We start from the raw sequence: 144,179 nt of genomic DNA on the forward strand, positions 1-144,179 counted from the left end.
GGGGGTTTCCATTTCCCTTCTCCAGGAGACTTCCCAACACAGGGATCGAACCCAGGTCTCCTGCATTTCAGGCAGACGCTTTAACCTCTGAGCCACCAGGGAAGAGAAAGTCAGTTATTTAATGAGTACATATTATTAAATATGTAGTGAATGGCAAGAGAAATCTAAGATAAAATTGAATTTAAGAACTGATATGCATAAATAAATTTTCTTACATCTAAGATTACATTACAAAAATAATAGAAACAATATATATTTTACAATGAAAATATTTTCATAACATAATACATGTGTGAAAATACTAAAAATATAAAGTTTTGTAAAGTAAATTTGCCGACTAAGGTCCATCTAGTCAAGGCTATGGTTTTTCCAGTAGTCATTTATGGATGTGAAAGTTGGACTGTGAAGAAGGCTGAGCGCTGAAGAATTTCAAAAGGCTGAGCGCTTTTGAACTGTGTTGTTGGAGAAGACTCTTGAGAGTCACTTGGATTGCAAGGAGATCCAACCAGTCCATTCTAAAGGAGATCAACCCTGGGATTTCTTTGGAAGGAATGATGCTAAAGCTGAAGCTCCAGTACTTTGGCCACCTCATGGGAAGAGTTGACTCATCGGAAAAGACTCTGATGCTGGGAGGGATTGTGGGCCAGAGGAGAAGGGGATGACAAAGGATGAGATGGCTGGATGGCATCACTGACTCCATGAACGTGAATCTGAGTGACCTCCAGGAGTTGGTGATGGACAGGGAGGCCTCGCGCGCTGCGATTCATGGGGTCGCAAAGAGTCAGACACGACTGAGCAACTAAACTGAACTGAACTGAAAGTAAATTTCTATACAACTTAGTCATAGGAAACTCTGTAAGAACATATGTAAATATTACATATTGTGCATGTATGTATACAATGCATTAAAATATAATAACAGTGTTCATTGGTTAATAGAATAACAATTATCACTTGCTGGTGGAGATATATTAATATATTTTCATCATTATAATGTCTTTTCTACCTTGTTTATATAATAACAGATTAAATTATATTTTTAAGTGAGTTTCTTATTATCCAAGTATGCTGGCTAATCTGCACAACTATTGAAGTAGAGTATCTAAACAGAGTTTTGTGTGACTTGTGAAAAATATCCTCTACAGACAGTTTATAGGACTGCAAGGAGATCCAACCAATCCATTCTAAATGAGATTGGCCCTGGGTGTTCTTTGGAAGGAATGATGCTAAAGCTGAAACTCCAGTACTTCAGCCACCTCATGCGAAGAGTTGACTCATTGGAAAAGACTCTGATGCTGGGAGGGATTGGGGGCAGGAGAAGGGGACAACAGAGGATGAGATGGCTGGATGGCATCGCTGACTCGATGGACATGAGTCTGAGTGAACTCCAGGAGTTGGTGATGGACAGGGAGGCCTAGAGTGCTGCAGTTCATGGGGTCACAAAGATTTGGACACGACTGAGTGACTGAACTGAACTGAACCGACAGTCAAATAGCTCAGAGTTAAATCCACTCAGCTAAGTCTTAGCCCCATGCTCTTTTTATTGCAACATATGAGTATACATATATGTTGCAAGGTCAAGAATGTGGAGTGTTGCCTCAGTAGCGAAGTTGGTAGCTGAGGACTTGTCTGGAGGAGGAAAAATATGTCAAAAAGAGAGGTGAGGTGAAGTCGCTCAGTCGTGTCTGACTCTTTGCGACCCCATGGACTGTAACCTACTAGGCTTCTCCGTCCATGGGATTCTCCAGGCAAGAATACTGGAGTGGATTGCCATTCAGAGAATACTATTAAAAGAAATAATTAAACATTTTTTGAAGACATAGGTGCTAATTTCACAAATGTCCTTCTGATTCACCATGTGCCCCAACTAAAATAATTGTTAATGTGAACTTGCTTGGGTTTCAACTAGTGGAGGTAACCACTGTTGTTATTGATGTGAAGTCAGAAATTTGCATAAACAATACTGTGGGTCCCATTTTTTTGTGCACAGATTATTACTCCTCTAGCTGGAAACTGTGTTAATGAAAAATATATAAAGACGACTTTATAATTTGTCTGCAAATAGTGTTTAATATTAGACTGTGATTATTGAAGCATGGAATTAGGAGAAAAGAATAATGCAAATTTTCTTATTAAAATTAATTTTAGTTATAGAAAAATGTATGTCCAATATAAAAACGTGGGATATCTAACAATATAGGAAGACACTTTTGATTAGAACCCCCATAGGGATATAATGTTTAATATTCCTTTCATTTACATCCAGCTGTCTCCATCTGTCCTTCCAATTTTTCCATCTTCTCTTATTCTTTCTCTTTTTTCATTTTCATTCCCTTTTATGTACCAACCAATATGATATATCTGACTTTCTATCTTTCAGCTTATTTGTAGTTAAGATCAAGTGGCATATGTAGTATTGACTTTTGCTTGCCTGTTTAAAAACCAGTCAATTTATATTAAGATAATTTTTCAACATATTTAATCATTTGTTATAAACACAATCTTAAAAGGTTTTATGATATATCATAGGAAGAAGTGCTTCCTTAAATTATACTATTAACATGGGCCTGAACTTCTTTATAAGCTGCTTCTCATCCTCATTGCTATAGAACAATGTCATAATTTCTATCCTCTAAAAGATTTTTAAATATTGCACATATTCAAAAGAGGGTACTTAGAATTTAGGTTAACTTTCTGAATATACACAGATATATTACTCAACATAATTTAGTGTGTTTAGTTTGCATGTGCATGTGTATTTAGAAAATTCAGATTCTAAAAGAGGCATCTCTTTCATGGAAAGTTCATATTTAGTTGATTATGCATTTGAGAATTCTGAAGATCAATATAATACATACCTAATTTCATTATTTGCAGCTATTTTTCCTAAAGCTCTTACAAACTGACTGTGCCTATCTGACAGACTGTGGTCCACTGGAGAAGGGAATGGCAAACCACTTCAGTATTCTTCCCTTGAGAACCCCATGAACAGTATGAAAAGGCAAAATGATGGGATACTGAACGAGGAACTACCCAGGTCAGTAGATGCCCAATATGCTACTCGAGATCAGAAATAACTGCAGAAAGAATGAAGGGATGGAGCCAAAGTAAAAACAATACCCAGTTGTGGATGTGACTGGTGATAGAAGCAAGGTCCAATGCTGTGAAGTGCAATATTGCATAGGAACCTGGAATGTCAGGTCCATGAATCAAGGCAAATTGGAAGTGTCAAACAAGAGATGGCAAGAGTGAACATCAACATTCTAGGAATCAGTGAACTAAAATGGACTGGTGAATTTAACTCAGATGACCATTATATCTACTACTGTGGGCAGGAATTCCTTAAAGAAACAGAGTGGCCATCACGGTCAACAAAAGAGTCCAAAATGCAGTACTTGGATGCAATCTCAAAAACGTCAGAATGATCTCTGTTCATTTTCAAGGCAAACCATTCAGTATCACAAAATCCAAATCTATGACCGAATCAGTAACACTGAAGAAGCTGAAGTTGAATGATTCTATGAAGACCTACAAGACCTTTTAGAACTAACATCCCCAAAAAATGTCCTTTTCATTATAGGGGACTGGAACACAAAAGTAGGAAGTCAAGAAACACCTGGGTAACAGGCAAATTTGGCCTTGGAAAACGGAACGAAGCAGGACAAAGGCTAATAGAGTTTTGCCAAGAGAACGCACTGGTCATAGCAAACACCCTCTTCCAACAACACAAGAGAAGACTCTACACATGGACATCACCAGATGGTCAACACCAAAATCAGATTGATTTTATTCTTTGCAGCCAAAGATGGAGAAGCTGTATACAGTCAGCAAAAACAAGACCAGGAGCAGACTGTGGCTCAGATCATGAACTCCTTATTGCCAAATTCAGACTTAAATTGAAGAAAGTAGGGAAAACTCCTAGACCATTAAGGTATGACCTAAATCAAATCTCATATGATTATACAATGGAAGTGAGAAATAGATTTAAAGGACTAGATCTGATAGACTGCCTGATGAACTATGGATGGAGGTTCATGATATTGTACAGGAGACAGGGATCAAGACCATTTCCATGGAAAAGAAATGTAAAAAAGGAAAATGGCTGTCTGGGGAGGCCTTACAAATAGCTGTGATAAAAAGAGAAGCAAAAAGCCAAGGAGAAAAGGAAAGATATAAGCATCTGAATGCAGACTTTCAAAGAATAACAAGGAGAGATAAGAAAGCCTTCCTCAGCAATCAATGTAAAGAAATCAAGGAAAACAATAGAATGGGAAAGACTAGAGATCTCTTCAAGAAAATGAGAGATACCAAGGGGACATTTCAGGCAAAAAAGAGATCGATAAAGGACAGAAATGGTATGGACCTAACAGAAGCAGAAGATATGAAGAAGAGGTGGCCAAAATACACAGAAGAACTGTACAAAAAAGATCTTCATGACCTAGATAATCACAATGGTGGGAACATTCACCTAGAGCCAGACAGCCTGGAGTGTGAACTCAAGTGTGCCTTAGAAAGCATCACTATGACCAAAGCTAGTGGAGGTAATAGAATTCCAGTTGAGCTATTTCAAACCCTGAAAGATGATGCTGTGAAAGTGCTACACTCAATATGCCAGCAAATTTGGAAAATTCAGCAGTGGCCACAGGACTGGAAAATGTCAGTTTTCATTCCAATCCCAAAGAAAGACAATGCCAAAGAATGGTCAAACTACTGCACAATTGCATTCATCTCACATGCTAGTAAAGTAATGCTCAAAATTCTCCAAGCCAGGCTTCAGCAATACGTGAACCATGAACTCCCTGATGTTCAGGCTGGTTTTAGAAAAGGCAGAGAAACCAGAGATCAAATTACCAACATCCGTTGGATCATCAAAGAAGTAAGAGAGTTCCAGAAAAACATCTCTTTCTGCTTTATTGACTATGTCAAATCCTTTGACTGTGTGGATCACAATAAACTCCGGAAAATTCTGAAAGTAATGGAAATAGCACACCACCTGACCTGCCTCTTGAGAAATCTATAAGCAGATCAGGAAGCAACAGTTAGAACTGGACATGGAACAACAGACTGGTTCCAAATAGGAAAAGGAGCATGTCAAGGCTGTATATTGTCACCCTGCTTATTTAACTTCTATGTAGAGTACATCATGAGAAACTCTGGGCTGGAAGAAGCACAGCTGGAACAAAGATTGCCGGGAGAAATATCAATAACCTCAGATATGCAGATGACACCACCCTTATGGCAGAAAGTGAAGAGGAACTAAAAAGCCTCTTGATGAAAGTAGAAGACAAGAGTGAAAAAGTTGGCTTAAAGCTCAACATTCAGAAAACAAAGATCATGGCATCCGGTCCCATGACTCCATGGGAAATAGATGGGGAAATAGTGGAAACAGTATCAGACTTTATTTTTTGGGCTCCAAAATCACTGCAGATGGTGACTGCAGCCATGAAATTAAAAGACACTTACTCCTTGAAAGAAAAGTTATGACCAACCTAGATTGTATATTCAAAAGCAGAGACATTACTTTGCCGACTAAGGTCTGTCTAGTCAAGGCTATGGTTTTTCCAGTAGTCATGTATGGATGTGAGAGTTGGACTGTGAAGAAGGCTGAGCACCGAAGAATTGATGCTTTTGAACTGTGGTGTTGGAGAAGACTCTTGAGAGTCCCTTGGACTGCAAGGAGATCCAACCAGTCCATTCTAAAGGAGATCAATCGTGGGATTTCTTTGGAAGGAATGATGCTGAGACTGAAACTCCCTACTTTGGTCACCTCATGCGAAAAGTTGACTCATTGGAAAAGACTCTGATGCTGGGAGGGATTGGGGGCAGGAGGAGAAGGAGACGACCGAGGATGAGATGTTTAGATGGCATCATTGACTCGATAGACGTGAGTCTGAGTGAACTCCGGGAGTTGGTGATGTACAAGGAGGCCTGGCGTGCTGTGATTCATGGGCTCGCAAAGAGTCTGACACAACTGAGCGACTGAATTGAACTGAACTGAGCAACTGAACTGATCTGAACTGATCTGACTTCAGAATTATTAAATAAAATAAACTGAATTATATGGACCCAGTAGAATTATGAAATGAAACAGCTAATAGAAATTACTTTTTTTTTTCAAGTTCTTACTTGCTGAGTAAAAGTTTTTACACTATCAGAAACAAAATCATCTATGGGATATTAGGCAGAAAAATAAATACTATAGCCAATGTTTATTTCTAACTTAATACTAAAATGAAGGTTTTGAGACAGAAAGTTTTTTTTTCCATGTTTACCTATCTGAAAATGAGGGTTGTTGAACCTCCACTCAGAACTATAATCGTCATGTTTGGGGATTCTAGACATTCTGTAGCCATTTCCTGAAGTTCAGAGTAATCAATCCAAGCAATCTTACTTGCTTTGCCTACTGTACAATGGTTGTGCCTTAATTTTTTTCTTTCATTTTTCCGTCTATACTCAAGATTTAAAAGTACCAGCCTGTGAAAGAACATTACAGTGTTACAATTCATATTGCTGTAATTTCTCTTTGCTTTGTGTTGTGAATTCTTTTGGCTTATCTTCTTGCTTTTTCCTCTTTTTTATAAATGAAGTCTAAATCTGTTATTACTGCATAAAGAGTAGGCCTCTGATGTGAACATTGAGAAAACTGTGATTTAGTGAAATAATAATGCATTGAACTTGGATGTCACTTTTCCTTACAATTTTTCTTCAACATTAATCATCTTCACACTTTCCTCATCAGGCAGATCAGTTCTCTCTGTTTCACAGCAGGGAAATTTGACAAAGAGGCAAAATGATATGCCAAGAATTGTCAAACTTATTAAGAACTAAAATGAAAGCAGATCTCAGAGTTTCTCAATAGTAAAATATTGGTAGCTGCCTATATGATTTTTCTAGGTAGACCATCTCAGCTAAGCAGAGAGCTTACTTACTAAAAGATTCATGAAAGGGTAACAGAAAGTCAGAAAAATATATAATACTAGTCCTTGTGTTTTTGACATAAATATCTGTAAAGAGGCACAGTTAATTTTTTCAGAGGTCAATGTTCTCTGAATTAATTCACAATTAAATTTTTTTAATGAAACACAGAGGAGTTGGTGTGTTTAAAAAGAACTTCTTCCCCACCAAAGCAGTATTGACCATGTACTCTGTTTCTATCTGAGAAAATAAATTCTGATGTGATACAACTGAGTTTCAGAGACTCCCTTAGAAAGTGTACTTGGACTTAAAGTAGAACATAAGAAAAATTTAAAATATTTTTAGTATCTTTCTTGTGACTATTTTTGAATGATTCTAAGTTATTTTGTGCTTGTTTTCTCTCTCTCTCTCTCTCTCTCTCTCTCTTTTTTTTTTTTTTCAATGTCCTTTAACCCCAAACCACTAGGAGCACACATGTATTTCAGCAAGTTGCTTATATGTCACCTTTTAGAGAAGGAGAATGCACACCAGAGGAAACTGTAGGAGTTTTACAAAGTGGTTGGTACAAAAGATTTAAGAATGTCTGAGCTTTGTTTAAGTAATTTTGGGAAATAATTCCCCAAAGGAAGGGCATTTTCTGGATACAGTGCTTTCATGAAGTAAGAACAATTCTAGACTGAAACTCTTTAGAAATTTTATCCAGAAGAAAGATAAATGAGAGCAAGCCTAACACTGTGACCATAAAGAAGTACCAGTCACCCGTATTAGCCAAGTTAGGGGAATGTTCAGTCATTTGTCTAAATGTGTTCTTCTCCTTGTTTGTGTTACAATTTGGATAATGTTCATGTTTTTCCTGAATGAACACATGGCTATTAAGTGATCTTGTCTTTGTCTTAATGTATCATAGTCCCAGTGTAGCCTTGTCTCATAGTGGTCTTTTGTGAAATCGCTTATGTCCATCAGAGGAACACCAAGGTGAAGTTGTGAGGGCCAGGCAAACTCACACCAACACTAAGGTCCAGTCCAGCTGATAATATCAAGCCAGATCCTGAATCTCAGGGACCTGTCATTTGCTTTCTCACACAGTTATCACATAATCCCAAGGCCTGAAAAAAGATAAACTATAATGTGAAATGGACACTAGATGAGCAATAAGGGAAGGAAAAATAAAGGAAGTAACTAAAATTGCAGTCTAATATACATTAAATAAGTCATTGGGCCTCACAAATAGCCAGTCATTTTCATAAACATAGGGGACTGTGCATGTGTTTGGAACAAAAGCCAGCTATAGAAATGACCAACATTCATTTGACTTCAAGAAAAATGAAAAGTCACAAAGAAAGAGGAAGAGGGACAGAGAGAGGGAAGTAATTTATCTAGGAATATAGGATTCAAAGAATCTGACTCTGGTCATATAAAGACCAGATTTTTCCACAGAAATTAAGAAGCCTTTTGTAATTTTCACCTATACGTGTAACAAGTAACAAATAACAAAGCAAAACTATGCACATTTTATTATTCAATTTCCACTCAATATTCAGATATAGCACTTTTTGTATATATTTAAACATTTGTATTTGTTATTCCACCAGGCAGTCATAATATTAATTCATTCCACAAAAAGTTTCCAAAGACACATGACATATAACATGGAGTGTATATTGCACGATGCAGTTAAATATGAGTCCTACCCTTCGAGAGTTTGCATTGAATGAGACAGACACATATTTTAAAAGGAATGTGAGAAACCTTAAAGATAAGACTACTTGCTAGAACAGGCTGCTGTTTACTTGCCATATTTCTGTCTTGAAGAAGTCAAAAAATGAGAGAAATGTAGATGGATTTAGGGAAACTCAAACCCCATATTAATAGCAAAAAATCCCTCCTCCCCCCCCCAAAAAAAACTGAGGTTTTCAAAATTCATTCATAACTTGTTGAAAGAGGAAAACTGCAGAGCAGGGAAAGGACAGAATGGCACATTTAAGGAAATGGTTTAGGTATGACTGTATGTTTGCCCGCTTTCCTAGCTTTAAATTCAGTTATTCATCATAATTATTATACTTATTTTTCTACTTAAAAGTGTCTCTTAAAGTTGTATCCAAATTTTAAAATATTTTTATAAAATTTTAAATGTATCTTATTTGTGCTTGGTCCTGTACACTAAACTCTCACAAAACTAAGAAATTACTTCTCAAGGAGAGATCCTGATATGAAATTTATTAACTCTTGGAGAAATTTTGAAGTATATCAAAATAGTTTTGAAAGAAATGTAAAAAAATTTCTACATCATAAATGCATGTTTCTTGAAACACTTAGAGACACTTTCTCTTACTTACAAACCTTGATATAAAAAGAATATCTATGCTATCTAAACCACAAGCTCAATGCCTCATAAGAACTACATATATATGTATTAATTAAATTTGGAAAAAGAAAAAGAGAAGGAGAGAGGAACAGATCCAATTAAAATCCAAAGGCTTTTTTAAGAGCAAATTTGTTAAGTTTTGGCTATTACCATTTTTCAACAATGGAAATCAATATCGGCCAAATGTATATTTAAAATAGGAAGTGTGTCCTTAAAAGTACTTATAATTCTATAAAACATCCAATGAACTGTAGGTATTTGTTCTGTTGTTCAGTTGCTCAGTCATGTCCAGCTTTTTGTGACTCCACGGACTATAGCACACCAAGCCTCCCTGTTCTTCACCATCTCCTGGAGCTTGCTCAAACTCATGTCCATTGAGTTGGTGATGCCAGCCAACCATCTTATTCTCTGCAGTCCCCTTCTCCTCCTGCCTTCAATCTTGCCCAGCATCAGAGTCTTTTCTAATGAAGTACTTGCTTGAATTCTATTGTGTTGCTTTTGACTTGAATATATTTCCATTCAGTTCAGTTCAGTCTCTCTGTGGTGTCTGATTCTTTGTGACCCCATGAATTGCAGCACTCCAGGCCTCCCTGTTCATCACCAACCCCCAGAATTCACTCAAACTCATGACCATCGAGTCGGTGATGCCATCCAGCCATCTCATCCTCGGTCGTCCCCTTCTCCTCCTGCCCCCAATCCCTCCCAGCATCAGAGTCTTTTCCAATGAGTCAACTCTTCGCATGAAGTGGCCAAAGTATTGGAATATCAGCTTTAGTATCATTCCTTTCAAAGAACACCCAGGACCGATCTCATTTAGAACGGACTGGTTGGATCCCCTTGCAGTCCAAGGGACTCTCAAAAGTCCTCCAACACTACAGTTTAAAAGCATCAGTTCTTTAGTGCTCAGCTTTCTTCACAGCCCAACTCTCACATCCATATATGACCACTGGAAAAACTATAGCCTTGACTAGATGGACCTTTGTTGACAAAGTAATGTCTCTGCTTTTTAATATGCTGTCTATGTTAGTCATAACTTTTCTTCCAAGGAGTAAGTGTCTTTTAATTTTATGGGTGCAATCACCATCTGCAGTGATTTTGGAGCCCAAAAATATAAAGTCTGACACTGTTTCCACTATTTCCCCATCTATTTGCCATGAAGTGAAAGGCCCAGATGCCATGATCTTCGTTTTCTGAATGTTGAGCTTTAAGCCAACTTTTTCACTCTCGTCTTCTACTTTCATCAAGAGGCTTTTTAGTTCCTCTTCACTTTCTGCCATAAGGGTGGTGTCATCTGCATATCTGAGGTTATTGATATTTCTCCCGACAATCTTTGTTCCAGCTTGTGCTTCTTCCAGCCCAGCGTTTCTCATGATGTACTCTGCATAGAAGTTAAATAAGCAGGGTGACAATATACAGCCTTGACACTCCTTTTCCTATTTGGAACCAGTCTGTTGTTCCATGTCCAGTTCTAACTGTTGCTTCCTGACCTGCATAAAGATTTCTCAAGAGGCTGGTATTCCCATCTCTTTCACAATTTTCCACAGTTACATAAAAGTCCATAATATCAACCAAGCTCTGTTCAGTACTTTCTAACTTCCCATAATCTTTCTTCATATAGTTATTGCTATCTACAGTCATAGGAGAGAATTCAGGAAATTTTAAAATAGTAACTTGCCATCTATATTGCAAATCAGTCACAATGTTTCACGCAGAATGGAATGTTTCATGCAGAGGTGGCCCAAAGCCAGAAAATAATGACATTTAAAAGGCCTTGACATTATTCATAGATCCGTAGCCAGTTACAAAACAAGCATAGTTCACTCTCACAATAGAGCTAATATGCAGCTGTGTAGCACAGCTCTATTTCAGATTATTTCCTCTTTGACAGAATGACTTGAAAGGTCAAGAGTTTGCCATTAGATTTTCACCCTACACTTTCAAATGGACTCTTTTCAGCCATTTATTATGATTATTCATTAGGAAATTCTCTGTGTTATTGGAACAGTGTGTCCCTTAATTAAAACTAGTTTAAGGTACTGATTATTAAATAATGAGTCTTCTAACAATACCACTTTTAAAATTTATATTTAAAACCTATATATCTGTCTTCATTATATATGGCTTCCATCTTGAATTGGAGTATTAGAAATGTACCTCTATATCTTCTCATCTGGTCATCATTAAATGTATCATTAGAAGAATGACATTTATTTTTTACATATCAGTAGTATTGTATCTGTGTATATTTATATATACCATATGATAAGTTTGCATGGATTCAGCTAATTTATCTAATTAGAACAACTGAACTATGAAAACTGCAAATAAGAGAAATGTTTTTGAAATAGCAAGGACCTAAAGGAAATGCATAATAAGGATATAGAGCTGTCCCAGAGAATCTCAGGGCCAAGAGCCCAGACCTCAGGACTGGAGTAGGCTATAATATCACATGATTATTTCCATGATTTACATTGCAGTTATTAAATACTGAAGTTTAGATTCAATCTCTGTTTTTCTGAATCAGTCTAGGGCTCATTCCAGTGTAAAAGTGAGATTATTCTGAAAACAATCACAAACTTCTTGGGTGTTGTATATAACTGAAATATACATCTCCTGAATAGCACATTTGAAATTTTTTTTCCTCTTGAATTAAGCTCTTACACAAACATATATACACTCTTATCAAGAAACCCACAAGGAAAATGATGGATTTGTCATTAAACACAACTACAATGAACATTTGTAAACTTCTCTTAAATACATTTATGCCTACTGGTACAGGTGCTCTCTAAATAGTAAGGTAGCTATGGCTGTCATAGTTCCTTATGTGAGTACTATGTGAAACAGTAAGTGTGCCTCTAAGAAGAGAAGCATAAATAATCATACAGATACATAGCCACACATTCACAAGGCTCTGCTAGCCTCTGTTTAGGACACTGGCTCAGGAAGAGATAAAATGCTGACTACCCCATGCCGTAGAAGAATGACTGAAGAATCATTTGGTTAGCAGAGTTTCTCAACATTAGATAAGCGAATCTCTTCATAGCTGTATCTAAAAGCATGGTTGTTTTTGAATGCCTAACTAGTTCCTATTCTATGACAACATGTGATGAGTTGGAAGAACTATATAATGAGTATTTTGCAGACATGGTGTTGTTTGAATGAAAACATATCTACTTGAAAAAAAAAATTCCAATAAGTTATAACAAATGAAATTTATGTTTAACATTTCAAATGATATATATGCTTCATCTTTCTCTGATGAATCCTTATTATGGAAGTTTTAATGATGTGCCACTGAAGACAGGGGCAGAAAAGATAGAGGTCCCAAGTCTCAGCAAAACTTTGGAAGATTAGATGCTATTTTCACATATCCCAGCATGTGATAAGAAATTCATAGCAGAAAGAGAAAAACAGGGCAAGGCAGAAAGAGAGAGGGAGAGAGAGAGAGAGAGAAAGAGAAATAACACTTTGTCCTAATTTCACCAGGTAAGAGTAAATACTTGCATCTCTTGTCTATGAGATGTTCTCTATGGCACTTTTTACTTGCTAACTAATGTTTTTATATTTTAAGCTTTAGAACATACTTTAACTTACTTTTTTCCTATCAAACCAAAGTTCTTTGAGGTGAAACAGAATTTTATTTGTAACTGCCATAGTATCTGACTCACTCTGGGTGTTCAGAAAACTGTCATTCGAGATTTCATGGATTACCATGCACAGCCCCCCAAAAATATGCTGTTCCAACAAAGAGGAAAGGGAATTAAAACAGACCATGACAATAAAAAAAAAGGGTACTTCCCTATATGCCTCCCTATATGCAATAAATTATTGGTGGAGCAAAAATTGTTCAGACCTGGAGAGACGAATATGTATGCTTCAGAAATGTTGCTATGCTAGAAACAGAAAATTGTACTTGAAAAATTTTAAAAAAGAAAAGTACAGTGTCTGCTTCTCCCCACCTCTCCTTTTTTGGTTAACATGTGGTGATTAGAAACTTGAAAGTAATAAAATCTCCAGGCGTTCAACAAATATTTTACATGTGATTCTGCAGATGCCTTAACATATGGTTTAAAACAGGCCTGGAAGTCCCTAAGATAAAATTATAAAGAACTGACCATCAGCAGGTTTTGCTTCTATGTGAGAAGATAGGATATTCATGGGGAAGAATAATAAAAGGCAATAGAGACCCAAAATTTCTGAACGGATTTTGAGAAGATATTACATACAGTGTGTTTATATATTTCTTAGAAAATAATACAAATAGTCTAGTTAGCTCAGTCTGGCTGAGTTTACAATATGTCTAATGTGTACTTCCTTTTTTGCCTGGAAAGTCCGTTTTCTCCTCATTTAGAAAGCAGGTTGGCTAAAGGAATGGAGAATTGCACATGCACAGGATGTATTGAAAGTGAGGTTTATTAACTTCACATTTTCCAGTAGAAAGCCTTTCTACTGTCCGTGAAAAGAAAAAATCCAATATATAACTTTGGAAGCATTTTTTTACAAGCTTCTACTATTAGTCCTTCATTTGTCTTGGAGAGAAATTGAGTTTTGTATTGGAAAATGTTACTGGAATGTATTCAGTTTCTACATTTCCTATGCTTTGATCTGGAAATGTAAAATATGTGACGTAATGAAATCTGATAGTAGGTCTTAGATGTATGTTTTAAAATTTGAAGCCATTTTATTTCAAAAATCAGGCTTCCCTTGTGGCTCAGCTGGTCAAGAATCTGCCTGCAATGCGAGAGACCTGGGTTTGATCCCTGGGTTGGGAAGATCCCCTGGAAAAGGGAAAGGCTACACACTCCAGTGCCCTGGCCTTGAGAATTCCATGGAGTGCATAGTCCATGGGGTCGCAGAGTTGGACACGACCAAGTGACTTTCACTTTCGCTATTTCACATATCACATGTATGAGAATCATAGAAATCAACTATGGATAAAGGAAAATACAGAATATGGTTCAACAGAAGGGAAATTCATCTAATTAAAAATAGTTGTAGGGTTTCCCTGGTAGCTCAGATGGTAAAGAATCTGCCTGTAATGCAGGAGACCAGAGTTCAGTTCCTGGCTTGGGAAGATACTGTGAAGAAGGGAATGGCAACCCACTCCAGTATTCTTGCCTAGAGATTGCCATAGACAGAGGAGCGTAAAAGACTACGGTCCATGGGGTCGCAAAGATTCAGACACAACTGAGTAAATAATACTTTCACTTTCAAGCATTCAATAGTGTTTTTATAGTAAATGTATTTATCCATTTATTTCCTATTTCCACTGGTCTTCCTTTCTATAGGCCTAAGCTTCTGAGATTATTGCCTTTCAAAATAAGACATTTCTATTGTATTTTTGCAGTACAATAAATCTTCTTGTTTGTTTCAAATGTATTTATTTTACCTTCAATTTTTAAAGATGCTGGATATAGTACACTAGTTTGATTTGATTTGCTTTCATTTAGCACTATAAAAATGTTACATTGTCTTCTACCTTCACTGTATTTGACATGAAGGACACCTATAATGCCTGTCATTTCTTTTCTTTTTTTTTTTTCTGAATGAATGAATTATGTATATTTTTCCTGACTGCTTTTTTTTTTTTTTTTTCTTAACCTTTGGATTTCAGCAACTTACCTATGTAGCATGTAGTGGTCTCTCTCTGTATTTTTTGGTTTGGAAATCATTAAGTCCTTGGATGAGTCACAATATCTTTCCTCAAATTTGGAAAATATTCTGCCCTTTATTTTCTCTCCTCTTCTTCTGAAATGCCAAGCATATTTAGATATCATAATTTGATGTCTCCCCATAGATCTCAGATAATTTTAAAAATTATTGTTATTATTTTCTATGTTTTATTCTGTACAATTTTGACTAACTTTATTATTTTTCATCCAATGTCTAGTCTTGTATTATTTCTGTCAAAAAATTCTTTATTTTAAATATTTTATCTCATTTATTTTTTATCTTGTACCTTATTTAGAGTTTTATTTTATTTATTTTATTTTCCTTTTATTTTATTTATTTTATTTTCCATCTGTTTTTAAGGGTTCAGAACACTATGCAGTCTGCTCTCTAGTATGTGAAAAGAGTGCCTTCATATGATTTGTCAAAAGTTAGAATTGTTTGGTGCAGGAGGGTAACGCTATTACTGCGCTGTCACGATCAACCCAGAAATTAACATGAATTCATTCTTAGTATGTTATTTAACTTTTAGTTATTCTCTTATAAGCTTCAGAGTTTGCTGTTGTTGTCTTTATTGATTTTATTTCAAATTATCATTTATTATTATGGCTAATGTTTTCATGAATTTCCAGAAATATGATTGTTTACCTTCTGGTTTTTAAGACTCTCTTGGTATCTTTCATTATAGATTATTCTTCTAAACTGTACCACGTTTGGTTTTCTTTTGTTCTGAGTATGATAGGTTTAATTTACTTTATAATCAGCTGTTAAGTTCAATTAAAATTTGAAACATATAGAACATACAGTGATAGCTATATGTTCTATACCTGGATCTGAACAAAAAATAAATTGGAAAAACCAGAACCTGAGAAATACGTAGAACTACAGCAAATGATCTACTGTTCATGTCACTGAAGAACCAAAAGGAGATAAAAAAGAGAATGGGATTGAAAAATTATGCAAAGAAATAATGGTTGAATGTTTCCCAAATTTGACCTTAAAACTCCAAAACAATAAATTCAAAGACTAAGAAATCTAGAAATAGGATAAACTGAATGAAATATACATCAAGACCTATCTTTTCAACACTCTGAAATTTAAACACAAAGAGAAAATTTTGAAAATGACCAGAGAGAAATGTTTTATATAAAGTGAAAAAAAAAAAAAAAGCAATTTGAACAAGAGCTGATATCCAAAGTCATAGAGACCTGAAAGAAATGGCACATTTTTCAAATACTGAAAAATAATAACTCTCAACACATAACTCTATACAGTGAAATTATTCTTAAATTATGAAGGGAAAACTGAGACAGTGTTAAATGAAAGAAAATGAAGGTAAATTATCAAGTCTTTTAAGAAGAAAATAAAAATAAGGGAAGGAATCCTGAATTATCATAAAGGAAGAAAAATGATGTTAAGAGCAAAAATACGGTTCAATATAGTAGATTTCCTTCTATTGAATTTTAAAATATGTTTTGGTGATTGAAATAAAAATCATATCACTGTCTAATGTGATTTGTAACATATGGAAAACACTGAAGAAATCAAAGAATATCTAAATAAATGGAGAGATACATTATGTTTATGAATTGGAGGACCTATTATAGAAAGCATATCAACTTGGTATATAAGATTGACACAGTTCATACGAAAATCCCAGCAACAAGTTTGATATATAAAGACTGAATTATTCTAAAATTCATACAGAGAGTAGATGAACTCTATAATATTAGCTCATAATATAATAACTACATGGCTGCAGTATTGTGCTGCATTGTTGAGGTCATTTAAAGAGAATAAAACACACTGAAATAGACCCATAAAAATCCTGCCAGTTGATTTTTGACAAAGTTGCAAAATAAATTCTATTGAAGAATAGCCTTTCAAATAAATAGTTCTTGAGCAATGAGATATCCATGGAGAGAAGGGAAATGAGCTTGACTTAAATCTCATACATTGTACAAAAATTAACATATGATAGATTGTATATTTAAATATAAAAAGTAATACTCTAAAACTTTTAGAACATAACACAGGACTTTAGAACTTAGGAATCAGTGAAGAGTTCTTAGATATGACACCAAAAATAAGATCCATAAAAGAAAAAATAAATAAATAAATTACAATGCATCAAAATTCACCAGTTTTTCCTTTGTGAAAGACTCTGTTCAGGTGATCAAAAATGCACTGTAGATTGGGAGAAAATACTAGCAAATCAAGTATTTTTGATGCATGAGTCCTTACAAAGGACTTATACTGAGAATATAAAAAGAACTCTCAAATTCAGTAATGAAAAAGGGAAGATATAATTAGAATCTGGAAAAAACACATGAAGAGATATGTAATCAGAGGATATATAGATGGAAAGTATAGAAAAATAAGTCTATTAAGAGATTTTAAAACATCACTAGACATTAGACTGAAAATACAGAGAAGATCACTATAAGTTGTATTATATATCTTTTGTTTCATTTTTTTTAAATTTCACATATAAGTGATATGATATCCATCTTTCCCTGTCTGACTTACTTTACTTAGTATGATAATTTCTGGGTCTATCCATTTTGTTGCGAATGGCATTATTTCATTCTTTTTATGGCTGAGTAATATTCCATTTATATATATATAAACAGTAGAAAAGATCAATGAAATCAAGATCAGTTTTTTTGAAATATAAAATATATAACTCTTTAACCAGGCTCATCAAGAAGAGGGAAAAACTGAATAAGCAAAATAAAAAATGAATGAGGAGGAAACACAACTGATACCACAGAGATACAAAAATCAGAATACTATGAAGAGTTGTATACTGACAAATAGAATAACCTAGAATAAATTGACAAATTCTAGAAACATACAACCTTCCAAGACTATCAGGAAGAAGCAGACAATCTGAAGAAACAAACGAGTAGTAGGGAAGTTTAATTCGTAAAAAAAAAAAAAAAAAACCTCCCAGCAAACTAAAGTCTAGAACTGGAAGGTTTTATGGGAGAATTGAACAAAATATATAAAGAGGAAATATACAAATCTTCAAAATATCCCCAGAATTGAAAGGATGCAACACTCCCAAATTCATTCCACAAGGCCACTAATACCATGTTACCCAAACCAAACAAAGACACTACAAAGAGAAAATTACAGGCCAGTGTATTACAGGCCACAGAAACACACACACACACACACACACACACACACACACACACACACACTATATATATACATATATGTGTATATATATGAGATATATATATATACCATGAAATATTATAGTCATAAAAAGGACTGAAATTCTGCCATTTGCAACATAAGTGGATGGACCTAGAAAATATTGTGCTTGCTGAAAGTCAGACAGAGAAACAAAACACTCTATGTTATTACATATGTGTAGAATCTAATACATAAAACAAGCATATAAAAAAGCAGAAACAGACTCACAGAGAAGAAACTAATGGGTACCAGTGGGGAGATGAAAGGGGGATGGGCAATACTGGGTATGGGATTAAGAGACACAAATTACTATGTATAAAATAAATAAGATATATGAACATAGGTACAATACAGAGAAATATAGCCATTAATTTGTAATAATTTAAAATGGAATGTAATGTATAAAAACATTGAATTATTGTACACCTGAAACTAATGTAAACATAAGGAGAAAGCATGTTAGCTAAGCAAAGATACAGGGAAACTAAATCTTTCATATATTGCAGGTGAGGATGTAAAATGGTATAAATGCAAAATGAGGATGTAAAATGGTATTGAATAATAGCCAGTTTCTTAAAAAAATAATCATACACTTACCATTCAAGCTAAACATTTATCTAAGAGAAGTGAAAAATTGTGTCCACACACAAATCTGTACATGGTCTACATGGAACTTTTATTTATAAAACTGAAAGCAAATAAAATGTGTCCTCAATAGGTGAGTATAATTAATGTTTAAGAAATGTTTAAAGAATGTTAAAACAAATATGAAAATATAATTAGTAAAGTCTTTTCCCATATTTTAACATTTTCACCACTTCTCTCCAAATCAACCCAAATTTTTAAGAAGTTGAGTGATTCTGCTACTAGCCTTATATCAAATTTACAAGTGTTTGTTTTCAGAAATCTTTACATGAAGTTGTTTAAATTCAAACAATATACAAAGTGTGGATGTAAGAGTTTGACTGTGAAGAAGGCTGAGTGCCGAAGAATTGATGCTTTTGAATTGTGGTGTTGGAGAAGACTCTTGAGAGTCCCTTGGACTGCAAGGAGATCCAACCAGTCCATTCTCAAGGAGATCAGCCCTGGGATTTCTTTGGAGGGAATGATGCTGAAGCTGAAACTCCAGTATTTTGGCCACCTCGTGTGAAGAGTTGACTCATTGGAAAAGACTGATGCTGGGAGGGATTGTGGGCAGGAGGAGAAGGGGACGACAGAGCATGAGATGGCTGGATGGCATCACGGACTCGATGGACATGAGTCTGAGTGAACTCCGGGATTTGGTAATGGACAGGGAGGCCTGGCGTGCTGCGATTCATGGGGTCGCAAAGAGTTGGACATGACTGAGTGACTGAACTGAACTGAACTGAATGTTAGTAATAATAGCTACAAAACAAACAACTACTAACAAATTAACCAAAAATCTACAGGAGCTGCTAAAACACACACACACACAAACTAAGCCAAATAATAACTACAACAAGAATAATGGAAACAACTTTTTTCCATGAAAAAAGAGAATGGCTAGATTTTATATCTATGTACAATTGGCAACCTGAAAATCGAGAAAAAGATGAAATACAGACATAGGCATCGATAAGAATGGATCTCAACCACATGATACTAAACAACACAAGTCACATGCAGAACACATGCAATATAAACAAATGAGTACAAGCTTCAGAGAGATGAAAGCAAATTAAAAACTATGTTGTCCAGGAATGCATATATTATACATAGCAAGTAAATCAAGGTAATGATAAACAAAGAATTCAGAATGGTAACTACCTCTTTTTAAGAATAGGAAAATTTAACCTGGGACAAGGAAGTATGTAGGAAGTACAGTAGAAACACATAAAAGCATTGGTAATTTTTAAAAATTTAAGCCATATATAGATGTTAGTTTCCTTATTATTCTTTAAACCAAGTTCTTTTCCACTTGTGCTCAATAACACAATTTTTTAAAGCAACTTTCAGAACAGCTGAAAGAAGCCCAAAGTTTTTAGCCCATTTTAGTTAAGACTGTCTCTTCTCTAAAAGCTTACTGAAGGGTGCAACTCAGAATAAGTTCTCTTGTGTTTTAGATATCACAACCCTTTTTATATAAAGTATTTAAGAAAGTCAACTTTCTAGCATATTCTCAAGTCACTATGATGAAGCCATTACTTACATGTTCAAAGGATACAACTGTTCATTTCACTTTGTATAACATTGACTAGAAACAACATTATGTTGATTATAGCTTTACCCAGGTTTTCCTCCTTAACTAACTGGACTTTGAAACACTTCCTTACGTGTCACATTTTCTTTAAACTAGACTTTTTTTTTTTTTTTTTTTTAATGGGATAAGAGTAAGCTTTTGTATCTCAACTTCCCTGAATTTTTGTTTTCTTTTTTGCTGTTGCAGTTATTTAAAGTCTCTGAGTCACAATTTAATTATTATTAAAATGATGATGACATATATCACAGAGTATTTTTAAATATAAAAAATAATATAAAACTAGCATAAACTTTAGAAACTAAGAGATGTTAAATAGAATTTAGCACTATTTGCTTCCTTTTCTTATTTCAGTTTCAGGTCTACACTTTTGGCTACCCCTAGAAGAATCCTCTGTCTAGTGTCTTTCCTTTTTTCTTTTTTCTTTTCTGTGCACTTCATCTATGGCTCTATCTCTTAGTATTCTGGATCCATGTCTCGACTGTCTAGAATATTTTTTCTTCATTTTGTCTTTATCTATCCATTATTTCCAATGACTTTACAAAATAGAGATTTATTTTTGACTCAAAGCATAACCAACCATAGTTCAGTCTTGTTCACTCGTTCAGTCATGTCTGACTCTGTGACCCTGTGGACTGCAGCACGCCAGGCCTCCCTGTAGTTCACCATCTCTCACAGCTTGCTCAAAATTATGTCCATTAAATTGGTGATGTCATCCAACCATCTCATCCCCTGTTGCCCCTTTCTACTTATGTGTTCAGTCTTTCCCAGCATCAGAGTCTTTTCAAATGAGTCAGCTCTTCATATCAGGTGGCCAAAATATTGGAGATTAAGCATCAGTCTTTCCAATGAATATTCAGGATTGATTTCCTTTAGGATTCCCTAGTTTGATCTCGTTGCAGTCCAAGGACTCTCAAGAGAATTCAACATCACAGTTCAAAAGCATCAATTTTTCATGCTTAGCCTTCTTTATGGTCCAACTGTCACATCCATACATGATTCTTGGAAAAATCATAGCTTTGCCTATACGGACATTTGTTGGCAAAGTAATGTCTCTGCTTTTTAATATGCTGTCTAGGTTTGTCATTGCTTTTTTCCCAAGGACCAAGCATCTTTTAATTGTATGGCTGCAGTCACAATCTGCAGTGATTTGAGAGCCCAGGAAAAGAAAGTCTCTCAGTGTTTCATTGTTTCCCCTGCCATGAAGTGACAGGACTGGATGCCATGATCTTCATTTTTTGAATGTTGAGTTTTAAGCCAGCTTTTTTCACTCTCCTCTTTCACCTTCATTAAGTTAGGTCCTCTTCACTTCCTGCCCTAAGGGTGGTGTCATCTGCACATCTGAGGCCATGGATATTTCTCCCTGCAATCTTGATTTCAGCTTCTTCTTCCAGCCCGGTTTTTACATGATGTACTCTGCATATAAGTTAAATAAGCAGGATGACAATATACAGCCTTGACATACTCCTTTTCCAATTTGGAAGCAGTCTGTTTTTCCATGTCTAGTTCTAACTTTTGTTTCTTGACCTACATAGAGATTTCTCAGGAAGCAGGTAAGGTGGTCTGGAATTCCCATTTCTTTAAGAATTTTCCACAATTTGTTGTGCTCCACACAAAGGCTTTAGTGAGTCAATAAACATAAGTGGTTTTCTTTTGGAATTCTCATGCTTTTTGTATGATCCCACAGATGCTGGCAATTTGTCTTTGGTTTCTCTGCCTTTTCTAAATCCAGCTTGAACATCTGGAAGTTCTCAGTTCACCTACTGTTAAAGCCTCGTTTGGATAATTTAGGGCCTTACTACACTAGTGTGTGAGATAAGTGCAATTGTGCAGTAGTTTGAACATTCTTTGGCATTGTGTTTCTTTGGGATTAGAATGAAAACTGACCTTTTCCAGTCCTGTGGCCACTGCTGAGTTTTCCAACTTTGCTGACATTGAGTGCAACACTTTCACAGCATCATCTGTTAGGGTTTGAAATAGCTCAGCTAAAATTCCATCACTCCCACTAGCTTTGTTCATATGATGCTTCCTAAGGCCGAAATAATTTTGCACTCTAGGATGCCTGGCTTTAGGTGAGTGATTGTGGTTATCTGGGTCATTAAAATATTTTTTGTACAGTTCTTCTGTGTATTGTTGCCACTTCTCCTCAATATCTTCTGCTTCTGTCAGTTCCATACAATTTCTGTCCTTTATTGTGCCCATCTTTGCATGAAATACTCTCTCAGTATATCTAATTTTCTTGACGAGATCTCTAGTCTTTCCCATTCTATTGTGTTCCTCTATTTCTTTGCAGTGATCACTGAGGAAGGCTTTTTATGTTTCTTGCTATTCTTTGGAACTCTGCATTCAGATGGATATATATTCTTTTCTCCTTTGCCTTTTACTTCTCTTCTTTTCTCAGCTATTTGTAAGACCTACTCAGACAACCATTTTGTCTTTTTTCATTTCTTTCTCTCTCTTTTTTTTTTTTTTTTTTTTTTGCTGACAAAGCAAGAGACTTTATTGGGAAAGGGCACCCAGGTGGAGAGCAGTAGGGTAAGAGAACCCAGGAGAACAGCTCTGCCCTGTGGCTCCCAGTCTTGGGTTTTATGGTGATGGGATTAGTTTCCGGGTTGTCTTTACCCAATCATCTGACTCAGAGTCCTTCCTGGTGGTGCACACCTAGTTCAGCCAACATGGATACCAGAGAGAAGGATTCTAGGAGGTGGCCAGACATGTGGTGTCTGCTTTTTTTTTTTTTTAATTAAATTTTTATTTTTACTTTATTTTACTTTACAATACTGTATTGGTTTTGCCATACATTGACATGAATCCACCATGGGTGTACATGCGATCCCAAATATGAACCCCCCTCCCACCTCCCTCCCCACGACATCCCTCTGGGTCATCCCCGTGCACCAGCCCCAAGCATGCTGTATCCTGCATCAGACATAGACTGGTGATTCGATTCTTACATGATAGTATACATGTTTCAATGCCATTCTCCCTTTGATTGTAGCCTCCTGTACAAATCTCCATCCATATTTATTCAGGCAATCTATCAGATGTAATCCCTTAAATCTATTTGTCAGTTCCACTGCATATTCATAAGAGGTTTGATTTAGATCATACCTGAATGGTCTAGTGGTTTTCCCATCTTTCTTCAGCTGAAGTCTGAATTTGGCAGCAAGGAGTTCATGGTTAGAGTCACAGACAACTCCTGGTCTTATGTTTGCTGACTGTGTAGAACTTCTCCATCTTTGGCTGCAAAGAATATAATCGATCTGATTTCAGTATTGACCATCTGGTTATGTCCATGTGTAGAGTTGTCTCTTGTGTTGTTGAAAGAGGGTGTTTCCTATGTCTAGTGTGTTCTCTTGGCAAAACTCTGTTAGCCTTTGCCTTGCTTCATTTTGTACTCCAAGGTCAAATTTGCCTGTTACTCCAGATATCTCTTGACTTCCTACTTTTGCTTTCCACTGTCCTATGATGAGAAAAAAAACCTCTTTTTTGGTGCTAATTCTAGAAGTTCTTGTAGGTCTTCATAGAACCGTTCAGCTTATCCAACATTACTGGTCGGGGCATAAACTTGGATTGCTGTGATAATGAATGGCTTGCCTTGGAAATGAACAGAGACCATGCTGTCATTTTTGAGATTGCATCCAAGTACCTGCACCTTGAGGAACCTATATGCATGTCAGGAAACAACAGTTAGAACTGGACATGGAACAACACACAGGTTCCAAATAGGACTGGTTCCAAACAGGGAAAGGCAGACGTCAAGGCTGTATATTGTCACCCTGCTTATTTAACTTATATGCAGAGTACATCATGAGAAATGCTGGGATGGAAGAAGCACAAGTTGAAATCAAGATTGCTGGGAGAAAAATCAATAACCTCAGATATGCAGATGACACCACCCTTATGGCAGAAAGTGAAGAGGAACTAAAAAGCCTCTTGATGAAAGTGAAAGAGGAGAGTGAAAAAGTTGGCTTAAAGTTCAACATTCAGAAAACGAAGATCATGGCATCTGGTCCCATCACTTCATGGGAAATAGATGGGGAAAAAGTGGAAACAGTGTCAGACTTTATTTTGGGGGGCTCCAAAATCACTGCAGATGGTGATTGCAGCCATGAAATTAAAAGACGCTTACTCCTTGGAAGGAAAGCTATGACCAACCTAGATAGCATATTGAAAAGCAGAGCCATTACTTTGCCAACAAAGGTCCATGTAGGCAAGGCTATGGTTTTTCCAGTAGTAATGTATGGATGCAAGAGTTGGGTTGTGAAGAAAGCTGAGCACCAAAGAATTGATGCTTTTGAACTGTGGTGTTGGAGAAGACTCTTGAGAGTCTTCAACTGCAAGGAGGTCCAACCAGTCCATTCTAAAGGAAATCAGTCCTGAGTGTTCTTTGGAAGGAATGATGCTGAAGCTGAAACTCCAGTACTTTGGCAACCTCATGTGAAGAGCTGACTCATTGGAAAGGCTCTGATGTTGGGAGGGATTGTGGGCAGGAGGAGAAGGGGATGACAGAGGATGAGATGGCTGAATGGCATCACTGACTCGTTGGACATGAGTTTGAGTGAACTCCAGGAGTTGGTGATGGACAGGGAGGCCTGGAGTGCTGCCATTCATGGGGTCGCAAAGCCTTGGACACGACTGAGAGACTGAACTGACTGAACTGAATGCATTTCTGACCCTTTGTTGACTATGAGGCCTCTGTATTTCTTCTAAGGGATTCTTGCCCACAGTAGTAGATATAATGGTCATCTGAGTTAAATTCACCCATTCCAGTCCATTTTAGTTCATTGATTCCTAAAATGTTGAAGTTCACTCTTGCCATCTCCTGTTTGACCACTTCCAATTTGCCTCGACTCAAGGGCCTACTATTCTAGGTTCCTATGCAATATTATTCTTACAGCATCGGGCTTTACTTTCACCATGAGGCATATCCACAACTGGGCATTGTTTTCACTTTGGCTCAACCTCTTCATTCCTTCTGGAACTATTTCTTCACTCTTCTCCAGTTGCATGTTGTGTACCTACCAACCTGGGAAGTTCTTTTGTCAATGTCATATCTTTCTGCGTTTTCATAATGTCCATGGGGTTCTCAAGGCCAGATTGCTGAAGTCCATTTGTCATGCCCTTCTCCAGTGACCACGTTTTCTCAGGACTTTCCACCATGACCCATCTGTCTTGGGTGGCCCTACAGGCATGGCTCATAGTTTCATTGAGTTTAGACAACCCTGTGATCCAAATGATCAGTTTGGTTTGTTTTCTGTGATTGTGGTTTTCATTCTGTCTTCCCTCTGACTGATAAGAAGAGGCTTGTTGAAGCTTCCTAATGGGAGGTACTGGCTGTGGGGAAAGCTGGGTCTTACTCTGATGGGTGGGGTCATACTCAGTAAATCTTTAGTCCACCTTTCTGGTGGGGTTATATTCCCTCCTTGTAGTTTGGCCTAAGGCCAAACTCTGGTATGGGCAATGGCAGTAATTGCGACTTTCTACAAAAGAATTTATGCCAGTGTGCTGTAGCTCCCAGGACTAATGCATTCAGGGCCTCTGACTCTGCAGTAGTCTATCAGCCCACACCTCCACTGGAGACTCCTGAACACTCACAGGCAAGTCTGGCTCAGTCTCTTGTGGGGTCACTGCTCCTTTCTCCTGGATCCTGGTACACACAATACTTTGTTTGTTCCCTCCAAGAGTCTGTTAACCCAGTTATGTGGTAGTTCTGTAATCAAATCCCACTGGCCTGTCAAATAAAATTCCCTGAAGGTTCTCATTCCCTTTGCTGGATCCCAGGTTGGGAAATCTGTTGTGGGCCTTAGAACTTTTGGAACAGTGTGAGAATTTCTTTGGTATTATTGTTCTCCAGTTTGTGGGTTGTCTGCTCGGCAACTCTGTGGTGGGGCTAATGATGACCTCCTAGAGGAATGTGCATATTTTTAAAATACTGATCTTTCTCTCTCTCTCTCTTTTTTTTATTTCCCAAACTTGTTTTATTCTGAACTATCACCTGCTCACTTTGTAAGTTAAATTTTTTGCTTCATGCTGCAGCTATGTTGGGAGGTACTTTTATGAGTAACTTACAAGTTTAAAAAGAGTAAAGAAACCCTCATTTATTCTTTCCCCTAATTATTGCAGTTATTTACCCATGATCATTGTCAGGTTGAACACATAAAAATCCACAATGTAGATACAAAATAACTTTTATATAATTCACTTTTGGGGGAGAGTAAAACTTAAAACTTTATTCATGAAAATTAGTCATAAGAAATTCTAGGATCAGTGTACTGTCTAAACTTAGAAAGCAGAGATCCTATTTCAGTATTACTTATAATTACATCTTAAGACTAAATGGATTATTCCTTCCCCAAAAAAAGCATATTCAAATTACCAAAACAGGTTAATCATTCTGTGAATATAGAAAGACTCAAGATTTTCCTCCATGTTTAAAATTCAGGAGAAACACTTTCTGAGTCTCCCACATAGTTTAATGTTAGCCAGCATTTTTGCATATAGTACTCTCACATAACAGTATTTTAAATACATATATGTTCTGTTGGTGTTTAATTGCTTCTGTTCATAACATATCTCTTATGTCCATTTTGGATAGCTTATATTACTAATGAATCATTATTGTCACACATGCTGAGGCATTTACTTGTGCTTACAGGCTTCTTCTCATTCTGTTGTTTTCCTCTATTCCTTTACATTGATCACTGAGAAAGACTTTCTTATCTCTCTGCTATTCTTTGGAACACAGCATTCAAATGGGTATATCTTCCTTTTCTCCTTTGCTTTTGGCTTTTTCACAGCTATTTGTAAGGCCTCCCCAGACAGCCATTTTCCTTTTTTGCATTTCTTTTCCATGGGGATGGTCTTGATCCCTGTCTCCTGTACAATGTCACAAACCTCCATCCATAGTTCATCAGGCACTCTATCAGATCTAGTCCCTTAAATCTATTTTTCACTTCCACTGTATAATCATAAGTGATTTGATTTAGATCACACCACAATTGCCTAGTGATTCTCCCTACTTTTTTCAATTTAAGTCTGAATTTGGCAATAAGGAGCTCATGATCTGAGCCACAGTCAGCTCCCGGTCTTGTTTTTGCTGACTGAATAAAGCTTCTCCATCTTTGGATGCAAATAATATAATCAGTTTGATTTCAGTGTTGACCATCTGGTGATGTCCATGTGTAGAGTTTTCTCTTGTGCTGTTGGAAGAAGGTGTTTGCTATCACCAGTGCATTCTCTTGGCAAAACTGTATTAGCCTTTGTCCTGCTTCATTCTGTATTCCAAGGCCAAAATTGCCTGTTACTCCAGGTGTTTCTTGACTTCCTACTTTTGCATTCCAGTCCCCTATAATGAAAAGGACATCATTTTTGGGTGTTAGTTGTAAAAGGACTTGTAGGTCTTCATAGAATCATTTAGCTTCTTCAGTGTTACCAGTTGGGGCATAGACTTGGATCAGTGCAAAGAAATAGAGGAAAACAACAGAATGGGAAAGACTAGAGATCTCTTCAAGAAAATTAGAGATACCAAGGGAACATTTCATGCAGAGATGGGCTCGATAAAGGACAGAAATTGTATGGACCTAACAGAAGCAGAAGATATTAAGAGGTGGCAAGAATACACAGAATAACTGTAAAAAAAAAAAATCTTCACAACCAAGATAATCACTATGGTATGATCACTCACCTAGAGCCAGACATCCTGGAATGTGAATTCAAGTGGGCCTTAGAAAGCACCACTATGAACAAAGCTAGTGGAGGTGATGGAATTCCAGTTGAGCTATTTCAAATCCTGAAAGATGATCCTGTGAAAGTACTGCACTCAATATGCTTACAAATTTGGAAAAATCAGCAGTGGCCACAGGACTGGAAAAGGTCAGTTTTCATTCCAATCCCAAAGAAAGGCAATGCCAAAGAATGCTCAAACTACGCACAACTGCACTCATCTCACGATAGTAAAGTAAGGCTCAAAATTCTCCAAGTGAGGCTTCAGCAATACGTGAACCGTGAACTTCCTGATGTTCAAGCTGGTTTTAGAAAAGGCAGAGGAAACAGAGATCATTGCCAACATCCACTGGATCATGGAAAAAGCAAGAGAGTTCCAGAAAACATATCTATTTCTGCTTTATTGTCTATGCCAAAGCTTTTGACTGTGTGGATCACAATAAACTGTGGAAAATTCTGAAAGAGATGGGAATACCAGACCAGCTGACCTGCCTCTTGAGAAATCTGTATGCAGGTTAGGAAGCAACAGTTAGAACTGGACATTGAACAACAGACTGGTTCCAATTAGGAAAAGGAATACGTCAAGGCTGTATATTGTCACCTTGCTTATTTAACTTCTATGCAGTGTACATCGTGAGAACTTCTGGGCTGGAAGAAGCACAGCTGGAATCAAGATTGCCGGGAGAAATCTCAATAACCTCAAATATGTAGATGACACCACCCTTATGGCAGAAAGTGAAGAGAAACTAAAAAGTCTCTTGATGAAAGTGAAAGAGGAGAGTGAAAAATTTGGCTTAAAGCTCAACACTCAGAAAACGAACATCATGACATTTGATCCCATCACTTCATGGGAAATAGATGGGGAAACAGTGTCAGACTTTTTTTGGGGGGGGGGGGGGGCTCCAAAATCACTGCAGATGGTGATTGCAGCCATGAAATGAAAAGACGCTTACTCCTTGGAGTAAGTATAGTATGACCAACTTATAGCATATTCAAAAGCAGAGACGTTACTTTGCCGACTAAGGTCCATCTACTCAAGGCTATGGTTTTTCCTGTGGTCATGTATGGATGTGAAAGTTGGACTGTGAAGAAAGCTGAGCACCGAAGATATGATGCTTTTGAACTGTGGTGTTGGAGAAGACTCTTGAGAGTCCCTTGGACGGCAAGGAGATCCAACCAGTCCATTCTCAAGGGGATCAGCCCTGGGATTTCTTTGGAAGGAATGATGCTAAAGCTGAAACTTTGGCTACCTCATGCGAAGATTTGACTCATTGGAAAAGAGTCTGATGCTGGGAGGGATTGGGGCAGGAGGAGAAGGGGACGACAGAGGATGAGATGGCAGGAGGACATCACCTACTCGATGGACATGTGTTTGAGTGAACTCCGGGAGTTGGTAATGGACAGGGAAACCTGGCGTGCTGCAATTCATGGGGTCGCAAGAGTCGGACACGACTGAATGGTTGAACTAAGCTGAACTGAACAGGCTTCTTAGATTTATTTATACTTAATAAGTAATAAGGGTTCCCTGGGCTCAGAGGTTAAAGCATCTACCTCCAATGTGGGAGACCCAGTTAGATCCCTGGATTGGAAAGATCCCCTGGAGAAAGAAATGGCAATCCACTCCACTATTCTTGCCTCGAGAATCCCATGACAGAGGAGTCTGGTAGGCTACAGTCCACAGAGTCACAGGAGTCGGACATGACTGAGCGACTTCACTCACTCACAATAAGTAATAAATAGCAGAAGAAATTCAGTATTTTTGAAATTCTCAGACATTGAGCATGAAACATACATTTGCTTTTGTCCATAGAGCTCCCAAACATTCTGTTGTATAAGAAGGTAGAACATTACAATAGGAAGAAAGACAAAAAACAACTTAAGCAGTCGTGGTATGACATCCTACCAAACCATTACGATAAGCCTGTACTGTTTACTGTGCAACAAATGAAATAGCATTCTGCTTTGTACAGAAGCAGTTAGGAAGTGGTTCCCTAGGCTACTTTAGTCAACACTATATTGAAAAGGTGAAATCATATTAAGGATCACTTTCATTAAATAACCCCCAAAGCTAATTGGATGTGTTATTAATATTGTATATGTAGGATTTTTACTTGAAAAAAATTGTATTTTATTTTTTACTTTACATGGTCACAAAGGATTATGGCTCAATGGGCAGATACTAAAATGGCCATATAAAAATAAGTGAAATAAAGATATTACACATTTAATTGATATTCATTCTTAGTTTAATTTCAGTTTTATGTATGAATTTCAACCAAGAAGCTTTTTTCAAAATAAAAAATGTGAAAAGCAGTATTGGTATTAGCTTCTCTTATATTATATTAAATTTCTATCATTTTATTCTCTGCTTTTATGCTTTTGTATGTAACAAAAAATACTTATATAAGTGACATTTCAGAGCTTCTTTTCATTGTTCTTTTTTGTTCAGTCATGAAATCCAGTTGTGGGAAAGAGCTAAGCACAGTTTGTGAACACCATATACCTAAGCACAACAAATACACAAAGAGTAACATAATGTGTTTTCTATGCCATGTAGATTCATGTTCCTTTAAGGAAATAAAAGAACAGGAAAGAAAACACAAAACAAAACTGTAGACCTACATATGCAGGATTCAAAACTGATATGCAGAAATCTGTTGTTTTCCTCTACACTAACAACAAACTATCAGAAAGAGAAATTAAGAAGACAATTTCATTTAAAATTGTATAAAAAAGAATAAAATACCTAGGGATAACCTAACCAAAAAAGTTAAAGACTTATATTCAGAAAACTATATGAAACTGATGAAAGAAATTTAAGACTACACAAATAAAAAAGATGTATCATAGTTTAGAAGAATGAATATTGTTAAAAAGACCATATTCCCAAAGACAATCTATGGATCAAATTTAATCCTTATCAAAACATCAATGACATTTTTCATGGGGCCAAAACAGATTTTATGGAAACACAAACACTAAATAGCCAAAATACTATAAAGAGAAAAAAGAAAAAGCTGGAGATATATACTCCTTGATTTTAAACTACTACAAACTATAGTAAACAAAATAATATACTACTGGCACAAAAGCAGATACATAGATTAATGGAACAGAATAGAGAGCCCAGAAATAAGAACCCAAATTATGACATAGACATCAGAAGGGGGTAGAAAGAGTACCCCCTTGCTGGTGTTAGCAATGGAGTTTTATCCGTCATTTCAGTCACTCAGACATGTCCAACATTTTGCGACCCCATGAATTACAGTACACCAGGCCTCCCTGTCCTTCACCAACTCCCAGAGTTCACTCAGACTCATGTCCATCGAGTTGGTGATGCCATCCAGCCATCTCATCCAATGTCATCCCCTTCTCCTCCTGCCCACAATCCCTCCCAGCATCAGTCTTTTCCAATGAGTCAACTCTTCGCACGAGGTGCCTAAGTACTGGAGTTTCAGCTTTAGCATCATTTCTTCCAAAGAAATCCCAGGGTTGATCTCTTTCAGAATGGACTGTTTGGATCTCCTTGCAGTCCAAGGGACTGTCAAGAGTCTTCTCCAACACCACAGTTCAAAAGCATCAATTGTTCGGCTCTCAGCTTTCTTCACAGACCAACTCTCACATACATACATGACTACTGGAAACACCGTAGCTTTGACTAGATGGACATTTGTTGGCAAAGTAATGTCTCTGCTTCTGAATATGTTATCTAGGTTAGTCATAAGTTTCCTTTCAAGAAGTAAGCATTTTTTAATTTCATGGCTGAAATCATCATCTACAGTGATTTTGGAGCCAAAAAAAAAAAATAATAATAATAATGTCTGACACTGTTTCCACTGTTTCCCCATCTATTTCCCATGAAGTGATGGGATCAAATGTCATGATCTTAGTTTTCTGAATGTTGAGCTTTAAGTCAATTTTTTCACTCTCTTCTTTCACTTTCATCAAGAGGCTCTTTAGTTCCTCTTCACTTTCTGCCATAAGGTTGGTGTCATCTGCATATCTGAGGTTATTGATTTTTCTCCAGGCAATCTTGATTCCAGCTTGTGCTTCTTCCAGTCCAGCATTTCTCATGATGTCCTCTGCATAGAAGTTAAATAAGCAGGGTGACAATATATAGCCTTGACGTACTCCTTTTTCTATTTGGAACCAGTCTGTTGTTCCATGTCCAGTTCTAACTGTTGCTTCCTGACCTGCGTATAGGTTTCTCAAGAGGCAGGTCAGGTGGTCTGGTATTCCCATCTTTCAGAATTTTCCACAGTTTATTGTGATCCACATAGTCAAAGGCTTTGGCATAGACAATAAAGCAGAAATAGATGTTTTTCTGGAACTCTCTTGGTTTTCCCATGGTCCAGCGGATGTTGACAATTTGATCTCTGGTTCCTCTGCCTTTTCTAAAACCAACTTTAACATCTGGAATTTCACGGTTCACATTTGCTGAAGCTGGCTTGGAGAATTTTGAGCGTTACTTTACTAGCAGGTGAGATGAATGCAATTGTGTGTAGTTTGAGCATTCTTTGGCATTGCCTTTCTTTGGGATTGGAATGAAAACTGACCTTTTCCAGTCCTGTGGCCACTGCTGATTTTTCCAAGTTTGTAAGCATATTGAGTGCATCACCTTCACAGTATCATCTTTCAGGATTTGAAATAGCTCAACTGGAATTTTGTCACCGCCACTAGCTTTGTTCGTAGTGATGCTTTCTAAGGCCCACTTGACTTTACATTCTAGGGTGTCTGGCTCTAGGTGAGTGATCACACCATCATGATTATCTTGGTTGTGAAGATCTGTTATAAACTCTCCAATTAATCCAAATAATGTCTGGAAGTTGTAATGATCTCACCAAACCTACTCCCATAATTTACATTTTAAGATAACAAGATTAACTAGGTTTAGTCCAGAGACCACCTTCAGGCAGAATACATTATTGTTATATAATCCTTGTAAAAACCAGACCTACTCACCTAAGTTACATTTTAAGATAACATGATTCAGTTCAGTTCAGTTCAGTCACTCAGTCATGTCCGAACTTTTCCGACCCCATAAATCGCAGCATACCAGGCCTCCCTGTCCATCACCAACTCCCGGAGTTCACTCAGACTCATGTCCATCAAGTCAGTGATGCCATCCAGCCATCTTACCCTCTGTCATCCACTTCTTCTCCTGCCCACAATCCCTTCCAACATCAGAGTATTTTCCAATGAGTCAACTCTTCACATGAGGTAGCCAAAGTACTGGAGTTTCAGCTTTAGCATCATTCCTTCCAAAGAAATCCCAGGGCTGATCTTCAGAATGAACTGGTTGGATCTCCTTGCAGTCCAAGGGACTCTCAAGAGTCTTCTCCAACATCACAGTTCAAAAGCATCAATTCTTCAGTGCTCAGCCTTCTTCACAGTCCAACTCTCACATCCATACATGACTACTGGAAAAACTGTAAACTTGACTAGATGGACCTTAGTTGGCAAAGCAATGCCTCTGCTTTTGAATATGCTATCTAGGCTGCTCATAACTTTTCTTCCAAGGAGTAAGCATCTTTTAATTTCATGGTGTTATGCCTGAAGTCCGAGTCCCCAAAACTGAGAGAATAAGACATCCACAGCAATGCAAAGCATAAAGGGGTTCATTGTTAGCTCGAGCTAGGGCTCTAATCTCATCCAGTGCAGTGGAGTTGTGAAGAGAGCTAGCTCAAGCTAGGGCTCCCATCTCATCCAGCACAGTGGAGTCTTGACGAAAGAGCCCTGAGCTCTGACTCACAGCTGCTTTTATACAGGCGGTTCTTAGTACAGCTGGCGGGTAATGATTGGCTGAGCTGTAAGTGCTTGCGATTTCCAAATCCTGCCTCCCTATCTGGATTGGCTCAGGTTTGGCACCACCGGGGACTTTCCCAGGGTGTGGTTCCCCAGAATCATGACTCAGGTTTTAATCCGGTTTGGCACCAGCGGGAGCTCTCCTAGGGTGGGGCTTCCTAGAATTATAACTCATGCTTACAAGAACGTGAGTCTTAGGCCTAGTGTGGCCTGTTGAGCCTGTCATGGCTCAGTTTAGGTACCAACAATGGCTGCAGTCACCATCTGCAGTGATTTTGGAGCCCAAAAAAATAAAGTCTGACACTGTTTCCACTGTTTCCCCATCTATTTCCCATGAAGTGATGGGACCGAATGCCATGATCTTTGTTTTCTGAATGTTGAGCTTTGAGCCAACTTTTTCACTCTCCTCTTTTACTTTTATCAAGATGCTCTTTAGTGCATTTTCAGTTTCTGTCATAAGGGTGGTGTCTTCTGCATATCTGAGGTTACTGATATTTCTCCCAGAAATCTTGATTCCAGCTTGTGTTTCTTCCAGTCCAGCATTTCTCATGATGTACTCTGCATAGACGTTAAAGAAGCAGGGTGACAATATACAGCCTTGACATACTCCTTTTCCTATTTGGAACCAGTCTGTTGTTCCATGTTCTGTTCTAACTGTTGGTTCCTGACCTGCATACAGATTTCTCAAGAGGCAAGTCAGGTGGTCTGGTATTCCCATCTCTCTCAGAATTTTCCACAATTTATTGTGATCCACACAGTCAAAGGCTTTGGCATAGTTAATAAAGCAGAAATAATGTTTTTCTGGAACTCTCTTGCTTTTTCCATGATCCAGTGGATGTTGGCAATTTGATCTCTGGTTCCTCTGCCTTTTCTAAAACCAGCTTGAACATCAGGAAGTTCATGGTTCACGTATTGCTAAAGCCCGGCTTGGAGAATTTTGGGCATTACTTTACCAGCATTTGAAATGAGTGCAATTGTGCAGTAGTTTGAGCATTCTTTGGCATTGCCTTTCTTTGGGATTGAAATGAAAACTGACCTTTTCTAGTCCTATGGTGACTGCTGAGTTTTCCAAATTTGCTGGCATATTTACTGCAGCACTTTCATAGCATCATCTTTCAGGATCTGAAATAGCTCAACTGGAATTTTGTCACCTCCACTAGCTTTGTTCAAAGTGGTGCTTTCCAAGGCCCACTTGACTTCACATTCCAGGATGTCTGTCTCTAGGTGAGTGATCACACCATAGTGATTATCTGGGTCATGAAGATCTTTTTTGTACAGTTCTTCTGTGTATTCTTGCCACCTCTTCTTAATATCTTCTGCTTCTCTTAGGTCCATACCATTTCTGTCCTTTATCGAGCCCATCTTTGCATTAAATGTTCCCTTGGTATCTCTAATTTCCTTGAAGAGATCTCTCATCTTTCCCATTCTGTTCTGTTCCTGTTCTATTTCTTTGCATTGATTGCTGAAGAAGGCTTTCTTATCTCTTCTTGCTATTCTTTGGAACTCTGCATTCAGACGCTTATATCTTTCCTTTTCTCCTTTGCTTTTTGCCTCTCTTCTTTTCATAGCTATTTGTAAGCCCTCCCCAGACAGCCATTTTGCTTTTTTGCATTACTTTTCCATGGGGATGGTCTTGATCCCTGTCTCCTGTACAATGTCACGAACCTCATTCCATAGTTCATCAGGCACTCTATCTATCAGATCTAGGCCCTTAAATCTATTTCTCACTTCCACTGTATAATCATAAGGGATTTGATTTAGGTCATACCTCAATGGCCTAGCGGTTTTCCCTAATTTCTTCAATTTGAGTCTGAATTTGGTAATAAGGAGTTTATGATCTGAGCCACAGTCAGCTCCTGGTCTTGTTTTTGTCGACTGTATAGAGCTTCTCCATCTTTGGCTGCAAAGAATATAATCAATCTGATTTTGGTGTTGACCATCTGGTGATGTCCATGTGTCCAAGATAACATGATTAGCCAGATTTAATCCAGAGACTGTCCTCAGGCAGGATACATAATCCTAAGGAATGTAGAGGGAAAAAAAATGTTTGGCCTTTCTTCCTCCTTGAGAATTCCAGACCCCTCTCTCCTTGGGGACCCCTAGATTTCTTATCAACCTGTCTAGGAAATGACTCTCTGATCCCCCCCTTTTCTTTTAGGAGAATTATGTTGCCAAGGGAAAGGGGCAAGATGGTTATGGTTATGGTTAAGGCAAGAATATACAATATGGAAAAAGCCTCTTCAACAGTGGTTTTGGAAAAACTATACAATACATGCAAAATAATAAAGATGGATGACTTTTTCACAGAATATACAGAAATAAATTGAAATGGATTTTTAAAACTTAAATGCAAGAGCTGAAAACATAAAACAGAAGAAAATACAGACAGGATGTTTTTTGACACTGGAATTAGCAATATATTTCAGGTATGTCTCTTCAGGCCAAGAAAACAAAAGCAAAATTAACAAATGGTGATAAATCAAACAGAAAACCTTTGCATATAAAAGGAAACGACCAGCGATGGGAGATGATATTTGCAAATGATATGTCAAATAAGAGATTAATAGCCAAGATATACAAAGAACTCATACAACTCTGCTTCAAAAACAAACAACTTGATTTGTAAAATGGGCAGAGGACCTGTATAGATACTGTTCCAAAGATATACAGATGGCTGAGACACATGAAAAGACACATCACTAATCATTGGGAGAATGCAAATCAAAACTACAATGTAATAGTCCCTCACTTCTGTCAGAATAACTATCATCAAAATATAACAAATAACAAGTGTTGGTGAGGATGTGAGGAAAAGGGAATCTTCATACACTCTTGGTGAGATTCTAGATTGTTGAAGTTGCAATGGCAAACATTATGAAGGTTCCTCAAAAACTAAAATCAAAGTTTCTATGAATGCATGCTCAGTCACGCAGTCATGTCCATTTCTTTGCAACATTATGGACTTGTAGCCCACCAGGCCCCTCTTTCCATGGGATTCTCCAGACAAGACTACTGGGATGGGTTGCCATTTTCTTCTCCAGGTAATCTTCTCAACCCAGAGATCAAACCCATATCTCCTGCATCTCCTGCAGGTGGATGCTTTACCACTGAGCCACTTGGGAAGCCCTAAAGTTACTATATGAGCCAACATTTTACTTCTGTGTATATATATACAAAGAGAGAAAAACAAAACAAAACACTGATTCAGAAAAGAAAAAAATACAAGCACTTCAAAGTTCATCACAGCATTACTTACAATAGCCAAGACATGGAAGCAACCAAATATCCACTGATAGATGAATGGATAGGTAAAAATGTATCAATATACATAATTACTCAGTTTAAAAAATCTTGAAAAAAATTTTGACATTTGTGATAACATGGATATATCTAGAGGGTATTATTCTAAGTGAAATAAGTCAGAGAAAGACAAATGCCACATGAAATTTCACTTATATATGATATCTGAAAAGTGAAACAAACCAATAAACAAAAGAAAGAAAATAAAGTAAGCAAAAGAAAGACTCATAGATAGAGCAAATGGCAGATGCCAGAAGGAAGAGCTTAGGGAATTGGGTGAAATAGGTATAGCGGATTAAGAGGTGCTAGCTTCCAATTATATCGTAAATAAGTTGGAGATGAATATATAGCATAAGGAATGTGGTCAATAATATCATAATAACTTTGTATGGGGACAGAGAGTTATTAAATTTAACATGGTAATCATTTCATAATGTACACAAATATCAAATTTTATGTAGTACACTTGAAACATATATTACACATAAAATATGTTTAAATTTTAGAAAAAGAACATTTTTAGGTTGAAATGATATAATCAATTGATTAATGATCCGCATGTTACCATGTACTTAATTTAACCACTTTCAACATAATTCACCTAATAACTGTTAAAATAGCATACTTCCTATAGCCATTATAATTATAAATCCACCCTCACGCCACTGAGGTGTTCCCCTCTTGAAAGCAAATGCTTCATAAACTATAAATAACTCTTTTGGTAGTGGTATTGATGTTCTGTAGTATTTTGAATGAAAATTGTTTTCATGGATACTGGACTTTTACTTTGTTCTTTTCTGTCTTCAAATAGAGCCCAAGGACACTTAACTAATTTGAGTATCTCTTTCTCAACCATCTTGAGAATCTCCATTTCATTAACAGATGAGTATTCCAGACCACTAGTCCTCAAAGTCTTTCAGTAACTCTGAAATTCCTATCTGTATAGTCAGTTTTTCTGTTACATTTCTGTGAATAAAAACAAGCTGTTAGAATGAACATTGTCATGTACACTTCACTTCAATCTTTTATGCCTATCCGTTTCATAGGGTCACCTGTGTTTAACTGTGGTTCCTAGTAAACACTTCAATGACAAAAAAAATATGTTTTTAAAATAGGAGTATTCTTTGATTAAGGAAAGGGAACTAAAATTCTAAACATTAGTATCATATTCACATTCTCATGATGAATTGTATTATTCTTTATTTCCTATATAATTACATATTTATGGATGAACATAAGCATTCAAAATTATAAAAATATGTTATTTAGCAGTTACAGGTTGTTGTTTTTTTTGTAAGTAATATAAACTGCATAATTGTTGAACATAGCTTTTAGCATTCAAATTTCTTCTTTTTATTTTCTCACTGCTGTTCTTTGTACTCTGAAAATATTAAATATTTACCAATGAAAAGATTGAAGCTCCTAGACTCCAATTGTCTAAAAAATAAACATTTGACTGAATGTTTCTAAAGAAGTCACAGAATGTATATACCATCTTTTTTCCAATTACAAATGGTCAACAGAATGAACACTAAGAAGGACTTTATATATCCAGTTGAAATGTACATGGAGGCTGATAAGGATTTTATCACTATGAAAGTATTTCTTGCTTTATTTCTGGCTGCACTATGAAATTTTTTCACATCTAGACTGCAGATCATGGAGATTAAGACTATTTTCATAATAAGACTTTGGTGTTGCTTGCTATTTTTACTTCTTTGACACTGCACTAATGGTCCAAAAGCAATAGTGGGTAAAAGTAATTGTACAAATTAGACAGTGGCACTGAATTGTAACAGCAGTCACTTGCAGAGAAAATAAAATGCCAATTTCACCTAAGATAAACTGGTAATAGTTATTCACTTGATTAAGTAACATTAAATATGTCTTTTAAAAAAATGGATTTTTAAGAAAGTATTCCTTGCAAAGAAAATGGGAGGCAAATTGTGGTTATTAAGTCTTCAGCACTTGGTAAACATTTTCTTAAAAATGAGAAAAATGAGCATGTCACTTCAAGAAAAACAAATGACAATATTTCTATTAAATGATAAAATTTAAGGTTTTAAGAGAAAATTAAATAAAATTGTAAAACTTGCACTTATCACCTTGAGGTTGGCTTCCTGATTCTTAAAAACTTTTAATTAAATCAGTAGAGACATCAGCAAAAATATAATTTTATTTTGAAATTTTTAAATGTAGAATGATAACATTTGGAACAGATAATCAGTGAACCACTATTTCGCGAATGATCAGTCCATGATGTTCTGAATTACTTATGGGTAAAATATTCCTTCAAAGTGCAAACTACACAAACAAATTTTAACATAAAAAAGTACTAAAGTTTAATGATAAGATTTAAAAGTCCACATTGCAGTTTACTTTGAAGAAATTACAAGTTGAATTTTATTTAATATCATAAAAGGATATCCACTATTATCTAAAAAGACTATTAAAATATTTTCCATTTTCAAGTACACATTTGTAGCAACCGTACTTTTTTCATATATTTCAATCTAAGGAATAAATTAAAATTGTTTTCTCAGCCAACAGTTAAAGATATATATACATATATGTATATGTATATATATATGTAAATCTGCATTACTTATCTCACTAGCTTTTTATTGTCCTGGAAATGTCATCATTTTTTATTTTTATAAGATATCAATTTTTGTGAAAATATAATGGATTTTCTATTATTATTAACTGAGTTAAGAATTAAATATGTATTTTTTGCTTTCATTATTTCAGTATGAAGAATATTAATAGATATACTTGCATTAAGAAAAAGCTCTTTAAGAATCTCAATAATGTTTAAGAGGAGGCAAATATTTCTTGAGGGGTCAAGTTGTTTTATTTCTTGACCTAAATGCTTGTTACACAGAAGTTCACTTTGAGTTTAAGTAATTAAACTGTACATTTTTTGCTTTGTACTCTTTTGTATACATGCAAGCTATGTTACACAATTTAAAAAGCTTTAATAAGAGAAAACTTGCCAGAGTCTTTTGAGAAAGACTTTCTCATTATCACGAAACTTCCTTTCTTATGGGACATGACCCAAAAAAAAAAAAAAAACCAGGATTGCCAGTGATAGCCACCTTATGACCAGCCTTGGAATAATTCTGAGTCTCCCAAAAGCAAAAACTTATTAATTCTAATAATGTACCAGCATGTTTTTAATTTCAAATACAAAATTTTATGAAATTATGGCTATATTATTTATTCCTTCCTGATACTTATACTTGGTTTACTTAGTATTATTTTATCGAATAGAAAAGCATTGAATAAAAGTGATGAATGGTCATTCTTGCTTTTTTCTAGAGCTCCAAAAGAATAGTTTTAAATTTGCACTCTTAAATATGGTTTTTGCTGAATCCTTTGACTTGTTACATTTAGAAGCCATATTTGTAACTTGATATCTTTTTAAACTGTGAGCAAATGCTGAACTTTATTAAATAGTTTTGTCACATTTATTGAAATGATTGTATGGGTTACATCCTTTATTCTGCCACTGTGTTGGATTGTATGACTGACTACTTTTTAAGTGTTAAACCAGTTTTACTCTCCTGGTTAATTTTGTAACCAGTTTAGTAATAAGATAAAACTATTTTAAATATATGTCTGATTTTACTTTGCTATTTTGTTAAGTATCTTTCAAGTATGTCCATGACCTGTAATTATCCTTTCTTGTAATACCCTCATCTTTGAAGTTAACCTGGACTCAACATAGATTGGGGAGTATCTTTTTTCATATTTATGGCAAGAGTTGGTATTTTTTAAAATTAAACTTATTATTTTGAGATAATTGTAAAATTGCATGGAGTTGTAAGAAATAACACAAGAAGATTCTTATGTACCCTTTATGAGTTTATCACACTGGCAACATTTTCTGAAACTATATAATACTTCCTGGACTTCCTATCTGCCTGCCAATGCAGGAGACACAGAAGACATGGGTTCAATCCTTCTGTCAGGAAGATCCCCTGGAGAAGGAGATGGCAACCTACTTCAGTATTCTTACCTGGAGAATCCCATGGACAGAGGAGCCTGGCAGGCTACAGTCTGCTGCTGCTAAGTCACTTCAGTCATGTCCGACTCTGTGCAACCCCATAGACGGCAGCCCACCAGGCTTCCCCATCCCTGGGATTCTCCAGGTAATAACGCTGGAGTGGGTTGTCATTTCCTTCTCCAATGCATGAAAGTGAAGAGTGAAAGTGAAAAGTAAAATTGAAGTCACTCAGTCGTATCTGACCCCCAGCAACCCCATGGACTGCAGCCTTCCAGGCTCCCCCATCCATGGGATCTTCCAGGCAAGAGTACTGGAGTGGGGTGCCATTGTGGGGTTACAAAGAGTTGGACATGACAGAGCTATTAACACTTTCACTTTTATACAATACCACAACCAAGATATTGACATTGATACAATAAAGGCGAAATAATTCTATCAGTTCAATGATACATTATGTTGTCTTTTTATACTCACTGAACATCCTTCCTAAACCCTACTCCCTATCCCTTAACTCTGCATGTAAAATAATATAAAATGTTATATAATGAAATCATAAAGTATGTAGTCAATATTTTTCAGTCAGCAAAATTTTCTGGACATTTATTTGTGCTACAGCATCCATCAATGATTATTCTTCTCTATCGTTGAATAGTGTTCCATAGTACAAGTATACCACAACTTGTTTAACCCATCATCCATTGAATGAAGTGAGACAGTTTTCAGCTGATATGAATATTTGTGTATAAAATAGTGTGTGAACATAATATATTTCTTTCTTTGAATTAAATGCCTAGGAGTACAATTTCTTGCTTATATGGTACTCATGATTAATTTTGCCTCCTGTTTTTGCTTTTGTTTTTCTTTTTTGTTGAGACAAAATTTACACAACATAAAATTAACCATGTTAAAATGTACAGTTCAGTAGCATTAGTGCATTCACAGTGTTGTGCAATCATTGCTCCATCTCATTCTAAAAGATTCCATCACCCAAAAAGAAGACCCCACAGCCATTAAATAGTCACTCCCCACCTCTCTTTGCCACCAGCCCTGATAACCACTAATCTGCTTTCTGTCTCTATGAATTTAATTATTTTTGGTATTTTATGTAAATGGAATTATATAGTATGTGACTTTCTATGTCTGGTTTCTTTCACTTAGAATAATGTTTTTGAGATTTACCCATGCTGAAGTATGTATCAGTCTTAATTCCTTTTAGGGATTTAATAATATTTTATTGTATGGATATACTGCATTTTATTTATCCATTTGGTGATAGATGTTTGGATTGTTTCAACATTTTGGCTATTGTGATTAGTACTGCTATCAATATCTGTGTACAAATATTTATTTGAATACCTGTTCTTAAATCTTGAATATATATCCAAGAGTGAAATTGCTGGATCATATAGAAATTCTGTTTTTAACTTGTTGAAGAAACATCAAATTGAGATAGTGTTTGTGAGGGTCTGTGGTGTAGGAAAATTCTTATTTACTCCTAAGGTACATCCTTTATGGGTCCTAATCCAATGTAGAGATTGTTTTTTTTTTTTATAGAGCTCATCCATAATTTATTAAGTCCCAAGACTTCAATTTCTGATGCTTATAGCCTCATGAAGTGTTCAAAAGTGTTGATTAGTGTCTCCAGTTTAATTAATTGATTAGCAATAAAGATGATTCCCACTGAATTGTTAGAGCCCAGAAAAACAATAGTTCCCATGACCTGAATAATCAATCTACTAGGTCTCCAACGTATCCCATATCCTGGCCTAGTAATTTTTCACTATCCAATTAATTTAAAAATGACTTGAAGAAGAATTTTAAAATATTTCTATTCTGATCTTCTTGGCATTTTAAAGCAAGTTCTAGGAAAATAATTAGACTGCCATTAATTAAAGGAATACCTATTATTTTATTATTTAGTTTCTACAAGCACTAGAGATTCATTCTAAATGAATGGCTACATCAATTATCCACTATATGTTCTGAAAGGCAATTTTTCCCTTTCCATTACACTGTTTCAGGACATTCCCTTGCACAAAATAAATCATTCATCCCTTCCTTTGACATTTGTACTTTGCCAGTAACAGTTTGTAAACAGTTTGTTATCTGCCTTTCTCAGATATCACTTAATAAATGTCCTTATATTTCCTCATTCAGTTCAGTTCAGTCGTGTCCGATTCTTTGCGACCCCATGAATCGCAGCATGCCAGGCCTCCCAGTCCATCACTAACTCCTGGAATTTACCCAAACTCATGCACATTGAGTCAGTGATGCCATCCAACCATCTCGTTCTCTTCGTTCCCTTCTCCTCCTGCCTTCAATCTTTCCCAGCATCAGGATCTTTTCAAATGAGTTAGCTCTTCGCATCAGGTGGCCAAAGTATTGGAGTTTCAGCTTCATCTCAGTCCTTGCAATGAACACTCAGGACTGATCTCCTTTAGGATGGACTGGTAGGATCTCCTTGCAGTCCAAGGGACTTTCAAGAGTCTTTCCCAACACCACAGTTCAAAAGCGGCAATTTTTCACCGCTCAGCTTTCTTTATGGTCCAATTCTCATGATCAGTTCCAAAAATGTTTTCCTTCTTCTTTTGGGAGCTCTAAAAATTTTTTCCAACATATTTTTGGACAATTGATTCTCAGAAGTTAAAAACATATTCTGCATTCAGTATCAAAGCCTGTATGAAGTTGACTACAGAAAATCATGAGAAAGTCTTACAGGGATGGAATTATCCAATATCTTCGCTGAGTTAGTATTTACACAACTATATGTCTTTATCAAAACTCATAGCACTTTACAACAAAAACAGGTAAATTTTTATTGTATATGAATTTTTAAAAGTGAATTAAAATATAATTTGGAGGGGATAAAAAGGCCATGGTATTCTCTCCTTGAGAAAATAAAAGCATAAACTAGTGCCCATACTAGGGCACTAGCTATAATCATAGATAATTCATAGCAAAGTCAAGTAATGTTTTATAGCCCATGTGCTATCCTGGCATTATTTTATTACCCCTAAATGCAATCATCTTGACTTTCTGATTCTGCTTTGCATTGTCCAATAGCCAGGTGCAGCTATGTTAATTTAAAATTATTAATGTTAAATAAATTAAAATTTTAGTTTCTCAGTCACACTAGCCACATTTTAAGTGTTTAAATGGGCAAAATACCATTAAGTTTACCATATTGGACAATACGGACATAGAACATTGCCATTACTACAGAGCAATCAATTAGACAGTTCTATTCTAAATAGTTACCCAATTACTGTTAAGAATACCCAAACTATCATACTGTCCCAGCCTTTTATCTATTGGAAATATTTGGTTTAAAATATATGTGCCGTATCAATATCTTGTAAAGTTTATGTTAAATGTGTGATTAGTTATATGCTGTAATCTGGGTGTTAGTTAAAAAATGATAAAGTAGTTGATTCCTTAAAAAATTGAAGCCATACACGAACAATTTATTTTTTATGTGCATACTCAGGCATGTTCTACTCTTTGTGAGTCCATGGAGTGTTGCCCATCAGGCCCCTCTGTCCATGAGATTCTCCAGGCAAGAATACTGGAGTGGGTTGCAATTTCCACCTCCAGGCGATCTTCCCCATCCAGGGATGGGGCCCATATCTCCTGCATTGCAGGCAAATTCTCTACCACTGAACCACCTGGGAAGCCCCACAATAACAACTAGGTTTATACAAATATATATTCACAGCTCAATGTAGTTCTCAATATAAAATATGTCATTAAGCATGACACGAATCTGGTACCATAAGAATACAGAAGGATGGGTTTTTTTCAGCATAAGAATGATGAGTCAGTTTTTAGGCCATCAAAGTAAGGACATCATAAGAACTTGAGGCTATAAAGAAAAAGTGAAATATCAAAAGCAGGTAAAGTAGAATCCATAAACAATTTATGAAATGTCGTAGTGTAAAAAATTGAGTGGAAAGGAGATATGAGAGATAAAAACCTAGAGAACTGTATGCTTTCCAGATTGACTAATACATTGATTAATCAAATTTAATATATAGAATCTATTTCAGAGGGAAAATAAGAAATAATACTAGAAAAACAGATGTAATTATATTTGTGAGTCTTTGACAAGAAATAGGTTCTTTTAACAAATATAAGTTTCTTCATAGTGGTAAGAGTTTAGAGCAGTTAATTCAGTTAATTAGTGATTCAGTTAACTTGGTGTGTTAAGAATATAAATATAACAGCCTCATTATAATATGCTAGAGTCTAGTCTGAAAATAAAGTGCTAGAAAAGACTTCTGAGAGTCCCTTGGACAACAAGGGGATCAAACCAGTCAATCCTAAAGGACATCAACCCTGAATATTCATTGGAAGGACTGACGCTGACACTGAAGGTCCAGTACTTTGGCCACCTGATACAAAGAGCCGACTTACTGGAAAAGACCCTGATGCAGGGAAAGGTTGAAGGCAGGAGGAGAAGGGGACAGCAGAGAATGAGAAGACTGGATGGCATCACCCACTCAATGGACATGACTTTGAGCAAGCTCTGGGAGTTGGTGAAGGACAGGGAAACCTGGCGTGCTGGGATCCATGGGGTCGCAAATAGTTGGACACGACTTAGTGACTGAACAACAACTTAGAAAATTGGAACTATATAGATGAGGCACAAAAATAACAGTTTGATAATAAGCATGGGCATATATGAATGGATGGGAGAAACAGTAGCACAATTTCAGGTCATCTACCATCACTGATCTGATCATTTTTTTCAAAAGACAAAAAAAAGAAAGGATGTGCTTAGTAGTGAGTGAATTTTCTTCTTAGAGAGACAAATGATCAAATGAAAAAAAAATACATATTGCTATAAGTAATATTGATATTTATAATTTATTACACCTGCATTTCTATCTAGAATGAAAAAAGTTTTTAAATCTTTCAACTGAAACTTGAAGAAAATTAAATCCCACAGAAAATGGCTAATATACATAGATCACTAGCTATCTGAGGTATAACATTTTCTACATCTATGTTTTTAGTTCATTGTCATACTCACACTTTTAGGCAAGATCTATTGCTATTAATATTTTTAAGGACAAAGACATTTAGGTTAAGACAGGATAAATATTTTTTAAAAGAGCAACCAAGGTTCTGACTTTATTGGAAACATGTTTGATGCCTAATCCCAAGTTCTATATGTTACATTTTATACTTCCTTGGGTTTCCTTTAGATTCTTTAGGTTATTCTTACCTCATATAGGCTTTTTTATTGATTGCTGAAAACATTATTTTACTTCTGATAGTTATATACTCAAAAATATATTAGAAAAACTTAAAAACTTAGAAAACACAAAATTATTTGTTTAAAATTATGTATGGTTTTATAAATTGAGATAAGGAGTTTAAAATATTAAGTGTAATGAGGAAATTAATTCAATCTGTAATTTATGAAAGGGAGAAGATAAGACATACATTTTCTAATGTACTCTATAGAGTATGGATAAAAATGGAACCATAGTGATATTGAGGTGAATAGTTGTAAAAATGATTGTAGTGATAAGGGAGAACTGTTTTCAGAGTAAGAATTGTTTTAAAGAAGGAATATTGAAAATAATAAAAATATACTGTAGTTAAAGGTTTAGAAAAGACCAGACTTGAGAGTACTTACTGATAGGAAGTAGGGTTAAAAAAAAGTGAAATCAAGATAATATACCTTTAACTGAAAAAAATACATATATATTTTAATGTCATATATTTAATCATAGTTTGTATTTTATTATAAATAAAACATTAAAGTTCTTTTTGCAAAATTAGTAAAAAGTGGTAAACTTACAACAGCATTTGATATCTAATATTGAGCTTCTACCCATCATGTCACTAAATTGTCATAAATTTCAATTATTCTACCTGCGTATATTATAGTAAAATATTATAGTTCTAGATCCAGAAAATGTTTTGTTTCAGAAATTTAAACTTTTTAATAGAATACTGCTGCTGCTGCTGCTAAGTCGCTTCAGTTGTGTCTGACTCTGTGCAACCCCATAGATGGCAGCCCACCAGGCTCCCCCGTATACTTCTTTATGATTCACTAGAATGAAATTCTCTAAGTCTGCCATTTGCATTTATCATTTCACATGGTTAAAATATTTCCTCATATTTTAGCCCTTCCATCTAATTCTTCAATTTAGATAATGTAAATCAACTCAAATAAATTTTATAAATTTTGAAAATAAAGTTTTATACTTTTTTCATCTATGTACTTTGATTTTCAATGGTCTTATTAGTCAATGAAACCAGCATTAATTTTGTTATCATGTTTTTCCTAATTTATTTACATTAATTCCACATTTTCATAAATATTAAAATTCATGACATCTTAAAAATTTTGTCCATCTGTAATGATTCATTATGTTTAAATCATCCAGTTTTAAGCAAGTATATCAAAATAATTTTACTAGCAGTAAAGTATTTTGGATGAATATGTTTGTCCTGTGTTTCAAACAGTATACTAATCCCTACAAAAAAGATTCCATGATGTAATACATTCAGCTGATTTTCAAAGAGTAGTTTATGAAACTACATAACAGCAAAAAATAAAAGATAGTTTCTACCTTCTCATTAAAATATTTGTGTATTAAATGATCATTAAAAAGCAATTTCACATTTTCTTTTATCTCAAAATCTATTTTGTTTATATAGGCAATGATGGATTAAATTATTCTAAATATGCACACATATTAACAGCTTTCCTGTGTGTCCTTTTGGATAATGGATATTGTTGTTCAGTCACCCAGTTGAGTCCAACTCTTTGCAGCCACATGGACTGCAGTATGCAGGCTACCCTGTCCTTCACCATCTCCTGGAGATTGCTCAAACTCTTGTCCACTGCGTCTGTGATGCCAGCCAACTATCTCATCCTCTGTCACCCCCTTCTCCTCCTGCCTTCAGTATTTCCCAGCATCAGGGTCTTTATCAATGAGTCAATTTCTCACATCAGGTAGCCAAAGTATTGTAGCTTCAGCATCAGCATCAGTCCTTCCAAAGAATATCCAGGACTAATTTCCTTTAGGATTGACTGGTTTGATCTCCTTGTGGTCCAAGGGATTCTCAAGAGTCTTCTCCAATACCACAGTTCAAAAGCATCAGTTCTTCAGTGCTCAGCCTTCTTTATGGCCTAACTCTCACATCCATACCTGATTATTGGAAAAACCATAGCTTTAATTATACGGACTTTTGTTGGCAAGTAATGTCTCTGCTTTTTAATATGCTAAGTTTGTCATAACTTTTCTTCCAAGGAACAAATGTCTTTACCTTGCAGTCACCATCTGCAGTGATTTTGAAGCCCAAGAAAATAAAGTCTGTCACCATTTCCTTTGTTTCCCCATATATTTGTCATGAAGTGATGGAACCAGATGCCATGATAGTTTTTTGAATGTTGAGTTTTAAGCCAGCTTTTTCACTCTCCTCTTTCACCTTTATCAAGAGGCTCTTTAGTTTCTCTTTGCTTTCTGCCATAAGGGTGGTGTCCTCTGCATATCTGAAGTTATTAATATTTCTCCCTGTTCTGAAGGAGATCAACCCTGGGATTTATTTGGAAGGAATGATGCTAAAGCTGAAGCTCCAGTACTTTGGACACCTCATGCGAAGAGTTGACTCATTGGAGAAGACTCCCCTGCTGGGAGAGATTGTGGGCAGGAGGAGAAGGGGATGACCCAGGATGAGATGGCTGGATGGCATCACAGACTCGATGGACATGAGTCTGGGTGAACTCCGGGAGATGGTGGTGGACAGGGAGGCCTGGTGTGCTGTGATTGATGGGGTGGCAAAGAGTCGGTCACGACTGAGTGACTGAACTGAACTGAACTGAATCTTTATTTCAGCCTCTGCTTCATCCAGCTCAGCATTTTGCATGATGTTCTCTACATATCTCAGGAATAAAGAAGCCTGGCAGGTTACAGTCCATAGTGTCACAAAGAGTCTGACATGAGTGAAATGACTGAGCACACCTGCAGTCTTCATATAAGTTACATAAGCAAGGTGATAATATACAGCATATATTGTCGTACTCCTTGATTTATTTGCTAAACTGCAAAGTGCTATTTAAATGTAAGATCTTATTATAAAAATATTATTTTACAAGTACCAAGTAAAAATGCCTCCTGTATACTTGAAAACAAATATCACAGTTTTGTTTTTTTCCTTTTTGGATCTTGGTATTAACACAGACTGTCATAAATTTTTCCACTTAATTACAAGGAGTTTGCTAAGTCAGTAAATTTTGTTTTGATATAACATGGTTGTCATGTGACCTAGATTTTTTAAATGTATTTTTCTCTCATCAATCCTGCATTTAAATGTTTGATTAATACTTTCTTAAGTCAATTGATATTTTCTACTTCTTTTCTCTCCTTTCGTTGAGAAACGAACTGACAAAGTGAAAAGGTGTTGATTTCTTGTCTCTTCTCTTTTTTCTTTGATTTTTGTTGACATTTTTCCTGGATATATTTTAATAACCTCTCAAGCAGACAATTGCCACATTATCATTATTTCATTTTATAGCCAAATAATCAATTTAGATTTCTTGAGACAGATATAAATTTGTAGAAATAGAACATATAAATAAGAATTAAAAATATGGTATTTTCAAAGTGCTATGTAGAAACTTAACCATCTAACATCTGCATGTTTCATAAACATCTGTAAGAAAATAATTTTGACATATATTATAAAATACACATGGAATTTAACCTATTTGACTCTCAGAACCCATTAATCCACAACTATTCACTGAGCTTCTATGTTCCAGGAACTACTATTTGTAGTGGGCATAGGAGAGGATAAAGGCTTAATGCCTGCCTCCAAGAAGTTCACACACTGAGGAGGACTCAGACACATAACAAACAGACATATATTCATCCTGTAGAAGAACCATGAGAAAAGAGTGCCTAAAGTGATGACTGAAGGCTGAACAGGATTCAGGGGAAGAATTAGTGGGCAATTCTAGCTAGGAGGAAGAGTTTGTTCCAGTACTATAGATCAGAGACCAAGGATGATTGGAAAAACATAAGTTCTAAATGTTATGTTACAAGAAGAAAGGATCATGTGGCAAAGCTTTAGAGATCATCAGAGACCAAGTCAAGTAGGCCCTATAAAAGCATTTGGATTTGACCACAGGGAAATGGGAAGAGACTGGAGATCTTTATAAGAGGTGCACAAGTGCTCAGATTTGCATTATTGCTGATTGTGTAATTCCAAGTTTATGAATTAGGGGTCAACAAGATCAGATGTTAGGCAGCTTTAGTAAAATAAGTTGTGATGGCTTTGGCTTGAGTAATAAGGGGAAGGATGAAACAGTTTGGATAGATAGGTGAAAAACAACACATACGAACTGAAGTGAAGTGAAGTGAAAGTTGGTCAGTCTTGTCCGACACTTTGAGACCCTATAGACTGTATGGCCCATGGAATTCTCCAGGCCAGAACACTGGAGTGGGTAGCCTATCCCTTCTCCAGCAGATCTTCCCAACCCAGGAATCGAACCTCCTGCATTGCAGGCAGATTCTTTATGAGCTGAGCTACCAGGGAAGCCCAACAACACAGATAAGACCAGGAAAAGATTACTTTGGCTAAGGAGTGAGTGATATTTAGTAAACATGATTGCCAAAAAACTTTCCAAGGAAGATTTCCCCTTTAACATTTTGAGTTTCTTCAATGTGTAAAAAGAATATTTTTTTCATCATATATGAACTCATAAAATTAATAAAATTTACTAATGTCTACTGATTCTAGCACCATGAGGAAATTTGTTTATTATTCATCACAAAATAATCTTTACCATTATTTGTTAGCTGTTATGTAAATTAAGAAAAGAGTGAAGTGTTCACAAATTATGAAAATTATAATTTTGTATAAATTTGTAATAATATTAGACCTTATTTTAATGATATAATCTTGCTAAAAAAGAATATGTTTCACAGACCTCTTTGAAAACATTTCCTAAAATCTACCTTTACCTCATAATCACATCCTTCTTTTTATAATGGCTTTTGTTGGTAAAAATAGAAAAGCAGAGATTGAATTCCAGTCAGTGTTAATAAGTTAACCATTCATGGCTCAGCTAGTTTTTGTTACTAAGCAAAATGAATGAGGTATTGTTTTTTTCTTGCTTAAGGCTGAAAGCTTTTATATTGTAAATGTGCATTAGTGAGCCATTATATTCTGAGAAATTATTGGCTTTTTTTTTTTTTTTTCAAAAAGTGGCTATAACTTTGACTACATTTTATTAAATATCATTTTAAGAAATGAATTACAGGCTCTATTACTTCCATTTTTAACACAGTTCTCTTCTCCTTACTCTATTCTTAAAAACAGTCTAAGTGAAAAAATAGGTCTGAAGTTAATTGCAGTCACCTGTCACTTTCCTTTGCAGAATGCAGTATAACTCTTACAGGATCATATAAGAACCATGTAGATCACTATTTATTAGTAAGGGAATGCAATTACATTGAATGAGAAAGGAATCCTCCTCCCCATCAAGATATCCTTTATTCTTGATCTTCTGCATAGTTCCCTGCAGCATTTGATCTCATGATTCCTCTGTAATGATGTTACATTCCTACAAGATAAGAATAATATTTGCTTTTAGAAACCTTCTTGCCTAAAAATTATAATATCTGAAAAGGCCTACAGGTTCAGGTTATTTTTTAAATTAGAGGGTGAGAATATGATTTCTGTGGTTTCTTAACCATGTAATATAAAGTGTATATTCCAAAAGCAGGCATATGACATGAGAAATTTGTGTTCAGAATCATTTGATAATAAAAATCATGTAGATTTTAGTTGTTTTAAGGAGATATATATTGTTATTTAAATATAAGTCAAGCAGTTTCTATGTGAAATTATTCTTTTAAGTGACTTGGCACATGCTACTTGATATGTATGACTGCTTCAGTTGCTAACATTTCATGTAACACTGTGGAAGGGTTGAACTCAATTGTGTATATTAACATTTTATCATTTATAACAAATTTTTCTTTTATGAAAGTCATGGTCTCTAAGCTTATGAAATTTCTCTAGTAAGAAGTGGAGTTTGGAAAGTAAACATACTGTTCCTTGAAAATTCATTAAGTAGGCCTAACTTCTTGTGCAGTGCCACATTCTTGCAGCATGATGAAGAAAATTAGAGCAAAAATATTTGACAAGTTTGAGCAGCTGGTCAACTTATGTCTATCGCGTCAGTGATGCCATCCAACCATTTCATTCTCTGCCGTCCCCTTCTCCTCCCGTCTTCAGTCTTTCCCAGAATCAGGCTCTTTTCCAATGAGTTAGTTCTTCACATGAGGTGGCCAAAGTATTGGAGCTTCAGCTTCAGCATCAGTCCTTCCTTTGAATATTCAGGACTGATTTCCTTTAGGATTGACTGGTTGGCTCCCCTTGCAGTCCAAGGGACTCTCAAGAGTCTTCTCCAACACCACAGTTCAAAAACATCAATTCTTTGGCTCTCAGCTTTCTTCATAGCCCAATACTCACATCCATACATAACTACTGGAAAACCATAGCTTTGAATAGACGGACTTTGTTGGTAAAGTAATGTCTCTGCTTTTTAATATGCTGTCTAGGTTGATCATAACTTTCCTTCCAAGGAGCAAGTGTCTTTTAATTTCATGGCTGCAGTCACTATCTGCAGTGATTATGGAGTCCCCCAAAATAAAATATCTCACTGTTTCCATTGTTTCCCCATCTATTTGCCATGAAGTGATGGAACCAGATGCCATGATCTTAGTTTTCTGAATACTGAACTTTAAGCCAACTTTTTCACTCTCCTCTTCCACTTTCATCAAGAGGCTCTTTAGTTCTTCTTTGCTTTCTGCCATAAAGGTGGTGTCATCTGCATATCTAAGGTTATTGTTATTTCTCCCAGCAATTATGATTCCAGCTTGTGCTTCCTCCAGCCCAGCATTTCTCATGATGAACTCTGCATAGAAGTTAAATAAGCAGGGTGACAATATACAGCCTTGACATACTCCTTTCCTGATTTGGAACCAGTCTGTTGTTCCATTTCCAGTTCTTACTGTTGCTTCTTGACCTGCATACAGACTTAAGAGGAAGGTCAGGTGGTCTGATGTTCTCATTTCTTTAAAAATTTTCCACAGTATCAGCATAGAAACTGTTCTAACCATTGCCACCTTCTTTACTGTCCTCAACTACATAATTTACTTTTATGATGTACTTATTGCATCATCCCAACTGAGAATAGGAAGCATGTGACAAGTGGGAAGCCCATTCTTATTTTCTAGGAGTACAATTCCACTAGCCTGAATGAAGTGGTATAGTACTAAATATGATATGGGGTCCATTTGTGTCGTCAGCTTTAGAAAGTTTAGGCTTACTTACCTCATAGTTGTAGTCCATGTAATGATAAAAGAAAAAAAAGAAAAATAGCATGGAATAAAAATTTGATTATCTGTTCCCATTTTATTGTTGATATTTGCATATTTATGATGCAAGTGAACCATGAAAATATCTCATCTCTTTCAAGACTGTCAGCAATGTTCCCCATACCAACTTCTTGTTTCCTTTAGACAAGAGTAACCAAGACAACCTCACCATTATGAACATAATGTATGTACAGTTACTACCTGAAAGAAAATAGATGTCCATTTTGGCAGACTGTAATTTGATAGTTTTTCTGCTACCCAGAAAATTATTCCTGCATTCAAAGACAGTGCCATGTCTTTAGACAAATGAGAAATTCACCACTGTGGCCTTTTGTGCAACAACTCCAGACATATTTTAAATATTTGTTTTATAAATTTAAAATGTACCAAAGTATTCATGTCAATAAGATGGAGAAGCAAACATTGGAAGGGTCATTGAGGATAGCAAGGATTGTACTGAGATTACATTGTCTCCTGTGAATTAATAGTGAAATCTACTATTTCTCTTGTGAAAATCACTTTGGCTGTAGCAGTAGGGGGTGTAAACCTCATTGTCTACATTATCAGCCCCAGAAAAGTTTGGGAGAAAAACAGGAGCATTCAGATGCCAAGAAGATACTGTTCCAGTTCTTTGTCCATGACACTGAGAATTTTTCATCTTCCAATGATCCCAGTCTAGATCCTATTAAGTGAAAGAAAGGCAATCAGAATCCTTTCCCTTATACACTATATACATAGGAGCTGCAGACAACATTGTATCCTTAAAGGGAAATATATGTGCATATGCAAACACACACACATACACACATACAAACATATAACTAGGAAACACCTATAATCATCTCAAAGGCAAAATATAGGAAGACCAGAAAGAAGAAATAAGAAAAAAAAAAAAAAGGATGGAGGATGTCCTATGGGTAGTCTCTCTAGGAAGAAATATTGTATCTCCAAATTTGAGTCAAACGAGGAATTAAGACTTATGTATCACACACAGTGACTGCTAAAAACTTGATACGTATAAATAATAAAAGGCCACTATAACTGCAGTATAAATGAGAATAAAACAATTAGGTAAATACTTAAAATGGAATTAGAGGAAAATGGGTTAGAACAAAGAGGCAATGTTTTTATCTAGGCACTATGGACCACAATAAAGGTTATTTGAATTTTTATTTCACAATGGCAATGGCGAGCCATTGCATAGTTTGAACAGAATTGTATCATCATGGTAATAATATATATACATGCATATACATACACCTGTGTGTGTGCTAAATTGCTTCTGTCATGGCTCACTCTTTGTGACCCTGTGGACTGTAACGCACCAGGCTCCTCTGTCCACCGGATTCTCTAGGCAAAAATACTGGAGTGGGTTGCCATACCTTTCTACAGGGGATCTTCCCAACCCAGGGATCAAACTTATGTCTCCTGTGGCTTCTGCATTGCAGGCGGGTTCTTTACCACTGAGCCACTGGGGAAGCCTCATATATGTAAATACATATGTGCATATATATCCATGTATTTGCATGTATGTACAAGCTTATATGAAACATTATCTTCTATGCAGAGACTATACTGGGGACAGATGAAATTGGGGGTTTTTAGTCTGCTATAGGAAAAGTGGAGTGTGAGAGGATGGTCATGACTTAAGTCTCCAAGAAAGGGTCCTTGGATTGCATGGGAAAGAATTAAAAAGTGAGCCACAGTAAGTGAAAACAGGTTTATTTAGAGAGATACACATTCCATACAAGGAGAGTGTGGGCTGTCTCAGAAGGTGAGAGGTGGTCCCAGAGCATGGGCTCATGTTGAGAAGTGAGAGGGGCCCAGATGAGGTATGGGAGTGTTAGGTTTTATGGGCTGGATGTGGATGTGACTGGTGATGAAAGTAAAGTCTGATGCTATAAAGAAAAATATTGCATAGTATTAGGTAGTTATAATAGGAAAAAGGAGTCCAGAATGGTGGTGGCTAAAAGACAAGGAAGGAAAAAGCCTGTGAAAATACAACTAAGGAAGTTCAGAGGACCAGAGTGAGGACCTCAGGTAAAACAAACTGCGCTCCTGGCTAGTCCAATTAACATAGGGCAGGCCCACAGGGAGAAGAAAAAACATAAAAAAAGAAGAGCCAAAATTGGACCAGGGACCTCTTTTCTCTTCCCGTCTTTTATGTCGGCATGCCCTCATTCCTCGAGGATGTATTTTCCTTCACTTTCTAAATAAAACAGAGCTGTAACACGGGCCTGTCGGAAGGCTATAACTCTGGTCCATCCGTTGCTTCAAGTTTTTGTCACGATGAGACAGAACCAAGGAAATTACAAACTCCCCTGACATCTATGGTGCCATTTCTCAGATTTAACCTGGCTGAAACAACGTCAGTTCTCTCCTGCAAGGAGGAGGCCAAGCACAGCAAGAGCCCAACTCAGTGAAAGCTCCCGCAGTGGAAGCTGAACACAAAGAAAACTCAGCGCAGGGAAAATGACAAGAAGCCCAGTGTGCTGGAAACCAGGACAACAAAAAACAAACTCAGCAGAAAGTTCACATGGCTCAGTCTGATTCCAGAAGACCTCTGGTTAAGAAAGGAGGTCCTCACTCCTATGGTTGGAAGGATGTATGCCTAACAAAATCTTAATTTCTTTACAATCTTAATTCCTTTACAATTCTTGTTTCCTTGAACTGCCCCACCTGCCTGCCTCCCCCTGCCCCGCAGTGTACAAGCGACCTGCAGTGGGTGCAACTGAGGGACTACTCAATGGCAGGGACTACTCCTAAGTCTGTCCCAAAGGCTCCACTATCTGCTGGGCCCAAGTAGCTGCTGCCCAAGTGTGTGGGAGTTCTTCTGTCCTTAATGTTCTTTGTGACAAGAATTAGGTCAGGTATTTAGCAGATTTTCTGGCAGGTTATGAAGGGGATTCCTCAGCACGTTTTCCCCACTGCTTCTTCCTCCTGTCCTTTAGCTCCTTTCTCCCAGGACTTGAGCCCAGCCAAAACCCATGATTCCTGGCTCCAGGACCTAATGAAGCTCAAGCTCTGATATCTCACTGTAAAAATTCAGTGAGAGACACAGCAATAGGTAAGAGGGGGATTTGTTTGTATTCAGAGAGAAGCACACTCTACAGGGTCTGGGCCATTGCAGAGGGCAAGTGCTTCTGTGGCCATGGAATGTGGTATGGCTAGTTTTTCTCAGCTGGGTAAATTCACATGCTAGTGAGTGAGAGAATCATATCAACCATTGGGGAACCATCCACTCCTCTGTCTTTTGACAGTGCCTTGCAACAGTCCTGCCACCTCTAGATGTATAATTCAGCTTACAGATTGGGGATCAAAGTTTAATTGAATTTGACTTTTTCTTGGGCCCATTTGACTTTAATCAGTTTATGTTATGCCCTTGAGCTATGTCATTCTTTCAAAAGTTATGCCCTGCCCCCTTCCCTCCTGTTTCATGCTCTTTTCTTGAGCCCTGTCCAGCCCCACAATGTTGCCTCTACAATTTTCTGGAGGTACAACCAGAAAATAGCTGGCCTTTGGGAGGGAAATACTGTATAATATCCAGTCCCTCAAGATATTCAGGACTTCATCTTCCATGTTTCCTACAACATGTGCAACAACAGCGTCTTTCAGTGGGCCCACTAGGGTGGTTGACAGGCACACAATGCCTGCTAGAAGTCCATCTGTTGGCATCCCTTCAAAGGTAATTGGGCTAATGGGATAATGTTTGCCACTTTGGGAGTTAGCCCTGCAGGCCATTTGGGCCCAAACAGTTACCATACTTCTCCAAAAGTTACAAACATACCCCGGGATCAAATCCCCACTCCACTTTTATGGAACATCTGGTTTGTTATGCTATGCTAAGTCACTTCAGTCGTGTCCAACTCTGTGTGACCCCATAGACAGCAGCCCACCAGGCTCCCCGTCCCTGGGATTCTCCAGGCAAGAACACTGGAGTGGGTTGGCATTTCCTTCTCCAATGCATGCAAATGAAAAGTGAAAGAAGTCGCTCAGTCGTGTCTGACCCTCAGCGACCCCATGGACTACAGCCTACCAGGGTCCTCTATCCATGGGATTTTCCAGGCAAGGGTACTGGGGTGGGGTGCCATTGCCTTGTTGCCTCTTTTCAATTTGTTACTAAGCCACTTACTAACTCCTGCAACCAGTACCCTTCTGCATTGTAGACAACATCACTCCACCCAGCTTATTAAAATACGCTAATGCTCCTAACAGGAGCAGATAAACCACTCCTCTGTCATTACTTCTGTTATTACCTACAGTGGGTCTATGACAATGAAATGTGTACCATTGGAAACACCCTAACTGTCATATGGAAAACTAGGGGAAGAAATCAGTGACTTACCTTCCCTCAGAGCAATAAATGGGTAAGGCTTATGGCTGTTTCACCAGGTTCCCAGTCTCAGGGCACAGACTTGGATTGCTTTACATCACGATATCTATTCACATCAACACACAGTAGACAAACCAGCAATGAGTTAAGATAACAACCCCTTAATCCTACCCAGCACTGTTCATGTTGGAGACCTTGGGGACACCCAACTCCAGCCCAGGGGTCCTACGAGGTTGACCTGCCTCGAACTGCCTAGGGATCTGGTTCTCGAAAGTTTGTCATGCCTCAACCTGCTCGGGGATCTGCCAGTCCAGGGGTCCCAGGAGTTAACATGCCTCGACCTTCCCAGGGACCCAATTCTCAGGAGACCGACATGCGTCGACCTGCCTGGGGATTCAGTCTCCAGGAGGCTGTCATGCCTCAGCCTCCTTGGGGATCTGCACTCTGACCCAGGGATACTTGGCTCTCAGGTTGCAACAGTATTGGGTAGGATAAGTCAGAAAGACTCACCCCTAAGGAAGTTCACCCATGGAAATAGAAGGAAGCCTGTTAGTTGTAGGACTATGCCCATCTCAACAATAGCTCAGGAGTCCAACGAGAACTCCATTGCCTTTCTGGAAAGTCTAAAAGAGGCCCTCCAAAAGTTTACCAATCTGAACATAGACTCTTATGAGGGACAGGTGATTTTAATGGACAAATTCCTGTCCCAATGTGCATCAGACATCAGGATAAAATTAAAACAGCTACAGTAGGAAGACCCTGCTGCCTCTCTAGATGAGATGGTCCAGACAGCCACCAATACCTTTTATAACAGAGAACAGGAGAGGGAGACCAAGGCCCAGGAAAGGGAGAAAAGCAAAGAGATAAGGCACGCCCAGATTCTGGCCTCCTTCCAGGGAAACCCTGTGGCAAACCCCAAGTCCTTGAAGGACAAGGCACTAGGCAAATGCCTAATCTATAGACAGGTGAGGCATTGAGCCAAAGTGTCCAAACTGTGACAAGTCTACTAAATTGGCTTGCTACAAAAGCCATCAATTGGGACTTTGGGCAGCATTCTGCCCTCAGGACCCAAGAGCCTCAAGGTCAAATACCAAGTCTTCCCTCATGATGGTTTAACAATACTGGAGCAGCCCACTTCATCCAGCCACCTGTCACAGATAACCATCACAGGACTGGAGCCTAGTGTGCAACTGGATGTTATAGGTAGGTCTGAGAATTTCTTGGTTGACACAGGGGCTACCTACTCTGCCCTGACCTCCTACTCCAGAGCCTTCTCCTCCCAAACCTGTATCATTTTGGGTTTTACAGGGAAAACAATTAATAAAAAGTTCACCCGAGCACTTCTTTGTTGCTGAGATGGACAAATATTTCCCCACCAGTTTCTGGTGGTCCCTGAGTGTCCTACCCACTTATTGGGAAGAGATATAGTCACTAAACTTGGGACCACTCTTGTGATGGGAAGCTTTTCAGCCCCAAGAGCCCTTAAGCTTCTGGTTACTACGGAAGAACTCATTACACCTTCTCTAATATAGAGGGACCAAAAACTATGGGAGGATAAAATTAACCTCCAGGTGTGAGACCAGGGAACTCCTGGACGAGCCCACCAAGATGAACCAATCATCATTGTCCTCTGAGATCCCACTCGGTTTCCTAATCAGAAACAATATCCTCTCAGAAGAGAAGCCTGGGAAGGACTACAGCCGCTAATAAATAAATCCTTTGCCTGTGTGCTACTGGTCCCCTCCAATTTGGCATGTAACACCCTGATCCTCCCTGTAAAGAAAAATGATGGAACCTGGTGAATGGTTCAAGATCTCTGGATCATAAATGAAGCTGTAGTCCCTGTCCATCCCACAGTACCCAATCCCTATGTAATCTTGGGAGAAATCCCACCCAGTGCCAAGTGGTTTATAGTCTTGGATCTCAGAGATACATTCCTATCCATACCACTGGCTAAAGAATCCCAATATCTTTTTGCCTTTGAGTGGGAGGCTCCAGGAGAAAAACACAAACAGATGACTTGAACAGTATTATCTCAGGGGTTGAGAGATATCATCCACCTGTTTGAGCAGGCTCTTACCAGAGTCTCCTAGATCTGGACCTGGGACCTAATGGGAAAATATTACAATATGTAGATGACCTACTAATCTGCTCTCCAGATAAGAAAAATGCCCCAAAACAGGCAATTCAGGTTCTAAACTTTTGGCAGAGAGGGAATATAAAGTCTCCCGTGCTAAAGCACAGAGGGCCAAGATCAAGGTCCTAGGAGTTCAGATCACACACTGGTCCGGGAGGCTGTCCTCTGATCAAGTATGAGAAATCCTCCAGTTGCCCTCCCCTACAACTTGAAAACAATTGTGAGGTTTCCTGGGACTAACTGGGTATTATTGAATCTGGATACCCAACTATGGTCTAATTGCCCAGTCCTTATATGAGAGCTTGAAGGGATGTGATGATTCAATCCCACTGATGTGGGGAACTCCTCAAAAGAAGGCAGAGGCTACACTAAAACAAGACTTAACTCAAGTACCTGTCTTGAGGTTGCCAGACCCAGAAAAAGCATTCCAACTTTACGTCCATGAAAAAGAAGGAATAGCCATGGAAGTATTAACTCAAACGTTGGGACCTGACCCCCAGCCTGTAGCTTACTTATCCAAGAGGTTCAATCCAACCACCTGAGGCTGGCCTCCCTGCCTTCAAAATCTTGCAGCTATTGCAATCCTGATAAAAGATGTCTTAAAACTCTCTTTTGGGGGCAAACTAACTATTTTTACCAGCCACCAAGTGAAACAACTCCTAAATGGGAGAGGCCATTTATGGTTGTCTGATCAAAGAATACTCAGATATCAAGTAGTGCTGATGGAAAATCCAAGCCTGACTATATCCCCTTGTGAAGTTCTTAACCCTGCCACCCTCCTGCCTACCCCCAACGGCTCTCTCCCCTTTCACTCTTGCCTAGAAACTTTGGGCTACTGGACAAAACTGTGAGAAGGATTGTCAGAAGATCCTCTGACCAATCCTGAGAAAACCTGGTACACTGATGGAAGCAGCTTTGTCTTTGATGGGAAAAAAAAAAAAACAGCTGGATATTCAGTAGTCTCCAATTTTGAGACCATAGAGGCTAAACCTTTGCCACCAGGTACTTCGGCCTGATTAGCTGAGCTCATAGCCCTGACTTGAGCTTTAGAGCTTGGAAAAGGAAAAAGAGTAGCGATTTACACTGACTCCAAGTATGCCTTTATGGTGCTACTATGCACATAATGTTATTTGGAAAGAAAGAGGCCACTTGAACACCCGAGGGTCCCCAATCAAATATGGTGATCAAATCCTTAGGCCCTTGGAGGCAGTTCATCTTCCCACTGATGGTTCAGCTTCTCATTGTAAAAGACACCAAAAAGTGTCTTGAGGAAGTGGCATGAGGGAACCAAGCAGCCAGTCAGGCAGCTAAGAGAGCAGCATTATAGAACAATGACCTAATAGGGGTATCCACCGTAGTTCCACAAATAATTTTCCAGAAAGTCCTTTATATACTGAATGTGAGACTCTTAAAGCTAAGAGTGAGAGCTTTCAAGATCATATGGTGGTTCCAAAAGAAGGGACTCCTTTTTCTGCCTGGGAACCTCCAATGAAAGTTGGTTAACTCCTTAAATGCCACCACTCACCCTCCAAAAATTACAAGAAAGAAACTTCAGAGTAACAGGCCTCCAAACGACTAAAGGAAGTGGTCTCCTCTTGTCCAACTTGCCAATTAACAACCCCCAAGAAGCTCAAAGACCCCAGATGGCCCTGTGCTGTCCAACAATGTGGGACCTATCCAGGAGATGACTGGCAGATGGACTTCACCCAGATGCCAGTTTCTCAAGGACATAAATACCTATTAGTCATGACAGATACATTCACAGGATAGATTGAAGGCTTTCCCACCTGGACTGAGAAGGCTGAGGAGGTGGTAAAAAAAAAAAAAACAAAAAAAAAACTGCTCCATGAAATCATTTGGTCTGCCCAGGTCATTACATAGTGACAATGGGACATCATTTACTTCTAACGTCACCCAAGAGGTCTCTAAAGAATTGGGGATTACATATTATCTCCATTGTGTCTGGAGGCCTCAGTCTTCAGGAAAAGTTGAAACAGCCAACCAATTCCTAAAATCAGGAATAAAAAAGATAACCCAGGAGACTTTCCTGGGATGGAAGGAGGCTTTACCAATAGCTCTCCTCTGCACCCATATTGTCCCTAAGGAATAGGTTGGTTTTAGTCCTTGTGAGATGCTATATGGGAGACCTTTTGTTTATGTCAGTGTCCTCTTCCTAGATCCAGAGGCTCAGACCCTCCAGTCTTATACCATGGCCATTGGGCAATTCCAACAGGATATACGCTTATGGGGTGTCAACCAGGAGACCAAAGATTCTAAAGAGTCACCACCATATGCTCCAGGAACTCAAGTCCTAATTAAAATCTGGAAAGATGGGTCCCCAAAGGCTCAACTCCAGCCCACATGGAGGAGTCCTTACCCTTTAATACTTTCTAACTCCACAACAGCCAAGGTACCAGGACATGACTCCTGGATTCACTACTCATGAGCCAAGCTGTGGAAGAAAACAAAAGAGGGCACTCAGTACACCTGCGAGCCCCTATACCTATTCAGGGCTACAAATGAGTGCCATTCTAAGGAACAGCCCCAAAATTAACTTTCTGGGGATAAGATTTCTCAGGACAGCTCTGAAAAGCCAACACAGCTTGTCAGGGGCTATACTCCAAAATAGACGGGAGGTAGATATCTTGATCCCTGAACAAGGAGGGACTTGAGCCATCTTGAATGAGATGTGTTGTTTCTGGGTAAATACCTTCAGTTAAGTTAAAGAAAGTCTCACAGTCCTCAAGGAAAGCATTCAGACCCTACAGGATCTCAAAGAACAAGCTAGCGAATTCTCAGGGTGGCTATGATCTCTCTTTGGGGGATCCTCTTGGTTATGGCAATTTGGAGTTGGCTAATGCCCCTACTAGTCCCTGCCATCACCATATTGATACTGCTTGTGATTGTTCCATGTAATATCAACTGTCTAACCCATTTTGTCTCTGCCCAGGTCAAGCTACAACATGCAGCACCATTTCAACAAGGCTATTTAAAACTACAGCTGACCACAGAAAATATCACTTACCCTTAGATAGACACCATTATAAGGACTCTGAGGCTTGAGACTAGCAAGAGGGGGAGGCCCAATGCTCATCGCTGTCCCAGTTCAGCAGAAACTAGCCAGACAGACCTCAATGCCCCTATTCCCAAAGAATTGGGCCTCCTATCTCTTGAAGGGGGGAATGTTAGGTAGTTAGGAATAGGAAAAAGGAGTCCAGAATGGCGGTGGCCAAAAGACAAGGAAGGGAAAAGCCCACGAAAATAGAACAAAGGAAAGTCTGAGGACCAGAGTGAGGACCTAAGGTAAAATAAACTGCACTCCTGGCTAGCCCAATTTACACAGGACAGGCCCATGGGGAGAAGAAAAAAGCATAAACAGTGGAGCCAAAATTGGGCTGGGGCCTCTTTTCTCTCCGCGTCTTTTGGGTTGGCATGCCCTCATGCCTCAAGTATGTAGTTTCCTTCACTTTCTAAATGAAATTGAGCTGTAACACTGGTCCATCTGAGGGCTGTAACGCTGGACTACCCGTTGCTTCAAATTTTTGTTGCGACGAAACCGAACCCAGGAAATTACAAACTCCACCAACAATAGGAACCTGGAATGTTAAGTCCATGAATCAATGCAAATTGGAAGTGGTAAAACAGGAGATGGAAAGAGTGAATATCAATACTGTAAGAATCAGTGAACTAAAACGGACTGGAATGGATGATTTTCATTCAGATGAACATTATATCTACTACCGTGGGCAAGAATCCCTTAGAAGAAAAGAAGTAGACCTCATCATCAACAAAAGAGTCCAAAGTACAATCAGTCAGTCTGTTTACCTGCTCAGTTATTTCCGACTCTTTGTGACCCCATGGACTGCAGCACACCAGGCTTCCCTGTCCATCACCAACTCCTGAAGCTTCCTCAAACTCATGTCCATAGAGTTGGTGATGCCATCCAAACATCTCATCCTCTGTTGGCTTCTTCTCCTCCTACCTGCAGTCTTTCCCAGCATTGGGATCTTTTCAAATGAGTCAGTTCTTTTCATCAGGTGGCAAGAGTACTGGAGCTTCAGCCACAGCATCAGTCCTTCCAGTGAATATTCAGGACTGACTTCCTTTAGGTTGACTGGTTTGATCTTCTTGCAGTCCAAGGGACTCTCAAGAGTTTTCTCCAACACCAGATTTCAAAAGCATCAATTCTTCAGCACTCAGCTTTCTTTAAGGACCAACTCTCACATGCACAGATGACTACTGGAAAAACCACAGCTTTGACTAGATGGACGTTTGTCAGCAAAGTAATGTCTCTGCTTTTTAATATGCTGTCTAGGTTGGTCATAGCTTTCCTCCAAGGAGCAAACATCTTTTAATTTCCTGACTGCCGTCACCATCTGCAGTGATTTTGGAGCCAAAGGAAATAGCCTCCTCTATTCATTTTTAAATGTATAATAATCAGCTTAAAAGTAATATCAGTAAGCCTTTCTTATTCAAGTAAGGATTGAATTAGATGCTAACAATAGTGATCTTCAACAGAGAAGCATTTTAGGAGTACAACAGGGCAAATCTCAGTTGTAACTAGAAACAAGAGGAAAACATTAAGATTGAGCATCATTAATGGTAACAGTGACCTTTATCATTTTTGCCAACAACAATAACACATTTAAAAATTAAACCGGTCCTCTTAAAACCCTCTACCATGAATTATGTTATTCCTGACAGTATAATAAGAAGTTAAGCTTTTTCGCTAAATACACCTTCTGTGAAAAAGAGAAGTTAGTGATCTGTTGAATTTGAAATGCCACAAGACAAAGGGTGAAATCTAGGCCATTTTTCTTTTAATAGAAACTGTATAATTGTGCATTATTTTTGAAAGGCCTTACCAAAACAAAACAAAAAAAGAACTAGTCTTAGAAACGTTAGATGAGATTTGATCATGGTCTTCCATTTCCATCCGCTGATTTTCTTTGTATTTTTTTCTCTTTGTTATTTTGAATACGGGCAAGCATGATTCTTTTCTTCTGAAAGAGTTAGCCTTGTCAAATAACTGAACACAAATAGCCTTGTAGGGAAAAATAATTTGATCCAACAAAATATGAGTTTGTTTATCATGCATTTTTGCTCAACTTAGCACAATTTAATAATTATGAGCACCAAATGTCAGTCACAGTAAAAGCATTCAAGTTTAGATGTTATTTGATAAGCCTCCAGAATTGTTCTGTGAATACTAAATAAAATAACTATTACAAATAGTTCAGCTATTTGTACAATGGGTTCAGCTTTGTGTATCAAAATAAATGATCAGATAATTCTGTCTGGTTAACAGGCCATCAAAGTGTTAGGGGAAGCACACTGACTGAAATCGCCCACCCTGGCCAGGCACCATAGTAACCATTTGCATGAGTTGTTTTATGACAGGAGATACTGATAAGGAATACGGAACTAATACGCCACCACCAACTGGAAGAGTTTGGGAAAGGTCTAAAGGAGACACTGTGTGTCCGTCCACTTCCTGGAATCCCTCTCATTAGCTTCCGTCTTGGCCGAGCTATGCATGTGCCACCAGGAAAGACACTGAATTAGAATGATTGGCCAAAGACCACCGAGAAACTAACCCCATCATCATTGCGAGCCACGTGGCAGAGCAGTTCTCCTGGGTTTCCTTACTCTACTGCTCTCCACTTGGTTGCCCTTTCCCAATAAAATCTCTTGCTCTCCACCCAGATGCCCTTTCCCAATAAAATCTCTTGCTTTGTCAGCACATGTGTCTCCTCAGACAATTCATTTCTGAGTGTTAGACAAGAGCCCAGTTTCGGGCCCTGGAAGGGGTCAGAAGGGGTCCTTCTTTTTGCAACAAAAGGTTTATTGGATTTTGAAATGAAAGTAAGTTTTTATAGACATGTTGAATCACTTTGGGGGAAGACATTTTATATCAGTTGTTATATGAACTAACATAAAGACTTCTATGAGCAATAGATAACTAACTTAGCAGGTGTATTCATATCAGTTGTCACGTATCTTCCTCTACTTACCTAAAGTTAAAAAAAAAAAAAAAAAGAGGTCTCAACTGAACAACAACAAAAATAGTACATAATGTTATAATCTTAGATATAGAAGTTTCCTAACCTTGTTGTTTAGTCACTAAGTCATATCTTATTCTTTTGCAGCCCCATGGTTGTGCCACCATGCAAAGGGCCCCCAACATGATCCTTTGTCCATGGGATTCTCCAGGCAAGAATACTGGAGTGGGTTGCCATTTCCTTCTTCTGGGAATCTTCCCAACCCAGGGATCAAACTCTCATCTCCTGCATTGCAGGTGGACTCTTTACCACCGAGCCACCTGTGAAATCCTTCCTTATCTTAGATGTCAGTTAGTCTGCACTTCCTTCCAAAGTTAGAATTCATCTTTTAACTCCTGTTAGATATTTCTTCAATCACTATTAATAAGAAAAAAAAAATCTCAAATTTGAGAGGACACTATAGTGGAATCTCTAACATGAATCCTTTTCCTCCCAAATTATATGTGTTTGCTGAATTAGTCCTAGTGCTGAATTTAGGCATGGTCCTGGTAAATTCATCTACTGTAGCTAAATAAATTTATGATAACAAAACTGTGGATAATTAGACATACAGTCTGTTAGGAAATTATATCCCTAATTTCTAGTGACAGCTATTTGTTGATCATGAAGATGAAGCTTAGAATGAAGCAGATTTGTAAGACCAAACATTGAAAAACAAACAAACAAACAGAACTTTAAAAAACAAAGTTGGATCTTTGAAGTCATAAGAAAGTCACAAAATCTTAACAAACTCTGAAACCCAGTTTGCCTCTAAATGTTATTACATGTGAATTAATACATTTGGTTGTGGTTGAAAAAATTTGAGTTGAATTATGTGTTTCACAAAATTCCAGACAATAAACGAAGACTCTATCTCCTTCTTTACATGCTTGTTAGCGTGTGATTTTCCTCTGAGTACTGGCATTTATAACTGTCTACAGCACATGAGAAATGGTCAAATTATTCCAATATTTTTGTCATTTGATTGGGAAATCAAACATGAAGTGGGATAGACACAGAAAGGTGACATACAGACCCCCATCAGGGAAGGATTTGCGCCCCACCTACAGGGAATGTGGTCAACAGATCATCTCTATTGCTCAGTTTCTTCAATATCTGTGTCAGCAGTAGGGAAACACTGCAATCAATGTCATACTCTTCCCAAAATGACCTGAGGTTGTTAACTGTGCAATGCGGGGCTAAAAAGGGCTTGTTGTTTCAGTCTAGCACAGAATAAGTCTGACAGACATCTGCTTTAGAGCACCACACTGGATTGACTGAAGTTTTGCTGGACCTTTATCATAGTTAAACTTCTATCTCTGGCCTATCCTTTTTCCACCTTACTTTCATTGTTGTTGATTTTAATATACATCTTGTAACCCAAATTCTGTTTCCATAAAACCCAACCTGCAACGTTAACTTATCCTATCCATTTTTGGAATATGTTTCCAACTTCAAGGGTACATATTATTAAAGATTCCAGGGAGTAAAACTTATCAAGTATTTTACTTGAAATATACAATTACATATACAATTTTATGCATCTCAGCACCATAACATTTTCTGAATTTTCTCATATCTTCTATTTAATTATTCAATTTCTCCATTAGGATATAAACCACATATGCACAAGGATATTTCTTTTCTTTCTGTATTCATAGGGATTGTGATGGATAATTTTATGTACTAACTTGGCTGGGCCCAGATATTTGGTTAAACACTAGTCTAGATATTCTATGAGGGTGCTTTTGGATGATATTAACATGTAAATCAATGGACTTGGACAAAACATATTGCCTTCCACAGTGTGAGTGGGCTTTATACAATCAGTTGAAGGTCTGAATAGAACAGGAAGATTGGCCTCCCCCGAGTAAGAGAGAATTCAGCAGACTGCTTTTTCACTTCATTGGCATCATTGAGTCTTTCTAGTTCTACACCAGATGGCCTTCAGACCCAAACTGAAACATTGGCACCCTTAAGTTTCCAACTTTTCAGTATTCAAACTAGACCTGTGGGCTTGGCTTCCTTGTGTCTTCACGCCTTCTGGTCCACCCTGAAAATTTTGGTCATGCCAGTTCCCACAATGGCGTGAGTCAATTCTTTCATATATATATATGTATATAAAATAATGTCATATATATTACATCATAAATGTAAAACAAACACATATACATACACATTTTATTGGTTCTGTTTCTTTGGAGGAAGCTAATACAGTGCCTGAGTTACAATTGATTCTTAATAAATACTTACTTTTGAAAGCAATCAAGAATTTATTATAAATTCCTGGAGAAAAATGCCTAGCATGTAGATTCTCAATAAATGTCAATGTCAAGTGTATAAATTAGTTAACTATTACATAAGCTTAAAATATGATAAAATTAAAAGTTAGGTAAGCAGGTTTTTTTTTTTTTCCATTCAATTGAGGTGATGTCTTTTCAAATTAAGCATAGATATTTAAAAAGAAAATGTGACATAAAATTAAAGAAGACTATTCAGAGCTAATGCTATTAGCTAAAAATTTTCCAAAACTGAAGAAATAATCAAATTTCTAATAAATAATAAAGCATACAAAGTAGAATTAATAAAAATAAATCTACAGCTGGATTTCCCAAGTGGCACTAGTGGTAAAGAACCCACCTGCAATTGCAGATGTAAGAAATGCAAGTTCAATTCCTGGGTCAAGGATATCCCTTGGAGGAGAGCATGGCTACTCACTCCAGTATTCTTGCCCAGAGAATCCCATGGACAGAGGAGCCTATAAGATTATGCACCATGGGGTCGCAAAGAGTCAGGCATGACTGAAGTAGCTTAGTATGCATGCATAACTAGATAGGCTGTGGTAACACTTCAGACATTTCAGCTGACACTTCAGCTAAAGTATTCAATACTGAAGAAAATAAATACATTTTCAAAGAAATTTTTAAAAATTCATAAATAAACTGCTACTGATGATTCTCAAAAATATGAAGTTTGAAGTTATATACTTTAATAGGGAGTAGGATGAATGATCAAAGAAATGAGTATCATTTTGAGTAAATATAAACTCATAATCACTGTCTAATCTAACAATAATGTGTAACCTATAGGTTAAAAGTAATAATTAAAGATAGAGCTACAATAAGTGACAATAATGTAGTGTGAAATGAGAATAATTAGATTATTTATAAGAATGAGAATTAATAATGAGAATGATTAGAGATAAAGTTGTCTAGTGCCTTTCTATTTCTCAGATAAATGATAGCAGTGTGATTAGTTTGAAAGTCTCTTACGATAAGTATACAAGAAAAATATTTAAGAGTATACTAAAATAAAAGAACAGTACTGAAATATGTTGCCTCTAAATCAGGAAACGAAAGAAATTGAAAAATCAATTCAGGGAATATTAAAAGGAGTAAAGAAAAAATATGGAAAAACTAAAACAGAGAAAACTATGCTAAAATTAAGTCAAACATTGAAATAATTAGATTGAGTTTTCTAGTTAATAGAATTTATCAGATAGGATTAAAAGTACACCTATACATTCTTTTTGGACAAACTATAAAAAATGATACATCTAAAATAAAAATATCTACAAAATATCTAATATAGTAGATATTTTAGGTGAAATATTTTAAAATAGCTAAAGTAAAATGAAAAAACTCAAAGAAATAATATATAACATAAAAATATAACATATAAAGACAAATATATTAGATATAGTAAAATCTTTTATATTAGACAATATTAAAAGGGTGAAAAAAGAAGTGTTAGGCAAATGCCAAGCAATTGAAACATTGAAACATGGGATAGTTATATTGATATCATACCAAAGAACGAGACTCAGCAATAATAGAGAGGAATTTTAAACTTAATACAATCTTTAAATGGGTCTCAAAATATGTAAAAAACAATCTACTTCATCCTAGAGGGTGAAATATCAATGCATTACTCAATTATGAAAAATTATAGAAATAATATCAACATATGATATTTGAACCATTAAAATAATTAAGTTAAATATACGGATAACTACAATTCTCAAACACACAAGGGGTTTGTAAACGCTTGACATTCACAAGGTCATAAAACAATTTAAATTTCTCAGGATTGGATGGAAATTATTGTTTCTATCTAAGTAGTAAAGAAATAGCAAACTTACCTCAAAAAAATGCTAAGGATAGATATAAAAGGTACTAAACAGTGGTGCAGTGGTAAAGAATTGCCTGCCAATTCAGCGAGAGGCCTGGGTTCTATCCCTAGCTCAGGAAGATCCCTGAAAGAGGAAATGGCAACCCATTTCCAGTAGTCTTGCCTAGAAAATTCCACGAATGGAGAAGTCTAGCAGGCTACCTTCCATGGAGTCGTAAAGAGTCGGACATGACTGAGCACTCACTCACTTAAAAGTCAAAGAAACAATGCCCTGAAAATGGCTGCCTGCATATATCGAGAGAGGCAGTAACCATTTAAGTGATGATCAATTCCACAAATGCCCTGATTTTGACTTTCTTATTACATTAAATCATAAATGCCTTTATTATTTCATAACCATTGTAGGTAATTACTATAGCTGCAGCTCTAAACAAACTTTCTTCTTTGTCTACCTATAAAACATTGTTTGATAATTCTTATATTGATAGTATTGAGGAAAAAAAGCACTTGCCTTCATGTTAATAGATACATACATTTGCACAGACATTTAGAGAAACAGGTAGGTAACTAAAATGTGAAGTTAAATATCTTTATGTATACTTAGTTATTTGTAATTATATAAATTGCTATTCATTGTCATTCTCTACTCCTGGTTGCCATGTGAAAAAAAAAAATCCCTAAATCCTTTTCTTTTTTTTCCATACCTCAGGAAAAAAGAATGAACACATGAGATTGGTATGTTTGGGAGAAAAAAACTGGGCACATGCAGCTCAGCCCCCTATTTCCTTCTCTCTTGGATACCAGCCTATATGTGGACTTATGATTTTCTTCTGCTTCTCTGTGCATCAGACTAGGGATGGCAGGTGTGCCAGTTTTAGATAAAAAGTTACATTTAAATAAGTGATCAGATTCTTTGAGCCAAAAAACATTCAAAGAAAATAAAAGTTATGGAACTTGGGGCAGTGAATTTTAAACAGATATTGTAACATTTGGCATGGCCACAGTAAATAGGTTTATATTCCAATGCTGTTTTAAAAATGAACATCAAGCAACTTCTTGAATTTGGTGACTTGCAGTGTCTTTCTTTCTGTAGCAGGACTGGTTTTACAGTTGTATTGTTGGCAGTTAATGGCTGAGACCAGGGCAATGTTGATAGATAATTCTCCACGGATCTTTTGCGTTTCTGCACATCTCTTGACAGTGTTTGTCCAGATAGTCTGTTCAAAGTTGCTTATATAGCAAATAGCTTTGCAATATAAAGGTAATTTCTTCCTTTAGGACAGAGCAAATTTATTTGCTTTTCTGGATACTAAAGACTATGTCTCCCTCTGGGACAAAGATAGAGTGCAGTTGCTACTAGTCTTCTCTGAGGTTGAGGGTGTTGTAAGTTTGGGGATCCTCAGCTGTGACACAAATCTACTGTGTACAGCAGCTACTAGGACCATTTTTCATTTCTCATCCTCCCATGGGAGACAAAGTGATGCAAACAGGGAGCTCCTAGTGTATGTGCCATAAGTAACAAAGTCCTTTGTTTCTGACCCAGGACTCTTGTTTCTTCTGCCAACTTGCATTAAACCATGGCAGATTAATTTGCTAGCTTGCAGGTAGCATCTCAGAAACTCCCAGATCTTTAAGAAAAAGGCATTATCTTAAGTCATATACTATTTTGATTTGATGATTGTTGACATTTTGGTGTTTATTTTTACAGAAAAATGCATTTTAAAAATTTTAGTGGGAAAGTCATAGTTCAATTAAAAACCTTATGGATTTCAGCAAGAGAAAGCCCTTAAAGTTCTCTGAAAAGGTTTTGGGTCTCAAAACCTCAGGAATGGTATAAAATTCTCAAGAATAAAGGGATCTTGCAGGGCTCTAGGTTGCAGAAAAATGACAGTGTTTGGGTTACAGTTTATGTCAGGTTGGTTTTTGTTAAATGGAAATCCTGGCCTGATTCATAAATGAGGTTGGGGCAGAATCAAAAATCTCTAGCCTCAGTATGGTGAACCACCAGTGCAGCTTATAATCTGCAAGGCAGCTGAACTCCACTGGTCTAGTGACCTTTAATTGAGGTCTAGCTTTAAATCATTATTCTTAATCATATAGCCAGTGATATAATAGATCTTCATCCCAAATATTCTTTAAAATGTCTTTTAGAATCTAAAGGGAAAATTCTGAAATGACTACCCTTGAAATAATGTAATTTGTCCACGTTGACTCTGTATTTATTCATTACAAGATCTATAAACATGGCTCTAGTTTTCTGAGATATAAATTATTACTTTAACCAAAGCAGGTGGGATATATTTTATAAAAATATACAAAAATAGGAGCCCGGTTGGTAAGAAGAAATTATCATCTTTGTAGGTTGAAGAAGATGTTGTTGCTATTAAACCTTGCTACTAAAAGTGTGATCCACAGACAGTCAGCATTATCAATCAAGGTGTATTTTTACACTTTGATACATTTTTCACAACTTCAACCTGTTAATTTGTGCATGCATGTTATGGAAACCTAGGGTGATTTTTACTTGTGTTGAAGTTTGAAAAATACAACCTTAAGTGATCTAAAGATTGTCTCTGGGAATTAAGCGAAATTAAACATAAACCAGAGAGATTTAAAAAACGTGCTTCTTATTAGATAGCATCACTGACTCAATGGACATGAATTTGTGTAAACTCCAGGAGACAGAGGAGGATAGAGGAGCCTGGTGTGCTGCAGTCCATGATGTCGCAGAGAGTCAGACATGACTTAGCAACTGAACAACACAAACAATGATCAGCACAGGAACAGTGAAGACATGAAAGCATGAAGGGAGAAAGGCTGATTAAGCTGGAGAATTGAATACTTTCCTTAGAGAGAAATTGAGCTCTTTAGTGGCAGACTGTATAAAGAGGAGAGATGAAATCTTAAAAACAAGAGTTGTTGTTTAGTCACTAAGCTGTGCCAGGCTCCTCTGTCAATGGGATTTCCCAGGCAAGAATAGTGGAGTGGTAAAAACCAGAGTACATTGATATAAAAAGGCAAAACAAATGTCCATGCTTGTGAAAAAAGAGACTTTTGTCCTTATGAGGTCAGGAACAGTGCCTGGGACCCAGTGAAATTAATGTAAGACAAAATTCAGGGGTCAGAGGGTAAATTGGAATGGCATTCTTAGAAAAGCCCTGGACCCAGGAAATTATTGAATAAAAGTTTCTTTAAGCTACAGATTGAGAATGTAAAATAAGAACAAACACAGTTACACACATGTTTCTATAAAATTTGTGCAGTTTTAAGTGGAAAAAGTCAAGGAGATAGTTCAGAATACTTAAATAATCACTAGGTGAATTTCAAAATGACACAATTGTTGTCTTTGTGAAACCCTCCCTATTGTTATCTGAGAATCCTGAGGAAATATAGTTGGCCCTCTATATCCTTGGGCTCCATAACCATGGAATCAACCAAGCAAGGATTGAAAATACTTTTTAAAAATTACATATTTATTTATTTTTGGTTGTGCTGCATCTACGTTGCCATGTAAGCTTTTCTTTAGTTGCAAGGAGCAGGAGCTGCTCTCCAGTTGTGTTGCACAGGCTCTAGGGTGTCTGGGCTTCAGAAGTTGCAGCACGTGGACTCAGTACTTGTGGTTCCTGGGCTCTAGAGCACAGTCTCAATAGTTGTGGCACATGGGCTTAGTTGCTCTGTGGCATGTGGGATCCTCCAGGATCAGGGATTGAACCCCTGTCTTCTGCATTGACAGGCAGACTCTTTACCACTGAGCCACCAGGGAATTCCTGAAAATACTTTTTAAAATTTCATAATGTTGCAAAAAGCCAAATTTTAATTTGCTATGTGACCACAGCTATTTCCATAGCAATTACATAGTACTAGTAAATCCACTCCAGTATTCTTGGTTGGGGAATCCCATGGGCAGAGGAGCCTGGTGGGCTACAGTCCATGGGGTGGCAAAGAGTTGGACATGACTGAAGCAATTTAGCATGCACACACAGGTTATCTGGAGATGATTTAAAGTCTGACAAAGGATGTATGTAGATTATATGCAAATACTAGGTCACTTTATATAAGGAACTTTAGCATCGTGGACTCTGGAATCCACAGAGAGTCCTGGAACGAATCCTGGCAGATATTGAGGAATGACTGTAGAATTAAGAAAAAGGTGAAATTTGTAGGAGTGGCAAAACTTTATCTCTACCCATCTTAAGTTTTCTGCTGAGACTCTTTAACTAAAATAGATTAATAAGAGAAAATAAACAACACTTTATTAAAATGTGGGAAAAAACGAAATCAAAAGAGAAATTCAAAATCATAACTTGAAACTGCAGCTTATATGAAAGTGAAAGTGAAAGTCATTCAGTCATGTCTGACTCTTTGTGACCCCATATAGTCCATAAAATTCTCCAGGCCAGAATACTGGAGTGGATAGCCTTTCCCTTCTAGAGGGGATCTTCCCAACCCAAGGATCAAACCCAGGTCTCTCACATTGCAGGTGGATTCTTTAACAGCTGAGCCAGAAGGGAAGCCCAAGAATACTGGAGTGGGTAGCTGATCCCTTCTCCAGTGGATCTTCCCAACCCAGGAATCAAACCGGAGTCTCCTGCATTGCAGGTGGGTTCTTTACCAACTGAAGTATGAGGAAAGCAGCTTATATAGCATCTTCAATAAATAACCATAAATTTGTAGAAAAATGACAGCACAAAGAAAAGCGGTTTTAGGTTTACTAAGGCAACAAGCTGTGAGAAACATGTGGGAGTGAGCTAATGGAGTATGGTTCTTTTGCAGGTTCCTTGATGCCATATCTATGCTGATATGGGTCTGTATACTGTAAGCAAATAATTTATATCTTGCCTTATGCAGTAAAGAGAAAGATAGAGAAAAGTTTCTCTGTGTTTAGTAGTGTGTGTGTGCCCAGTCCTGTCTGACTCACTGTGACGCCATGGACTGTGTCCTGCCAGGTTCCTCTGTCCATGGGATTTTCCAAGCAAGAATACAGGAGTGGGTTGCCATTTCCTATTCCAGGGGATCAAACTGGAGTATCTTATGTCTCCTTCATTGTCAGGCAGAGACTTTATCACTATGCCACCTTGGAAGCCCTGTGTTTGTTGCTTCTCAATTGCCCCCAGTTTGAAATAATTTTTATGTCAAAATGCATATTTTGAGGTGATATTCTGGTTAAAACTTTAAGAGAAGACATAGGATAAAATATAGTAAGAGGGAGCCAGACAGAATAATAATGAATAGAGACTAGGCTGGTGTTAGTCTATTGAGAGAATACAACATGTATAGAATACTTTCCAGGTAGAATTATTCAATATGTATATGCAATGAATGTAGACATAATTCTTTATGAATAACAGATGATTTAGTCGATACAGAGGTCTTTGACTATAAAATCTTATTTGAATTATTAGAGATCCCATAATTCAAATCCTAAAATAAGATGCTAGTGAAATATCTGAGACAGGAAGCAAATGTAAATTAGCAATATTTTTGATTCAAAGAAATATACTGATATTACATTGAGTAGAAGAGGAAAGAATCAGGCTACAAATGGTTTAAACTGTTATATATTTCAAATAAGACTTCCAACAGGAAAATAAAAACACTACAGACATATTCCACTGCAGAACAATTCTCAGTGTAGAAAAATGTGTTAACTAAAGAAATGCCATAAAAGTTTTCCATTATTCCAAAGGAAAGACAGTGTATCACTAGCATATGGCAGATGTGCCAATAGTGGGTTTAGTTCAGAAAATCCTTCAGTATAAATTTCTAGTTGAAACACATATGGGATTGAGAGAAACTTGCCTAGGAGAAGGGGAGTCATAGGCTTAAGCTGCCATTATGCCTAGGATGGATAGGCCTGCTCACAAGAGATTATAAAAGCTATGCTACTTACAAAGACTGCCTCCTTGTAGTGTTGCTCTGCCAAAAATGTGGACTCCCTGGAGCATTTTAAATTAAGAGTTTGAATATGCTGGATGGGAAGAAAGGCTTGTCAAAATAAGACCTGATGATTAAGGCTGTTACCATTGCAATCTTCTAAACTTTGCTAGAAGGTAGGAATATATGGCACCCCACTCCAATACTCTTGCCTGGAAAATCCCATGGACAGAGGAGCCTGGTAGGCTGCAGTCCATGGGGTCACTAACAGTTGGATACAACTGAGCAACTTCATTTTCACTTTTCACTTTCATGCATTGGAGAAGGAAATGGCAACCCACTCCAGTGTTCATGCCTGGAGAATCCCAGGGATGGCGGCGCCTGGTGGGCTGCCATCTATGGGGTCGCACAGAATTGGACACAACTGAAGCGACTTAGCAGCAGCAGCAGTATCAAATGCTGTTCTAAGAGAGATTCCACTTCCATAATGGAATCTGCTCCCAGATATCCTAAACATAGTGGCATTATTAACTTCTTTATGTAAGATTTTTCCTAATCCAGTCTATTCACAAACCATGAGATGTGGACACTTGGTATAAATTGACTGGTACTTTGACAAAGCTGAAACCCAGATCTTCCCTCTATGCCCCTTGTCTAGACAAAGTTAAGTTTTGCTATAGTCTTTGGCAGGTCTGAGTATGAGCTTCTGAAATAAAATTTTGCCTCATTTAACTACACTGGTGACCAAGGTTTGATATGTTTTCTAAGTTTATTAGAAGATATGCCAGTGCTGAAATGATGTTCATATCTTCTTAATGCTGGATTTTCTTAAATGTCAGACATATCAGAGATTTGTCATCGATCTACAATTTCTGAAGGAGCTCACTCATCCCAGTGAGACATTGACACCATAGCTGCTTAAGAACATGTACACCAATGGCTGATTCATGTCAATGTATGGCAAAAAAAACACTACAATATTGTAAAGTAATTAGCCTCCAATTAAAATAAATTAATTAATTTTAAAAAATTAAATAAATTAAAAATAAATAAAACCCTGGGAAAAAAAAGAAACCACAGCTCCATCAGCTTGCAGAAGTTTTCTGATTTACTCAGATAGAATGGTAGATTAAAATAAAATAAGAAATTGGAGAAAAAATAATGTAACAATTTTAGACTTTAGATTATTATTAGAATATTATTTGTAGATTAAATTCCTCTGGACAATAACTTGCAAGGACAATTAATAACTGAACTTGAAGATCTCCTTCAGAAATTAATAAAGCAAAGGATTTATAGTCAAATTTGGAAAATCCCCATTAACTCTGTGTTCTTGAATAATTTTTATGTTGTTATGTAGTCACAGAACAGACCCTCTGAAGTTTTATTGGACAACATGGATGGAATAAATTTGAAATGGAAAATAAAATAGTGAATTTTGAGCCTTGAGAAGATAATGACTTTTCAAAGTTTTAATTAATGTTCTGAGCCTTTTCATAACCTTTTGAGGGCAAAAATTGACAAACTGACACTGTACATCAGTAATCCTGAGCAGATGCACAAAAGATCAATGGTTGATATGGAGCTAGGAGTAGTGATCTTCTGCTGATCTTTCCTCCAACTCTGGATTAACTGTAGGCATAGTGCTTAAGTCCCTAAATTCAACCATTCTTTAAGAAATCTGAAAATATCAGACTGTGAATATAATTAAAATATCAGATTATTTCTGACACTTTAGGAAGAGTGAATTTCACTATAATCTTCCAGCAAATTTTTACCACCTTATTCCTTATTGTCTGGAAAGAAACATTACTAAATTTGATTTGGAAGGAGAAACTGGCTTATAGTTCCCATTTTTTTATGTTTCCTATTTTGGGAGAAGCAAGCTGTCATGTCTACTCTGTTTCACTATACTTCAATTTTAGAAGCTATGTTCTGACATTTCATAGGAAGCCTCACCCTGGACTGTGATGGGGAAGGGCAGAATTGTTCTCATTCTGCAGTTCACTATTATTAAGAATTTACTTGTCCAAAGAGAAAAGCCACCCAGCAAGTCATAATTGGGTGCTTGTATGTATAAACTCCTTTATCATTTTTTTTTCAGTAAGTTGAGCATTTGGGTAGAGAAAATGAATTTTGTTTACCATGCTCCCTCCATCACCTAGAGCAAGTTTTTTTTTTCTTTCTTTCTTTCTTTTAAATTATCTCTTCCTTTAATCAATTTGTGAAAATGCTTATACTCTACTTTTCATTATTTTTGTCAAATGGGTTTCACTTGCAGTTCCAAGTGTGGCTTTCCAGAAAAAAGTTCCATTTTGAAACATATCTGTCACATTTATATTGTTTTTAGACTGCTTCCTGCTTCACTCTTTTCCTAATGCTTATATGAAATTATACAGCATGTCTATTTACACACTTACCATCTATCTCATTCAAAGGAATGTAAGATTAATTAGGGAAGAAAGTGTTTCTTATTTGTGTTTATAACCCTACTTCTTAGTACAGTGTCTGATACATAATAGGGAAATCTATAAATATCTGTTGGTGAATGAATAATGTAACTCTACTGTTAAAACTACATTAACAAAGAAAACCTCAAGCAGCAGTACATATTAACCATCTAGTGACAAAGCTGAAACTCCAATGCTTTGGCCACCTGATGCAAAAAGCTGACTCATTTGAAAGACCCTGATGTTGGGAAAGATTGGAGGCAGGAGGAGAAGGGGAAGACAGAGGATGGGATGGTTGGATGGCATCACCAACTCAATGGACATGAGTTTGGGTAAACTCTAGTAGTTGGTGATGGACAGAGAGGCCTGGCATGCTGTGGTTTATGGGGTCACAAAGAGTTGGACACGATTGAGCGACTGAAATGAACTGAACTGATCTATGGCAGAGCATAGCATTAAAAATAATTTGTTGGGCCAACGAGATAGCCTGTCAGGAATTTGAAATGCCGAGGAAAGGATTTAGCAACAGGATCCAAATCTCAAAAAATGCTATAATGTAGACTTAAATCTCTGGGGTATCATGGAAGGCTAAACTTGTATGTTAATCCAATACTGTCAAGAGAAGTCATGAAGCATTGAAAAAATTTACATATTAGAGGAGGGAAATGCTATTCTGTATCAAAGAAAAATAGGAATAGATATGCAGAGGTTTTACAATAGAAATATCCTGTGCTGTAGATGAAAGTTGATGATATGTGTACATGATGCATGACATAGATAAAATATAACTTTTTCCTGTTCTTATCCTAGTTTCTTACAGGAATATATTCCAAGGTTGGCAGAGGCATCAATGCATCAATCATTAGTACACAACAATATACTCTTGAGACGAGTACATATTTTGTTTCTTGTCCAAAAAAGTATCCAATTAGAATGAAAGTATTTGCTAATATATTTATTTCTAATTTTAAAATCTATATCCATAAATGGAGATCCAATTTATTTTTTCCATTTATTTAGCATTTTTAAAATTAAGGCTATGCTAGTAACATGAAACAAGATATACCAGAGAAACATTTTTTTCCATCTCTTTACCCTGGAAAATTTAAATAACAGAGATTATTCTATCCCTTGAAAATTTGAAATAATTTGCTCATTAAATCTCTTTTCAATGATTTACTGATAGTATTATGCATATTTCCTCAATTTCTTATGCACTTAGTTAATGATTCTACTTGAATTAATTGTACAATATTAGAGTAACCTAGGAAATTATCCTTTTTATACACATGTTCAAATAGATAATACAGTTTAAGGAAAAAAATGTAGGCTATAAAGCTTGTTTAAGCAATCAAAATCCTAGCAAAATGGAGATAGTACACTCAAAATTGTGTTAATTTAAAAGAAAATTTGCAAAAGTGAATTATTTACAATATGTGAGCAGAGTTGAGAGAAACCTTTAAGGAATGGTGAAGTCTGCCAGGGCTGGAAACCACAGGAAACCAGTGCCACCCATAGATGGAAGAGGCAAAGAAACTTTAATGCAACCTGGGAAATGTAGTTACAGACATAACCTAGGATGACATACAAGGACCTGTAGCTTTCTATGATGGTCTGCATTCACCTCATGGTGATCCAGCATGGCAGAAGAAACTGAAGATTAAGCTGTTCTCTTGCTCTTTTGTTTAGATATGTCTTCTATCTTAATAAAAAAACGTTTATAGCATTCCATCCCCTGGCACTACTGTGTTAAGAAGTTAAAAAACACAAAATGTCAAATAATCTATCCATACCAGATAGCTTTTATTTCATATTACATGTCTTTTATTTCTTCCAACTTCTGTTGAATTCCCTCCAAAGAGGCTTCTACATAAATTCACTCTTGAATTTGTTCTTTTCAGGGTCATCAGTGACCTTAATATTGCTAAGTCCAACAGACAGTTTTCAGTTTCTATCCTAAGTGAACTTTGGTCTGCATTTAACACACTTAACCATGTCTTCCTCTTTGGTACACATTCTTAATTTGGCTTTGCAGACATCACACTCTCCTGTGTTTTCTCCTAACTTGCTGTTCTCTCCCGCTCATTCTTTTTTTTACTGGTTTCTATTTATTTCCCAATATCTAAACGTTGGGGGATACCTTGGCTCTGTGCTAGAGCCTCTTGTTTATACTATCTATTTGCACCTCTTTAGATGTTGAGTCTTCTGTTTTTAAATACCATCCAGATATCAATAACTCAAATTTTTTAAGTTCTTATATTTATGCAAACATAATACTCATGTATTGAAAAACTTACTTCAAATCAACGTGATACCTAACAGAAATCTCATGCTTAACATACTCAAAACTGAATTTCTGTTTTTATTGCACTCTTTTCACACAATCTTCTCTATCTCCATAAATTGCTATTCACATCCAAAGTGAACTCAGGCCATACAAAACAAAGCAAGCAACTAAACCCAAAAGAACTAAAAACTGAAAGCTTGATGTCATCTTCAATTGTTATCTTTTTCTCTTACCCCACATCTAGTAAGTTTGTGAATACTCTTGGCCTCTCAAAAAAATATGTAGAATCTGACCACTTCACCTCTTCACCTCTTCCTGAATTGTTGAATGATTTCCCTGATTCTTTTCCTGAACCCCTAAAGTCTATTCTTGAAATAAAAAACAGCATTTTTTTAAAAAATAAATCATTTCATATCATACTTCTGCTACAAACCTTTCAAATGTAGGATATCTTTCATATGTAGGGATATACTCAGTGATTTACATATATATGTAAGTCCCAGACACAAGATACAATGGGATCTGCTCTCCCTCCCATGGTCTCATCACTGATTGTGTTTACTACTTCTCTCCTTGTTCAATACATTCCAGCCACACTGACTTCATTTCTATTCCTCCAATAATCCAGTAATTCATTTGCCTCATTGACTTTTTACCTGCTCTTGCATTAATCTCTTTCTTCTTTATAAGTAAAGTCTTTTTCTTCTTCATATCTTTCCTCAAAGTTATTGTTCTATAAGAGTTCTTTCTAGCATGCCCTCTTATTTTTTCTCTATAAAAACTTGACATATATTGTTTTAATATATTTTGCTCTTTATTTATTTATTTATGTATTTCCACTCTTGAATGAAAGATCTACAGAGGGAGAGAGTTTTACTTTTTTTGGCATAACTCAATAAGAATGTTCAGCATATGTCTATCATGCAATAAATATTTCTTAAGTGAATGTTTTTATTGTTCTTTTAACTTTTGTTAATCAGATTTATTGCACAAGATTAGTTTGGTTGGATCTAGAATTTTATATAAATAGAAAATATAACAGATATTCTTTTGTATTCAGATTTCTTTTTTTACTCAGAATAATATTTTTAAAATCCACCCTTTCTGTTGAATATATTAGTAATTCATACATATTGGTGAGTAGAATTACTCTCCTGTTAAGGAAGGAGAATGTGTTATTTCCATTTGAGTGTATTGTGAATAAAGCCATGTGAATAATATATTTATGTTCACAGTATTTTCACCATATACATCTATTAACTTGTAATAAATCCCTAAAAAAGTAGTTCATAAGAAACTATCAAAACTGTTTCCAAAGGGGTACCAATTTGCTTTCCTTCCAGCAATGTGTTAGAGTTTGGTTGCTTCATATTATCATTGTAATTGGTTCCTCTCTCCAGGGGATTTTCCAGGCAAGAATACTGGAGGGAGTAGCCATTCCTTTCTCCAGGGGATCTTCCTCACCCAGGGATTGAACCTGCATCTCCTCCCTTGCAGGCAGATGCTTTACCATCTGACCCACCAGGGAAGCTCAATGTAGTTTTATAGTAGCTTTTTAAGTTATGGTAGTGTTATTACTTATTTATTTCTTTTAAATATATGTTTGACTATCACTTAAAATTGATTATTAATTTGAATTTTTTATTTAGCTTGTTAATTTTTATAGAAGAGAAAACTACTAAGAGTTTGGATTGTATTAAAATTTAGGAGAAATAACAAATCTTAATTTTGAGTTTTTAATTTCATAAACATAGTGTCCATCTCCATTTATTTGTTTTCTATATCTATTAAAATGATTTGTAGTTGTCAGTGTGTAGATTTTACACATTGTCTGTCACCTGTTTTCCTGTGAATGAAAACAGTATTTCATTTTTTTTTCCCCAGTTTTTTAGTAGCATAAATGAGCAGTAGTACCAGTCATTTTATCATGTCTGGAATTAAGTGTTACTTTACATTTTTTTTGTTTCATTTTGATCTATATTTACCTCTTTCAGATATCAACTTATCTTCTATACATTACTTAATGTATTAGATACAAGTATTCTTCAATTTTCAGTTTCTCTATATGATATCCTATTTAAAATTAGCATCTACATCCAAGACAATGGCACTGATAATTTGCTAATACCTTTATCAAGCTCCCAGAAATAGCAGAAGTATAAGTTGAAGCCCTGAGACCTTAATGGCCTTCATATCATATATGCCACACCCAGACTTCATAATAAACTTACATATCACGGTGTTTAATATGTATAGAACTTACAAATCCTTGATATAACTAATTACCATTTCTTGACTTCCTATATATTTTTATTGTTCCAAAGTCAAGTACATATATTAAAATTGATTTGCACTTAATTTACAGAGTAAATATTTATATGCATTTGTTGAATTAATGAATTATTTAAATAAGAACTATTGATTGAAGAAAAAAACCCTGCATTTCCCAAATTTCTCCTAATATTTTAATTTTAAAAAATCACTATATGTAAACTCTGTTTTTCTTCTCATTTAACATATTTCCTGTAAATCATCTAAAGAAAATGGCAGTCATTAAGTTTCAGTAAGTATTGACATGTTTTTCATCCATTTCAAGAAGACAAATTACTTGCAAAATATCTATATCAGTTGCCCCTATGGCACTCTCATTTATCCTCAACAATGCTGCTGCTGCTGCTGCTGCTGCTGCTAAGTCGCTTCAGTCATGTCCGACTCTGTGCGACCCCAGAGACGGCAGCCCACCAGGCTCCCCCGTCCCTGGGATTCTCCAGGCATGAACGCTGGAGTGGGTTGCCATTGCCTTCTCCAATGCATGAAAGTGAAGTTGCTCAGTCATGTCCGACTCCTAGCGACCCCATGGACTGCAGCCTACCAGGCTCCTCCATCCATGGGACTTGCCAGGAAAGAGTACTGGAGTGGTTTGCCATTGCCTTCTCCATCCTCAACAATAGAGCTCACTATTGACAAAGGATAGATCTGTACACAATTTGCTTTGTCTTGATTAGTTTTCTATATCACTTGATTCTATGTATAGTGATTTAAGCAAAATCCTATACTATATTTGTGACCCTTCCCACTGAACATAACTCTGAAGTTGTCATAGCAACAATCTATTAGGTCAGAAAAAGTACAGTAAGACTGAGATAGATTCTAAAAAAATTGAGGCAACACTTGTTTGTCGGATCCCTTTCCCCTTTTCCTTGAAATCTTGCCCAAGTACAAGCTGTGTTGAATTTTAATTTCATATCTGCTTGTATCAATTAGAACAAATTATATAAACAATTTAAAATAATGCCTTCTTACTTGAAAAAATATAATAGTATGGTTTTAGAGACTTTGGAAAGATCCCCTTGGAGGAGGAAATGTCAACCCCCTCCAGTATTCTTGCCTGGAGAATCCCATGGACTGTGGAGCCTGGTGGGCTACTGTCCATAGGGTTGCAAAGAGTCAGACACTACTGAAGAGGCTTAGCACACATAGTCACTTACCACACATAGGGACTTTATTCAAAATTGTTAAAAGCTGAAGAAAGAAAAATCTTTTATATAAATGCTGAACAACAGCAATGAAACTAGTGAGCAACACAAATGAAATTTATCTCTAATAACATATTAAGAGTTTTACATTTACTTGATAAATTCAGGTATTAAGAGTGTTACAGGTATTAAGAGTTTTACATTTTCCTGATAAATACTAGCAGAGAGGAAAAAAAGTAAAAGATATTTGAAGGTGTTTTGGGGGAATTTAAGGTTCATTTAATTGAAAAAAAAATTTAATTCTATTAATAAGATTTATTGACATAAATTTAAAGAACCAAATATCTTGGGTAATGTATGACTTTCAGGAATTGTGTTGCTTCATCTTGGTCGAGGATCATCACTTAAGGTGAGGTTATAGGCAGTAGAAATTAAAGTCTCCATTATCTTGATTTATTTAGTACCATTAGAAAAATTTACCAGGGAAATATGAGATTATGAAGAATTAAATGAGAGAGAATTAGCATTAGATCTATAAAAAGTTAAGTAAATGTAAAAGCTTCTCCTTCTTCCCATCTCCTTCTCTTTCTCTGCTTCCTCCTCCTCCTCATTCTTCTCTCTCTCCTGCCTGGTCTACCTTTTTTTGCTCTGCTATGTCTGTTCTTCCTTGTATTTCTTTGGTTATATATATATATTTCTAATTCTTAAGAATTATCCAAGCTTATATACCAGTGTCCCTTAACTTTGAATGGATGTTCAGTTCAGTCGCTCAATTGTGTCTGACTCTTTGCCACCCAATGGAATGCAGCACGCCAGGCTTTCTTGTCAATGACCAACTCCTGGAGCTTCCTCAAACTCATGTCTATTGAGTCAGTGATGCCATCCAACCATCTCATCCTCTGTGGTCCCCTTCTCCTCCTGCCTTCAATCTTTCCCAGCAACAGGGTCTTTTCCAATGAGTCATCTCTTTACATCATTTGGACAAAGTTTTGGAGTTTCAACTTCAGCATCAGACCTTCCAGTGAATTTTCAGGACTGGTTTCCTTTATGATTAAATGGTTTGATTCTTTTGCAGTCCAAGGGACTCCTAAGAGTCTTCTCCAACACCACAGTTCAAAAGCATCAATTCTTCAATGCTCAGCATTTTTTATAGTCCAACTCTCAACATCTATATATTCAGTTCAGTTCAGTCGCTCAGCCATGTCCAACTTTTTGCAACCCCATGAGCCACAGCATGCCAGACCTCCCTGTCCAACACCAACTCTCAGAGCCTACCCAAACTCATGTCCATTGAGTCGATGCCATCCAACCATCTCATCCTCTGTTGTCCCCTTCTCCTCCCGCCCTCAATCTTTCCCAGCATCAGGGTCTTTTCCAAAGAGTCAGCTCTTCGCAATCAGGTGGCCAAAGTTTTGAAGCTTCAGCCTCAATATCAGACCTTCCAATGAATACCCAGGACTGATCTCCTGTAGGATGGACTGATTGGATCTCCTTGAAGTCCAAGGGACTCTCAAGAGCCTTCTCCAACACCACAGTTCAAAAGCATCAATTCTTTGGCGCTCAGCTTTCTGTATAGTACAACTCTCACATCCATACATGACCACTGGGAAAGCCACAGCTTTGACTAGACGGACCTTTGTTGGTAAAATAATGTCTCTGATTTTTAATATGCTGTCTAGTTTTTTCGTAGCTTTTCTTCCAAGGAACAAGCATCTTTTAATTTCATGGCTGCAGTCACCATTTGCAGTGATTTTGGAGCCCCCCAAAATAAAATCTCTCACTATTTCCATTGTTTCCTCATCTACTTTCATGAAGTGATGGGACCGGATACCACTATCTTAGTTTTCTGAATGTTGAATTTTAAGCCAACTTTTTCCCTCTCCTCTTTTACTTTCGTTAAGAAGCTCTTTAGTTCCTGTTTGCTTCCTGCCATAAGGGTGGTGTCATCTGCATATCTGAGGTTATTGATATTTCTCCTGGCAATCTTGAATCCAGCTTGTGTTTCATCCAGTCTGACATTTTTCATGATGTATCCTGCATATAAGTTGAATAAGCAGGGTGACAGTATATAGCCCTGATGTACTTCTTTCCCGATTTGGAACCAGTCTGTTGTTCCATGTCTGGTTCTAACGGTTACTTTTTGATACACATACAGATTTCTCAGGAGGCAGGTATGGTGGTCTGGTATTCCCATCTCTTTAATAATTTTCCACAGTTTGTTGAATGGACATTAATAGGTCTCTATCATTTGAATTTAGCTTCACTATCGATTCTGATTGTCTCTTTCCCTAAAGTATATTTGAAAGTCTATTTGTTTTTTTTCTGTGTATGCCTAGATATTCATAGTAATTTACATTGGAGCTTATATATAGTAGGACCACACTGCAATAAGTACTTAGAGAATAATTTTGCTCATTAATTTTTATTTTATTCTGGAAAGTGTCACCACTGACTAGTGCTATTCTAGAAGAGTAATGAAAGATTTCTAGGCTACAGAGGTAGAGTGTCCATAAAAAAGTGCTATCTCATGTTTGATACTTAAAGTCCTTAGTACACAGTTTCTTAACTTTGTATGCATGGGTCACTAAGGTATTTCCAGAAGGTCTTTACTCTCAGTGAACACTTTGAAATTTAAGAAATTACATGCTGAAGAAAGAAATTTGTTTAATCAGATTGCATAGGCCTGTGCTAAAGTATTTGAGAATCACTGCTCTTCTCACATCTTTCACTATGTCTCCTGAATCAAATGAGCTACAAATTCTTTATGAGGTACCATTTCACACCAGTCAGAATGGCTGTGATCCAAAAGTCTACAAGCAATAAATGCTGGAGAGGGTGTGGAGAAGAGGGAACCCTCTTACACTGGTGGTGGGAATGCAAACTAGTACAGCCACTATGGACAACAGTGTGGAGATTCCTTAAAAAACTGGAAATAGAACTGCCTTATGACCCAGCAATCCCACTTCTGGGCATACACACCAAGGAAACCAGAATTGAAAGAGACAGGTGTGCCCCAATGTTCATCACAGCACTGTTTATAATAACCAGGACATGGAAGCAACCTAGATGTCCATCAGCAGATGAATGGATAATAAAGCTGTGGTACATATACACAGTGGATTATTACACAGACATTAAAAATACATTTGAATCAGTTCTATGAGATGGATGAAACTGGAGCCTATTATACAGAGTGAAGTAAGCCAGAAAGGAAAACACCAATACAGTATAATAACTCATACATATGAAATTTAGAAAGATGGTAACGATAACCCTGTATGCAAGACAACAAAAGAGACACAGATGTATAGAACATTGTTTTGGACTCTGTGGGAGAGGGAGAGGGTGGATTGATTTGGGAGAATAGCATTGAAACATGTATATTATCATATGTGAAACGAATTGCCAGTCCAGGTTCAATGCATGATACTGGATGCTTGGGGCTCGTGCACTGGGATGACCCAGAGGGATGGGATGGGGAGGGAGGTGGGAGGGGGGTTCAGGATGGGGGACACATGTACACCCATGGAAGATTCATGTCAGTGTATGGCAAAACCAATACAATATTTTAAAGTAATTAGCCTCCAATTAAAATAAATAAATTTTTATTAAAAAATTAAATAAAAAAAATTTAAATTATATTTATAATAAAAATATCTAGGTATTGGAAAATGCTGCTGAAAATTTCACAGAGTCTCTAAGTTTTTCACTATTAAAGCTTGAAAGCAAAAATTGGGTCCATCTGACCAACTTACATGTCACCTAGAAGTTGAAGCTGATTTAAATCACTGCTGCACACAAGATTATTGGTGAGTAGAGACAAAGAGCAGAATCCACAGATGGCTAAATCTAGGTTCACTGACACGTTTAGAAACCAAAAAACTAAATCTGACAGCTTATCCAAGTATGAATTTAATTGTAAATACAGAAGATGTGTAACTAAAACTATAGAAATTGATGGAAGAGCATCAGTTGTAGAATATAATGTGTCTGTAACTGAGAAATCTCAGCTAACAGAGTGATAAAATAACAAACTGCCAGGGACAGGAAAATAAGAGAGTGAGGAGATGAGAATACTCCTGGAGAGAGTTCTCACTACAGATATTTTTTAAACAGCTTTTTCTTATTACTGAGTATATAGTCTTGTCAACAGCATTTAAATGGCAGATGAAAGGTATTCTCCCGAAATAGCTGGGATACAATATAATAATAGAATATACAATAAAGAGATGAAATTGGAAAGCAAGGTATGCTGAAAAATCTAAATATATCTAGAGAAAAAATATATCTCTGAAGAGAATTGGCAGTGGCTCTCTGGCCAGCACAGAAAAAAAGTTATTTTTTAAAAAGTGAGAGGAAGAAAGTTGTGAATTCTCAGGGGAAAATATACTTTCCCTTCACTTGGCAGGATTAGAAGGAATTTTGATGCAAAGCCACAAGTTGAGAGCTGGCTAAGGAGCTTGTGATGACTTCATGGCCCATAAATTCTCAGAAGGCAGCAACTATAATGGATCACAGTACAAGCACCAGGCCAACGGGCGGGTGTTAGTGAGGAAATAGCTGCTCTTCTGGGATGTAGTGGAGAGGATTTTCAGCCCATTTCTGAGATCCATTACCTACTGTATGTGCAGGAAAGGAAGAAGGCAGAAGTACTCACTAATGAAAAATTGTCCAGTACCAACCTTAAAGAAGCCCAGAGTCGATTTATTTACTGGGCAGATAAAGTGAAAGTGAAAAGTCAGAGTTGCTGTCCAACTCTTTACCACCCCATAGACTATATTCCAGACCAGAATACTGGAGTGGGTAGCTGTTCCCTTCTCCAGGGGAACCTTCCCAACCCAGGGAACAAACCCAGACCTACCACATTGCAGGCAGGTTCTTTACTGTCTGAGCCACCAGGAAAGCCCAATAATACTGTAGTGGGTAGCCTGTCCCTTCTCCAGGGTATCTTCCTGACCCAGGAATAGAATGCAATGCCAGGGTCTTCGGCATTGCAGGTGGATTCTTTACCAGCTGAGCTACTAGGGAAGCCCACTGGGCATATATGAGATTGTTAAATCTGAATCAAAAGCAACACACACCTCAAAATTCCATAGGTGTGTGAAAGGATTTGGCATTGCAAATCTGTGATGACCCAGAAAATTGCTGTATCTCTCTATACAGGCATAGTTAGTGTCTACATTAGGTAAAAAATGTTGTTTTACAGTTCATCAGATTTCTTAATGAAAAAGTGTGTTGCCTTGGACTTCCCTGATGGCTCAGACGGTAAGGCGTCTGTCTATGATGTGGGAGACCCGGGTTCGATCCCTGGGTTGGAAAGATCCCTTGGAGAAGGAAATGGCAATCCACTCCAGTACTCTTGCCTGGAAAACCCCATGGACAGAGGAGCCTGGTAGGCTACAGTCCATGGGGTTACGAAGAGTTGGACAAGACTGAGCGACTTCATGTTCATGTGTTATCCTAAATTTCAGATATTCCAAGTTTCACTGAGAGAGAAACTACCATGCAACAACATTCTATGATTTTAATTTCATGGAGAAATTCATTAAAGATAGTTTAAAGTTTTTAAGAGTCGTCCTATAGTGTATAGTTTAAATACTCACTCAGCATGAAATTGAGACTTAGAGGAATGATCCTATTGAGAGAGTCAATTCTTAGGTAGGTGGATAAGAAGTCCGGAGTCCCAGAGGAAGAGAAAGAGGTCTGGGGCTCTCGAGGAGGATATAGGGGTCTGGAGTTCTCAAGGAGAAGAAAAGGACAAACGTTTTTTCTTTAAGCCCAGAGCTGATGATTGCACAACAAAACAACTCATCTTGCTCAAGGATATGTTTTTTCTTAAACTCTGTACCAATGATTATATAACAGCAATGTATCCTGCTTGAGGACATGTTTCTCCTTCTTAAGAACCTTCTGAATAATCCTGTCATCTTCAAGTGTAAGTTGTGGGAGTGGGTCTGGTAAGATCTTTCTATTATTAGCTAAAATCCAGTTATCTAAAAATATATATTGTGGGAGCTGCTCTGGTAAGACATTTACAACCCTAAAATATTCTTTTGATTTACTGTAATAACCAATTGAAAAAGTATATAGTTTCCTTGCTAAGACTAGTGAGGGGGGCATTCTCCATCCCCCTTCTGATGTCTATGTCAGAAGCTTTCTCTGTCCCTTTTTTGCTTTAATAAAACTCTGCTACACAAAAGTTCTTGACTGATCAAGCCTGGCCCCTGGTCCCAAAGTTAATTCTTCAGAGATCATGAATCTGACACCGTTCATCGTGCTATTGCTATAGTATTCCATTTTGCTCTGCAATGTTGTTAAAAATTTAAGATGTAAGTTTCTGAACTGAGGGAAAAGAAAGACTAGATATAGTTCAAAGCAATGCAAGGTGAGAGGCAATATCCCAGACTGTATTACCGGTTTAGTACAGATAAATGTAGAAACAATTAAATCTGAAAGCTTATCCGTGTATGAACTAAATCCTAAATGCAAATGGTGTGTAACTGAAAGCACAGAACCTGATGAAAGAGCATCAATTGTAGAACATGAGGTGATTGTGTAACTGAATTTGATAGACGCTGATGGACATAGAAAACTGGAGGTCAGAATTTCAAAACTGTAAAGTAAAATGTCATGTTTTACTTTGTGCCACACATCTAAACTAGAGTTGAAGTTTCTTGAAAGCTTTCATCATAGAGAAATTGATCTTCTATTCTAACATCTAAACAAAGAACTACAATGGACTTAGATGGTTTTCTCAATTTCAGGATAGTCATTTTGATCAGATTAGTCTGATGTAGGGTCTGCCTTGTACATTGTAGGATGTTTAGCACCATCTACCCTCCAGATGCTAGTAGCATACATTTCCCCAGTTGTTAGAAATGTTCCCAGCAGGACAAAATTGCCTTCCATTGAGAATCACTACTTTTGGAAAGAGACATTTGACAATGTCTGGAGACATTTTTGGTTGTCAAAATTTGGGGCTGAGAATACATGCTACAAGCATCTAATTAAAGTAGGACAGGGGCACTGCTCCTAAGCATCTTGTAGTGTGCAAGAGAGTTCCTTATAATAGAGAATGTGAAAGTCGATCAGCCATGTCTCTTTACGATCCCATGGACTATAATCTGCCAGGCTCCTCTGTCCATGGACTTCTCCAGACCAGAATACTGGAGTGGGTAGCCATTCCCATCTCCAGGGGAAGTTCTCAACCCAGGGATTGAATCCAGGTCTCCCCCATTGCAGGCAGATTCTTTACCGTTTGGGCTACCAGGAAAGCACTCCATTTCAAAATGTCAATTGTGAGGTGGAGAAACCTCATTAAAATCCTTTCTTTTACAGTAGATGTCTATGAATAAACACATTTTAAAAAATATAAAACAAGCCAGCACAATTTGAGGTGTAGAGGTCTGAAAGGCTAAAGAATCAAAATTGGATCCTAAAATTATCATCACATCTGAAGGACATCAAACATCAAACCCTGAAGACATCAAACATAAAAATAAATATTAGATCAAAGTATCTGAAATACCATTGAGTTTTTCTGAGGTTCCATCCTAATTAAACAAGATATACAAAACATTCCAAAATGAAGCATAAGGAAAAGATCTGACCAGATTTCCCAACAAATATAAAGCAACCAGGATGCAGTAAATATTAACTTCCCTTCTCTTCATGAATAGTTATTGAAAATGCGGAGGGAAAAAATTTGAAGATGCAAATTCTTTAAAAAGCTTGGAGGGCAAGTGTACAGCTTCCTCCTCATCCATCTCAAGGGCTCCAGAGGTTGTCTCTGGCACACTGTTCAGTGCTATCAATGGACATTATAGAGAATGATTTTCCAGAAATGGAAATTGTACTAAACAGTAAATGATCATTTTCCTTTCAACATAGGATGCTTCCTGATTCTTGCACAAGTTACTTTAAAATTCCAGCCATTCTAGTAACTGTTACCAAACATTATAGTTTTGTCCAACACAACACAGAGACCCCTGCCTCCTGTTCTCTGCAGTTGAAGCATATTCTAACAGAAGCTATCCCTTCACTCCTAGCTATGTTCACATTTGGCAAAAAAATCACCTCATTAAAGTAATTATTTTACAGTACTGTGTCCTTGTATACTAAAACTGGTACACCACTGCGAAATTTTCTCTATGTGTATAGCTATATAGAGCATATTAACAAAATGATCAGACTTGGGCTGCATGATTCAAATAATTCTAAATATTTGGCAAAAACATTTCATGCTACAGTTGAAGCCATAAGTTGTTTTAGTTGCTAAGTTGTGTCTAACTCTTTTGTGATCTCTTGGACTGCAGCCCTTCAGGTTCTTAGTCCATGTACAAGACACTAAAAATGTGCTGAAATCAAAGGGAATACAAATATTAGACCTTTGATTCAGAAGCTTTGGTCCCTGACCTGATGAAAGGCACTAATTTTCAAACATGATGTAGAAAATCACTTCTGAAAAAAATCAGATGACCTGCCTTTTCACCCCAACTGTCAGGTATTTGGTACCTACATGTCTCAAGCATGTTAGTTACCTTGTCTGAATTCAGTTATCATATCTATAAAATGGCAATATTGAAACATGTCCTGTCTACTTAAGCAACTATTTTGAAATTGTTAATGTAAATACCCACTTGAAATTAATGAGTAGAGTGAAATATTTCAGGCATCTATTCACTTTTAAGAATAAGATTCAAGTACCTTCTTTTTGCACTGTTATGCAACATTATACCAATGTTTTAAATTAGTATGTATAAAACCAAAATTTAGCATACATATTCTGATTTTTCCTGAGTTCTCATCCTAATATACAATATTTTAAACAAGTAAGGCATAGAGAGAAGTCAGATTTGAATTCCTAGGAACAAATATAAAATAATAGAGGTGAATATAGTATATTCAGTTCAGTTCAGTTCAGTTCAGTTGCTCAGTCGTATCCGATTCTTTGAGACCCCATGAATCACAGCACGCCAGGCCTCCCTGTCCATCACCAAATCCCAGAGTTCACTCAGATTCACGTTCATCGAGTCAGTGATGCCATCCAACCATCTCATCCTCTGTCGCCCCCTTCCCCTCCTGCCCCCAATCCCTCCCAGCATCAAAGACTTTTCCAATGAGTCCACTCTTTGCATGAGGTGGCCAAAGTACTGGAGTTTCAGCTTTGGCATCATTCCTTCCAAAGAAATCCCAGGGCTGATCTCCTTCAGAATGGACTGGTTGGATCTCCTTGCAGTCCAAGGGACTCTCAAGAGTCTTCTCCAATACCACCGTTTAAAAGCATCAATTCTTCGGCACTCAGCTTTCTTCACAGTCCAACTCTCACAACCATACATGACTACTGGAAAAACCATAGCCTTGACTAGACAGAACTTAGTTGGCAAAGTAATGTCTCTGCTTTTGAATATGCTATCTAGGTTGGTCATAACTTTTCTTCCAAGGAGTAAGCATCTTGGCTGCAGTCACCATCTGCAGTGATTTTGGAGCCCAAAAAAATAAAGTCTGACATTGCTTTCACTGTTTCCCCATCTATTTCCCATTAACTGATGGGACCAGATGCTATGATCTTCGTTTTCTGAATGTTGAGCTTTAAGCCAACTTTTTCACTCTCCTCTTTCACTTTCATCAAGAGGCTTATTAGTTACTCTTCACTTTCTGCCATAAGGGTGGTGTCATCTGCATATCTGAGGTTATTGATATTTCTCCCATCAATCTTGATTCCAGCCTTTGTTTCTTCCAGCCCAGTGTTTCTCATGATGTACTCTGCATATAAGTTAAATAAGCAGGGTGACAATATACAGCCTTGATGTACTCCTTTTCTGAATTGGAACCAGTCTGTTGTTCCATGTACAGTTCTAACTGTTGCTTCCTGACCTGCATACATTTTTCTCAAGAGGCAAGTCAGGTGGTCTGGTATTCCCATCTCTCTCAGAATTTTCCACAGTTTATTGGGATCCACATAGTCAAAGGCTTTGGCATAGTCAATAAAGCAGAAATAGATGTTTTTCTGGAACTCTCTTGCTTTTTCCATGATCCAGCGGATGTTGGCAATTTGATCTCTGGTTCCCCTGCCTTTTCTAAAACCAGCTTGAACATCAGGAATTTCACGGTTTACGTATTGCTGAAGCCTGGCTTGGACAATTTTGAGCATTACTTTACTAGCATGTGAGATGAGTGCAATTGTGTGGTAGTTTGACCATTCTTTGGCATTGCCTTTCTTTGGGGTTGGAATGAAAACTGACATTTTCCAGTCCTGCGGCCACTGCTGTGTTTTCCAAATTTGTTGGCTTATCGAGTGCAGCACTTTCACAGCATCATCTTTCAGGATTTGAAATAGCCCCACTGGAATGCCATCACCTCCACTAGCTTTGTTCTTAGTGATGCTTTCTCAGGCCCACTTGACTTTACATTCCAGGATGTCTGGCTCTAGATGTGTGATCACACCATCATGATTATCCAGGTCATGAAAATCTTTTTTGTACAGTTCTTTCGTGTATTCTTGCCACCTCTTCTTAATATCTTCTGCTTCTGTTATGTCCATACCATTTCTGACCTTTATCGAGCCCATATTTGCGTGAAATGTTCCCTTGGTATCTCTAATTTTCTTGAAGAGATCTCTAGTCTTTCCCATTCTGTTCTTTTCCTCTATTTCTTTGCATTGATATATTAGTATAAGAATATTAGCATCCATTCTTATTAAAAAGCAAGGAAAAAAATGTCATCGCTTTTAGGTTATGCATTCGTATGTGTAAACATACCTGCTGCTGCTGCTGCTAAGTCACTTCAGTCATGTCCGACTCTGTGCCACCCCATAGATGGCAGCCCACCAGGCTCCCCTGTCCCTGGGATTCTCCAGGCAAGAACACTGGAGTGGGTTGCCATTTCCTTCTCCAATGCATGAAGGTGAAAAGGGAAAGTGAAGTCGCTCAGTCATGTCTGACTCTTAGTGACCCCATGGACTGCAGCCTACCAAGCTCCTCCACCCATGGGATTTTCCAGGCAAGAGTACTGGAGTGGGGTGCCATTGCCTTCTCCGGTAAACATACCAGATTATAGATAAAATTGTTAAAACACTATCAAAGTTGCCGAAGACACATATCACAGAAATGAACAAAAGTAATGTCTTTCTATTCTAATGGAAACAATTGGCTAGGAATTATAATGAATATTGATTTTATCAACTATAGAGAAAATATTTTTTAAGAGAAAGAGGTTTAAATTATTTGGGATAAATTTTCAAAAAAGTTTAGCCCAAATTATTTATTTAATTGAATGTATGAAAGGGATATCATAATGTGTTCCTGGATATAACATATACGAAATATCAATTTACATGCTCTCTTTTTCTGTAAAATTTTGCAAGTGATTTTTACTTGAAGAAAATATGTCACTCTTGCTTAATTACTATCTTAGTCACTATCAGTGCAAGGTTTCACCATAATAAAAATGTGGAAAAAAACATTTAATGGCTAGAGGACACCATAGTCTGAAATGACAACCCACTCCAGTATTCTTGCCTGGAAAATCCCATGGACAGAGGAACCTGGTGGGCTACAGTCCACAGGGTCACAGAAGAGTCCAACATGACTTAGTGATTAAACAGTAGCAAGGTTAATTTATATTTTTGTTTATCTTCTGTGGTATTCAAAATAGAATTCCTATATAGCATCTAACATTTAAAATAATATTATCATATTTTTTATGTCTAAATATAAATATCTAAAGCTAACACTCTTCAAATTTCCTATATAAAACCCCTTGAATGATATCACAATTTACATTTTGTCTAAATCAAATTTATATCTCTACTCCTCAAGCTAATTCTTTTATCGTCTATTTACTCACCATCTTCATATACATTGTTTTATATCCAAAAGTGGTAAATATTGATGACTTGATTTCATAATTCTATGAGAACAGTCTACTGATGTGCTGACTTTACGATGTTATTAGTATAATTCTGAAGTTAGTCTTACAGAGAAAAGTGGCTCACTGACTACTCAAAAAAAAAAAAAAGTTGAAACAATTTGCATACATGCTAAGTCGCTTCAGTCTTGTCTGACTCTGCAACCCCATGGAGATTCTCCAGGCAAGAATACTGTGTTATGCCCAGAGTCCGAGTCCCCAAAACTGAGAGAATAAGACGTCCACAGCAATGCAAAAGCATGAACGGGTTTTATTTCTAGCTCGAGCTAGGGTTCCCGCCACATCCAACACAGTGGAGTGGAGCAAGGAGCCCCGAGCCCAGATTTACAGCAGTATTTATAGGTTTTAGAACAGAGAGTTGGCAAGGGCTGATTGGCTGCAGGAGTTTCCTAGTATTTACTAATTGGCTAATCTTTATTGTCTGCAGGGGGATGTCTTTTACGTCCTGATAAACTCAAACCAGGTTACAGGGAGTATGCTGATTAGACAAGTCCTGGCATCCGCGGGGATGACCTCACTGGGCAATGACTCAGCTTTTCCTGTGAGTCCTACCTTAGTCCCTGAAGCCTCTCATGGTGTTTGTTAGGTCCCAACAACTGGAGTGGCTTGCCATGCCCCCCTCAAACAACCTAGTCCTAAATAAATAGTGAGTGGAGTAGAGGTGATATTATCATTGATTTAGTGCTTTCATCGCTATTGGTCAGTAATTAATACAAGTTCTCAAAGGATCCCAAAGTTTCAAGTTACTATATAAGGTCCTATGTTCTTGGAGCTTAAGGAATGAAAAACTTTCAAGTGGAAAATATATGACTTAACCAAAAAATCCAAGAATACAATTGGGTAACTGTTAGCAGTCTCCCTTCCTAATCTCTTGAGTACATTTTTTTTTCCTTAAAAGGTTCTGTTTATATAACTGGATTAATAATGCAAAAGAGCTTAAAGTATCTTAAAAGGTTAAATAATCTATGCTTTTATTCCAAAGGATACCCAGCTAGTTCCAAATAAGGAACAATAATTTTTAAATATTTTCTCCTAACTGTATCTGTGCTATTTTTCTCTAGTCTGTCATCCTGCTTCCCTGTCTTTTGTGACAATATGTTGATTGACTCCTTTTTTTTTTGTTGTTTATAATGGAAAACTATCTTAAAAAGAGGAGTTTAATTGGTGGTGCCACAGATAAATTCAAGAGTAATATTTTATGAAATAGCCATCATGACCTGAATCTCTACAGACTTCTTGCCCTTTTCCCAAAGCCACAGTTTCTCTACATACTCAATGTCTACTTAATAAGCAAAGCAGATTTTATAGAAAACTATGTTGCTTGTTGCACATTTCTTTTCTTCTTTCTGACTTCAGTGTGCTTATTTTATATTTTACAGTTAGTGCCACTTGTAATTATGAAAAGAAAGTAAAAATATAAGTAAGTAAACCTCCTTAGCAAACAAAGGAAATTCTTTGTAGAATAACAGGCTGTTTTTTTTCTGAGTAAGACTGGGAGGAAATAGAATTGAAACAGTTCACATTAAACGAGGTAGAAGAGATGATCCTCAGTCATACTGGACAAGAAAACAACTAGCAAAGAGGAACATGTCAGTCAGACAAATTCATTACTAAACCCCAAGATTCCTGTTTTATGTGTGATAGGCTAAAGGATTCAAACTAGATAATAGACAGACTTTATGATACATGTCTTCAAATAGATGGAGAAACAGTGGAAACAGTGTCAGACTATTTTTGGGGGCTCCAAAATCACTGCAGATAGTGATTGCAGCCATGAAATTAAAAGACGCTTACTCCTTGGAAGAAAAGTTATGACCAACCTAGATAGCATATTCAAAAGCAGAGACATTACTTTGCTGACTAAGGTCTGTCTAGTCAAGGCTATGGTTTTTCCAGTAGTCATGTATGGATGTGAGAGTTGGACTGTGAAGAAGGCTGAGTGCTAAAGAATTGATGCTTTTGAACTGTGGTGTTGGAGAAGACTCTTGAGAGTCCCCTGGACTGCAAGGAGAGCCAACCAGTCCATTCTGAAAGAGATCAGCCCTGGGATTTCTTTGGAAGGAATGATGCTAAAGCTGAAACTCCAGTACTTTGGTCACCTCATGCAAAGAGTTGACTCATTGGAAAAGACTTTGATGCTGGGAGGGATTAAGGGCAGGAGGGGAAGGGGACGACAGAGGATGAGATGGCTGGATGGCATCACTGATGGACGTGAGTCTGAGTGAACTCTGGGAGTTGGTGATGAACAGGGAGGCCTGGTTCATGGGGTTGCAAAGAGTCAGACACGACTGAGCAACTGAACTGAACTGAACTGAAAAGCAGAATAATTTTTAAAGATTGAATCTCTGGCCCCATAGAGCACTTTTGAAGGCTATAATGTGGAAAACATCAAGAGATTGAAATTTGTGGTTAATATGAAGTGAAATAAACCCTAAAAATATTGGAGGAGGGGTGATGATTTTATCCTTAAAAAATCAAATAGTGTACATTATAATTCTTGTATTAAAAGGGTATTTATATAACCTATGGCTGATTCATATTGAGGTTTGACAGAAAACAGCAAAATTCTGTAAAGCAAATATCCTTCAATTAAAAAATAAATTAAAAAAAAAAAACTATTTGCCATGAAATGAAGAAGGATCATGACAATGGGGAAAAGCAGTAGTTTGTCTAACAGGTTGTAGTTTCTGGTATAAGAGTTTGTGCCAAGGTCTCAAAAAAATAGCCTGGGAAGTAATATCTTTGGAAGAAACTTAAAATATTTGAAAATTGAGCAAATTTACTAATCTATTGGATTTTCTTTCCAAGAAGAGAGAAATAAAGAAGGTAGGATTCATTCATTCATAATTTAGTTTGGGGATCTGAGATTGTTATTACCGTGCTTTGTAATGGAGAGGTTTTGAGACCTCTATAATCCTCTTCTTGATGTTCTTATTCCTGGATAATACCTTCCCTTTTAGTGTGAATGGGATCTATGAACTGTTTCTTATCAACAAATCTTGGTAAAGGTGATGGGACATAAATCCTAATATTATACTTTATAAGGTTTCATCCTAGAAGACTCTCTTTCTGTCTTTGAAGGGGACATGTTGTGAGAAGGTGTGTGTAGAGATCCACATGGAAAGGAAGTAAGTGTGGTCTCTAGAGACTGAGAATGGCCTGACAGCTAGCAAGAAGCCAGGGCCTTCAGTCAGACAGCCACCAGAAAATTAACTCTGCCAACCACTTCAGTCAGCTTGATAGTAGATGCTTTGCCAGTTGAGTTTCCAGATGCTAATTGATCTCTTCTCAACATCTTGATTCTAACCTTGCATAGGACTCGATTAAGCCATGACTCAGCAAAACTATGAGATATAGATATATGTTGTTTTAAGGTGCAAAATGTGTGGTAATTTGTTACTTAAATATCTAATGTATTGTTAAAGAACAGTGGGAAAGAATGGGCAATAATTTGTATATCTGAAAAACAGGAATTGTTATACACTGAGCTGAATTAGGTGTTTATTTTTACCCTCTAGTTCAGCAAAACAATCTTATAAGGTAATTTATGCTTTATTTTGGTATAATTGTTCTCCAGTTAGGGGGTCATCTCCTCAGTGGCTCTGCGATGGGGCCTTCTCCAAGAGGGCTTTTGCCACAAGCTGTGCCTCCCAGGTCTGCTGCAGCCAGAGTCCCTATTCCCCTGGCAGGCCATTGCTGATCCGTGGCTCTGCAGGGAGCACTCAAACACAAAGGCAAGTCTAGCTCAGTTTCTTGTGGGTCCTGGTGTGAACAAAGCCCTCCAAGTATCTCTGGCATGTATGGGGTTTGATTCTAAATATGAATTCATCCCTCCTACCATCTTGGGACTTCTCCTTTGCTCTTGGATGTGGGTTTTTTTGTGTTTTTGTTTTTGTTTTTGTTTTTTTTTAATTTAGTGGGAGCCAACATCCTCCTGTAGATGGTTGTTCAGCAGCAAGTTGCAATTTGGGTGTTTTCGCAGGAGAAGCTGAGTGTATGTCCTTCTACTCCGCCATCTTGAGGGTAAATCCCTGCAGATGGTGATTGCAGCCATGAGATTAAAAGACACTCACTCCTTGGCAAAAAAAAAAATACTATGACAAACCTAGACAGCATATTAAAAAGCAGAGACATTACTTTGCTGACAAATGTCTGTCTAGTCAAAGCTATGGTTTCTCCAGTCGTCATGTATGGACGTGAGAGTTGGACCATAAATAAAGCTGAGTATGGAAGAATTGATGCTTTGAACTGTGATGGTGGGGAAGATTCTTGAGAGTCTCTTGGACTGCAAGGAGATCAAGCCAGTCAATCATAAAGGAAATCAATTCTGAATATTCATTGGAAGAACTGGTGCTGAAGCTGAAGCTCTAATACTTTGGCCACCTGATGGGAAAAACTAAATCATTAGAAAAGACCCTGATGCTGGGAAAGATTGAAGGCAGGAGAAGAGGATGATGGAAGATGAGATAATTGGATCATATCACTGACTCAATGGACATGAAATTGAGCAGACTCCAGGAGTTTGGTGATGGACAGGGAAGCCTGACATGCTTCAGTCCACGACTTCACATGAGTCAGACAGGACTGAACTCAACTGAATGTTTTATTTTATTCATGAGATTACTGGTACACAGAGATATTAATAAACTTATCTAAATTACCTACTGTATATAAGGAATTGCTAAATCATATTCATCCCATCTGTATCATGTCCTAGTTCTTTCTCTATATGGATCTTTACAACTGGAATGACCTTTATTCTCTTCTGTATGGGAAGAACACATTTGTTTATTCTCAGGGCTCAGTCAAGTATCACTTGCACCAGAAAATCTTCTCTTGATCCTTAATAGATTAAGGACATCTACTTATTCTTTATTTATATATTCATTGGTTATTTTAACCAGTGTCAGTTAATCATGAATTAACTGCCTTGTATGTTGGCTATGGATGATAGTGGTGAATATATCATGCAAGTTTCTTGATTTCATAAAGTTTATATTCTAACGTGAGATGCAAATAATATATAAATAATTTAACCTTTAAGAACCACACAACTATGCAAAAAATTGAAATAATTGACAGAAATGAACTGTGGCTCTTTTGCTTTAAGCAGGTAGAAAAAATCTAAATGATGTGACCTTTAATTTTGATCTACATGATAAAAAGAATTCAGCTATGGGAATTTCAGAGAGAAGAAAAGTCCACAGAGAAGAAATTGCCCATGCAAATGTCCCTACAGCTTAGGTGTTAAGAATCTGAAGGAAAGCCAGAGTTGCTTGATAATAGAGATTAGGCAGGAAGGTGGTCATAAATAAAATTGCATAGCAAGATGGAAAAATGCTCCTAAAGTACTTTTAAACCAATTTTCACATACATGAATGCTGTCAAGAGGCCACTCATATTAAGAAGAATGTGCAAAAGATTATTAAACTTGACAAAAGAATACTCTGGAATCTGGAATCTTAGAAATGAAAGACACTTTGAATGGATTAGGGAGTGATAATGGTGAGAACATACATAGATTATTAATGAAGACAATTTTTTCATTACATTTGCCTTTAAGGAAAGGAGGAGACAGATGTAGCAGAGGGTATGTGAATGAAGATAATGTATGTATACTATTGGAAATAATGTAGTAATCAGAGAAAAAAATAGCATTTATGATGCAGCAGAGTGGACCCATGATAGTAGAAGAGCCTTTGAGAAGAATAGAAGGAATGTAAAGAGCCCAACTTCGAGTCAGAGACTACATCAAGAGCTTTGGAGAAACTCGGAGAAGGCAATGGCATCCCACTCCAGTACTCTTGCCTGGAAAATCGCATGGACGGAGGAGCCCGGTAGGCTGCAGTCCATGGAGTCGCGAAGAGTCGGAAAGGACTGAGTGACTTCACTTTCACTTTTCACTTTCATGCATTGGAGAAGGAAATGGCAACCCACTCCACTGTTCTTACCTGGAGAATCCCAGGGACGGGGGAGCCTGGTGGGCTGCCATCTAGGGGGTTGCACAGAGTTGGACACAACTGAAGCGACTTAGCAGTAGCAGCAAAGAGCACAACAGGAGAGATTTTTAATGGGAAATTAAAGTACAGATGTTAGAAAAGTGGAAATTCAGAGTGTAATATTGTCCTTGCACTTACCTCAGTCCTAACATTTATCACTTTATGATTACTTTCATTTTCTACTTTCAGTTTCGTTTTCTACTGTAGCAATCAAAAGTTAAATTTCATGAGAGCAACATTTAGGTTCTTGCCCTATTAATTCACAAAACTTAATACAGTGTCTAGCACATTAACTTGATTTTTATGTAAATGAGTACATCTGTAACCATATGTACTTTTCACTGGGTTCAACGGACTCTGAAAAGTTAAGATGGAACTTTGAAGCCTGCTTTTCTTATTTCTACTGTTTTTCTTATTTCTTTAATTTAATTTTCACTTCTTCATATTTATTAAATGGAAATAGTACTCTTGGAAGAAAAAAATGACTTTTAAAACTATCATAAATAAATTATTCTGATCTAACTTCAGAGTTTTACTATTCCTAAGTAGATGCAAGGGTGAAAACACAGAAAAAAAAATATGTGCCAAATTCTATTATTTAAAATTTTAAACTATAAGTGAAAAAAAAAACCTCTCTATAGGACATAGGATAAAGTTACCATTTCTATGACTACCCTAAACTTGACATTCATGCTTTGTATTGTTTATATCATTTGTTCTTTATACACACATAAGGAGTACATGTGATGTTTATTATCTGTTATTATTTGGATGCAATTTTAAATTCCCAGGTATTTTTAAGTAAATTCACAGACTGGTAAATAGCTGAACCAGATTTTATGTTTTTGAATTAATTTCTATTCCTGTGATACACATGATCTAATTTGTATTGTGTATCTATGTGTCTGTAAATTTATTTTTATGTAGTTAAGATAAAATGGGAGTCAAATGTTGGTGTTCAAATGTTATAGATAGCATCTTAGTTACCATGAAACATGTATTATGCTATAGCCTTTTTTAATTGATTTAGTCTCAAAGTCAACATGCTGACAGTGTATCTTTTAACTTAATGTTTATATATTAGAATTGTATCCAAAAAAAATTTAGAAAATTTTCAACAACTTGGAGATATTTTGAATTCAGTTACATATACATTGTATGTACATACCACATATGTTTTATCCATTTATCTTTTGGTGGACATTTAAATATTGTAAATATTTACTATTGTAAATAATATATTGACTATTGTAAATAATGCTGCAGTGACATGGGGGTCCATATAAATTTTCCTGTTAATATTATCAATTTCTTTAGTATGTGAACTATTTTTTATTCCCTTTTTTGATACAATGCATTTGTTAGACAATAGTCACAAATCACATATCTGAGATTATGGTAATGCATATTAGTAAAGATACAACTATTAGCTCAGGAGCGACTTTTTAATTGAATTTCCATTAGTTCACTTTGCATAGTCTTTTGTTTTCCCTAGTTCTCCCCAAGTTTGTAGGAGCTATCCTAGCACCATGTTTGGATTTGGCGGATTGTGGGGTAGTTTTTGGTAGAGTACTAAAATACGTACCTGAAAACATGTTCCCCATATTGATAAAGTATCCATTATCAAACTTTATGTTCTGTCCCCTTTGATTTAACATCTTCTGTCTCCTACCTGAATACATTCTCACTCCTCCTGGTACCAGCCTAGCATTCACAACCTCTGTACTCCATTAGAAAGATTTCCCTGATGAGTTAGGTAGTCACTTAATTCTGGTTGTTGGTTTAATGGCTAGGGGGATGTTTGGGATAACTCTTGTGGTGTGGGTTGTTTTCTGGCAGGGTGGAGACCTCAGCGTCAATTTTAAGAAAAGGAATGCTTATTAGTCCTTAAGAGACAGAATTGTACTACCACTTCTACAAACCTGAAAACGCAGGTCAAACTGTTTAGTGTACCAATCAAGATGTTCCCTTTCAGTGACTTTGGCTGCATATCCTTTCGATCAGAGTTCTGATCTTGCACAGTAGACCTGCTCAGTCAAAAATTTAACATTCATTGAAGTTCTGCTACACAAAATCTTAAATCTGGATGTGATCCTCTGTTTTCTCTGCCCTCTAACTGTACAGTGTCTTTACATGCTGCCAAGGAGGCTTTTTGGCTTTCACATTTAGGCTTTAATTACTGATTAATTGCCTTTAGCCTTTCATTATCTTTATCCACAAAGTTCATGAAAGTGCTACTAGCAAAAGCCATCCGATTCAAAAGTCATCACTTTAACTCCTTATATTTTTCGAGTGAATAATGCATTGTGCCTGCTAGTGTATTACCTCTTACAGAGAAAATTCTATCCCAGTTCCCCATTGGGTAAAATTCTTAACAATTGCCCTGCCATCTTATGCTGGGGCTATCTGTGTGCCATTACAGCCAGTTGAAGTGGTCTTTCCAAACTCTAAAATCCCAGCTTGATGTCCTCTGTCTCTGCCCACATTATCATCAACTATTACAGGTCGGTTACCTGAAAAGCAGTCACTTGAGATAGAAATTGACACACAGGAAATTAATTTGGGAATGCCTTCCTTTGAGAGGAGAATGAAAAACAATTTAGTTTAGATGCTAAAGTTTTAGGCTGGGTGCACAACAAGGAATTTTGAAAATGAGATGACCCTTATGATTTATCTGTAATTGGGGAAAGGGTCAGAAATATATTTATAACCCAAATAGCCAGTCGTTGATTTAAGGCTTACTCAGGAAGAATGTGTGATTTCCTCAGTTGTCTAAAAAAGGCTGACAGTTGAAAGTTGTCAGTCAGCAACACTCAGAAGCCGGAGTGAGGATTTGAATGAGGAAAATATCCATTTCCTTGAGGTTACCTCTATTTTGTCTCATTTTACGTAAATTTTCAGCAGCATTTGTTAGTCATCAGTTCAGTTCAGTTCAGTTCAGTCACTCAGTTGTGTCCAACTCTTTGTGATCCCATGAATTTCAGCACGCCAGGCCTCTCTGTCCATCACCAGCTCCCGGAGTTCACCCAAACTCACGTCCATCATGTCGGTGGTGCCATCCAGCCATCTCATCCTCTGTCATCCCCTTTTCCTCCTGCCACCAATCCCTCCCAGCCTCAGAGTCTTTTCCAATAAGTCAACTCTCTGCATAAGGTGGCCAAAGTACTGGAGTTACCATAAAATAATACTAGTGATACTATGCCCTTGCTTCTTCTGTAGATACTCTTTATATTTACATAAGACTTCTTCTTTTCTCCTCTACAAACTTTTTTCTTAGATTACCTTATCCATTTCCAGACTGAAACATCATCTATATATTTAGGACTCCATAATTCATGTCTCTAGTCCATATCTTTCCTGAGTCCCAGGGTTTTATATCCATCAGCTTGTTGGATAAATCCACTTTAAAGACTAAAATAATTTTAAATTAATCTTCAAGCAGTAAAAAGAACAAATTTTGATTTCATTAGTTATCCTAATCTGAATCTGTTTGTCTACCAGTTTTCTTATTGTCAGCAAATGTCATTAATCTCCAAATATTATTACCTCCTAGGAATCATACCAGAAGTCCTAGAACCATCATTAGCACCTACCTGGTCCTGACCCCATATACACCCCATAATTAAAGATTGCCAATTTTCTCATCTGTGCTTACCTCCTTTTTTTTAGCCACCATGTTTCTTTTCTAAGTGGTAGTAATACTATACTTATTGATATTTTGATTCTATTTTTGCCTCTTCATCTCTTTCTCCATTTAGTGTTGAGAGTAAACTTTATAAAGCATATATCAGATAGTGTCACTCTCATTTTTAAAATAGTATGGTGGTTTATCATAACATTAGGAGAAGGCAGTGGCACTCCACTCCAGTACTCTTGCCTGGAAAATCCCATGGACGGAGGAGCCTAGTGGGCTGCAGTCCATGGGGTTGCTGAGAGTTGGACACGACTCAGTGACTTCACTTTCAGTTTTTACTTTCATGCATTGGAGAAGGAAATGGCAACCCACTCCAGTGTTCTTGCCTGGTGAATCCCAGGGATGGTGGAGCCTGGTGGGCTGCCGTCTATGGGGTCACACAGAGTCGGACACGACTGAAGCAACTTAGCAGCAGTAGCAGTTATCATAACATTATGCATAAATTACTAACTTCTTATGGCCCACTAAAACCATCTTAATGTGACTTCCTTATCTGGTCTTCCTTATAAACTGCTCTATATTTTCACCCTACCTGCCACTTTTCATTGTCACAATTTCTTTCACCTAGCAATTTTTTCACATACATTTTTCTTTTTTGGTTTCAAACTTTCTCTCAGTCTTGGCTCGGCTGATCCCCATTCATTTTTAAGAACTTAACATGTTGCGTTCTCAGTGCTCTTCCTTGCTGCTGCTCTTGTTGGTCAGTGCTTCTACCCCTGAAGGCTGTTATCGTCTATGATTGGATTGTGATCATTTGTATAATTTATCACAGTTTATCATTTTATACTTTTGAGTTTCTAATTGTCTCTCTAATAGACTAATAAGCTTGTTTGTATTGTCAGCATTTGCCTAGAACACAGACTTTTATTATGCATTTCAGGAATATTTCTTAAATATTACTTTAATAAACATTAATTGTTTCTCAAAAATGAATCATAGAAAGTTTGTACCCTCATGAAAACTTCTACATTGAGCACACGATATATCCTGAAGAAAGTAACATTTGTTATTCAAATAAATTATGTTTAGATATATGAACAAGCCCCTTCCAAGTAAAGTTTCTATAGTCATATTTAGAGTACAGTCTAGAGTGTAGCCATCAAAGTTTAGTGAAATCAACATTTCAGATATGATTCATTTATGATTCTAACATTTGAAATTTTGCTAGGCTTATTTGACAACAAAACTCCTCATTTAAAGACTGTAAGAAAATTTACATATTTAGGATTTTCAGGAAATAATTTTATTTATGCTGTTGCAATCTAAACAAGTTACTTTATTTATGTGGCATATTATTCTTAACAATATTCAAAAATTTAAATATTTCACAATTGAAATTCATATTTTAGAAATTAAATTAGTCATTCAGTTATGTGTTCTGTTGTATTTTGTATTTTCATACCTCATTATTTATTGATGCCATATATTTTCCTGATTGATTGGTGTATCTTCCTTTTCAGTCACTTTCTGCATTTTGATAGTTAAGGATAGTCATATATAACTATGTTTAAGTGTCACAGCTCAAAAATATCCATTATATTATTTTGTATATTCAACATTGACTTCATGCCATTCACTCTTTTAATATAGATGAGAATATCTTCTTCCAGGATCATTTTAAAGATTTCTCAAGTGATTTCACTCATGCTGTTCTCTACAGACCTGGATTAACCACAATTTCCTACTTGTCATTCATTGATTTGGGCTATTTGAACATTTTCCAGTTACTGTAATTTGATTCTTTATACAATCAATTCTTAGGACTACACCTCTCTCTCTTCCTCTCAGAATCACTCAGTTGTATCTGACTCTTTTGACCCCATAGACTGTAGCCCACCAAGTTCTTCTGTCCATGAAGTTCTTTGGCAAGAATACTGAAGTGGGTAGCCATTCCCTTCTCCAGGTGATCTTCCCAAACTGAGACTGAACCCAGGTCTCAAGTGTTATAGGCAGATTCTTTACCATCAGAGCCACCAGGGAAGCACGTATGGAGTACCTACTACATTCTAATCATTGTTCTAGGCACTGAGGTTACTTCAGCCAAAGAGAACACAAAAAATCTTGCCTTTAAGAAATAAATATTGTAGTTAAGGGAGATAGACACATAATAGACTATAATAAATGAGACAATAATTGCTATTTTTAAAAAAGAAAGAGAAAGCAGGTAAAAGGAATTGGGAGCACCATGGTAGTGGAGGAGAATAATACTATTTTTAAACAGTTAATAATTAACTCTTTTTCATGAGAAAAGGTACCATTGAACAGACTTTAAATTAGTGAGCAAAGGAGCTATATGAATATGAGGAGGAAGAGCATTCCAATTAGAGGGAACATGCAGTGAAAAGGTTCTGAGCTTCCCTGACATTTCTAGAAATAACACCAGAGACCAGTGTGGAAAGGATAGGATTGAACGAGGTCAGGAAATAAATAGTAAGTATGGGACTAGAAGTGGGAGCAGGACTGATTCCTGAAAGTCCTAAAGCTATAATAAGGACTTTCATTTTTATTCTGTGTCAAAATGGGAACCAGTAAAGGATTCTTTGTAAAGGAATGATGTGTTTTGATTTTTTAAAGCCCACTTTGGCTGCTGGATAAGAACCTATTTTAAAAATCTGGGTAGAAGATGGTAGATTTGGCCAGGAGGAAAATAGTGAAAAGTAGTCAGATTCTGCACATATTTGAATCCAGAGCCAAAAGACTGTCTTTAAGAAATGGTATCAGTTCAGTTCAGTTCAGTTTAGTCACTCAGTTGAGTCCGACTCTTCCTGACACCCTGGACTGCAGCACACCAGGCCTCCCTGTCCATCGCCAACTCCCAGAGTTTACTCAAACCCATATCCTTTGAGTTGGTGATGCCATCCAACCATCTCATGCTCTGTCATCCCCTTCTCTTCCTGCTTTCAATCTTTCCCAGTATCAGGCTCTTTTCAAATGAGTCAGTTCTTCACATCAGGTGGCCAAATTATTGGAGCTTGAGTTTCAGCATCAGTCCTTCCAATGAGTATTCAGAACTGATTTTCTTTGGGATGGACTGGTTGGCTCCCCTTGTAGTCCAAGGGACTCTCAAGAGTCTTCTCCAACACCACAGTTCAAAAGCATCAATTTTTGCTTCTCAGCTTTCTTTACAGTCTAACTCTCACATCCATACATGACTACTGGAAAAACCATAGAAGAAATGTTACTAGTCAGTGAATAAAAGATACTTTATCTCCTTTATATGGAAATGAATTTCAACTTATTTTATTTCACATTTAAAAGCTACCTACCACAGGAGCATTTAGTACTTTACAGAATGACTAAAGATAAAATATAGATAATAACCGTCATGACACAAAATGATAGAACCACGTATAGTTCTATTGCCAAAGACAATATTTTCATAGGATAAATAAATAAATGTACGTATTTTGTTGTTTTTCAGTCTCTAAGTCATGTCCAACTCTTTGCGACCCCATGAATAGCTACACACTAAGCTTCCCTGTCCTTCACCATCTCCCTGAGTTTGTTCAAACTCATGTCCATTGAGTCAGTATGTATTTCTCAATCATCTATTTTTCAAAAGTAGACTAAAATTTTTTAGTTAAGTTAAATTTTATAAGTGATTTGAGTATCCATGGACAAACAACAGTACACATGTTTTATAGATACACATGAATCTGTAAATAAATAGATTGAAGAAATATATATCAGCTCTGTTACAGCAGAAGGGGAAATAAGGGTACATTACATTTTTGAGGTATGCAGTAGTAATAACTCATCAACTCCTTGTGGCAATAATGATTCCCTTCATTCAAAATTTTAAAAATATGTATTTGTTGAGGATAAATTGACTGCTAATGGCCCCATCTTTCAAATAAGTAATGTTTTCCCTCCAGTTAAATTATCTCATTAGATATTCTTACCAACAAGAAGAGAAATGACAACTGTTATTTTCCAAGTTGGGAAAACCAATAACCAAAATACTTTTTAAAAAGATATAATTTGAATGTGTTCATAGTTTTGACACAAAATAATAAGCTTGTGCTAGTGCTTAGTCACTCAGTCATGTCCGACTTTTTGTGACTCCATGGACTGTAGCCCGCCAGACTCCTCTGTCCATGGGTTTCTCCAGGCAAGAATACTGAAGTGGGTTGACATGCCCTTCTCCAGGTCAATAAGCTTACATATCTCCAAAAAATGGGTGTCACTGACCTCAATACATGTAAGTAATTAACTTGATTACAGTAGTTACCTTTAGTGCCCAGAAATACACAAATGCTTAAACATATACATATCTTCCATTTAGCATTCAAGTTCTAATAAGTTATTTATAGACATCTAGGACATTTATTTTTTTTTACTTTTATTTTCTCTTTTCTCTCTGTCAGTCTTTCTTCTGCTACCTGCTTCTTTTGTTTGTTTGGAATATCCACTTCTCTAAAAATTTGTAGTGAATCAGAAATTATCTAAAAATTAAAAGTGAGCTAGAAAATTATACTTGTGGCTCAGCAGGAAAAGAATCTGCCTGCAATGTGGGACACCTGAGTTCTATCCCTGGGTTGGGAAGACCCCCTGGAGAAGGGAAAGGCTACCCAGTCCAGTATTCTGGCCTGGAGAATTCCATGGACTCCATAGTCCACGGGATTGCAAACAGTTGGACATGACTGAGCAACTTTAACTTTCATTTTCACTTTCACAGCTGATACAATGTAGGCATTTTATTTAAGATCATTGAAATAAGTAATATATATATATATTTATATATTGTATTGAAGTATAGCTGTTTTACAGTATTGTATTAGTTTCAGGTGTATGGCTGTACAAAAATGTGATTCAGTTTTATATATATATAAATATATTTCAAATTTTTTCCACTATTGCAAGATATTGAATATGGTTTCCTGTGCCAAAGAGTAAATCCTTCTTTATTTTATATACATATATGTGTGTCCATGTGTGTGTGTGTGTGTGTGTCTGTTAATGCCATACATTTAATTTATCCCATACCCTTTTTCCCCTTTGGTAACTATAAGTTTGTTTTCTATGTCAGTGAACCTGTTTCTGTTTTCAGAATAAATTCATTTGTATAATTTCTTTAGATATCAGTGACATCACATAACTCTTGTTTTTCTCTATCAGACTTACTTCACTTACTATAGTATTCTCTAGGCCCTACTATGCTGCAAATGGCATTATTTCATTTTTATCCATTCATCTGTTGATGAACACAGTTTGCTCCCATGTCTTCAGGTCAGTCGCTCAGTGCTGTCCAACTATTTGTGACCCCATGGATGCAGCACGCCAGGCTTCCCTGACCATCACCAACTCCTGAAGCTTACTCAAACTCATGTCCATTGAGTCAGTGATGCCATCCAACCATCTCACCCTCTGTCCTCCCCTTCTCCTCCCACCTTCAATCTTTTCAGCATCAGGGTCTTTTATAATGAGAGTTCTTTGCATCAGGCAGCCAAAGTATTGTAGCTTCAGCTTCAGCATGAGTCCTTCCAATAAATATTCAGGACTGATTTCCTTTAGGATGGACTGGTTGGTTGGATCTCCTTGCAGTCCAAGAGACTCTCAAGAGTCTTCTCCAACATCACAGTGCAAAAGCATCAATTTTTCGGTGCTCAGCTTTCTTTATTGTCCAACTCTCACGTTCATACATGACTACTGGAAAAACAATAATTTTGACTACATAGTCCTTTGTTGACAAAATAAAGTCTCTGCTTTTTAATATTCTGTCTAGGTTTGTCATAGCTTTTCTTCCAAGGAGCAAATGTCTTTTAATTTCATAGCTGCATTCACCATCTGCAATGATTTTGGAGTCAACATAAAAAAATAACATCTATCACTGTTTCCATTGTTTCCCCATCTATTTGTTGTGAAGTGACGTGACCAGATCCCATGATTTTAGTTTTCAGAATGTTGAGTTTTAAGCCAACTTTTTCACTCTCCTCTTTCACTTGCATCAAGAGGCTCTTTAGTTCTTCTTCTCTTTCTGCCATAAAGGTGGATCTTGATTGCAGCTTGTGCTTCATCCAGCCTGGCATTTTGTATAATGCATTCTGCATGTAAGTTAAATAAGCAGTGTATAATATACAGCCTTGATGTACTCCTTCCCCAATTTGGAACCAGTCTGTTGTTCTATGTCCAGTTCTAACTGTTGCTTTTTGATCTGCACACAGATTTCTCAGGAGGCAGGTCTGGTGGTCTGATATTCCCATCTGTTGAAGAATTTTCCACAGCTTTTTGTCATCCACACAGTCAAAGGCTTTGGCGTAGTCAATAAAGCAGAAGTAGATGTTTTTCTGGAATTCTCTTGCTATTTTGATGATCCAGTAAATGTTGGAAATTTTATCTCTGGTTCCTCTGCCTTTTCTAAATCCAGCTTGAACATCTGGAAGTTCTCACTTCACTTACTGTTGAAGCCCAGCTTGGAGAATTTTGAGCATTACTTTGCTAGTGTGTTAGATGAGTGTAATTGTGTGGTAGTTTGAAGATTCTTTGGCATTGCCTTTATTTGGGATTGGAATGAAATCTGACCTTTTCGTGTGCCCTTTCCTGTGGTCACTGCTGAGTTTTCCAAATGCTGGCGTATTGGATGCAGCACTTTCACAGCATTGTCTTTTAGGATTTGAAATAGCTCAACTGGAATTCCAGCATCTCCACTAGCTTTGTTCATGGTGGTGCTTCCTAAGGCCCCCTTGACTTTGAATTCCAGGATGTCTGGCTCTAGATGATTGATCACACCATCGTGGTTATCTGGGTCATAAAGATCTTTTTTGTATACTTCTTCTGTGTATCCTTGCTACCTCTTCTTAATATCTTCTCTTCTGTTAGGTCTATGCCATTTCCTTCCTTTATTGTTCCCACCTTTGCATTGAAAGTGTTCCCTTTCTATCTCTAATTTTCTTGAAGAGATCTGGAATGCAAAAGTAGGAAGTCAAAAGATACCTGTAGTAACAGGCAAATCTAGCCTTGGAGTACAAAACAAAGCAGGGCAAAGGCTAACAGAGTTTTGCCAAGTGAACGCACTGGTCATAGCAAACACCCTCTTCCAACAAAACAAGAGAAGACTCTACACGTGGATATCACCAGAAGGTCAATACCAAAATCAGATTGATTATTTTCTTTGCAGCCAAAGATGGAGAAGCTCTATAGAGTCAGCAAAAACAGACTGGGAGCTGACTGTAGCTCAGATCATGAACTCCTTATTGCCAAATTCAGACTCAAATTTAAAAAAAGTAGAGGAAACCACTGGACCATGTCTTGGGTTTTCTAAATTGTACTTCTATGAATATTGAGACTACATATACCTTTCCTTTTTCTGGATATATATGTCCAAGAGTGGCTGCTAGATCCTATGGTAGTTCTATTTTTAGTTTTTTAAGAATTCCCATACTGTTTTCCATAGTGGATACATCAATTTATATTCCCATCAACACTGTAGAAGTGTTCCCATTCTCCAGTTTGTCCCACAGGGACAGAGTACTCCTCTTTTCACTTTGATTTTAAGTTTAGCTATGCTATTTGATTGCTGAAAGGGTTGCTAGTGGATGTGTTTGCACAATTGGACTTTTATATTTTCATTAATGCCACAAGAACAGTTTCCTTCACATACTAGTGGTTTCTTCAGCCTGCATCTAAGGATGAGCTCCTATGGAGTATAACCAGCCTAACTGAATCACTGATAAATGCCATGGAATACAGTCTCCTCTGCTACGCTGGCCTAAAGCAGAGCTGTTCCCGACAACTGCTCCTTAGAATACAAAATAAGAGCTGTTTTTCTCTTATGGGCTGAATTGTGTCCTCTAAACATATGCTGAAGTCCTACCTTTCAGTACATTTATATATGACCTTGTGTGTGTGTGTGTGTGTGTGTGTGTTAGTCACTCAGTCGTGTCCAACTCTTTGCAACCCCCATGAACATAGCCTGATGGGCTTCTCTGTCCATGTAATTCTCCAGGTAAGAATACTGGAGTGGATTGCCATTCCGTTCTCTAGAGGATCTTCCTGATCCAGGTATCAAACCCTGGTCTCCTGAATCACAGGCAGATTCTTTACCATTTGAGCTATAGGGAAGTCCTATATATGACCTTCGTTGGGTATAGAATCTTTGCAGATGATGAAGTCAAGATGAGACCACAAGAATGGGTCCTAATCCAGCATGATTGAGTCCCTATAAAAAGGGGACATTTGGACACAGAGAATAAACAAGTACAGAGAGAATACCATGTGAAGATGAAGGCAGAGGTAATGGTGATGCAGGTGTAAGTCAAGGTATGCCAAAGATTGCCAGCAAACCCTAGAAGATAGTGAAGAGGCATGGGACACATTCTCCCTCAGCTCTCAGAAGGAATCAACCTTTATTAACAGGTTTTTAGGCTCCAGAAATGTGACACAGTACATTTCTGTTGTTTAAGCTACTCATCTTACAGCACTTTGTTATAGCAGCTACAGCAAACAAATACATGGTTGAATACCACTGAGATTTGTGGTGCTTTGTAGCAGAGCAATAACTGATTTCTACACTGTATTTCAGTTTATACCAGTATCAGTTCTTTCTTTTGAAAAATTAGAAAAATATAAAGAAGAATAAACAAATTGTACATGTCTTCTTATAAAGCCTCTTTTCCAGGCTGTTTTTGGTCAACATGAAAGTTTAAATCATAAAGGTCTGTCTATAGCTATCAGATTTTTCTTATGTCTTTATTAATTGTATAACTTATCCACTTTTTTGCCTTACATTAGAACATAAAAATGGAGAAGGAAATAGCAACCCACTCCAGTACTCTTGCCTGGAAAATCCCATGGGCAGAGGAGAGTAGTAGTAGGCTACAGTCCATGGGGTTGCAAAGAGTTGGACACGACTGAGTGACTTCACTTCACTTCATTTAGAATGTAAAAAAGTTTATATGATACTTACAAGTCTTCATAAACAACATTTTAATGAATTTTATTGTAAGGAACTATTCTAATAATCACCAATACCAATTATTTTAAAATCAAAATTACTGATAATACATCCCTTGGAAGTGAGAGTCAAAATTCAGACAATAGAGAAACGAAGATCCAAATGTTGAACAAACTAAAATTCTCTCCATAAATTTTATAATAGACTCTTGATAAATATATTAGATTGTCTTTAATAATTGAATTACCATAATTGATTCCATATATATTCATTCTGGAAAATTAAAGCAGGCCCTTTCTAAACAAGAACAATGAGATTTCCTGGAAGTCATATTGAGATTAATAACAGAAAACCAGTACTCTAAGGGCCTGGACTTTCTTGGTCGCTTACTAGGCAAAGAATCCATTTGCAATGCAGGAAACCCAGGTTCAATTTTCTGGTGGGGAAGATCCCCTGGAGAAAGAAATGGCAACCCACTCCAGTGGTCTTGCCTGGGAAATCCCATGAACAGAGGAGCCTGGCAGGCTACAGTCCATGGGGTCACAAAGAGTGAGACATGACTTAGCGACTAAACCACCCCACCATGGGCCTAGATGTAGGAAACGCTACTCTACTTAAACTCTGTGTAAGAGTACCTGGATTAATTTTCTGTCATATGAAATTACACAGAACTTAATAAGGTAGTTAGAGGTTTATTTTTCCCCATATATAGAAGTCTGGAGATAGGTGACCTTGGTCAGATGTTGATTTACATCTGGTACTTTGCAAATTCTTTCGTACTTCCTTCATGCTCCGTATTTTATTAGATGGTCGACGCTTACTCCTTGGAAGAAAAGTTATGACCAACCTAGATAGCATATTCAAAAGCAGGGACATTACTTTGCCGACTAAGGTCCATCTAGTCAAGGCCATGGTTTTTCCTGTGAAGAAGGCTGAGCGCCGAAGAATTGCTGCTTTTGAACTGTGGTGTTGGAGAAGACTCTTGAGAGTCCCTTAGACTGCAAAGAGATCCAACCAGTCCATTCTGAAGGAGATCAACCCTGGGATTTCTTTGGAGGGAATGATGCTGAAGCTGAAACTCCAGTACTTTGGCTACCTCATGCGAAGAGTTGACTCATTGGAAAAGACTCTGATGCTGGGAGAGATTGGGGGCAGTAGGAGAAGGGGACGACCGAGGATGGGATGGCTGGATGGCATCACGGACTCGATGGACATGAGTCTGAGTGAACTCCGGGAGATGGTGATGGACAGGGAGGCCTGGCATGCTGCAATTCATGGGGTCGCAAAGAGTCAGACACAACTGAGTGACTGAACTGAACTGATAGCTTCAAATGTCTGGTGAAGATAATAATAAGATAGTATAGATGGCAGATGCTTCATTTGTCAGTTTTATTCCAAAAAAGAAAAATCTTTATCCCAAATACTTAACAGATAGAAGCTTGCACTTTATATCCTGAACTATGTCACATGGTAAATTCTAATAATAGAGACTGTGAGTCAGAATTAAGCCTATAGGAAAAGGAATTTGCCATATAAGCAGAATTTACCACAATGAATAAATATCCAAGAATGTCAGGGTAGCTTGCCAAATTATTTGAGAGAGGAGACTATAGGATTTAAAGAAACTGGATATTTATTGGGAATGTAATGCAAGTGTTGTAATAGCATTAAGATAGAAAATCAGCTATAAACAAATGCCAGAACAAGAAAGATTCCCTGGTGAATTCTGCCAAACATTTAAATAAGAATTAAATCCAATATATCTGAAACTCTTCTTTAAAAAGGAAGAGGAAGGAAGCCTTCCTAAATCATTCTCTGAAGCCAATATTACAAAGTAACTAGGTTGGATATATGTTTTCAATACTTCTGTTCAAAATGGTACTAGAAATTCTGGCCAGAACTTTACAAGAAAAAGAAATTAAAAGCATACAAATAAAACACAAAGAAATAAAATCATCTTTATTCATAGATAACATATTATATATAGAAATATTAAATAATTAAATGAAAAAGTCTGTTAGCCCTAATAAATGAATTCACCAGAGTTGTAGGATACAAGATCAACATTCAAAAATCAGTTATATTTCTGTACACTTGCAATGAACAATCCAAAAAGGAAATTAAAGCAATTCCATCTGTAATACCATTAAAAATAATAGAGTAACAGGAGTTAATTTAACCACAGTGATGCAAGACTATGATGAAAACTGCAAAACATTGCTGAAAGAAATTAAAGACTACATAAGCAAATGTAAAGATATTTCATGTTCATGGGTCAGAAGATAATAATTATAAGATGAAAATAACAGGTTACTGAAGCAATCTAAAGATCTAGTGAAATTCCTATCAAAATCCTTACTGCTTTTTTTTTTTTGCATAAATGGAAAAAACAATATTAAAATTTACCTAAAACTGCAGTGAACACAGAAGAGCCAACACAATCTTGAAAATAAAAAAGTTGGATAACTCACATTTCTTAATTGTAAAACTTAATACAGGGTTACATAATAAAAATAATATATTACTTGCATAAAGTGAAACATATATGTTGTTGTTATTAATTTGCTAACTTGTGTTTGACTCTTTGTGACCCCGTGGAATGCAGTGTGCCAGGCTCCCCTGTCTTTCATGGTCTCCAGGAGTTTGCTCAAATTCATGTTCACTGAGTCAGTGATGTTATCTAACCATCTAATCTTCTGCCTCCCGCTTCTCCTTTTGCCTTCAATCTTCCCCGGAATCAGGTTATTTTCCAATGAGTCAGCTCTTCACATCAGATGGCCAAAGTATTGGAACTTCAGTATCAGTCCGTCCAATGAATACTCAGGGTTGGTTTCTTTGATCTCCTTGCAGTTCTAGGGACTCTGAAGAATCTTCTCCAGTGCCACAAGTCAAAAACATCAATTCTTCAGTGCTCAGCTTTTTTATGGTCCAACTCTTACATCTGTACATGACCACTGGACAAACCATAGCTTTTACTATATGGGTCTTAATTGGCAAAGTGATATTTCTTCTTTTTAATACACTGTCTAGGTTTGTCATAACTTTCCTTCCTAGGAACAACCGTCTTCAAGTTTCATGGCTGCAGTCACTCTTCACAATGGTTTTGGAGCACAAGAAAATAAAATCTGTTACTGCTTTCATTTTTTTTTTTTTTTTTTTTTTTTGCCTTCTATTTGCCATGAAATGATGGGACTGGGTGCCACAGTCTTCAGGAATTTTTTTTTAATGTTAAATATCAAACCTGCTTTTTGACTCTCCTCTTTCACCCTCAAGAGATTCTTTAGTTTTTCTTCACTTTGATCTATTAGAGTTGTATCATTCGCATATCTGAGGTTGTTGATATTTCTAGCAATCTTGGTTCCAGCTTATGAGTCATCCAGCCCAGGATTTTGACTCATGTACTCTGCATAAAAGTTAAATAAGCTGGGTGACAATATACAGCCTTGTTGTACTCCTTTCCTAATTGTAAACCACTAAGTTGTTCCAAGTCCAGTTCTAACTGTTGCTTCTTGATCTGCATACAATTTTTTCAGGAGACTGGTAAGGTGGTCTAGTATTTATTTGTTTAAGAATTTTCCACAGTTTGTTGTGATCCACATAGTTAAAGCCTTTGGCATAGTCAATAGAGCAGAAGTGGATGCTTTTCTGGAACTCCCTTGCTTTCCCCCAAAGTCCAAAAAACGTTGGCAATATGATTTCTGGTTCCTCTGCTGCTTCAAAACCCAGCTTGTACATCTGGAAGTTTTTGGTTCACATACTGCTGAAGCTTAAAGGCTTTTTAGTATAACCTCACTAGCATGTGAAATGAGTGCAGTTGTATGGTAGTTTGAACATTCTTTGGCATTGCCCTTTGGACTAGACTGAAAACTGACTTCTTCCAGTCCTGTGGCCACTGCTGAGTTTTCTAAATTTGCCGACACATTGAGTGCAGCACTTTAACAGCATCATCTTTTAGGATTTGAAATAGCTCAGCTGGAATTTCATCACCTCCATTATATTTGTTTGTAGTAAGGCTTCCTAAGGCTTACTTGACTCCACAGTCCAGGATGCCCTGTTCTAGATGTTTGATCACACCATCATAGCTATCTGGATAATTAAGGCCTCTATTGTATAGTTCTTCAGTGTATTCTTGCCATCTCTTCTTAATCTATTCTTCTTCTGTTAGGTCCTTATCATTTCTGTCCTTTATTGTTCCTATCCTTGCATGAAATATTCCCTTGATATCTACAGTATCCTTGAAAAGATCTCTAGTGTTTTGAATATTATTGTTTTCATCTATTACTTTTCATTGTTCATTTAAGAAGGCCTTCTTATCTCTCTTTGCTATCTTAAGCAATTAATCAGAGTCTTCATCTGCCATTGAATTTGATGTCAGTATTCTATTCTGAAGCTTAATCCATGGTCTATATAGGTCTCTTCTATATCATCTCTTCATCCCTTGTAGAAGTTCCTTAGGATCCAGCTCTCCTCTATTAAATACTCAGAATCCAATGTTTGGGCCATAGAAATCTCACACAGTTGTTTACTATCCTTATTTATTTAATATTTTTAAAAAATCATATCATCAGATAATAAATATATATTTTTTATCTATTCAGGAACCTTGTATGTTTTGTATCCCTTCATCATTCCTGTTAAGGAACAGAATGGGTAATTTTGTATCCATTTGCAGATGATGAAACAGTGGATTTCCATATTATATAACTTTCTGAATGCTACAGAACTAAAACATGTTAGAATGAGGAAAATAACCCAAATCGTTTTGTATTCTCAGTTTCTAATTTGAAAATAAAATAAAAATGCTGTGTATATTCATAAAAGGAAGGGATTATGTGTAGTCAGGATGGTGAAGTGAGAAGATGATGAGATTAATATAAGATCAGAAGAGGCTTCATGACAAAATTGTTATTTGAAGTACATAGCAAAAGAAAAAAGATTAAAAAAAATTTAGAATCAAAAGGATCAAGATGAGTAAGTAGGGGGAGAGAAAGATGGCTATTTAAAAACAATAGAAAAAAATAGCAGAAACTTTCCCAGGCTTTTTGCATTTAACATTAATTTGTACTACAGCTCTTACTCTGTTTGAAATTATGGCAGAATTGCTGTGTTACCTATGGCAGAAGGTAAAGAAGAACAAAAGAGCCTCTTGATGAAAGTGAAAGAGGAGAGTGGAAAAAAGTTGGCTTAAAGCTCAACATTCAGAAAACTAAGATCATGGCATCCGGTCCCATCACTTCATGGCAAATAGATGGGGAAACAGTGGCTGACTTTATTTTGGGGGGCTCCAAGATCACTGCAGATGGTGATTGCAGCCATGAAATTAAAAGATGCTTACTCCTTGGAAGGAAATTTATGACCATCCTAGACAGCATATTTAAAAGCAGAGACATTACTTTGCCCACAAACATCTGTCTAGCCATGGCTATGATTTTCCAGTGGTCATGTATGGATGTGAGAGTTGGACTATAAAGAAAGCTGAGTGCTGAAGAATTGATGCTTTTGAACTGTGGTGTTGGAGAAGACTCTTGAGAGTCTCTTGGACTGCAAGGAGATCCAACCAGTCCATCCTAAAGGAGATCAGTCCTGGATGTTCTTTGGAAGGACTGATGCTGAAACTGAGACTCCAATACTTTGGCCACCTGATAGGAAGAGCTGACTCATTTGAAAAGACCCTGATGCTGGGAAATATTGAGGGTAGGAGGAGAAGGGGACTACAGAGGATGAGATGGTTGGATAGCATCACTGACTCAATGGACATGGGTTTGGGTGGACTCCAGGAGTTGGTGATGGACAGGGAGGCCTGGGATGCTGTGTTTCACGGGTCGCAAAGAGTGATTGAACTGAACTTAACTGAATTCTGTTTGAAAGTATTCTAAAGAAAGAATCATAAACTCTGCTACTTGTCTCCAACTAGTTTATAGTTATTTCATCAAGAATTAAAATTTTGTTTGTTTCATATTACATATTTACTTTTACAAGACCTTTCAGTATTTAACTTAGAGCAGTGATTAATGGCAACACTCCATCACATGTAGCAGTGAAAAGAATATTTAGATATGATGTTGCTTTCTGAAATACCTAAATGGATGTCCTACAGACTACTTATCCAACAAGAGAAAATGTTTTTCATGTTCCATGGTAGCAAGGTATCACTGATAAAGTGAATTAAGAAACTGAAACATTTTATAGAAAATTTAGTAGACCGTGTATTTGGCATTCATTATATTATAGGTACTTTATTGCTGTTCTGTTCAGTCACTCAGTCATGTCTGACTCTTTGTGACCCCATGGACTGCAGCACGCCAGGCCTCCCTGTCCATCACCATCTACCAGAGCTTGCACAAACTCATGTCCATAGAGTCAGTGACACTATCCAATCATCTTATCCTCTGTCATCCCCTTCTCCTCCCACCTTCAATCTTTTCCAGCATCAGGGACTTTTCTAATAAAGAGTCAGCTCTTCCTAGGGGTGGTCTAGGAAATGTTAATCTACAACTCTATGTGCCAGCATGCTTGAGTGGAATCTGGGGGATGATTAAACTAGGTCACTGAATTTCACATCACGCAGAAGTCTATAGATACACCCAGACTACATGGATGTAAATAGATGACAGTGTGAGAACCATATCAGTAAATTACTGCGAGCTGCTGGGTGAAAGATTGTTGGGGAACTGCATTTTTCACACACAGTCTCAAAGAATCACAGATGACTCAGAATCTATGAAGAAGATGAGAAGTGCATACACTGGAAAAGTCCAGTAATCATCTTCTCAGCCAGGGGCCACAAAGCCAGTTACTGGGCAGAGTGACCCCTGAGCCCCTTGTGTGCACATGGAGCACTAGGACAGAGCTCGCCTTTGCATTTTGACACCAAAGATGCTTCACCTGAACCCAGCCACAATGACACCTGTAATCAGGTGGATCCAAAATGAGAAACATTCTGTAAAACAGCTGACTTCAATAGAACAGTGTCATAAATAAAAAAAGACAAATGTTCTGGAACAAAGATACTTGAAAGATATAACATTTAAATGTAATGAAAAATCTTTGACTGGATCCTGGGTCAACACCAAACATGAAAGGAACGTGAAAACCAAGCAACTGTGACAGTGCCAAAGGAGCACATTAATCTTCCAATAACTGACTCCAAAAACATGGAGATCTGTGATTTACATGGAAAACCACTCAAATACAGGTTGATTAATTTAATCTGCTTATCCTACTAGTTAGACATTGTATTCCTTATTTTTGCAGTAGGGAAAATGTGATTCAAGCTTAAGCATTTGCTAATAAATTAAGTTGTTTTGGAATTGAATGAAAGTATTCTGGACTCCAAAGCTCCATGGCCCTCATTTATTATAGCAGAGTTTGGAAGATAGTGGAAAAAATTGAGAGAATGGAACTTTGAGCACACATATAAACTACACTTTCAATATTTATTAACATTTTACCCTATTTTTTCTATCTAGAGATGTGTATTTACATTAAAAATGCATCATTTTTTAGTTGAGTTTAATGGATTGAACAAACATAATTTAAACATTATTATAGTCAAGATAGAGAATATTTCCACCATCCTAAAAATTTGCCATTGGTCTCTTTGCTGCCCATCCCTTTGTCTCTCACCTTCTTGTTCAGCTGCTAAGATGGGGCTATCTCTGCTATCCCATGGACTATAGCACACCAGGACCCTCTGTTCTCCACTATCTCCTAGAGTTTGCTCAAGCTCATGTCCATTGAGACAGTGATGCTATCTAACTGTCTAATCCTCTGCTGCCTCCTTCTCCTTTTGCCTTCAATCTTTCCCAGCACCAGGGTCTTTTCCAGTGGGTCAGCCCTCTCTGCATCAGGTGGCCAAAGTATTGGAGATTCAGCTTCAGCATCAATCCTTCCAATGTATATTCAGGGTTGGTTTGCTTCAGGATTTATTGGTTTGTTTTCCTTGCAGTCCAAGAGAGTCTCAAGCATGTTCTCCAGCACCATGTTCAAAAGCATCAACTCTTTGGCATTCAGCTTTGTTTAATGATCCAACTCTCACATGTGTATATGACAACCGGAAAAAAACATAACTTTGACTAAACGGACCTTTGTTGGCAAAGTGATGTCTCTGCTTTTTAATACACTATCTAGGTTTGTCATAGCTTTCAAGGAGCAAGTGTCTCATAATTTCATTGCTACAGTCACCATCTGCAGTAATTTTGGAGGCCAATAAAAGGAAATCTTTCACTGCTTCCACTTTCTCCCCTTATATCTGCCATGAAATTATGTCTCATCTTGGTCCCTGGCAAATTCTTATAATTATTATGTTTTTTTTTACTCTAGTTTTACCACTTCTAGACTGTCATATGCATGTGTGCATGTTGAGTTGCTTCAGTCATGTCTGACTCTTTGCAGCCCTATGGACTCTAGCCCATCAGGCTCTTTTGTCCGTGGTATTCCCCAGGCAAGAATGCTGGAGTGATTTTGAATGTCATCTCCAGTGGCATGGAGGTGATTTTCCTGACCCAGGAATCGAACCAGCATCTCCTGTGGCTCCTGCCTGACAGGATTCTTTACCACTGAGCCACTGGGGAAGCTAAGAAGTCACATAAATGAATTTATATCATATTTAGACATTTTTTATCTAACTTATTTAACAATGTAGTTTTGAGTATCAAAACATTTTGTAGCATGCAACAGTAAATAGTTCATTCCATTTTATTGCATAGTATTCCATTGTATGGGCTTCCCAGGTGGCCCTGGTGGTAAAAACAAAACAAAACAAAACAACCTGCCAATGAAGGAGACATAAGAGACTCACATTCCATCCCTGGGTCAGGAAGATCCCATGGAGAAGGGAATGTCAACCCACTTCAATATTCTTTCTTGGAGAACCCCATGGACAGGGGAGCCTGGGGGGTTGCAGTCCACAGGGTTAAAAAGAGTCAAACACAATTGAAGTGATTCAGCAGGCATTACACTACATGGATACACTAAAATATTTTTATCCATTCTCAAATTAATCATTTGGGATTTTTTCAGCTTATAGCTATTATGAATAAAACTATTAAAATATTTGCATACAGGTGTTTGTATATATTTTCCTTCCTTTCTTCTGAATAAATATCTAGGAGAAATGTCACAGGATTGTATGATAATTATATATATAACTTTTCAAGAAGCTTCCAAACTGTTTTCCAAAGTACCTATACCATTTGTATGTATTGTGTTGTGTGTGTGTGTGTTTTAATATTTATTTCATTCGCTATGCCAGGTCTTAGTTGCACGAGCAGGATCTTTACTTACAACATGTGAACTCTTAGTCCTGGCATATGGGATCTAGCGCCCTAAACAGGAATTGAACCCAGGCCCCCTGCATTGGGAACATGGAGTCTTAGCCACTGGACTGCCAGGGAAGTCCCTGCGTTGTGATTTTAATTCACAGTTCTCTGTTGTATAAAGATGTTAAACATCTTTCCATGTGCTTGTTTGCCATTGATAATATCTTTGTTGATATTTTGTATTCAACTGTTTTTTTCTTCTATTATTCAGTTGCAAAAGCACTTTTAAAAATTATTCTGGACACAATTGTGTTGCCAAATGTATGTTTTATTTTCAAATATTTTTTCCCAATGTGTAGCTTCTGTTTCCATTTTCTTAACAGTATCTCTTAAAGAACTGAATAATTTTTATGCAAACTGTACATTAAAATAAAGTCTGATTACATTTTTCATATTTGTCAACAGCTTTCATGCTTCTCTCATACCTTTCTGCCTTCTGTCCACGTCTTGAAAAGCAGATAAGGAATTTCTGGTGCTTCCCCATTTGGTGCTGGCAGGAAGTTCAAACCAAGTTAACCTAGGCTTTGCAGGAGAACGCTCTCCATGTTTCCACCTCTTAAACACAATAAAAACCCGAAACCAGTTGCCCCTTTATGCTCTTTCAATTGAAAGATATTTTAATCTCCCCAGAAAGCCTTATTATGTGATTAATAAAATTTTTCATGTCCTCTTAGTGCATATGGGTTGTCAAAAATCTTGACATCTGTATTAATTGTCTCTTGGTGCTTTAGCAAATTACCACACCCCCTGTGGCTTAAAACAGCACAAATTTATTATCTTATAGTTCTTTGTTATAAGTTTCATTGGGCAAAAATTAATGTGTTGGTAGGCCTTCATTCTTTTATGGATGGTCTAGAAGGAAATTAATTGCTTGTCTTTTCCAACTTTTAGACACCATGTGCAACCCTTAGCTGATAACTCCATCTTTAAACCAGTGGTATGGCATCTAACTGTTACTATTACATTGGGCCCATCCAGATATTCTAGACCAAAAAACCTCTCTATTTTAAAGTCAGCTAATTAACAACTTTAATTCCATTTTCAACTAATTCCCCTTTATCATACAACATGACATATTCAGTAGATCCAGGGCTTAGGCTGTGGACATCCTTGAGAGGCCATTGTTCTTTATACTACATCTGAAACAAATTGGTGCCTCCATAGAGTGACTACAACAAAATGCTAATTTACAAAGGTTTCTTTTTTTACTGCTTTTTTACAGAAATTTTATAGTTTTAGCTTTTCTATTTAAATCTGTTTTCCATTTTTAATTAATATCATAAATATGGTTTAAGGTAATAATAGAGATTCAATGATTATGAAGTATGTTGATTTATAATTCTCTTTTATTACAATTTCTTTGGCATTGGTATTAGGGTAACATAAATTTCATAAAAAGACTTGGAATGTGTCTTTCTCCCTATGTTTTCTGTAACAAAGTGTAGGATTGGTATTTGTCTATTTAATGTGATAGGATTTACCAGTGAAGCCTGTTGGGCCAGGAATTTTCTTTGTAGGAAGATGTTAACTACAAATTCAAGATATGTAAGTTTCAGTTATTTATTTTTTCTTTACTGAGCTTTACATATTTAAAAGTATTTTCTGCTTCATAGTTTTAAAGGTATATTGATATATAATTATTTATAATACTCATATTATCCATTTTAAACTGTAAAATTTGTAATACTGTTCCCTTTTTCATTTTACATAATGATAATTTGAGACTTCTCTATTTCTTGAAAAAGACTAATGAGAAGTTTATCACTTGTATCAATCAGTTTCAAAAATATATTTTGCTTTTATTCATTTTTTCCTACTATTGCCCTGGTTCCTGTTTTAATCATTTTTACTTTCTCCTCAATTTTTATCTCCTTTTTCTGACTCTGCATTTTCTTTGCTCATCTTTGTCTAGTTCATAACTTGAAAATTTAGATGACTGCTTTTATTTCCTAAAATAAATATTTAAACTATATACTTTCTCCTAATCATTGAACATTGAACATTGTAGAGCAGTCTACAACTTTCAATTTGTTGTGCTTTTATTTTTATTCAGCAAAAAATAATTTTTCCACCATAATTTCATTCCAATGAAATGAACTGATTGATTTCCAAGTGAGATCTCTACTTTCCAAATGTTTTAGGATTTTCTATATGTCTTTCTATCATTGATTTCTATTTTAATTCTATTATGATCAGAGGTCATGATTTATAGTATTTAAATTCTTTTAAATTTACTAAGGGGTTAGCAACACACCTTTAGTGAGTATTCTGTTTGATTCTTTTTAAAAAATTGTGTTTTTTATTGTTGACTGTAGTATTCTGTAAGTAAAAGTTAGATCAGGTTGACTTGCAGTGTTACTCCAGTTTTCTGCATCTTATTTTTATCTGTTCTATCAAATGGCAAAAAAAGGAGTGCTGAAATCTCAAAAAATATTTTTTTATCTTATCTGAGACTCTTTTAGATTGGCTGAGTCTCTATTTTATCAGCATTATTGACTAGCTATTATACATTTTAATGTAATTTTTAAAGTATTTAGGATTACAATAAATATCAGTAAGTTTTCACAAAGTACTTTTAATTATTATTATAACTCTTCACACACAATGAAAAAAGTCTGCAAGAATATTCTTTCATTTCCTCGATCTCATACATTGTATTATTTTTGTCTTCTATGTATATTTTAATACTATGTATATTTTAAATGAGCTTCCCTGGTGGCTCAGACAAAAAATATTTCTACTTTTTACCTAGAGCTATATCACTTAAGAAAATTAAAATTTTCCCATGGTCATTTTTCCTATAAATTCAAATTTTCATCTACTATTTGTTTATTTCAATGTAAAGATCTCCTCTGGAGAAGGCAATGGCAACCCACTCCAGTACTCTTGCCTGGAAAATCCCATGGGCTGAAGAGCCTGCTAGGCTACAATCCATGGGGTTGCTAAGAGTCGGGCACGACTGAGCGACTTCACTTTCACTTTCACTTTCCTACATTGGAGAAGGAAATGGTAACCCACTCCAGTGTTCTTGCCTGGAAAATCCCAGGGACGGGGGAGCCTGGTGGGCTGCCATCTATGGGGTCGCACAGAGTCGGACACGACTGAAGTGACTTAGCAAAGATCTCCTCTTAATATCTGTTTTAGTATATGAGTGCTGCAGTGAATCTTCTCCCTCTTTTTTAAAATCTTTATTTTGTTTTCACTTATGAAGGATAGTTTTATAGGCCACAATAATTTTAAAATAACCTTTTTTCCTTTGAGTACCTTAAAAATGTCTCACTATTGACATCTGACATAGTTTTGGCAATATTTTCAATTTACTATCTGCAATATTACTTTTTCTTTGCTTCACTTATGGTTTTCTCTTTATGTTGGTTTTTCAGTAATTGGAAAATTATGTGACCATGTTTTTTGTTTGTTTTGTTATTTTAATTCTTACTATGTTTCCTACTTGGCGTTTTCTGAGATTTTTTCTCTTCATTGCAAATAGATGGGGAAACAATGGAAAGAGTGAAAGGCTTTATTTTCTTGGGCTCCAAAATCACTTCATATGGTAACTGTAGCCATGAAATTAAAAGATGTTTGCTCCTTGGAAGAAAAGCCATGACAAACCTAGGCAGAACATTAAAAAGCAATGTTTTTTCCAGGACTAATGTATGGATGTGAGAGTTGGACTATAAACAAAGCTGAGCATTGAAGAATGGATGCTTTTGAACTGTGGTGTTGAAGAAGACTCTTGAGAGATCCAACCAGTCCATCTTAAAGGAGATCAGTCTTGTGTGTTCTTTGGAAGGACTTATGCTGAAGCTGAAACTCCAATACTTTGACCTCCTTATGCAAAGAACCGACTCATTGGAAAAGACCCTAATGCTGGAGAAGATTGAAGGCAGGAGGAAAAGGGGACCACAGAGGATGAGATGGTTGGATGGAATCACTGACTCAGTGGACATGAGTTTGAGCAAGCTCCCGGAGTTGGTAATGGACGCTGCAGTCTATGGGAATGCAAAGAGTCGGACATGACTGAGCGACTGAACTGAACTGAGTTTCTTTAATCTGTGCTTTTTAAAATTTTTCTTTAATTTTGGAAAATTCTTTTTTTTTTATTCCTAAGACTACTTATACATAATCTCTTTCAATTTTTTTTTATTGCTATTTCACTCTTCTTTTAAGGGTAGCAATTAAAAACATTTCAGATTGTTTGATTCTTTCTTGATCCTCTAATTTTTTTTCCCACTTTTTGGTTTGTATATTTCTGTTTAAATTATTCCTACTACCTATATTCAAGATAACTGATTCTTTTCTCTGTTATTTAATTATAAAAATAACCCTTAAAGACAGTCTTTTCACTAGATTGTTTAAATGTATTAATCACAACTATTTCAAAACCCCTTCCTAATCGTTCTACCATCTGGGTCACTTCTGAATGTAATTTCTTGACATTGTTTTCCTTTGATAGTACACTTTTTTTTATATATGTTTCATATTTTTTTATTAATTTTCAAACATTATTTATAAAGAAAAATGTAGTTTCCTAAGTAAATGCTATTGTTGTTGTGCAGTCACTAAGTCATATCAGATTCTTTGCAACCCCATGGACTACAGCATGCCAGGCTCCTCTCTCCTCCACTGTCTCCTGCAGCTTGCTCAAACACATGTCCATTGAGGCAGTGATGCTATCTAACCATCTCATCCTCCACCACCTCCTTCTCCTTTCACCTTCAGTCTCTCCCAGCATCAGAGTCTTTTCCAATGAGTCAGCTCTTGGCATCAGGTGGCCAAAATATTGGAGCTACAGCATCAGTCCTTCCAGTGAATATTCAGGGTTGATTTCCTTTAGGATTGGTTGGCCTAACCTCCTTGCACTTCACGAGACTCTCAAGTCTTCTCCAGCACCGTAATTTGAAAGTATCTATTTGTCAGTGCTCAGCCTTCTTTATGATCCAAATCTCAGATTTGTACATGACCACTAGAAAAACCATAGCTTTGCCTATATAGGCCTTTGTTGGCAAAGTGATGTCTCTGCTTTTTAATATGCTGTCTAGGAAATAATAGTTATGTCCAGAAGTGGACCTTTTTTTCCTATCAGGCCATTAGCATGGCGAGTTGAATCAATATATTCTGGATGGGATTTGTTTTGTTGTTGTTATGGTTACCTTAAGTGTATGATAATTGTCAGTCTCTTCAGTGCTGGACTGCCACTGTATCCTTGTACTTAGTGGGAGGACTGCTGGGTAGGAGGGTTTTCAAAAGGCCATGAACATCTGTGGGGTGGGGGTGGAAAGAGAGGAATTTTTCAAAGTTCTTCTAAATGAATTTTTCAGCCTGGATTCAAGCAGTACTCAGGGTGAATGGAGTCCTCCAGAAACTCATGACTGAGTCATATGTTGATGTTCCTGAATGCTTTTAACATTGGAAAGAGAGCTAACAAATTTGCCACATCTGCTATTTCTGTTGGGTTGCTGATAAAAATCTCAGGTGGAGAGAAGTTGTCTTTGAATTGGATTTTGCTTTTTGTGGGTTTCCCAGGTGGTGCTAGTGGTAAAGAACTCACCTGACAATGTAGGAGACATAAGAGATGTGGGTTCAATCCCTGGGTTGGGAAGATCCCCTAGAGGAGGGCATGGCAGTCCACTCTAGTATTGTTACCTGGAGAATCCCTTGGACAGAGGAGCCTAGCAGGCTATGGTTCATAGGGTCAGAAACAGTTGGACATGACTAAAGCAACTTACCAAAGCACAACATCCTTTTTTGCCTGGGTCTCCCAAGTTTTTACACTATTATAGTAGCCCACACTGAGCTTTTAAAAATTTGCTAAAATTTCATATTATCCCCTTCTTTTTATGGTTTCCACTTCTTCCTATTTTTCTGCTAAAGTTGAGGCATTTTGTGTGTCTCCATTTCTCCTCAGAGGGGTTTGGTACTCCTAGCAATTTAATTCATCCAATTATTTTGCAACCTTAATTCCTAGGCTCACAATATGTCATTTTATAGATTATTCAGTTTTTTTTTTCTTTCTTTCTTTCTTTTTTAGTGTATGACATTCAATTGTGGCTTTCTTCATTTTAAGCAGAAATGCAACCTGGCATATTCCTGTTTAAAGTTCCTTTCGGTGTTAACATTTAAATCCACATATGGAAGAAAGGTCATGTAAATTAAAGTTTTGATGGTATTCTATGGCCTCACTGTATGACTAAAATCATATTTTCTTCTCAAATAATGATGGGACAATTTTCTTTTCTTAATATAAATTTATTTATTTTAATTGGAGGTTAATTACTTTACAATATTGTATTGGTTTTGCCATACATCAACATGGATCTGCCACTTGTTCCCCATCCTGAACCCCCCTTCCTCCTCCCTCCCCTTTTATCATCCCTCTGGGTCATCCCAGTGCACCAGCCCCAAGCGTCCACTATCATGCATCAAACCTGGACTGGTGATTCGTTTCACATATGATATTATACATGTTTCAGTGCCATTCTCCCAAATCATCCCACCCTCTCCCTCTCCCACAGAGTCCAAAAGACTGTTTTATACATCTGTGTCTCTTTTGCTGTCTCGCATACAGGGAGCACAGGGCTGATTGGATTTTATCCATTATTCTCATTTAATTATTAACCCAATCCTTTGAGAAAGTTGTATTATGATCTCCATTTATATAAAAAATTGTAAAATACCTACATGTACACAGCTGGAATGTGGCAAAAAAGGGATCCAAATATATGATTTCAGACCTGTACTCTTAATCACTATGTAATAAGTCCCCACTTGATAAATGGGGAAAAGTGGAAAAGTCACACACTTCTGCTGCTTTTTGTAAGCTATGACAGAGCTGTAAGTACAGATTTCTGAAATATGTAATCACACTAGGTCTTTCAACCAGACCTCCATAAAAATGTGAACCCAGTCTCAATTTCCAGTTATGACAACAAGGCTTGGTCATGTTTTTGTATTCCTCCTTTTAATGGGACTCCTGCCACAAGTTTCAGGTTTATACCAGATGGTTGTAAATTGAAAAACAAATAAAAAGAGAAATAAAATACCCTTATTCTTCTGTTCCCTAGCCACAGGTATCCAATAAAAACAACAGAGAGCAGATTAGTTCTGATAATTAATAGACTATTTTATCAGCTAGCATGTTAGCTTAAGAAAAATCTAGCAAAAATGCTTTGTGCAGTATTAAAGAGTGAGTGTCTTTTTTTATAAAGTAAGGGAAAAGAATTTCCAAACAAAGGTGGGTTTTAAAAAATGTTTTTAGAAATGAAATAGCTTATGTCAGTTAAGTTCTAAACAACTTATTGGTATTGGAGGTTGCCTGGAAATGGTGATAGTGAAAGAGGAATTTTACTGAACCATAAAAAATATGTCAAATGGTTGAACTCTCTCTTTGACCTGTTCTTCAGCCTTGTCTGCTTACTTTTTTCATTACAGTTAAGAACTTAGAAAAGAAGAAGCAGAATCAATCTCCAAAAATGTCAGAGGGAAATGGATGTGTCTTCATTCCTTTTGCAAATAGTCTCCCTTATTAGGAGGAAGAAAAGCCATTCTGACATAGAAAGTGAAGATTGTGCTCACGGACTCTTTCTCCTTTATTCAGTCTCATCTCTCTTCCTCTGTCTACCTTGTCATATTTTGTAGTCATTCCTTTACCTTTTCTCATTAAGCTTTTTACCTTTTTCATATCCTTCCCATTCTTAACAGTGTCTCCTTCATTCCTTCCACAAAATATATCATATTTCATTTTTGCACAATATGTGTTTTCTTTTTTCTTCACTGTGACACTAATTCCTTACTTCCAAATTGAATAATAGGAAATTGAATCACTACCTATTTCCTTCTGATTTAAGTGAAATAGACAAAAATCAATAACTGGAGACAGGTCAATCAAAGGCCTTGTAAGAGGACATTGATCAGTGAAACAGCTGATCTGGGTGCATGTGTGTGTGTGTGTGTGTGTGTGTGTGTGTGTGTGTGTGAGGTGTAGACTGATGATTGTGTGTCTGTGTATATACGGTGTTTGTGCATGTGTCTATATGTGCTGTGAGTGTGATAGTAAAAATATCCAATGTATAGATAACCCATGTTAAGCCTTGCAAAACCTAGTAACTGATTTAGTCTTGAGTATATTTTAAGTAAATTTGTCTTAAACATAAGTCACAGTAAAAATTATCAAAAAAAAAAAAAAGAAAGAAAAAGAAAAAGAGAGAGAGAGACTTAAAAAACTAATTCTGTAATAATGGAAGCCAGAATAAAATACTTATTTTATTCACATATTACAATTAATAATGCAATTTCACTAGTGAAACAAATTAACTGCATTTCTCCTCTATATATAAAAAGGAAATCTCCATTCATAAAAATCATGTGTTTCAGTTTTCTTCTCTTCCATATTGTGGACATTGTAAGAGCAGTGAAGCCCCTATATGTCCAATTCAATTAGTAATTAAAATAGTTATGACAAAAAAAAAAAAAAACTCTGATGATAATATAATGACCTTACTGGATTAACTCTGGTGAAATTTCATTCATGGCATCTGAAAAAGCAATTATAATCAAGGCTGAAATATGTGCCCAGATACTAGATTCAGTCAAGCATATGGACATGGCCATGGTTTCAGTGCATTCCCTTAAAAATATGTTTTAAATGTCACTTCTCTAGTCTACTGATTTGAAAGCAACAATTTTTAAAAAGTGACATTTTCTATGCTAATGCTGAAAAGGTAAAAATCCTCATTCCAATAAATATTGCAATAAAGTTAATAAATGTATATTCTTTGGAAATTGAAAGTAGATGTGAAATATGTATCTCTTAATAGAAAATCCCTGGTTGATGTTTCTTGTCTTCCAGTCTTATCTGAAACACCCTTATTGAACTAGATGTTCTTTCTAAAAATGTGTTTGACAGACTTGTCTGTCTCAGGAAAAGTAAGCATGAGAGAGGTAAGATGAACAAGTAATAGTCTTCTTTCATATTTTTCTTGACCAAAATTATGAAGAAACTAATTTAGTTGAACTAACTAAGCCCTTTGAAAATTTAAGAAAACAAAACCAAACAAAACCTCACAACCCTTGTTTGATTCCACACAAGTATTTGTATATGTAAAAAGCCTACTATAATATTGTAAATAGTTCTTTCTGGTAAAGAAGTACTGAAAGAAATCTTTCAGAATAACATAGAACTGAAATATTTGGTAGAGTGAGTTTTGTTTTGTTTTGTTTTGTTAATCTTGTCACAATGACTTTTAAGTGAAACACACTATTAGAATTTATCTTTGTGTTCTAAGGGATATCTCAATCTAGCAAGTAACCAGAGAAACCAAGATAATCAATTAGACTATTAATCATACCCTGTTTTGTTTTGCAATATTTTTCTAGATGAGTTGGTGCTAAATAAAATGCAAAAACACAATGTGGATATCAAGTTATACAGAAAAATTTTTGAAAGTCATTTCTTATTCTTCAAAATGTAGATTATAAACAGTACATTTACAGATTACATTTTCTAAAATAGATAGTAAAGTGAGAGAAATATATTGATTTGTGTTTTGTATCTGTAATTGTTGTCAAGTGATTTGAATGTGACAGATTCTATAATTTTAAAATCTCTATTTTGAAAGTATTTGGTAGGATTTTAATTTGTACTGATTATGCAAATACAACTGAGACAAGAATCTTACAGTGTTATCTTATTGTATTTCTATAAAATGTTGTTTAAGTCTCTATCTGTTGATTGACAGTCAATCCTGAAAGCTGTCATAAAAGTGGTGGAGGAGAACTCTATCGATCAATGCATGATCTAAGAAATTGCTCTGCTTCATCCTCAAAATATCCATCATCTTCTCTTATTTTCCCTCCTATATAACTGTCTTGGTGAATGGCAGCAAAACTCCATTTAAATAGTTAACACTGAAGACAATACTGAGGGCAATAAAACGGGAAAGAGAAATTAGGAATTTCTTTTTTAAATATTCAGCAAATAGAAAAAGTAATTCTGGAAATATTTTGAATGTAGAACCAGCATGACTTGGTCAATGATTGAATGTAAGAAAGTAAAATAAAATTGAATTAAGTGGATTCTTTCTTAGTTCAATGAGATCGAGCATAATTTTAATAAAAATATGCATTTGTTTTTAAACTGAAAAAATTTGAACAATGAAATAGTTCAGTTCAATCACTCAGTAGTGTATGACTCTTTGGCCAGTCAGTCAAACCAGTCAAAAATGATATAAACCACTCATAATTTTTTCTCCAAAGAAAACCACTATCAATGTTTTTGTAAATCTCTTTTATTTTACTCATATATATATATATATATATATATATATATGTGTGTGTGTGTGTGTGTCTTTATAATGAGATGAAACTTTTGTTATAGGTGGCATATTGTAGACACTTAGTTAATATTATATATAAACTAACTTTTACAACCATAATTTAAGTATACCATACAAAAAAAAATATGCATTTTAGTAATGTTAATGGCGTATATATAGCTTGTGACTCTTCATACATTATTAAATTTTCTTACATAACATTACTTAATTAGCTATATACTGCTCAAGTATTTATACGTATCATGAGTTTTTCAATCCATTCACCATATTTGAAAGTGAATGGATTTTTTTTAATCCATTCACCATTTTTTTAATCCATTCACCATATTTAGAAATGCAAATAGTGTGTAGATTTTCTCTATTATAAACAGTGCTGAAGTATATAGCCTAAAAATACTTTAAGATACATTTCTAGAAATGGAATGAAGGGTGTGTTTTATAAAACTCTATACATATTTTAAAATTGTGCAGCCTTTCAAAATAAGCAAAATTAAAAACATCATTATAAATTTACCTTTAGACAGCACATGAGAAGTCTGCCAGTGGGTGTGTTCTCTCTCTGGTGTTTACCACTAATTATTAATTTTATGTAGACAAACTGAATTTAAATTTGAAAGGAGTTATTAATAGTAAACAGAATGAAGCAGGGCAAAGGCTAATAGAGTTTTGCCAAGAGAATGCATTGGTCATAGCAAACACCGTCTTACAACAACATAAGTGAAGTCTCTACATATGAACATCATCAGATGGTCAACACCAAAATCAGACTGGCAAAATATTCTTTGCAGTCAAAGATGGAGAAACTCTATACAGTCAACAAAAACAAGATTGGGAGTTGACTGTGGCTCAGATAATGAACTCCTTATTGCAAAATTCAGACTTAAATTGAAGATAGTAGGGAAAACCACTAGACCATTCAGGTATAACCTAAATCAATTCCCTTATGATTATACAGTGGAAGTGACAAATAGATTGAAGGGACTAGATCTAATAGACAGAGTGCCTGATGAACTATGGACTGAGGTTCATGACGTTGTACAGGAGACAGGGATCAAGACCATACCCAGGAAAAAAGAAATGCAAAAAAGCAAAATGGCTGTCTGAGGAGGCCTTACAATTAACTGTGAAACGAATAGCAGTGAAAAGCAAAGGAGGAAAGGAAAGATATACCTATTTGAATGCAGACTTCCAAAGAATAACAAGGAAAGATAAGAAAGCCTTCCTCAGTGAGCAGTGCAAAGAAGTACAGGAAAACAACAGAATGGGAAAGACTAGAGATCTCTTCAAGAAAATTAGAGATACCAAGGGAACATTTCAAGCAAAGATGGGCTCAATAAGGGACAGAAATGGTATGGACCTAACAGAATCAAAAGATATTGAAAAGAGATGGCGAGAATACATAGAAGAACTATACAAAAAGATCTTCATGACCCAGATAATCACAATGGTGTGATCACTCACACTCAGCTAGAGCCAGACATCATGGAATGTGAAGTCAAGTAAGCTTTAGGAAGCATCACTGCAAACAAAGCTAGTGGAGGTGATGGAATTCCAGTGGAGCTAATTCAAATCTTAAAAGATGATGTGATGAAACTGCTGTGCTCCATATGCCAGCCAATTTGGAAAACTCAGCAGTGGCCACAGGACTGGAAAAGGTCAGTTTTCATTCCAACCCCAAAGAAAGGCTATGCCAAACAATGTTCAAACTACCAGACAATTGCACTCATCTCACATGCTATTAAAGTAATGCTCAAAATTCTTGAAACCGGACTTCAACAATAGGTGAATTGAGAAATTCCAAGTGTTCAAGCTGGTTTTAGGAAAGGCAGAGGAACCTGAGATCAAAATGCCAACATTAGCTGGGTCATCAAAAGAGCAAGAGAGTTCCAGAAATATTTATTTCTGCTTTATTGACTATGTCAAAGCCTTTGACTGCATGCATCACAATAAACTGTGGAAAAATATGAAAGAGATGGGAATACCAGACCATTTGACCTGCCTCTTTCTCTTCATACAGAGAATTCTGTATGCAGATCAGGAAGCAACAGTTAGTACCAGGCATAGAGCAACACACTGGTTCCAAATAAGAAAAGAAATACGTCAAGGCTGCATATTGTCACCCTGCTTATTGATATGCAGGTGACAACACCCTTATGGCAGAAAGTGAAGAGGAACTAAAAAGCCTCTTGATGAAAGTGAAAGAGGAGTGAAAAAGTTGGCTTAATGTTCAACATTCAGAAAACTAAGGTCATGGCATCCAGTCCCATCACTTCATGGAAAATAGATGGGGAAGTGGTGGAAATAGTGACAGACTATTGGAGGGGGGGCTCCAAAATCACTGAAGATGGTGACTGAAGTCATGAAATTAAAAGACGCTTACTCCTTGGAGGGAAAGTTATGACCAACCTAGACAGCATATTAAAAAGCAGAGACATTATTTTGCCAACAATGGTCAGTCTAGTCAAGGCTATAAATTTTCCAGTAGTCATGTTTGGATGTGAGAGTTAGACTATAAAGAAATCTGAGTGCTGAAGAATTGATGCTTTTAAACTGTGGTGTTGGAGAAGACTTTTGAGAGTCCCTTGGACTGCAAGAAGATCCAACAAGTCCATCCTAAAGGAGATCAGTCTTGAGTGGTCATTGGAAGGACTGATGTTGAAGCTGAAACTCCAATACTTTGGCCACCTAATGCAAAGAACTGACTCATTTGAAAAGACCCTGATGCTTGGAAAGATTGAAGGTGGGAGGAGAAGGGGACAATCAAGGATGAGATGGTTGGATGCCATCACTTACTCAATGGACATGAGTTTGGGGCTCCGGCAGTTCATGTTGGACAGAGGGGCCTGCTATGCTGCAGTCCATGGGGTCCCAAAGAGTCAGACACGACTGAGTGACTAAACTAAACTGGCAGATTAATAGTAAAGTGGTGCTATCCATTGTTTTAATACTTGAATCATTCTTCAAATTTCCCCCACCTAGTAGTCAGCCAGTTTATATGGAACCTTATCCAGTGGTACAAAATGTACTACCCGTGGCATGCCATGGTTTTTCCAGTAGTCATGTATGGATGTGACAGTTGGACTTTAAAGGAAGCTGAGTGTTGAAGAATTGATAGTTTTGAACTGTGGTGTTGAAGACTCTTGAGTCCATATATTGGATTACAAGGACTCTTGAGTCCATATATTGGATTACAAGGACTCTTGAGTCCATATATTGGACTGTAAGGCTCTTGAGCCCATATATTGGACTACAAGACTCTTGAGTCCATATATTGGACTGTAAGGCTCTTGAGTCCATATATTGGACTACAAGACTCTTGAGTCCATATATTGGACTGCAAGGAGATCCAGCCAGTCCATCCTAAAGGAAATCAGTCCTGAATGAATATTCATTGGAAGGACTGATGCTGCAGCTGAAACTCCAATAGTTTGGCCACCTGATGCACAGAACTGACTCATTAGAAAAGACCCTGGTGCTGGGAAAGGTTGAAGGCAGGAGGAGAAGGAAATGACAGAGGATGAGATACTTGGATGGCATCACTGACTCGATGGACATGAATTTGAGCAATCTCCAGGAACTGGTGATGGACAGGGAAGCCTGGCATGCCGCAGTCTATGGTGTCACAAAGAGTCGGACACGACTGAATGAGTGAACTGAATTGAATTCTCTTACCACATTCTTCTGTGTGTGTGTATGTGTTTGTGTGCATGTGTGCTCAGTTGTGTCCAATTCTTTGACTCCATGAACTGTAGCCCACCAGGCTCCTCTGTCCATGGATTTTCTCAGCAAGAAGACTGGAGCAGGTTGCCATTTCCTTCTTCAGGGGTCTTCTTGACCCAGGGATGGAATCCAGGTCTCCTGCATTGCCAGCTGATTCTTTATCATCTGAGTCCCCAGAAAAATTAATATTTTCCCAACATATATATTATCCTTTTTCTGGTCCTTGTCTGCTTCTTTGGGGACCAACCAAACAAGTTAAATTTGTCTTCTGCTTGATAGATAAATGTATTTAATGAGTGCTCTGTTTCCCCTGCTTTTCTTCTTTTTTGTTTTGTTGTTTGGTTTTGCTTTATATGTGTGTATCTATATATATATAGATATATAGATATAGATATGTTATATATGTTACTTTCATATAACATACTTTTAAATCTTACCAGAGCTTAGTCACTTTTCATTTTAAGTCTAGTACCTTTAAATGGAAATAATATTTTATGTGTAAATTTGCATTCTGTTTAGCAGTATAAACATGTGGTGTTGGAGAAGACTCTTGAGAGTCCCTTGGACTGCAAGGAGATGCAACCAGTCCATTCTAAAGGAGATCAGCCCTGGGATTTCTTTGGAAGGAATGATGCTAAAGCTGAAGCTCCATTACTTTGGCCACCTCATGCGAAGAGTTGACTCATTGGAGAAGACTTTGATGATGGGAGGGATTGGGGGCAGGAGGAGAAGGGGGCAATCCAGGATGAGATGGCTGGATGGCATCACGGACTCGATGGACATGAGTCTGAGTGAACTCTGGGAGATGGTGATGGACAGGGAGTCCTGGCGTGCTGCGATTCATGGGGTCGCAAAGAGTCGGACACGACTGAGTGACTGAACTGAACTGACTGATGAAATAAAAGTAAAATTTACTTCACTAAATCAGTTCCCTTTTAACATGATTTTTTCCTGTCTATTTTTACTTGTATTTTGTGCTTGTTTGTCCTTTCTATGTCTCTCTTGTTCTCTTTTCTCCTCTCTTTCATTGCAGTGTGGATTATAAAGTTAAGGAATAGGAATGTAAGAGTGATTAGCTTAGTATAGGATACCTAAATTTATTTAATGTTAATGTTTCTTGGCTATTTTAGTAGATATGGTACCAACTTTTCTATACTATTTCCCATAAATTGGAGAAAATATTGCATGTACAGATTTCTTAAATAAATATTAAATTACTCAATAGCCTGACTAATCATATGATTTTAATATACCAATAAATAATATATGTATAATGAAGATTTTGTCTGTAAATTCGCCTGGACATTATCCCCCTGAGGAAAATCCCTGATCAACTATGTTTCATGCTACCTCGTTTCCATTCTGAGTTGAAACTTTTCAATTTCACTCATTCAGTCAGTAAATATTTATCTCAGAAAACCAAGTTTGTGACAGGCTATTTTCTAGGTACTGGGAATGAATCAGTAAACAAAATGACTCAATATTCTTATGCTCATGGAACTCGCAACCTAATAGAAGAAACAGACAATAAACAAACCATTGAAATCTATAGTCTGTAGTATGGTGATAAAGACTGGGGAATAAATTGAGCAGTGAGGAGCTTTAGAAAATGTGAAGACTGGGATCCAATTGTTAACAAGGTGAGGAAACAAGACCTCACTGTCAAGAAGTCATTTGTGTAAAAAACAGATGTAGAAACAGGGAAATGAGCCATCCTGAGATCTGGCTAAAACGGCTTAGGAAAGAGCTGGTGCAGACTCTGTGAGGTGGGTGCTTGCCTGGTGAAGAAGTCAGTGTGATTTGGGAGAGAATGGCCTGTGTGTTTAGAGTGGTGAAAGAAGTCTAGAGTACACATCCTTGTAGGTGACTTGCTGTAGAGTCTTCAATTTTTACTCTCTTTCAGATGGGAAACTGTTGGGAGTTTGAGAAGCAAAATTATACTTTTTGAATTTTTTATTCATTTATCCTTTTTCAGTTTTATTGAAGCATAATTCAGAAAGTTGCAAATTGCATTTAAAGTATACAATGTGAAGATTTCATAGATGTATACATCTTTTTAAAAAATTATTTATTTATTTATTTTAATTTAGATTTATTTACTTTAATTGGAGGCTAATTACTTTACAATATGGGCTTCCCTGGCAGCACAGACAGTAAAGAATCTGCCTCAATACAAGAGACAAGGATTCCATCCCTGGGTTGGGAATATCCCCTGGCAAAGGGAATGGGAACCCAATCCGATATTCTTGTCCTGAGAATTCCATGGACAGAGGAGCCTTGTAGGATACAGTCTATGGGGTCACAAAGAGTTGGACAAAACTGAGTGACTAACACACACATACACTTTAAAAGGATTTAAAAGTGTTCATTTCCCCATCAAGTTAATTAACACCCCTGGCACTTATTTGTGTGTGTGAGAGAGAGAAATTGAGAGAGAGAGAAGTCTTATATCCTTAAAGGATCACTCCAGCACTGTTCTCTTGGGAATAGACCCGAAAAGGGTAGGGGAAGGGTAAAAGCTGACTCAGTGACAACTTCTGGTGTTGTAGACATAACATTTTTGCAGGATTTCTATGCTTGGAATTTTATCTTGCCTAGTGTTGCCTTATGTTGCTGCTTATTTAGGTCTACATAAAATCCTTCCCCATCACAATTACACCACGTGGCTTTTTTCGACATTAGTTCAGTTCAGTCACTCAGTCGTGTCCAACTTTTTGTGATCCCATGAATCGCAGCACGCCAGGCCTCCCTGTCCATCACCATCTCCCGGAGTTCACTCAGACTCACATCCATCAAACCTGTGATGCCATCCAGCCATCTTATCCTCGGTCGTCCCCTTCTCCTCCTACCCCCAATCCCTCCCAGCATCAGAGTCTTTTCCAATGAGTCAACTCTTCACATGACGTGGGCAAAGTACTCGAGTTTCAGCTTTAGCATCATTCCTTCCAAAGAAATCCCAGGGCTGGTCCCCTTCAGAATGGACTGGTTGGATCTCCTTGCAGTCCAAGGGACTCTCAAGAGTCTTCTCCAACATCACAGTTCAAAGCGTCAATTCTTCGGCGCTCAGCCTTCTTCACAGTTCAACTCTCACATCCATACATGACCACAGGAAAAACCATAGCCTTGACTAGACAGACCTTAGTCGGCAAAGTAATGTCTCTGCTTTTGAATATACTATCTGTGTTGTTCATAACCTTTCTTCCAAGGAGTAAGCGTCTTTTAATTTCATGGCTGCAATCACCATCTGCAGTGATTTTGGAGCCCCCCCCAAATAAAGTCTGATACTGTTTCTACTGTTTCCCCACCTATTTCCCATGAAGTGATGGGACCGGATGCCATGATCTTCATTTTCTGAATGTTGAGCTTTAAGCCAACTTTTTCACCCTCCTCTTTCACTTTCATCAAGAGACTTTTTAGTTCCTCTTCACTTTCTGCCATAAGGGTGGTTGTCATCTGCATATCCGAGGTTATTGATATTTCTCCCGGCAATCTTGATTCCAACTTGTGTTTCTTCCAGTCCAGCGTTTCTCACGATGTACTCTGCATATACGTTAAATAAGCCAGGGTGACAATGTACAGCCTTGACATACTCCTTTACCTATTTGGAACCAGTCTGTTGTTCCATGTCCAGTTCTAACTGTTGCTTCCTGACCTGCATACAGATTGCTCAAGAGGCAGGTCAGGTGGTCTGGTATTCCCATCTCTCTCAGAATTTTCCACAGTTTATTGGGATCCACACAGTCAAAGGCTTTGGCATAGTCAATAAAGCAGAAATAGATGTTTTTCTGGAATTTTCTTGCTTTTTAGATGATCCAGCGGATGTTGGCAATTTGATCTCTGATTTCTCTGCCTTTTCTAAAACCAGCTTGAACATCAAGGAGTTCATGGTTCACGTATTGCTAAAGCCTGGCTTGGAGAATTTTGAGCATTACTTTACTAGCATGTGAGATGACTGCAATTGTGCAGTAGTTTGAGCATTCTTGGCATTGCCTTTCTTTGGAATTGGAATGAAAACTGACCTTTTCCAGTCTTGTGGCCACTGCTGAGTTTTCCAAATTTGCTGGCATATTGAGTGCAGCACTTTCACAGTATCACCTTTCAGGATTTGAAACAGCTCAACTGGAATTCCATCACCTCCACTAGCTTTGTTCGTAGAGATGCTTTCTAAGGCCCACTTGACTTCACATTCCAAGATGTCTGGCTCTAGATTAGTGATCACATCATCATGATTATCTTGGTTGTGAAGATCTTTTTGTACAGTTCTTCCATGTATTCTTGCCACCTCTTCTTAATATCTTCTGCTTCTCTTAGGTCCAGACCATTTCCGTCCTTTATCGAGCCCATCTTTGCATGAAATGATGCCTTGGTATCTCTAATTTTCTTGAAGAGATCTCTAGTCTTTCCCATTCTGTTGTTTTCCTCTATTTCTTTGCATTGATCGCTGAAGAAGGCTTTCTTATCTCTTCTTGCTATTCTTTGGAACTCTGCATTCAGATGCTTATATCTTTCTTTTTCTCCTTGGCTTTTTGTGTCTCTTCTTTTCCCTCACTAAGCACAGGCGGCTGCGGGCCGGCTCACTAAGCGCAGGCGGCCGCGGGCCGGCTCAGTAAGCGCGGCCGAGAGGAGCTTCCCCACGTCTGAGGTCAGGGGCAGCAGCCTAGAGTGCCAGGCTGCGACGGCGCAGGAACGGACGAGAGGAGCTACCCTGCGTCCGGGGTCAGTGGCGGCTCGGAGGAGCTACCTCTCATCCAAGGTCAGGGCCAGTGGCTGGGAGGAGACACCCTGAGTCCGAGGTCAGGGGCGGCAGCTGGGAGGAGCCACCCATGCCCAAGGCCAGGGCCAGCGGCTGGGAGAAGCAACCCAAGGAGTGGTGGCTGCGCAGGCACAGGAGGGCCTAGAGGAACTATCCCACGTTGAAGGTCAGGAATGGTGGCAGTGAGGAGATACTCTTCGTCCAAGGTAAGGAGCAGTGGCTGTGCTTTGCTGAAGTAGCCGTGAAGAGATATCCCACGCCCAATGTAAGAGAAACCCAAGTAAGATGGTAGGTGTTGCAAGAGGGCATCAGAGGGCAGACACACTGAAACCATACTCAGAAAACCAGTCAATTTAATCACACTAGGACCACAGCCTTGTCTAACTCAATGAAACCAAGCCATGCCTACGGGGCAACCCAAGATGGGCAGTTCATGGTGGAGAGGTCTGACAGAATGTGGTCCACTGGAGAAGGGAATGGCAAACCACTTCAGTATTCTTGCCTTGAGAACCCCATGAACAGTATGAAAAGGCAAAATGATTGGATACCGAAAGAGGATCTCCCCAGGTCATTAGGTGCCCAATATGCTACTGGAGATCAGTGGAGAAATAACTCTAGAAAGAATGAAGAGATAGAGCCAAAGCAAAAACAGTACCCTGCTGTGGATGTGACTGGTGATAGAAGCTAGATCTGATGCTGTAAAGAGCAATATTGCATAGGAACCTGGAATGTCAGGTCCATGAATCAAGGCAAATTGGACATGGTCAAACAAGAGATGGCAAGGGTGAAAGTCGACATTCTAGGAATCAGCGAACTAAAATGGACTGGAATGGTGAATTTAACTCAGATGACCATTATATCTACTGCTGCGGGCAGGAATCCCTCAGAAGAAATGGAGTAGCCATCTGATCAACAAAAGAGTCTGAAATGCAGTACTTGGATGCAACCTCAAAAATGACAGAATGTTCTCTGTTCGTCTCCAAGGCAAACCATTCAATATCAGAGTAGTCCAAGTCTATGCCCCAAACAGTAACGCTGAAGAAGCTGAAGTTGAATGGTTTTATGAAGACCTACAAGATCTTTTAGAACTAACACCCAAAAAAGATGTTCTTTTCATTATAGGGGAATGGAATGCAAAAGTAGGAAGTCAAGAAACACCTGGAGTAACAGGCAAATTTAGCC

The sequence above is a fragment of the Budorcas taxicolor genome, chromosome 1 (genome assembly GCF_023091745.1).
Source record: "Budorcas taxicolor isolate Tak-1 chromosome 1, Takin1.1, whole genome shotgun sequence".
Lineage (NCBI taxonomy): Eukaryota > Metazoa > Chordata > Mammalia > Artiodactyla > Bovidae > Budorcas > Budorcas taxicolor.